The 130,768-nt window shown below is 38.0% G+C and overlaps 2 protein-coding genes across 3 annotated transcripts; one reads left to right on the plus strand and one right to left on the minus strand.

Moving 5' to 3' along the window:
• Positions 1-18,064: 18,064 nt before the first annotated feature.
• On the minus strand, positions 18,065-23,441 carry CCDC59 (coiled-coil domain containing 59). Its single transcript, XM_041409831.1, has 4 exons — positions 23,288-23,441; positions 21,836-22,058; positions 20,964-21,063; positions 18,065-18,302 (listed from the first exon to the last, which is right to left on the minus strand). Exons 1-4 carry the CDS (start codon positions 23,397-23,399, stop codon positions 18,141-18,143), a joined length of 597 nt encoding a protein of 198 aa, XP_041265765.1. The 5' UTR covers positions 23,400-23,441; the 3' UTR covers positions 18,065-18,140.
• A 238-nt stretch (positions 23,442-23,679) lies between these two features.
• METTL25 (methyltransferase like 25) lies at positions 23,680-69,789 on the plus strand. Of its 2 annotated transcripts, XM_041409829.1 has the most exons (12): positions 23,681-24,760; positions 27,554-27,718; positions 32,247-32,347; positions 38,009-38,641; positions 40,856-41,000; positions 50,625-50,719; positions 53,168-53,197; positions 54,291-54,364; positions 56,496-56,589; positions 67,203-67,277; positions 67,901-67,972; positions 69,518-69,789. In XM_041409829.1, the coding sequence occupies exons 1-12, from the start codon at positions 24,685-24,687 to the stop codon at positions 69,605-69,607; spliced, it is 1,650 nt and encodes a 549-aa protein (XP_041265763.1). In that variant the 5' UTR covers positions 23,681-24,684; the 3' UTR covers positions 69,608-69,789. The 2 variants fall into 2 exon arrangements, with proteins under 2 accessions (XP_041265764.1, XP_041265763.1); XM_041409830.1 differs by lacking the exon at positions 67,203-67,277 and having other exon boundaries at positions 23,680-24,760.
• The last annotated feature ends 60,979 nt before the right edge of the window (positions 69,790-130,768 follow it).

Below are 130,768 nucleotides of genomic sequence, written 5' to 3' on the forward strand. Positions count from 1 at the left end.
ATTAAAATTTAAAATATCAGATAGAAAACAGGTGCTTAATGGAGCTAAAAGTGCTTTGTGGAGTCAGTTGAAAATATCTGACATTTCAAAGTGACTGATGAAAAGGTCGAAGTAATCTTTAGCACCGTTATGTGAATCCCACTTTTACCTATCTTTGGATCTCACAAAGATGCTCCCATTTTCTATGATGGTGAGATGCTGCTGACAGTCCAAGCTTTGGAGAACATGCTCTTTGCTAATGAATACTCTTCTTTTTTGTTTGCAAAGTTATAATGGAATGAAAAAAAAAATGCAGACATGGCACAAAATGTAGTAAAAGGTCTTTAGGTTTTTTTTTCCAGAATTTAAGTATTATAAAATAACCCAGACGCAGCAGTGGGAACATGTGAGTCTGACTAGAGATGTTAGCCAACACTACTGTCTGGTCCTGGGGGTCTGAGCCCTGCCTCAGAGCCCTGCCCGTCCGGCACTGGATCCCCTGGGATCCCCATTCCCTGCACCTGCTCTGGCTGTTCCCTGGCAGCTGTGTCCTCCTTCCTACCCAAACTGCATAGGAAAACCAGGAAAATTTACTGCTTGGCAAGTCTTTTTAAATGGAGGAGATATTTCATAAGGTTGCTAAATAGTTAAGGTAGTGTTTGTTCCACATCCCATTTAATCTATATGTACAAGCTATAGACACGCAAGAAACTGGAAGGGACAAATGCCGATGCTCAGCAACAAGAAACTGGCAGAAGCTCAAATACTCCACGTTTCCAGCAGACAATGGCTCTCTGAGCTCACAATCAATAGCATTTGATGCAAAGGAAATGCCCAGTTTATCACACTTGCCATCTAATAACACCTCAAGAGTATTTGTGGCTGGCATACATAAAAACATATCTGAACTCCAGCTGTTTGAATAATGTATTGAAAAAATCACCTTTTTTTTGCTTGAAAGCCAGTTACAACAAATGAGTTTGTTATTTGTAGGTATTCAGTAAATAATTTATGGAAACAAATGTCACACTATAGGTTATTCAAGAGACTCAGTTTAACTATTCATGAGCCAGGCTGTTCAAAGACAACTCAAGTCCATCATAAAATCTGAATTATGCTTCTTCATTTGTTCAACAGCCCCTTCCTTTATGGTTCTTTATATATCACCTTGGTTTTACGCGTACACAAATAAGTCTCACATTTTGTTCCTTCTGCTACACCTATCCTTTTCCTGTTTCTTTACTTCCCTTCAGTCTTTTTGTCCTTCAAGTTTTCTCTTGGCCTTTCCACAATTTCTCCTTCCCTCTTTGGGGCTACGATTATCTGCTGAGAAGATGAATTTTTTTAGCCCACCCCTCTATGCAGCAAGTTGCTCCTCTGAGGCAGTGAGTTTCTGTCTTGGCACCAGGCAGAGGCAGGCGTGGCCCCACCAGGCACCACAAAGGTGGAGCTGGGAGCAGCACCAGCAGACAGGAGCTGCAGAGCTCAGTAAAGCACTGATGCTAGTGCTGAGGTAAGCACACAAAGAGATTGTCAAGAATCTTCATTTCCTGGTGTTGAAAAACTATGCTGATGAGCACTTCATCACAAAATGAATTTTACTGTCCTTCATTTTACTAATAGAAATTTAGGCATCATGTTCTTAATGCTTCTCATCGGACTGTGGCCACATTGTCTCTCCTGCCTCAGACATCTGTCTAAAAGCAGGATGACTCCATCTCTAGTACTACTGATTTTCTTTATGGGATATAGATGATTCCTAAACAATTAACTTAAACAAGGTGCCTAAACTTAAGAAGCTCAAAATTGGATGAGGTTAATCCTCTCCAATTTTCAGAATGGCACCAGCAGTCCACAGGAATTAATTATTTATTCCTTCATGTCTCATACTAGTACTGGGGTAGGAGCATACATTTTAGAAAAGAAAAACAACCTTGAATTCAAAATATTAATTAGTTATTACTCAGAATCACAGGTATTGAAAAATATAATAGATATATATAAGATAGATATACAAATTCTGTGACAAGTTCTCCTGGAAACATACAGTGGTGGAGAACTTTTCTTGTAAAACCTTAAAATAAAAAAATAAGTAAAAAATTAGTAAAAAATAAATTTTGCTTCCTTGTCATATCTGAGATATGCTGAGATTGACAAAATATATTTATGTATATATGTTTAATTTCATTTCATTCCAGAATAGTGGAAAGAGTTATGTCAATGAAAGAAGAAACACAGGAGAGTAGAATCAGCCTAGACTTGTGGGGATTATATTTTAATGTTGTGCATGAAATTGCAAACCTGTTAGTATTTAAAAACCACTTTGGTCCTTTTATCTCTAAAAAATACAAGATTTCCATGCCATCCAACTTTTGGTTATTAAATTATCAATATTAGCGGTATTACTATCCTGTAAAAAAGATCTATAACTGGTCATACATCAAACACATTTCAGTTTGTGGATACAAAGATTGCCTAAAGTAAAAGAATATCTTTTAAAATTTGCTACCTTCATAAACAGTCTGAAAGGATGTAAATTAAGATAGCACTTCTCAGTCTTCATTCTTCGTAAGGTAAAACAAAACCTTGTTTCCTTGCTTTTATAATGAAAAAAATCACATTCATATGCAAGACTGGAGGGCATTTTTGTTTCCTTTCACTGAAACAAAATTATATGTCTTGAAAAACGTCATTGTTTGCTACAAGTGTCTTGGAATTTTCATCCTGTATCACTGAAGATATAACCTCAAAGACACTATGTTACAAAAACAGCTGTAAAAAGAACCCTGTAAGATTAATTTTATTTGTTTTCTGGAATGTGTGCCCTTACAGGGTTTTGAAATCCCATTTTCTGGTTTTTATCCATTTTTACAAAGACAGAATGCTTAATAGAGAAGACAAACAGAAAACTTGCATGTTAAACTCTTACTTACCCACAAAAATGCAGGATATGGTTGTGGAAAAGCAATGTCATTAAACGAGGAGACTTTAAAAGGCATGATTTAGGGGAAGCAGATTGGGGACATTCAGTATTTGTTTGCACTGACAGCAATAAAACACAATAATTACTTGCAAAATCAATAAGATAAGATAAACCAGAGTTAGGATTTGAGTTGATGCTTATCATTTCAGGTGCAAAGTGGCTCTGATTTGGCTGCTTCCCTGATGATATAAAATATAAGCTTATTGATAGGGGTTGATCTAGTTGATTACTGAAGTAACATGCCCATGTTAATGAACCTTGAGGGCTCAGGATTTTTCTCAGAAGCCAATAATAAATATAATGGAGACCATAAATATAAACTGGTTTTATATTGACCCAGAGGCTTTTACAGGACTGATCCCACAAGATAGTTCTTTTCAACAAAATACTTGCTTGATTTTGTTCAGGTAATTAATGTTGTAGGAGACAGTGTATTTTGGTTTTTTGTTTTTTGGGTTTTTTTTTATTTTTGTTGTGGGTTTTTTTAAAGATTCTTGTGCACTACTAACCTTGTGGGAATAACTGTTGAAGCATATTCTAGTCCTAGAATACCTGTCATTAACCTTTAGAAAGGCATTCATTCCCAAAGGTGAAAATTCCCAAGAATGTTGAACAATAATTCCTGGTCACTTGGATCAAATTCTGTTCCTACTGCTTTTACTGGCAAAGTTAGTCTAACTTTACTGGGATTCTGACATTTTAATATTCATCCACAGGCTATTAACAAGCATTAGCATGCTGCAGCTATGCCCATAAACATTCAGATATTCTTCAATAAATGTCCATATTGTTCCATCATTTGTTTCAAAGTATTTACAAATAATTACCTGTGTTAAGGAACATTAACAACTCCAGGAGTTACAGAAAAATTACAGGAGGCATCATCCGCTTTTTTCATTCAATTTTTCATAACTTTGGTTTCCATGACAACAAAGGAGGCAATTCCACAAATCCAGCAGCTCATTATTTGAGACAGTTTGCTGTTTTCTCTGGAGAGGAGAGACTTTTTTTTTTTTTTTTTTTTTTTGTAAACTCTCTTGTATGAAATTCATAATTCAGTGGATGAAATCTGAAGGAAAAAGTAATTGAAGTGAAGCCTCTCTTTGGGTACCTGGTATATCTTGTGAAGAGCACTTGCTGAGATTTATATTAGTTCTACCTCCACTCCCAACTCACTGACTTATGTTACCAATATAACAATATAACTCTCTTGGTTTTCTGAGTCAAAATTTGACATAATTTGAACTCTCACTAAGGAAAAAAACACTTGTAAGGTGAGGAGGAGATTGTTTTCCTTTTTTTTTCACACATCCAGAACTCTGCAGTTCCCCAGTAAGTAGATGAAAGTATTGTTGATCTTAGCCATGCATGAACTCTCATTGTGTTAGGAAATACCTACTGAAAATGTAACTAAGCAAGATCCCAAATTCTGCTACTAGTTTTTTAAAGACTTGTTTATTTTTATAAATAAACAAGTCTTTTTTACATTTCAGAAATCTACCCATGGAAAAGCAATTTGCTGAAGAAGGCACAGAGCAGTCTTCTTGTAAATGTACAGGCAGCATAAAAAGGTTTCTTTACCAATGACCTGGCTCTATCGCTAGAAAAATATCCTTTTAGAAAGGGTGCTGGTGTAGGGAAGAATATGGTATGCATATTTTTCACTAGTTCTCTAAATGTTCCTCATGCAGGCAAGGAAAGAGGAAATATAAACCAACATGAACATTGGAATCACGAAATGTAAGTAGAAAATCCTTTAAGAAGAAGCATTTCTTGCTATTTCCCAATTTAAAATACAATACCATAATATATGAATATCCAGTTTCAGAATTTGGTTCCAAATTCTTCCATGGGTTTTAAAAGGTCACACTAACAGTGGTCCTGATGGAATCAGATCTTGTACGAAATTGTAATTTTCTTCACAGTCTCAGCATATCATCACTGAGCAGTGTTTTATGGCATGAAGTCAGGTTTATTCTGACAGCTTTAGAAATGCTGAAAGCCAGACGTTGTTAAGCAGTAAACATGTTGCTTGCAATGTTACCTGCATTTTCTAGCTTAGCATCAAACCAGATTAGCTGCATAGAATTTCAGGTCTGTATTCAAATCTGTATTCATCCACAACTTGACTCTCCTGATACTATACAAGGTTCTTGGAATCTGGAAGTTTTAACTAGACAACAGAATAAAAGAATTCAAAAGCCACAGAGAAAATATCTCAAGTATCTTACAGTGGTACAGCAAAGTCTTTCAACAACAACCAAACCACCAGAACCAAACCAACAAAATAAACAAAAAAAATCTCCAAAAATTTATTGAAGTGAAATGTTGCATGCAAATGGCAGAAGGGTCATAAGTAAAGCAGTGGCAAAGGAATGCATGAGGGAACTAACTCTTACCCTTCACCAAAAAAACAAAGTCCCAAAATTGTAATATTTGCTTGTAAGCAACCCCTAACTTCCCAACTTATTTTCTGATGTGGTAAAGGATGCCAGTTCTGCTTCTATAGAATCACTACATTAAGCAAAGGCCAATTTAAAAGGGATCTGTCAGGAAGAAAAACTTCTGTTCTGTTTGCCTGTTTTGGGATTCCTTTCCAAAGTGTTCAATGCCATCATTGGAAAATTTCTTACAGTCCACAACTGGACACAGTGACACACACCTCACACTCCAGCATAATGCAACTGTAGGCTGTAGCAGGATTGTGGGCAGTAAAAACGGGTTACATTACAGGGTATAAATAACCTAGACATATAATTTTTGACTGTACTTACACTTCATTTTACACTAGCATGAAATCCACTGTTGAATTTAAATACATTAATTAGTAAAATCAGTAACTACAGAAGGACTGAGCTTCCTTTGTAGAAGTGTGCAGTTTGTTTTTAGAACTCAGTTTTGTAAATGTTTTATTGACCTAGTGGTTGAATGAAGAAACACATGTTTATTTAGACTACACATTTGTTAACACTGCTTTGAAATGACAGTTTGGCTTTCTCTCAAGAAAATGTTGTTTGGGATACACAAAGAAAATCTTGAATTATATGATTTCTGTTAAGATTGTTCCTTTTCTTTTGTAAAGGATACAGAAAGTTTCATTCATGTGCCTTTAAAGTGAACTGTGGGCATCAAAACTAGGAGTTTCTGAAATGCCCTGAAATGGCCTCTCTGTGATTCATGAAAGTTGCAGGTTCTACAGAATGTTTTCCTGAGCCATTGTCAAATCACAAAACAGTTTTGCCTTTCAAAGACATGACCCTGGGTGCACATCTAAGGTGATGCATTTGTTTCTTGACACCAGAGGGAAGGTGACTTATGCTTGTTACAGGATGAAATACTCACTGTGAATTGTTACATGGTATTTTCAAGCAGAAGTCTCTAGCTGTAGCTATTTTAAAAGCAGGGTGTAGTGTGAAATCAGCAGTTCACCATTAATTAACTGCATTTTCTTTGAGTTCATAAAAATCTGTGTGTCCCCTATTACAGAGACAGCCAGGTCTTGAGGCACTGTTTGTGTTACCTTCTTCATACGCTAGCAAAAAGAAATAAAACATGTTCATCTGAAGGTCTAGCAAGCTTGCTTTTACAGCTTAAAAATTACTGACACATCAAATAAAGGGCTATGGTCCCCAAGATCTAAGTGTTGCAATCAGATCTTTGAACTCCATCATTTCAAGAAATGAAAGACCAGAATGGGAGCAAAAAAGGTTAACAAAAGAAACAGGGGTTGAAAACACAAGGCAAAAATCTGACTGCCTTCAAAAGAGCAATATTTTACTTCAAGAATCAATTAAAGAATGAAGATAATACAAGCTGCTTCATTTATGACTAATCATCACAGTTAAATGCATGCCTCCTTTTTAAATATTAAAGTACCTGGATAATTTTACTAGTACTGTTACAGCTATTTCTTCTATGGTTTTATGACAGAAATTTGATTCTCTTTTAATGAATCAAATTTTTTAAATATCTAATGTTTTCTTATTAAAATAGATTTAATGAGTTTTTAAAAAATGGAATTATTTGTTGCTACTTTATTTTCTGGGAGATATAGTTGCTATGTTATATTAACATACAGTGTGATAAACAAGATGCTGACTCTGCAGGGCATTGCTACCCAGTATGACTTTTACTTTCTTTGAGATCTCTCTGCTTTAAGTAATGGCCTCATCCAACTGAGATTTGCCTTACACACTCTTCTTTTTATTCATGCAACTGCAAGGAGGAACTCCGGCAGAAGATCTAGCAGTGGAGATTGGATCCAGGGAGCTGGGAGTTTTCTGTGTTTTGGTTTTTTATTTGTTTTTGGTTGGTTTGTTGTTTTTGGGTTATTTTAGAGCCCCGGCTGCAAAGCAGTAAATGGCAAAGCTAAAACTGTAATAGAGATCAGCTTCAAATGTGTTTGCTTTATTCATTTTTTTCCACATTGAAAAAAGACAGAGGCCAAGAAAGCAAGCTTTGCTGACTTGAGGAACCAAAAAGAAAGCTGTCCAATCTAGAAGAGGTGCTTTGCTTTAAGGCTCTCTGGAGAAAATATTGTTGTCAAGCTCCATGGCAAGGGGCTATTAATAAGAAAAGTGGTGGGAAAATGTTCATGTTCATTCTTTTTAACTTTGGAAGACAATAAAACCCTAAAACAAGAAGCATAATCAAGGAAGTGTCTTGGAATGTATACTCTATTCACTCCAGAGAGCTACCAGAAACATCTCACAAAATTATTCATTTTCTCTTCCCCAGGGGCTAGACTTCATTTGACAGTTACTTTTGCTCTGAGACAGGGTAAGGAAAGATCCTAATATGATGGGGAGTATAAAAAAGTAGCACTTCAGACTTTAACATCAGTTTTCTTGACTTCCAGCAGAACAGTTGCAGGGTCTGACAAATCCAAATGAAGAAATCTTACTCCAATTTTCAGATACTGAAATACTATAACCAGTGTAGACAAAAAGTATCTAGATATTACTAGCATCAAGTACTGCAAGAAAAATAACAACAGCCTTCAAAATAGATGGGCAAAGCCGGATATCATGTACTTTTGAAGTATGGCTCTAGCTGTACCATGGTTTCTTGATACCTATTTTATGCCTTTGTGTAAAGAATGTGATTATTTCCCTGGAACTGATCACTCTTAAAATAAACTGGTTTATGGATCCAGGGTAAAAATCAGACAGTGGAAAGTATGCAGCAATGCTGAGTCTGTAAAATCTTGACATTTTAAGCACATACACACATGTATGTACATACACATAGATGAGTGTGGGCATGGACACACAAAACCAGTGTTTTTATTAGTCTCACTCTGCAGACCAAAACTACAGAGGTGTTGAAGACTGTGGAAGAGATAATGTTACAGATAATACTAAAATATTCATATTCTTTTTAGGAAGGTACAGAATGAAGAATAAAAAAATCATTACTACCTACTACTTATCAATCATCTTCCTATTTAAGACTTTGATGGAAGAATCAGAATGTAAATACATTGTATCAGATCCTATTGCACCATAAGTGGAAGAAAATGGGCATAATGTGCGGGCAGAATTGTATTTCCATAAAGCACTGGATAAACAGTGATGAATAAATTATGTAAAGCAGCTCAGTCACTTATCTGCCCCACTCACTCCTGATGCCCAATTGTGCACTGGTTCTGCTGGATGCTGCTCAAAGAGAAAAGGATTCTCTGCACCACACAGGAGAGAGTGGTGCCCAGCCAGCATCATTCCTGTTATAGTCACACCTTAATATTAGCAGATGTTTAGCAGGGAGTGATTTACAGAAAGGAGCTGAGATGTCAGCCACCTGTCCCCTGCTCTGACTGACATGACCCTTGAAGCTTCACGTGACAGACTGGCTGGCTGGAAGTGCCCTTCTCACCCTGCTTCACTCCAGCTCTGCATGAATTGCTGCTTTACTGCCTCAGGTATGGCTCTAGCCTACAGATTCCAACCATAATTATTACCCAGCACACTTCTCCTGAGCAGGCATCAAAGAAATCTCAATCTGTAGAATTCAAATTCAATGGTCTATCAGGACTATGTTTCCAAAAGCCATCTGGAACAAAACCTAACATTTAAAAAACACTTATCATTACATAAAACATCCCCTGTTGTACATGCACTCTTGTTGTTAGAATTCTGCTAGAGCTCCAGCAAACAAAGTAATCCCTTCAGTTATGCTTTTCCCCAGGAATTTTTTCACAGTATGTGAGTAATTGTACTGAGTGTGTTTGTCAATCATATTATGTAAACAAGCTCTCGGTGATTATTTCACTTGGAAAACATCCATTTACCAATAAAACTTGAAAGAAAAATCAAATTTGTAAGTTGCCACAACTTGTATATATTACACATTTAGTCTAAGGAGAATGTCAGGATAAAATCTGCATAAATGCACAAGGGTACTTTCTCCTGTAAATTTTTTTATTTGCTTAGTTCCTCACAAATCTACAAGATAAAAGTATCCAAAGTCATGAAGAAGCTGTCTAGGTATTTTACAACCTTATAGTGTAATAACATTGTATTATTTCCTAGAATAAAGAGATGCCTGAATTGAATTGTATGCTAGGGTCACTAGTTTTTTCAAGTATTATTCCCCATTATGTAATTTGTAAATAACAACTATAACTGAAATATAATTGAGACATGGTCACTGGAACTGAGCTATAAAAATTTATAATTCTGTGAAATAACTCATCATCTGTCAGGGTGAAGGATATGACCAAATATTACTAATGTGAATGAAGTTATTTTCAAAATAATTATATAAGACTTTTGGAATAATCTTGGTACGGCTGATAACACTGTAAAATCTTTTAAAATCTTCAGTGGAAAGGCTTCTTTTTTCCCCTTAGAAGCTATACATACAAGATCATACAGATTATTTTAGAAAACAGGATAAAATACTTGTGAAAATATTCTTGTATTTCAGGATTGTTAGGCATTACAAATATAACAGCTATTGCTATTTTTGTATGGAGTATCTCTGCCTCTTCATGATGCTCATTTTTTGAATAATACTAAATGAGCTGAATTTATGCACATAAATTAGTACTTCTACATTTTCATTTTTATTACATACATACATCACAGGGTTGCACAGATTAATAAAAAACCTTTTTTCTGTTCAACAGAGCAGAAAAAAAGGACAGTGAAATGAATATCAATAAGAAATTGTAGAAAATCAATAGAGGAAATTAAAGGATAACAAAGGAACTCTACAGCTGACAGTAAGGAAAATAAAACTAATTTAAGCTCTATTTAGGACAGAAGGAATCCTATTAACTCAAGTTCGGCAAAAACTGATTAAAAATCATAAATGGCCTAAATTTTCAAGAAATATTTATACTTGCTACTTGGGGGATAAAGGAAAATGTGATACAAATTGCGTATTTACCATTTTAAAAAAATATTATTTACCAGGTTACAAGATGGCTAAGAGCTTACTGGATGACTGTACTCAGAGGGTTATGGGTTGCTACTTGGAGCCAGTGACAAGTGCAGTAATACAAGGGTATGTCCTGTCTTGTCTGACATATTTATGAGCGACCTGGGCACAAAACTGGGGGTACCAACTACCATGCTTAATGGCAGAGGCAGGACTTGGATTCAGAACTAGGCAGGCCAGAGGAACAGGCAAATAGGGGCAAGGACAAATGGGAGTCCTGGACCTGGGTTAGAAGGACCTGGCACCACACACTCCTGAACTTGAGGGCATCCTGACCGGGAGGAAAACACTGCTTCCATGATCAAGTGGTTTTGTACTTTACACTGTGTTGTGAAAAGCAACAGAACCAGCAATGCTGCAATTCAGTTCTTCAGAGGAAGGAACTCCTGCCCATCTGTCCTTGGGTCAGTGCATGAGCTGAAACCTTCATACTGTAACCCCACCTGAAGGCTGCCCTCACTCTCCCCCAGTGGACTGGTCATCCAAGACTCAGGTCTCATGCGACACAGTAGAGTAACCTGGGCTCAGGCTGCCACAAAAATGCTGTGAGAAGGTCTGTAAAGTGACAGAAGAAACAAAAGTCTCATCGAGGGGTGGTATTATTGATACAGTACCTATAGTAGCTCAAAGATACAAGAGAGAAAATACCAAGATGAAAATATGAAAAGGCCTGATGAGAAAACAGGGAGATTAGTTGGAAGGTCTCTTTAGTTTGGGACGAGTTGTGAAGCGTTGGGTCCAAGTGGCAGTGCTGTCAGTGTTGATGCTGCTGGTGTCAGACATATATCCTCACTGAAGCGGTGAGGATATATGTTGGAGTCCAACCTTTCCTCCTTGTGAATAATCCCAGACTGTCTGCCAAGGTTTTTCACACCAGAGGTGGTGGGCACACTTTTGTTTAGACTAACAGCTCATTCCTAGCTATCCCTTTTATGTTAAATAATAAATTTTTGCTGTTTTACTTTAAAGGTGCATCTATCCTGCCTTCAGGCTGTCTTCATGCCTGGCTGAAGATGGCCAAGGGAACCAGCCCAAAAGGGAGTATAGCAGCATTGCAGCAGCACAGCAGTCACATGGGTTGACCTTGGGGCACTGACTTGTCTCACAGATGGGTCAATATTTGCCAAGACTCCACTTAGTAATTGCAATTCCTCTGGAGACTCTCTACAAGCATTTCCCAGGAACAAGGAGCACAGAATAGGCATCTATAGAAAAAATTACAAAGCCTGACCTTGTGGTATTTGTGCCTCCACAAACTAGAACTGACTATGTGGATATTTGTCAAAACTCTAACTAGATCTCATTTCACTTTGTTTTTTCTTCCCACATAGTTCTGCAGACAAGACTTTATACAAAGTTGCTTTGAGAGACATCAACAGAAGAACAGTCAATGACAGATGTCACCACCACTACAGCTGACAGAGAGAGGTCCTGGGCTGAAACTGTCCAAGGCCCAGAAAAGCAGATTAGGCAGAGATTACCAAATCCCAGCACCTCACAGTGCTCCATTAACAATCCCTGTACATATGTAATGGATGTCAATAATCAGCTTTTGGCCCTTTACTCCCAGTTCCGTCTGCAACGTCACTGACCCTGCTGAAGCAACTCCTCGAGCAGAATCACTGCAGGCACATCCCCTGTGGCATTTTGGATTGGTCCCCTAAAGCAAGGGCTCACGTGGCAAAAAGTATTTGAGCTGCCTGTGACACTGGGGCCACCACAATGCTCAGCCACACCTGCAGGAGAAAGCTGAGCCCAGGGAAGCTGTGGAATTGTGATTAGTTTCTGCTGCAAGAAGGGTTTTTTGCTGATACTATTACTGGGGCAGCAAGTGGGAAATGAAGGATTGTGGCAAAGACTCTTACTTAGCACTGGATAGGAGTATAATGTGGTAGAAAACAAGGTGTTGTGCAATGCACAATGGCTTGTAGAACAGCTAGCCTTGCTCAGCTTTCGTGCCCCTCTTAAGAGAAAAATGTTGATAAACTGGCAACTAGCTCTCAGAAGAGTCAAAAAATTACTGAAGCAGATTCTATACTGCAAGACTTCCAGGTTCCTTCTGTGATAAATAAGTGTGATTCGTGCTGATAAAATTGAAACAGTAATCAATATGGATATAGTAATCAATATTTGGAGATAACAAAATGGTTAAAAAGGTAAAAAGCTAGGAAAGCAGAGGGGAAGGGTCCACCCCCCCCATTATCTTCTGCAGATGTTCGAGGCAGGAAAAGGAGTCAGATAAAGTTTGCTAAAATTAACTGAAAGAAGGAAAACTTGGGTAGAAATCAGAAATATGTTAATTTACAAGATTTATTATATTAGCTTATATAATTTTGGTTTTGGCATATATGATATTAGCTTGGTGCGCATGTGTAACCCAAAAGTGAAATAAAGGACACCTGAGGAAGAGGAGCGGCCTTCATCTGGACGACCCCCAAAGAGTGGTGCGACCCCCTAAACGATGGTGGCGCATGCGCAGTGAAGATAAAGATGAAGGTGGAGACACCGGAGTGATGAATCGAAAATAGGAGGAGATGCTGATAATAGACAGTATAAAGGGGGGAATTTTAAGCTTAGCAAGCTTGTACGTGAGGTCGCAGGGGTCCCAAGGCCCTCGCACTCCGTACCCAGGGGTAATTTTGCTTATACGTCATTACCCGAACCAGACTATATTTTATTATAACCAAATTATACTGCCCATTTATTGAATGTATTCAATTTTATATATTTTAAACTATTTCATTTAAATTTCATTAAAATTATTGTTACATTTAATTTTGTTTGGCCTTTTATTTGTGATTGGATAATTGGGCAAACATAACACTTCGAAGTAGTTCAGGAAGGATAAATACATATGGAACTGTAACAATATTGTTTGTATAACTGACAGGATATGGCCAAAATTTTAAGAGAACAACAAAAAATAAAAAGGGATACATCTGATCAATTCAAGAAAGTTTTCCAGTGATTCTCTAATGCAGACATAATTCTAAATTATAATCAGGAGGTTTTAAGGAAGTTGTGGACAACTTCAAATAGCTAGCAAGTCTTAAAGACTTCATTAAACAGGGCTGCTGCATTTTGTTCTTAATGTCCCTTCCTTTTTTAAATTTTTTTAATCTACAAATTGCTGTCTCCTGATGAAATTTAGCTCCATGCCTCCACCCAGTGGGCTTTTCTTAACCAAGAACAAAAAGAGACACTAAAAAGTGCACACACATACACAGTACCAGCAGCAACATTGGTGGTGAGAATTATTTCTTTCCATCTTTTCTGTAGAGTGGCTCAGCTGCAATGTAGACAGGCATTCGATATTACCTTCTGCAGCTAGATAACCACAAATACAAGATTAAATAAAATGTTTTAATATTGCTTCCCTCATATGTTTGCCATTGTTATAGAAACAGTAATTGGGAAGCATCCAAATCCAGCTGTCACCGGACAAAAAATTAAATTTCAGAGTGGGTTTTTTTAATCTAAAAATCTGAAATTAGTTTAAATTTTTGAAATAAATGAGAAGCAGATTACAACACTGGCTTGTGATTATAAATAGTTGGTAGTTCTTTTTCATATGTAAACTAAGGAAAAGTATTTTCTACTTTTTTTTCTTTCCAATTGAGATTATTTATTGACTTGCAATGGCACCCCTGCTTTAAACTGGAAGAACTATCCTGGATATATATCCTAAAAAGCTTATAACAAAATGAGTTCTGTAGATGTCAACTTCTCTGTTAAATTACATAGGGTATTTCAGATATATGCACTGGTTTTGTAAAACTGTGCTTCATATAAACTGAATATTGTTTACACTAATACACAGTCGTTACCAGTTCTCCAACTGTCTTTTCTTTCCATTCCTTTCTTTTCTCTCAGGCTCCAACTAAACTCTAGTGTGTCATTATACCTTAAAAAACATAAACTTACGAGGAAGTGCACATTTAATATATCAAAGAAGAAAACACAGTTTAGGGAAATGCCTTTATGCCAAGTCAGGAAGAACAAAATCCCTTCCTTCATTCCAGACTGAGAAATAAAAACTACACTTTTATGATCCCTCACCACTTTAATGACAACATCTTCCTTATTTCTAATAGCAAAACCACTCCAGAATAAACGTCTTTCCCATACAATAGCTCTGCTGCTTTCTGCAAAGATCTGTTTACAATTTACTAATACTACCATAGAACTGAAACTAAAAGACAATGAAATTAAAGGATAATGAAAAGCTTTTCAGCCTATAATTAATCTGCAGCTGTTAACAGATAAGAAAATCTGCAGCCTTCAGTACAAATTAGATTTTGGTGGAGTAGGAATAATAGCCCAAACACATTAGATAATAATTCAAACTGCAAAGAAGTCATACACTAATCTGCTGTTCTTACATTTCTTATACCACAGGTCAAAGAATCATTTCTATATCAAGTTCATAATTTTCTAGGCGACTGCACTGTTTTGAAAGATACCTAATACAAACTGACAAAGATGCTTCAAGCTATTCCTGCTTTTTGGAGGGGGGAGTGTATTGGTTTTTTTGGTTTGGTTTTTTTTTTTTTGGTTTTTTTTTGGTGGTTTTTTTTTGTTTGTTTGTTTTTTTGTTTGTTTCATAATGTTGTAGATTTTTTACAGCTGCTAGAGGTCTGAGAAAGCTTAATTTCACATTTGCCAAATGACATTCTAGGGAAACGGAAAGAGTCTTATCTACACATTACAGTTTCAGGTTAAGCTCACTTCTGATTTGTTTTTCCCTATTCTTGGTTTTCAGTTACAAGCTATTCCTTAAATAGTAAATATCCAAACTTCACCATATCAATGTTTTTGGTTTGTGAATCCAAATCCAAGGAAGGTAATTACCTATTTTAAAACAGTTTACAATACAACCCAAGAATCTTCAGGAAGTTTAAAACATTGAAAAATTGTCTTAGTGCCAAAGTTATGACTATATATTACTTTTGTAGAATACCTGTACCTTTCAGAATCAAGGAATTTGGCAAGCACTATTCATTTGCATTTTATACTGAGAATTAAATGTAGGTCCATCTTCTAATCACAATCCTTAGGCTTTCTTCAGTTGTGAATGCTGAAGGTATGAACAATATTCAAGATTTACTTGGAATTTAAAACTTTCGTGAAAAATTTATTTTGGTGTAGAAATGTCCCCTAATATCCAGTCTAAACCTGCGTGGTGCAACTTAAGACATGATTTCCTCTTGTGCTGACACTTGTTACCTGGGAAAAGAGGCCAACCTCCATCTGGCTACAGCCTCCTGTCAGGCAGTCTCAGAGAGGGATAAGGTCTCTCCTGAAAGAGTGTCAAAGGTCTTGCTAAAGTTGAGGTACTTAACATCCACACTTTTTTCTCACCCACTAAGCACATCATGTTAACAGAGTGAGATTAGGCTGGTCAAGCAGCACCTGCTTCTCATACTGCCATGCTGGCTGGGCCTTGTCTACTGGCTGTTCTGCACCTGATGCGTGATGGCAGTCAGGGTGATCTGCTCCATGCCCTTCCCTGGCATCGAGGTCAAACTGCGAGGTCCCCAGATCCTCTTCTGGTTCTTCTTGTTAAAAAACAAAAAGGAAAAAAGAAAACTACTTTGCCAGAAATGAGTAAAGCTTAGGCTGCAACTTAAGGAAAAAAACCAAACAAGGTAAGACATCAGAGGAACAATGAGGTAGCTTTTTATTTTTCCTTTTTCTCTCCTACTTTATGTGATTAACATCAAGAATGTGCTTAAGCCCCACTGATTGAAGGTGCATCCATTCCTAGGAGTGCTTCTTCTGAACAGATACAGCAAGTGGGGGCATGGGCTGGAAGAGCTGCCCTGCCCCCACTCATGCAGTAAAAACTGGATACCTTGCTCTAATACGAAGTGTGATGCAGAAGTGGAAGGTGCTCCTGTGTATGTTGTAACTGCTTTTTGTACTCTTTCTGCACTCCCAAAGAAAATATTTGTTAAATACAAAACGTTTGTAAGTTTTGGCATGATTTATTGCTCCTAGTGCAAAGGCAATTTATCAGCCTACCTCCACTGCCTTCAGAGCAGATTACTGTATGGATCGAGAAGCAGCAGCTCATACACTTCAACATTCAGCAACTGAAATTACCACAAAATGATATCTATATATATAAGATTGGTTTTAAAATAACATTGACAACAGTAATCACTACCACCTGGAAAACAAGACACCATTTTAAAATGAAAAAAAAATTAATTCACTGCCTGAAAATCAGACCAGTATTTACAGGTGTGAAGAAATGGGTGTGCAAATTATATCCACAAAGTGGAATCCTCAACTATAGTTTCTCACTATAGTTTCTCAACTGACAAATGTGTTTTCTCAACTGGGTTGATGGCAAGATATTAATTGTAGGCATAACCTCTCTTTTTGGGAAAATACATAAATCCAGACTGAAAATATTGATCCAAACTGCTATTAATGAAAAGCTACATTGAAGAAAACAAATTGATGACAAAGCTATATACAAAAGGTAGAGCAATTCACATGTTACAAGTTACAAAGCAGCTTTATGGATGGGACAACACTTATTTTACCAAGATCTTTACATCCAAACCACTTTTGAACCTCTGGCAAATTTTATTCTTTGTGGAGTACAAGAAATAATAGCCATCCAAGTATAGTGTATGTACTTTGTTTTCATATGCCCAACCTATCCGAGAGCATACAAAACAAACTCCTAAAACTGGCAGTTCTTGAGATTATCAAACATGTCACATACATCATTTTAATCCTCTCAAGTGAGTGCCATTTTAGTAGTCACAGCTGCAGGAAGTATTACATTCATGGTCTGTTGCAGTGTGCTTTTATACTTTGTAATACTTTGTAGTAGTTTTGGTTTTGTATCCCTATTTCCCCAAATGGTGTACCGCTTTTTGTACCCCCTCCCCCTACCCGCGTAACCATTTTCCTGTGTTGAGATCATCCCCAAATCCCCGCCCTGGCTCTCTGGCAGTCATTCAGCATCCCATCCCCTCTATCCAGAACTTTCGGTCAAAGTCATTGAGTGATTAGTCCAGGGGTTAGCCCCCAAGTATTATTCTATACGCTATCCCAAATGTCCATCCCTAAGGCTGCATCCCTGGAGGGCCTTTATTGGTCAGCAAATGTATCTACCTTCGGTTTCCTCCCCCCCCTTTTAAATGTAACCTTGAGACTCCCTTTGCTTTACTCTGTGCAAGGCACAACACTGAGTTGTGGGGCTCCATGGGGAGCTCCGAATAAACTTTGGACTGGCCCCCTGCTGAGAGTTGGACTTTTACCCTCTACCGATGTCTCCAGTGTCTCTTCTGCTGCAAAGGTGACTAGCCTAGCTGCCCTCAGTACCCTCGGGGCACCAGAGAGTGTCCCCCCGCTGTCGGCTGCTTCGGGGCTGCCCCCTACCCTCCGCTGTCTGCCGATCTGGGGCTGGCCGGGGCTCCTGAGAGGCTCCCAGAGAGATGGAGACAACGGTCAGATGGTGCTACAGGCAATAATTTTGAATTCAAGATGTCACACAGATAATAAAATTTAAGTTTAGAAATACAGACCATTTATTTTCAAGGTACCAAATCCCTTTCACTCTCAGCATAGAGTACATATTTTCAGGATGAATATGTCATTACTAGACTGACGAGATAATAAATGAAATAACAAAAGTAATATGGAAGCAAAAAGACAGTATTTATTAAATGCAATTTAATAAAATGTCCACAGCTAACTTAAATATATGCAGGGGTTATGTATTTTGCTGTATTTTCTGAAGAAGAAATTCTACTTGTAAATTTAGATTTGGCTGTCCTTTCTTTGTCTTCTTACTGAGTATTTTAAAAGCTTCCATTTTCTTTTTCTTGTACAAACGTTGAGCTTCTTCTCTTTGTTGTTTTCTTTTTTCTGCTTCCTGAAATTAAATACATATGTAAGATTATGAAACAATTAAAAAACCCTCTGTGACTGTGAAGCTATTTATAAGCAATAAAGTTCATTTTTGTATAGGTACTGGCAATTAGGTATTGTACTGCCAATAGAAACACCATTTCTCTAAAGCTGAATCAGGATGTTCTTTCAGCACATACTGCAATCAGAACAAATTATACAGCCTCAAGCTTCAAGAGAAGAACCAAGCTTTCTTCAGCAGAACATCCTACAATAAGGCTTGCTGCTGCAATGTATACTACTTCCTTTCTGTGAAGTGTGCTCCTTGACTCCCCTGCTTAAATGACAAACTGGCAAAAAATTCCCCACTTTCTCCTCTTGAGTGCAAGAAAGAAAAAGGTGATGCAGCAGGTCCCATGTGACTATCTTGCCAATCCAGATGTGCTAGGATACTGGACACCTCTGCACGGGACAGGCTGACAGGACATGGGATGTATCTGGACCATGCATTGGGCAGGTTTGTGATACTAGAACAGCATTACCTAGGGGGAATTAATCCAGACCAAACTACAAGTGACCTGTTCTGTTTAAAGCAACACAGATTCTGTCTTTACTTCTAAGAGAGATGGGATGAAACCACAAACCTTAATCAAATTTTTACCTGTAAAACCTTCCACAGAGCACACATGAAACCAAACTATTAATGGAGCACTAACTATATATAGATATATATAAAACTATATAGATAATCACCACAATGTTACATCCAGATTTTATCCCACATCTCACACCCCCTTCTCCAGTATTGTAATTTTACTCAGTAACTCGGGCAAACATCCACAAGCCAGACAACCATGCTTACTTCACTTATATCACATCCTACCAAAATATGCAAGACATCACAAATCAGACTGAAAGACTGCTTCAGTTCATTTGGATAATTTCTTCTCATAAAGTTTATTCTTTGAAATGCAGTGCCATGCTGATTACATAAGCAAGCATTTCTGCAGAATGCCTGAACAAATGATAATATATGGATCATATTTTTATTTTCTACAGCATAGATGGCTTCAGTGATGCACAAATACTAGCAAGAATTGCTTTCAGATACAAAATTTACAGGATATAATTCAAGGAAAGACTTCTAAACAGAACTCTAAGAAGCCTCAGGGAAAAAACCCCAAACAATCAAATAAACACGCATATGCAAAAACAGGCAGAGATAACCTCTCTCCATTCAGAATCCTTGACTTATTTTACCATAATGACTGAAACAATTTACTCCCTCTTTTTAAAAAAAACAGAGCAGCATCAGTTCTAACTTACCTGTAATTCACTTTGTATCTAATAATTTTTCTGTTGTTCAGCATATTCTTGTACACAACATCCAGTTAAGCTACCAACCAAACACTTACTTCAAAGCAAGAACATTCATCTTACTTAGACAGTTGCTACTTACATTCATATTTTTTCTGATCTTTACTAAATACTAGCTTTTTTTAGGCCAAAAAAGGCCTTTGAGGAGGCCAAAATTGTGTCTTCAGGCTTATCTCTCTTCCCAAGACAAATAACAGCAAATCCAGCGTTTGCTAAAACACATGACAATGAAATACATACTTTTTCATCATGCTCCACCTACGTATTCCACCTAAATGATTACTGTTATTGGGGCACTTAGCTCCTGCTTTGCCTAATTATCTTTAACAAAACTAAAAATGCCAACATCTGCACTCGGGCAACTCCTATGTGCTGCTCAAAGAGAACTCCCTGCAGTCTTGCTGGGGTTCTGCTTGTTCCCACCTTCTCTACATAAGCTGGTTATAACATTACCTTCTTTTGACACAATCTGTAGCTAATATGTGAAAAAGCAGCCATCAGCTGAATAACCATGTAACTCACCAGAATCACAGATCAGTTTGTGTAAAACTAAATATAGCTGAACTGAAGAAATCGTATGGTTTATACAGCTATACATTTAATATTTGTAGAGTAGCTACTGAAATTTAGTATGCCACCAGGAAGCTACACATCTTCTACAATGCTACACTGTGAGCCATTTTACAATACAACTGTCCTGGGAGAGAAAAAAACTAGTTAAATAAGGACCTCTCAAATTAATAATTCAAGTGAGCTGGTGGACAATGATGATATTACAATATGTCCTGTAATAATTCCAATAAAATAATTCCAATTAAACTCAAATGAAGGGAATGACTAAAAATTTTGACTGTGGATACTATTAAATTTAATTGTTTCATTATTGGTCAAAGTACATAAAAAAGTAAAATGAAGACTGCATTATGATAATGCCATAAGAAACAGGATGGGTATTTAATTTTTCATCACAAGATGATGGTATTGCTATTACTTCCCCTTCTACAAAATTTAAGAGGTCTAATATAATCCACTGGGGAATGCAGATCAAGCTCTAAGCTTTTCTTCATGTACCAACTGACATAATAAAATCCTGCTATGGGCAACTGCAAGACAAAAATACTAAGAACAACGAGAATGATCTTTTGAATGCCTGTGTGCCTGAATACCACTGTCAAGTTAAAAAGACTCAAAGAGTGATTTCCAATACGTCCTATGGCCTTCCCTGGGTTCAGATGGAAGACTGAGAGGGGGAAATGGTATTAATCTAGATTTTGTTTAAAACTAAGAGAGAACTCTGTTTAAGATTTACCTCTTTCTTTCTAGAATGCTCAGCCTTTATTTTCTCATATTCTTCTTTTGCCTTCTGATTGGATGTTTTATTTTTAAACTTCTCTCGAGTCCTGGCTGACCTGGAGGAAAAAGTACACATTCTTGAGGCACTGAGTATCACCAAGCAGACACAACCATAGATACACAGCCACTGCAGAATCACAGCAGTCTTCCAGTGCTTTTGTCAGTGAAGTCAGCTACAAATAAAGGTTTCAGAACCCTCATCCTTCTACACTGAATGGATTGTTTGCAGCACTCTTACATGATACCAACACCATGCCAGGTCATACATGAGCAGTCAGCAAAAAACCGTAACAAACTAAACATCTTCAATGCCAAACGTACCAAAGACCAGAGTGCACACAACTTTAGTAATGCATACACCTTATCTGCTGTATCTTCACATGGATGATGTTTCCTTAAGCTTAAAGACTGCCTAAAAGAGTTTTCCCCATCATTCAAGCTCCTCAGAGCTAGAAAACGTGAACATACTAGTTTAGAGCTGCATTCTCTCTTTCTAGTTCCAACACATGGAAGCAACTGCAGAGAGATGAGAATATTCATTTAGAAATACCACTGTCTTATGGAAAAACAAGGAAAATTTTTTCCTTTATTCTCATCTCCATCTGGTGGCAGTACTGTGCAGTGACACCTCACTGTCTCAAGTACAAAACCATTACACTGCCATTTATTTTTCTAGCAAGCAGGAAAAATATTTAAGTAATATTATACAACAGCATTTATAGTAAAGCAAATCACCCCACTAAAGTCCATGTGAACTGTTAAGACCTAAAATATTTCTTTAGTGATGAAAAGAACTGCTGTTTTTAAAGACATGCTTTGAAAACTTACTCTGCTGCTTTATTAAGCTTTTCTTCTGCTGACACCGAATCATCTGGAGTTCTGCGCCTCTTCTTAAGCTTTTCTTCCTCTGCAAGGTAAAGATGTTTCAAGTGCTCTGGGTAGGTATCTGTAAACTGATCATCCTGTTGGGAATGCACTTGTCTTCTCTTTTTCAATGATTTCCTGTACTGCCATTCAATCTTTTGCTTCCTCCGAAAGGCAAATCCCCGTCCTGAAAGCACAAGAAGGAGGCAGTTAAATACACCTGCACTAAAACAGTACCAAACCACTCAACTGCTGTCAGGACCCCTTCCATCTGTTTTCTTCTCAAACTGAAAAAAGCCACTACGTGTGGCAATTTCAACAGGGACAGCCATAAGTTCAAGGAAAGAACCACTATGATTTGGTTGTTCCCTACTGCAGCTTGCACAGATTTATGGAAAACTCCTGCCCAAACCCCCAGGAGAGCACTGCAAACACTGCTACTTAACGCCACTCACCACTGCCAGTGTTTTTTGAATCCAGTGAAAAGATGTGTTACCATTTTACTTCACTCCTACTTTTGACAGATCCTAAAGCAACACGAAAATAGATTCTAAAATAAGGTCCTAAAGGCAGTCTCAAGAAAACATTGGTAATAACTCTGGCAGCAGCAGAAGTGTGCAGTGGCTGTGACGCAGAGAAAAGTCACTAAAATGTCCTATCAGTCTCCATTAATGATCCACTATGTCTTTTCACTTAAATAGTATTTATTGCTACTACTTTCTGTCTACACATGTCCAGGAAGAGCTTTTCCACAGCCACATCATAGACTCATTTCTGTTTAAAGGAAAGCTCAGACATTGGCAGTTTCAGCTCCAACCACTAAAGAAAACTTATCAAAGTCAAAGATGCTTTTTTCCTAAGGCCTTATTTTTTATTACACTAGTCTTAAGATCTACTGACTTTCATAATATTCACTAACAAAACAGCTTCGAAAGAGAAGTCAAATTAGTTCAAACTTTTCATTTAATTCTTTCTCCAAAGCTGCCACTTCAGCAAAGTGCTGCTGAAGCCCATGCTCTTTTTCCTATTCATTTATACATCTGCATAACTGCCTATCAATAATCTGAACCTCTCGTCAAACATGCTTCTTTTTAAACGCACGCTTTTCTATGGAGAAAACTCAAAGCGAGTCCTAAACCCGAAAACCATCGCCACGCGGCCCGGGGGCTGCAATCCCGAGCCCGGGGAGCTCCAGCTCACACAGGCCGCCCCAGCATCCCTGCAGCCCCCAGCGCCGAGTCCACGGCCACGAACACCGCGGGCGAGGCGGGGCTGCGGGCTCCGCCAGCCCAAACCCCGCCAGGCCTGGCAGGGCTGGCCCCAGCCGGGACGCTCGGGTCGGGCCAGCTCGCAGCTGGGCCAGGGAGTCGGGCCTCCTTCGGCGCCCCGTCAGGCCCACCGGCGGTCCCGACTCACCCTCCTGGACGCTGCCGACAACGCTGCGGAGCAGGACGGGCCTCCATCGCCATTTTCGGCCGGGCCCGCGGGCCGCCGCCGGCTCGGGCCCATCGCGCCCCGCCGCCGCCATCGCGCTTCCGGCGCCGCGCACCGAGATGACGTCACCGAGCTGCGGCGCCGCGCCGACGGGCCGCTGCGGCGCGCGCTGCCGCTGTGCCGCGCGCACACCGTGGAGTTCTTCACGCGCGGGCTCTGGCAGCGGCTCGTGGCGCCGTGCCCCGACGCCGTGCTCGAGGCGCTGCGCGTGGCCGGGCCGCTGGCGGGCCCCCTGGCGGCGGGCTCGGGCGGCGCGGCGGCTCCGTGCGGTGAGTGGGGCCGGGGCCGGGCCGGGACAAGACAGGACAGGACAGGACAGCGGGACCCGTTCGGACCCGCCCCGCTTCACAGCGGGCGCGGCCGGTGCGAGTTCCGCTGCCGGGGTCGCGGTAGTGCCGCTCCTGACGGTGGTCTCGTGCCGTCTTTTTCATCCTGTTCGTTTGGAAGCGAAACTCCAGCCTGTCAGATTCCTTCACTCTGACTGACCCCTGAAGAACGCAATTAAAATGAAAAAAAAGCCCAAATCAAACAAAACATACAAGAAACCTCCACGAGGGGAAAGATGTAACAGTTAAAGTGAAAAGAGTGTTGAAACTGGAGATGCGGAGGACAGCTGGAAAAGGCTTGAACACCGCTTTCCGTGTGTCTGTAATAGGCAGTGTGTCTGGCACTGCTGGGAAAGCAGCTGCTTTATTTCTGACGAGATCTATTTAAGAAGCACTTCATATTTTTAGTAATTTCCACGTATCTGAAGAAGAAGCCAGCGAGGCTGCTGTGTTGCTGAAAGTGCTGCGGTCCAAGTAGGAGGGAAACGTACCAGTAATGCTCCTTCAGGCAGGGCACAGAAACGAAGATAAAGCATCTGAAAGCTGTGGTATTTGGGGGGACTGAGCCCAAGCAGAGAGATCATTTTCAAATCCAAGGTGAAATCTCTGACAAAGCACTTAGCTGAGAAAAGGCAGTGTCGTGCCAGAGCATATGGAGTGTAGATAGCTGTCACATTGCGTTAGCTCTGAAATCCTACGCTAAATGGCACTCGAGGCAGGAAAGTGTGTGCAGTGTAAGAGAAGGCTCCACAGAAAGTAGCATGTGCTTTTTGGCGTAGAAGACAAGCTAAGATAATGATTTGGGCTCAGGAAGAGATTGAAGAGCTGTGAATTGCTACATCACTAGCAACATGTCTTTGTTGGAGCTGAAGACCTCTCAAAATATTAACTGTAAGACTCATTTTTAAAGGGTTGAGTTATTTGAGAAAGATCCCACAGAGTTTATTTGTGCATGGAAAAGACACTGGATTATGAATTACCTTTAAGAGCCAGATGGAAACAAGACAGTGGTCTGGTCAGCCAGCAAAATGTTGGGAAGCAGCAAGGACACGTTTAATGCTCTTGACAGGTAATGTCAGAGTCAGAACTGATTTAGAGCAGCAGGGCATAAAATTGAATGTAAATGGAGGCTGGAACGAAACTAATTATCAGATGCAATCAGTAAAGGAAAATTATTCTGATCTAACCTGTTTCTATGGGAAAGTCCATGATTCAAACACCGAAGTGGTGGCCTGTAGGGTAGCATGAGAATCAGGAAGGCAGAGTATTGTTTTGTAGAATGCAAAATCAGATAATAATTTAATAATCTGCATTCAACATCCATGTTACAGAATCTGATGGAGAAATTACTGTAAAAAAAAAGACAATTTGTGTCTTTATAAAATTAAGCATGTCTTTGGAAGAGTATGAAGCTTTCATGCTGTGGCTAAAATACAATATTTCTTCTTTGGTTTCTGCAGGAATTGTTTCTGCTAATTAAAAACTTAAAAGGAAGAATTGCCCCTTTTTTCTGACTAAAATTATGGTATGCTGTTTAACAGAATGCTCTGCAGGGGACTGGGCATTGATTTGTTGGTTCATGCCTTACTCATTTGACTGCATGGTATCTGCCCATCCAGTCATATGGTGAAAATACTTTGTAGTAGAATATGAGTTTTTCAGTGAAGATACCTGCAAACATCTGCTTACATATTCAAATTAATGCACTGCTAGCCTGTATTAAAATTAGGAGAGAGAGAGAGAGAGAAAAATGTAGTATCACAGCTTATCTGAGTGCATTAGTGCAAATCAATAACATAGGGATCAGAAAATGACCATTAGAGATCTTGAAACCCAACATAAACAGAAATTACTCTTCCTTGTTCAAAGTCATTTCCTTATTATGACCACGTGAAGGACGGAACCCTTGCTTTGACTTGTACCCTGCAGAAAAATGTAAGATCCCTTTGTAGGTTCAGAAACTGCTTTGAATACAGCAAAAAGCTGACACTTACCATATTGCATTTTGTTTATCATGTCGTTGCTGTGAATCAGACACAGGCACAGACAAATCTGTGTTTAAGTATTTTCATATTTTACTGTAAATTGCTGTTTGTACTGTGATTCCAACTTTGGGGCATATATTTCTTTCCTCTCGAGATTTGTTTGCAAATATATAGATTGACTGGTTTAAAGACAAGCTAGATTTCCTCTTGTGGTCATCCAGAGTAGAAACCCAACATTTTTAATATTCATAAATAATGAAAAGTTCACCAACTGCCATTCTGTAGCTTGAAGTTAGACTCCAGATGCCTTAATGCAGTTGGTTCCTGTTTTTTAGTTGTCAAGCTGGGACAACAATTTAAGTTTGGTGGGAGTGTTTTTACGGGTGATCTTGTATGAGGTTCTGCTAGTTTTGTCATGTTCTTCATCTGATAACCAAATTAAGGAGTATTATAGAACATGAGCATTGCTGCACTGGATTTCAGTTAAGTGAGATTTGTAAGAACAGTAATTATATTTTATGTCAGCTGCTGAAAAAGTGAAAGCACATCTATTTTCTTACCCTTCTGTAATAAATTTTACAGAATTGTAAAGCAAAGTTGCCCCTTCTTCCTGAAAGTTGCAGTCTTTGTTTCTCATGTCTGATATACTGTTACAATCTTACCTTCATGAAGACTACACTAACTAAAATGTTGAGACAAGGAAGTTGTTTATGGAGAAATGTGGCTTTCTTTATAGATATTTTAGCAGAGAGGAGTAAGAAGTGTTGTGCAGACAACGAAACCATGTTAATTCTGGTCACAGCTTAGACAATATTTATGCTTTCTTAGATACAAAATTTGTTTGCTGTGCTTGTGCCTTTGTAGTGTCATATCATGAAAATGTACAATGGTTAGGGACTGCTTTCACTGGACTGTAATATATGCATGACCTTTAATTGTGGTCATGCAAGGCAATTAAGAGTGTTAGAGCTGAGGTCAGTCAGAACAGCTGTATCTATCCACTGTCATGCCAGATTCAGGAAAGCCACTGTGCTGGGTATGTACTTCCTCAAAACCTACCTATGACACAAAAGACAAACCAGGAGACTTTTTCCAAATTTTTGTAGCAGTCTGATTGCTGGACTGGTTGCCTTTTGTATATTGAAAATAATTACAAATATATAAAAATTATTAGCAAAACTATGTAGAATTCACAAATAGTTTTTGGTAAAATAGAGAGGAATTAGACAATTCAGAACAATCTCGGAATTAATAAATTATTCATACTAATATGTTTCACTTAAAAATACATGCACATTTTTGAAACTCAGTACTAAGCAATACCAAAATGAAGTATTTCATCATGACTCTAACAAAATACGCATTGGAATCTAACTTTGGCCCACACCTGACTAGAAATAAAAATTAATTTAATTCTCCCAGTATTCATCAGTCACGAAGCAGCTTGGAAAGTACGTGAATTGAGTGACTGTGAATCCAAACATTTCATATACTAAGCAGCTGCATTCCTTTACAAAAATCTAGCAGCATATATTGGCAGGTTGGGCTGACTGGGACATGTGTAATGAGCAAGGCTGTAAACAGAAGAGAGGTGATAATGTTGACTGAATTAGCTTGTCAGTTATACTGAAGTAGGTCTGCTGAAACAACAGATTTTGTCATATTTACAGTGGTTCAACTAAGAGCAAAATTTGATCTCGGTCCTGGAGGGGGAATACAGCTGAAGAAAAATAATGAGTTTTCCCACTTAAGGAAGCAAGATAAATGGCCAGTTGTGTGTGATACTAAGTATTTATTACCTCTAGTTCTCTGTCAGCAGTATTAGAGAGCTGTTAAGCACTGTTTACAAAAATATTTTCCTTTTCTTTTGTGTGCAGATGATGACATCTTTTCCAGTGCATTTTGTGAAAACTCTGAGAAGCTTATCAATGTACATTTGTTTGCCCTTGCTGCCAAGTATTATTCTTTGTCCAACCTTGGAGTGTGCACCCCATTAGAAGATGTGCTTGAAGCACTGAAAGGAGACAGTGAAGGAGCAACAGGTATATTTGCATTTGTATTTTAATGTTTACTTATTCACTATAGGACTATAAAAGAGTTTTGGTTTTGGAGGGTAGTTTGTTGTTTGAGCATTTTTTCCTATGTGATCCTCACTTCCATTTTCATTTATTCTTGGATAGTTTCATTATTGTCTTTGCTTACAAAATGGATTCTCTTGCTAAAATTTGAGCATTTGGTTTCTATAGACCCATCATGGGATTCAGTTTTAAAGGGGATGGGACAGAGAGGTGGGCACACTGCTATATGTGATACCTTGTTAATTCTCTTTTTTTGTCTTGTGCCAAGCTGGCAAGAATCATAGTTGCTACTCATGCTTTTCTTAGAAATATCACCCTAAAATATGGCAAATATATGATGTCTTAGTAAAAAAAAGATTTTATTAATTCTGTATTTTTGGGACTAATACCAATTATATGTGATAAAAGAAGAGTAATTTCATTTTCTGTAGTTAAAGAAATTGAATTAAAACACTCTTAAAATGGCATCAAGTTGGACACTGGGAATCTTAGCCCGAATGTACTTTTTGAATCAGATGATAAACTGACATTCATCCTTACTTGGACTGCTGTCATTTTCACTGCAAATGTTCTATTCATGGAGTCCTCAGCCTCACTGTATTTTGAAATTTCTCATTAGTTTTTAAGAGACAGACTGAGCAGCTCTCTGCCTTTGCCTTCTAATGCCTTTTATCTCTGGGATGCATTAAAACTCCTGACATTTCTTATCCTAAGTTATAGCACCATTATACAAATGTTGTGCATCTCTCCCATTTTCTACAGTGATCTCTTTCCAATTTTGGCATTTTTCATGTTTGGCTCCTCAGGTTGTTTTAGAAGTACTAGAATGCCATTGCTGAGATACTCCTAATAGTGCACTCCTCTTACTTTTTGGCTTCTCTCCCTATGCCCTTAGTGCATCAGAAACCCTTTTTTCTTCCTTGACAACTGTCAAGCTGCTTTTCTTTCCCACTAGCTTTTTAGCTATTTTCATTTTTACTATGTCTCATTCCCCGTGTTCCTCTTAATTTTCTGTAATTCTCTTCTTATACTTCTTGTACTTGAGTTCATACCTGGATTCACTTTCTTAGCCAAAACTTTGAGGATTCTTTCATCTTCTTGTCATGCAGAATGGAGCATCAGGAATAAGGCAGTTGCTGAATATTTTGTTTTCTGTGTGGCAGGAGTGATGCTTGGTTGGGTAGCTGGGGCCTGAGTTTGTATTTTTGCAGTACTTCTCAACTGTACTTCTTGGGAAATATGTGTTCCAAATGTGTACAATAGAACTATAATTCAGAACCTTTGTGCTGAATTGGCAGTAAATATCGGTTAAATTAACTTAATTGAAGTTACTGGTAATCATTTGGCAGAGGCAAAATACCAATTTATGGATTCAGTGTGCCAGTTGTCAAATGAAAGTTGTGATCTTTGAGCTATTTTAGATATTTTGAACTAATTTCTATATTTCAGAAGATATGTTTGTTCCCTGACATGCTAAAGCTTGCAAGTTGAAAGAAATGTAAGTCTGGCAACTTTATGATGGTGTTGCTTATATTCTGAGAAATATGCATCAGGATAATTCCATTCATGTTTCAGATGTTTTTAGTGAGTTTTCTTCTTCTAAGACAATCAGACTTTTGAGCTTTTTCCCACAGTTTGCATTCTTATGTAGTTCTCTATCTTCTTTGCAATCTTAATGTAGCTATATTGCTGTCCTTCCTGGGAATAACTGGGAAGTACATTTTAAGCATGTTGTGGACACAGCTAGTCAGAATGGGGTTCTGATTCTGAAGGGTGTTCCCTTTGCTTTGTAACCACCCAGAAGTGAGGGTTGCATTGAGAGTGCTCCACCTTTGCAGTGTGTTTATGGCCAAAGTAATAATCATGCCATGCAGTGAATACTAATGAATCCATCTTTAAATTCCATGTGCTGGAATATCACTCTCCTCAGAAGGGTTTTTTTGAGTACATGGTCAGTCCAGTTCCTGACTCTGGATCACGGAGTTAAATCACCCTAGTAAACTTCTGTATAGATGGTGTTGTGTGGTGTGGACTATGGATTTATACTTCTCTATCTGGTGTATCTGAATTTCCACGTCTCTGGGATATAAAACCGCTGCACCCTGCCATAGGAGATCTTAAAAACATCTGTGTTAGCTGTATATAAAAAACAGTCTCTCCTCAATTTGCTCAGCTTCACAACTAAAGATGTAGTTGTAAATGGCACTACAGAGTTAAAGCAGTTCTTCAAATGGAATACCGGTACTCATGCTAGGGATTCCCAAAGGAAATAAACAGCATTTCATTACCAACTAAAACTGGTAACATGAAGCTTTCTGTTACTCTATCATATCCAAGCTGCTCCTGTAAAGTATTTGAAACCACACTATATTTTTTTTCATCACAAAGGGAGATGGTTCTCTAAATTTCTGATGTTTCTTGAAATTAGTATTTGTTCTGTCTGCATCAGTTGTACATGATAAGGAAATGTACATGTATAATTATTTGTTTCAAGAAAGTAATTTTGTGATAGCAGAATTTACAGTTTGAGTCAAACTACTATTTTTTTTTAAATTCAAATTTTCAGTTGTCCGGGACAGTCACAGATACATTTGTTTGCATTAGTTTGTAATGTCTGCTTGTTTTTCAGAATAATATAAAAACCGATCAGAATTTTGCATAAAAAGCAGGAAAAATAAAATTTATTTTATTGTAATTTTCTCCAAAAAGTATTGTTTTCCCTGAGCTGAAATATAAACAGTGTGTTATCCTGCAGAAAGCAGGGAAAGAAGTAAAAAAATGCTTAAGAAGCTTTTGTAGCTATGGTGATATATAAAGTATATCTATAGCTATAAACAAATTATGCCTTTTCTATCTGGAAACTCAGCTCTTGTAAGTTAGGTAATTGTTCTGGATTTCTACCATGTCTGAAATGCTTAATTTGGGTAAAGTACTCTCTGACATAGTACTTCACCTAGCATTACCCCATTCAGTCTTTCGAGTTCGTAATAGAGAAAAGAGTAAAGGTGCAGTATGTGGTCATCCTCCAAAGTGACAGTGCTGCTTTGGAGAAAAAACAAGTTTTATTTCTGTCGAGAAGTTAAATGTCTGTTTCTTCTTCTTCCAGTTCTGCTTCTTTTTCTGATGAGCCTATCCAGACACAAAAATGTTCAAACATAAACAAAGAGACTTTTTTTCTTTTTAAATTTCTTTTTCCTGTCTGTTTTTCTTTAACCTGATATGCTTACAAATTATGAGCTTTTTAGGATGTTATATAGACCTTAACAATTTTAAAGTTAAGGAAATTCTTCAATGAGATGACAAACACTTGTTTCTGCTATTTGTATTGTTTAAGTCTTTTAGTCTATTTTTCCTTTTGTCAGTTCATAGAGTCTATATTAGATTTTAAGTATTGTCATAACAGTTTATTATCAAAACCCCAGATGTTTAAGAAATAGACAGATCCCTTGGGGTTTGGGAAAAATAGAGAAAACACTGGGTTTCTTATGAGCTCAGTTCAATTCCCCACTCTCTTTTAAAGAAGTAACACACTTGGCTCTGCTCCCAGCATGATCTGATCAAGAAATGAACATGGTTTTTACCTAATGATCAGTTTCTGGACAGATGAATACATACTGTGCATGAAGCAGAAAATGGGAAAGTATATTAATCTGCCTAGTCATGTAGAAAAGTCCTGTTTTCTAGGAGCATGCGCATCAGTAATGATCCAGTTTCTTCTACCGTCACTCAGACTTACCATCAATTTAACTAGATCCAAGTGTACTGCAGCATTGGATCCCTAAGAGAAACGTGGGTTTTTCCCAGGGGAGTGACTTCTGAGCTCTTGCTTTGGCTGGGTGGCACAGAGGTTAGCAAGTGAGTGCTTGGTGTTCTCCACAAACAGTTAACCCATGATGGAGGTTGACTCCATCTCATTAGCACACTCTCCAGCTACACTGAAATGAGTGATTTTCTGCCATAAAGGTGTAACAGTTCTATAACCAATCCATAGGGTAAATAAAGAAAAGGAAAGTTCATCTTCCTCTGAATTTTCCCAGAATCGCTCATAGCTTTTAGTAGAGGTATCTCCCTCTTGATACTGTTAGCAAATCTGCAGCATTAACAAGCTGTACAATGTGATTTTTTATTGTCCCTGTCCTTATATTTCATTTATGGAAAGGTAAATGTGATAAATGAGACAAAAAGAAATATTTTTCAATAAAAAGGAAGAAATAGTACAGTTTTATAGTTGTAGCCATTGTCTAATATCTGGTCAGGTATTAAATATGCTACATCTTAAATAAACTGAGTTTTACAGGGTTTTGAATGTTGATAATTCATCCATAGTTCAGAAGTTTACTCTTGTAATCATTTAGTGAGATTTTAATTAAAAATTACTACCCTGAAAATATATAAACAGTGAAGTATATATTAGCTTTTTTTTCCTGATTGATCACAAATCCTTATTATTACAGGTTGTGGTAATGTGTATTTATTTTCCTAATCTGTACAGGTATCAAACCAGATGAGTTTATGAATAATAAGAAATCACATGAAGTGCAGGTTATGTCAGAGCTGGTACACAGCATAGCAAATTATTGTGGGATAAAGCAGGTAAGAAAGCATTTCTTACTTTGTGTTACCAGGTACCTTCTGAGTTATTCTCCTTGTTGTGTGCAAATACATCACTTTGATATTCTGTCACTGCTGTTCATATTTTTCCTGTACATAATTGGAGCTAAAGAAGAGCTATTGGGATCAAACTGAAGGAGAGTTTTGTTTACAAATTTATTGTTCCAAAGGAACTGCCTTTCAGTGACTCATAATCACTCATGAGTAATTTTAAAAAGTTATGATTATCCTCTGTGTGTTGAGCAGCTAAAAACTGTTCTGCTTTTTGGACCAGTACTGTCTTGTTTGTCAGTATTATATTGCTGGCAGGTTTGCACATGTCTCAGTAGGAGAGCTGCCATGTGTCGTGCACACAAGCACGTCACACAGAGACCAAGGCAGAATATCTTGAGAAATTTTGAAAGCTCTTCTTATTCTCATGCAAGATTTAAATAATTTCCTGTTTTTTAATGCTATTCAGCTTTGTTTAACATGGATTGAGATCTATAAATTGGAAATCTAGTTATGGTGTTTTTAGTTTGAAAAGAGACCAAATTAAGCAGAGATTTATGTAAGAGTGTGTATGAAATACATTTGGTAGAACATGTATGAGGCCTGGACACCCAACACCATTATCACCAAGAAAGAGCCAACTCACAACTACTGTGTGAGTTGGCTCTTTCATACATCAGATGCTAGGTTTGTCTTTGGGTGTTGAAGAATTGCAGGATTCCTTTCTCAAATTTGATTGTAATTTAAAACTTTTTTTTGTATACATTTTATCATGATTGTACAGTGCACTGCTTCAGTAAAACCTTCTAGATTTATGTATCTGTGGACAAAACATAAGCACCCCAGAAATATGACATTTTTGAGTAGTATGTTTCACATTTTGTTAGACAAAATGCTCCAATACCATTTCCTCAGTTTACATACACATGATTTTTTGTAAGCTTTTTCAGTGTTAAAGCTTATGTTAGGTTCCATACCTTAGGCCTGTGTTGTGGTAAGGCTAAATTTTTCAGGTGAGCTGAGTTTGTTTATTCATTTTAATCTCTCTAATGCTGGTAACTGTCCGATGTAGCTTCATCCTTGCTTTAAACTGGAGGTGAAATGGGGCTCTCAGCAGACATTTGATTCCTTTCTACATCTGAGCTGCACTTGCTTTCCATGCAAGGGGCTGTAACTGTAAATGGAGACTTATTTCATTCAGGCTAATATTCATTCCCACAAAGATGTGTGGAGAACAAACTATATTTGTTTAAAACCAAAGGTTAATAAGGTATTTGCCCAGATTTTATGGTATTTTCTCTGAGTATTCTTTTTTGTAAGTGAATATGTCTAAGTATAGTTTAAAATTAATGTACCTGCAGCATCCCAAGTTGCTGTTGCTCCCATCACAGGGAAAGCCCCAAAACTTGGATTCAGCTCTGAATTACTGAAGCGGAACTTTGGTTAGAGGTTATTTGGCTCAGACTGAGTTTAATTTAGATAAGTAAATGATGCTGTGCTCTTGCTAGATTTGGGTGAGGCCTTTGTGGCATCCTTGGAAACCGAGATCAAAATTCTCAGTCCTGACCATCTGTTTCATGAGGAACAGCTGATGAAGACAAAGTTTTAAGCAGTGTTCTTACAACTGGGATTGTCAGGTAAACAGAGAGCTTTAATTAAGGCCAAACATTGCTGGGTGAGACACAATCAGTTTGTGAGCACCTGCGATCGCTTACAGCGGTGGAAGGCGGGCTCTCCAGCAGCCCTTGGAGAGCCAGCCACAGTGATGAGCGTGGTGCCCTCCACAGCCCCAGCGTGGGTGTGCTCTCTACAGAACAGAAATACACCAGCAGCACATTTGTGAATGTCTTGTATTCTCTCATGAGCATGGTTTTTTGCCTTGTTTACCTTTTGTTTCAGGCAAATATTAGTTGTTAAGTCCCTTCATGTACTGAAAAAGCTGTAGGAGGCTGTAGTTTGCTTACGGTGCAATATTAAGTGGTCTCTGCATTTGCTGGAAAGTGGTGTTTCATATTGCATTTTCATTTAGATTTAAATAGTCCCTGTGAGATTCAGGAATGAAAGGAAAGCAAAAACCCTGTTCAGAAAGTAAAAAAGCCATCTTTATAACTTAACCAAAGTTTTGAGGTAGCTGGTTACTAGTAAAATCACAATCCACTCCTTACTAAGTATCTATCAATATGCTGCAATTTCATCCAGGGATTAATACTTTTATCAGGTAGCTTGGAGTATCTCTATACATGGGATTATTTTCTGTTAACTTTTTAAAAAAATATATAACATTAAATGAAAGATATTATTGCAGTGTATCACTAAATATGAAATGCTGACTATAATTTTTTTCCATTTTAGTCATACACTGTAACAGCATTTGTGCAAAGTTACAAATCCCTAATATATGAAAAGCGCTTTCCTATTACTTTGGAAAATAAAAAAAGAAAAGCCTCCTTCTCAGTCTTCAAAAATGAACTCCCTTTGTTTTTGTTTTCTTTCAACTTAAAAAAAAGTAGCAATTATAAATTTTTAGGAGTTTTTCCTTATTGATTTTTTTTCCGTCCTTCTTGCAAACAAAATATATGTAGCATTTAATTAAAAAATCTAGAGCCATGAAAAAACAACACATGTTTTGCAACAGTACATGTCCTGAGGGTGTTTCTTTCAGATATTACAGATCACTGAGAGCTTGAAAAATGCCCTCCATTTCACCTCCATACCCCCGTTGTATAATGGGTGGTAGAGGATATTGCTCTCTGTTGGTATTTTACAATGTACAATAGTAAATAAGTTAAATAAGAATAAAAGCAAAAATTTTGTTACCACTATAATCACTTCTAGGTTTATTATTTTAATTTAAACATTAAAGCAAAATAACTAAAGGGCTTTTTTTTCCAGTAGTCTGCTGATCATTTTAAGCCCTGTTGCTATCATATAAGTGGAACTTTTTTTTTAAAAGAAGTTCTTGATTAAACTCTGAAAAGAAGCCAGTGTTGACTCCTCTTTGCTTAAGCGCACATTTGATTTATTTAATGTATTGGTCAAAGTTTTCCTTGGAAATTACAGCATGTGCAGCAAGACTTGGAGTGTATAATGTAAGGATGATATAATTCTGCATTCAGCATCCATTACATTTGTGATTTGGTGCTGGGAAATGTTGGAATGCTTGATTGTGCCAGAAACTGTGTTTGAACATAGGACCCAACTCACTGTGGACAAGACCTTTGGAGTATATTATATCATGGAAATTTCATTTTAAAAGTTCACGCTTGACAGATATGCTGTGGATTGCGTATTAGCTTTCCCTATGTAACCAATGGAAGGTAAAGCAGGGAATAATTTAATTCAGTTTATTTGTTTAGTGCAAGATCATTGCTTGCTATTTTTAGTCACCTTTTCGTTTTGTTTCTAAATCCCAGTGCTAATTTAACAATGTGTTACTATTTTTTACTTACTTGAGAAACTTTCCCCAAGCTGCAGCTGGTCTCTACAGCCACCAGGGGTCACACTTAGGAACTATTCAGTCCCCCTCTTAGGTAACCAAAAGCTGCTTTTTACTGAAAAAATTCAGAACTTGAAGTGGAGGTGTGCATATTCTACATAATTATAATATCTGATAAATAAAAGGGTGGGTAAAATTATCCTTTCAATACTTCCCTTTCATTTTAAATTACAGAAACAAGGAATGGATCAGGTTGCAAGGAACCACAGCGAGTCAGCTGGTCCAACCTCCATGTTCAAGCAGGGTCATCCTAGAGCACATGGAACAGGACAGTGTCCAGATTATTCCTTAATGTCTTAATATTCCAGTGCTCAGTCACCTGCAAAGTAAAGTTCTTCCTAATATTCAGGTAGAACTTCCCTGTGCATCTGTTTCCACCCGTTGCCTCTTGTCCTATTGCTTGGCACCACTGAGAAGAGCCTGGAAACCTCCTCTTAACACCCTCCCTTCACATACTCCCTTCACATATACTGTCAGTTGTCTCCTTTCAAGGCTGCACAGGCCCAGCTCCCTCAGCCTTTCCTCATAAGAGAGGTGCTCCAGTCCCCTCATGGTCTTTGTTGCCCACTGCTTGACATGCTCCAGGAGCTCCATGTCTCTCCTCTGCTGAGGTGCCCAGAACCAGGCACTGCACTCCAGGTGTGGCCTCAGTATGGCTCAGTCGATCACAATATTGGTGATAAATGTGACAAATAAATGACATTTCAAAAAGTATGCTTAAGTTATATGAATTGTATTTCACTAAATTAATTCCTGTACAGAATTATTTAAAAAAATGTTGTGGTTGTAGCTTGCCTAGATTGCAAATATTCATCAATATCACATGATGACTACCCATGAAAATGCCATGTACTAGCTGAGTAAACAATTTGTACCTAATAGTATTCTCCACTGTTTTCCATAGTCCTTAGTGACACTGGCTTGAATTTTTCTTTCTAATTCCATGGATGTCCAAATATTTTTTCATCAAGATAATGAATACATCATTCTTTCTCATTGAGTAAGAATATTGCTGTATTAAATATTTTTACCTGGTAAAAAACTATGCAGTTGAATTTAAGATGCATCAATGTAGTGTATGCTGCAATTTCGGTTTAGCAGTATCAGTTTAAGCTTTCTTATGAACATGTGACAGACCAAGAACAAAACATAGATGTTCTTGAATAAAACACTTCCAGGAGCTTCTACAAAGAAGTCATTATATCTAGTCAATATTATTTTTGGTAGATAACTGGACAGAAGTGAACGTTATAATTTTCTTTCCTTTGAGAAGTCTCACTCTGCCAATTCTTGTAAAATACTGTGTTATGTATTTATTACATATTAAAACATACATTATATAAAGCTGCAATTATGTACTGAAAGGTCTCAGGTTACTCTTGTTTCTGCTAATACTTTGTAAGGATATTTCCTTCCTGAGTTACATCAGTCACTAAACTAGCACATGGTATCAGCTATGACACAAATTAAACTGGTACCTATCACTCCTTCCTCTAGAATGGGCAGTGGAAAGTAATGTGGCTTATGAGTCCCATTGTTTATTAGAAAAGCATCCTCATGTTGAACAAAGCTGTATGGATTGTTTTCACAGAATGGGAAAGCAGAATAAACAAGCATTCTGACCTAAAAGAGTATCAATATCACCCATCTTTAGGTCAGATCTGAAGGGATTAAATTAAGCACTGAAACTGAAGATGCTTTTTGCTCTGCATCCACTGGTTGTAGGCTCCTCAGTGTGGGAATTAGGTGCCTAAAGCTGAATACTGTGAACTGTTTATTTGCTAACTCTGACCCAGTTTAGCAAGGGCAGGTGGACTTGCTGGTGGTTTATGGTTTTGGGTTTTTTGGGCAGAAAAGAAAGGCCTGTGTCAAAAAATGTACCGCAAGTCTTTACAAGAAACAGGGCATGTGAATTGCATAAACACTGCAGTGTCTATTTTCTGGAGCACATCAGTTAAAACTTAATTCTGTGTTTTAAAATCAAAAGGTCGACCAACAAAGCAAAAGAACTAAGTGCATTGAGAAGTATGATGCTAATAAGGTACCTATTCAACCCATGCTTAAATTTTTAGGGAATAATTTTGCACTTAAAGTGTGCCTTGTTGCTCATTAATTTAGCAATTTTCTTTTCCTTTATTTTTTTCTCCATTATCTAGGTGATTGATATAGGTTCTGGAAAAGGCTACCTGAGTTCGTTTTTGTCCATGCAATATAACTTAAAAGTTTATGGCATTGACTCCTCAAGCTCCAACACAAATGGCGCTCATGAAAGAAATAGAAAATTGAAGAAACACTGGAAAGCATATCAGAGTCGAGGAAAAGAAAGCCTTAAAAGACAGAGTTTGGAAATGGCAAATGACAAGCCAGTGGAAAATGAAATTAATTGTAAAACAATCAATGAAGAGTTCTTAAATAATGCCAATAGTCTTCAAAATCAGGGCCAAGTGATTATCCAAGATTTAGTTCCTTCTTGTGGTTTCACAGAAACAGCTACACTCAAAACCAACACAGAAACTGAAGCTGATTTAGTGACTGGGACACAATCTCATGAGACCAAACTTTCTGAAGAGGTTCTTGCTATTCTAAATATTCTTCCTGTTGATGCTGTGGAAGATTTTTCTTCATCTCATTGTAACTGTGGGGAACCCTGTGAAGAGGAAAACGTACAAAGAAAAATGACATCTCTCAAGACTAAAGCAAGAAAGTCAAGTGAATCGAACCTGTATTTTCCATTGACCTCTTGCATCACTGCAGAAACAGAACTCGATGACATCATAACAGATCTGGAGGTTATTCTACTCTAAATATTTACTATTTTTAGATTGTTTCTTGTCTTTATATTGCCATTTTAATATGTACATGTTTGCTGAGTGTACATAGAGTACTGTCTCTGGTGTAAATGAATATTCTGGCCCAATAAAGGTTTTTAACCAGGTAGCAGAAGTATGTCTATCAGATGAAGATTGTATTTCTATTTTGATATATGTGTTGGGATTTTTTGAATCAGTCTTCAGAATTTATGAGGTAGATAATAATCAGTTGTCAAGGTTAACAGCACATTCAGTTATTTTACAGCAGTCATTATAGATAAAATCTAATTATTATGAATTTTTTATTATTTACCAGGTAGATGCATATATTAGGCATTGGAGATTCAATTTTCCTAAAAGTTCTTACTTTTTCAAATCATATATTTTTATACTTTTGTTCATACTGGGAAGGCATAGGAAAATTTGTGTATAGTACTCAATATGAAGATTTTGTAAAGAATTATTTTATTTTGACTTTACAGAATTACGTTAAGTTCATTTAGTAATTTACTAGCTGGCAGAGTTTGTGTCTACACAAACTAGCCCAAGTTCATCAGCTAGTGGCACAAGTCTAGAAACTCTGAGGTTGTATGTTTAGTTTTTATGCCTGAATTAAAATACATTGATTGAGCAGATGCATTCAGTCTTTTGTGAAATGACAAAAACTTTGCTGTGTTCAGTAGTAACCAAACTGTTTTATTCCAGAGTGTAATAATCTGATTTAAGACCATAGGTTTGTGCTGATGGCCCTGTAACTTGAGCTATAAAAGCAGCTGAGTATCTGAGAACATGTGGAACAAGCTCATGTCTGTCTGCAAAAGCCACCCTGAGCTGCAGGGTTTGTTGATGAAGCATATGCCTATACATTTGTACAGCTGGATTTTGTATCCTCTTAGTGTGTAATTTGTAAAATGTTAAAGGTGGAAGAAATCCTATATCACTGCCTTTCTTGATATAAAAAAATACTGTCAGGGAACATGAAAGAGGAAGGCAGAAGTTTTACTGTTTCACACATGAATGCACTATGTAATACAGGTGGGTGAGATAATCAGATAAAATCAGAACAATTATAGAAAGGTATCTCAGTTGAGTGACCCTGGCCTAATTTCTTGTTGATCACCTGGAAAAGTGAAGGCTCTGGGGAGACCTTCCACTACCTAAATGGGACCTTACAAGAAGGCTAGAGGGAGAATTTTTAAGAGGGCATGTAATGATATAACAAACCTTAAGATGAAGGAGGGTAGATTTAGCTTAGGTAATACTAAAAGGAAATTATTTACTGTAAGGGTGATGAGACACTGGAAAAAAATTGTCCAAAGAAGTTGTGGATGCCACTAGAAGTATTGAAGGCCTGGTTGGATGAGGCTTTGAGCAACCTGATGTAGTGAGGAAGGGGGGTTGGAACTAGGTGATCTCCAAGGTTCTTTCCAACCCTAATGACTTTGATTCTATGAGTAATAAATATGTCTGGAATTCAAAGCAACACCATGTTTGCCATGTGGATCCCAATTAGTAATGTCAGAAGGGAAATATCTTGTTAGGAATGCTGAGAAGAGAGAGAATTTTCATGGAGAAATGGAGGTAAAAGCAAAGTTGCAGAAAAAAAAAGAAAGTAGGAAATAGAATGGACAGAAGAGCAGAGCATCTGAAGCTGAAGTTCTTCCTTTGTGCTGTGAAGGAGAGTGCCCATTTGTTGTTGAATAGTAGCAGGCATACTGTGAAACTGTCAGTACTGTTGTTTGGGAAATAACAAAGCTGCTCTTCACCTTACACCTGTATTTAGGAAGTTGGTTTGATTTTGACAGCTTAAACTAGCAGAAATGTCTTAGATAAGTCCTGCCAGTTTTACAGCAAGGAATCTTTACTATGGAAAGTAGCAGTGGTACTAATAACAAGAACAGGAAACCTAGGAAAGACTAGAGAAAATGGTCTGTGCCCAGTAAACATGTAGATATTTCCTTCCATGTTACTCATAGTCTTGAACTTCTGCATCATGGCCAGTTTTCACCATATTTTCTTAGCACTGAACAGCTTTGATTAGCATTGCAAAATTTTAGAACAGAACAGCAGGAGTCCTCATGGAATTGGGTGTTTCTACCTTACAGCTCACTATTTGCCCCACATTTGCACCACATTGTTTTTATTTGTGCTCTATCAGTTGATGAAGGATTGCCTTTTTTTTTTTCTTCTTAGGACTGTATGATGGTTGGTCTACATACATGTGGAGATCTTGCTGCAAATACATTACGAATTTTTACTGCCAAGCCTGAAATCAAAGCCGTTTGCAGTGTGGGCTGCTGCTACCATCTGTTGTCAGAACAGTTTGAAAACCAAGAAGGTAATTCTTCTGAACTTAACTTGTGGCTGCCGGTTTGCATGTTAGAGTATTATACCTTTTAATTAATAACCTCCTTGTGTTTGTTCCTCTCCAGTGGCTTATTTAGTACTGGTTTGATTTACTTTATGAGGGTCATTCACTCCCAGATGCATTGTTTCTTTTCCATTATGCCAATGTTCCTAATATTTTTACTGAGATTAAGGACATAAGTGCATAGTGTGTTTATATGGTTATTACTACAGCTGGTTTTATTTCATTAACTCACTTATACATGTATAGGCTCTTTTAGTCCAGTATGTTTCCATCCTTTGAAATATTTTGTACCAGATTTTGTCCTCGGCTGTCTGCGTGCACCATCCACTTATGTTAAGCTGTACACATACAACAATGAGCAGAATGAAGATTTTTTTTAATGTAAGGTAATACTCAAAAAAGCATTCATCTGGGTGCTGTGCCAGTCTTTGCCCATCATGAAACAGTACATATATAAGAGTTTTTCTTGGGAAGATAACAGGAAGATTATTTGTGGATTCAGAATATAGGCAAATTTTCCTTCAAATGGGAAGGAGGGGGTTTCATTTTTGAGAGAAAGTTGGTATTTTTACTTGAAATTGTGTATAATGAAAAATATTTAAGGAACTGGCTTTCCTGAGACAAGTGGTACATAGCTGATGTCTAAATGACCATCTGCTGACATGCTACAACCTGATCATCATATCAGTAAATCTGAAAAAGTTGTGGCTTGGCAAGGTTTACTTCAGCTCTTTCAGGGAACTTCACAGACACAAAGGCGCGTGGGATCCAGGTATTGCTCTTTAAGAGTTAGCTGCTTAAATAGTCACGGCACAGCTCCACACTGACCATGACACACGCTGGCTCTTCCTTGCTTTAATAATCTTTTCGTGTTGTTTTTAATTAACTCTGCAACTATTTTAAGAGTTTTTTAAGTGTATTAGTCTTAGTAATTTCAAAATACTTAACCTCACTCCAAATTGATGTGAGCAAAGAAAAAGGAAGTACAATTGAAATTTCTGTGCTACAGAAATGCAGTTAGAGAAAAAATATACAATTACTTTTACATCAGAGTTTTAAGAAATGAAAACGTTTTCAGGTACTTCTCATTAAGTCTGAGTGTCTGAAACATTTGCTTGTTTCTTATTATTGCAAAGAGGACATGGCTTCCTGTGCTAGCTATGTAGGATTACTTTTTGCAGAGCAGTGCATAAACTCAGACACCACCAAAGGATCAGGCATGATAACCTTTTCAAAGTTCAAACAAACAGATACATGTACATGGTTATAAGAGATACTGCAATTTCATAGTAGTATAAAAATGAAGTCAAATTGCATGTTGAATTGATTTTACTCTGCTTGAAGGACAAAATTATTCTCAAAGGAGAACATTTGGACAGAACAAAAGGAAATTACAGTATACTTTTTTTGGGAAAAATATATATATTGTCCTAGTAATGCTCCAAATATTTTTATTTTTTTTTACTACTACTATGAGAGTGCATATTCTAAAATGTATAATGCTATTGCATTCCCCTACTAAGTCATCTACCATATGCCTTGTTCTTAAATGTGCAGTGGAAGGCTAAGAGAACAAGAGTTAAGATTTCTTCAAATGGAAAATGGGAAAGAATTCAGACTGTATCTTGTGTCTGCATTTCCTATGCGTGGACTTCAAACTGACAAAGCATTCTGGAGGATCCTAGGGGACTCTACTCTGTCTCTTATCAGATGGCAGTTGGTCCAACAATTCAAACAGTAAACAAACTCCTCTGCGGCTGTTGGAAGCAAGTGGATTTTAATACTGCTTCCAGAATGGACTAAATCATAGCATTTAAGTAGCAAGTAACTTCTGAAGGTCATCTGGACCAGATCATGGCACAAAGCAGGGCCAGCTTAGATCATTTCAGTCAGGGTCTTGTCCATTCATGTTTTGAATATCTCCAAGGACAGTGATTCAGTAGCCCATTTCAGTGTTTGCCCTCACCATGAATTTCTTTTCTTCACATCCATTTGGAGTTTGCAGCTTTTGTGCATTGTCTGTTGTCTTTTTTATTTTGCACTGCCAAGAATAGTCCAGCTTAATCCTTTTTGTTGTCTTTCCTTTAGGAAAACAGCAGTTAGATCCCTTCTTGACCTTCTCTGCAGCCCTTTAGTGCTTTTGTTACTAATAAATTCATTTCAGTCATTATGGTGGGCTGAAGAGCCCAAAGAAGCACTCCAGATACTCTCACAAGTGCTAAAAAGGGAGAATAATCACATCCTTTAATCTTCAGGCTTCACTGTCAAGATTCAGATTACTATCGATTTTCTACCTATTTTAGAATGCACCTGTCTGAGTCATATCTTTCCATTTTGTCTATAAAGATACTAAGCAAAACTTGCTGAAAGACTTCATAAAATGAAGACACACTATGACTCTGCTGTCCCCTAGTTCATGGAGCCAGTCACTGCCTCACAGAGGGCTGTAGTTTGTCAGTGAATTCCTGCAAGGTACTGTTAACCTTCTTACTCTTCGTGGGCCTGGGCATGGTTTCCAGGAAAATGTGCTCCATAAACTTGCTGAGACTATCTGAGCTTATTCAGGTGAAGATGAGTGTGGTTTTCACCTGTTTCCTGTAATCAGGATGGACATCACCTGTCAAAGATGATAGAGTATGGTCTTCTTGGGGCACCAGTGGGTTATGTGGTCCTGAAATGCATCCCATCTGGCAGCTGTGTATTTCTGGTTGGTGTGTGGTACTTCAGCCAGTATAATTTCTGGTGTAGATAGTCCTTTGCTTGCCCAGGCTCTTACACGGAACTCAGGAAAGCTCTAGGCCATCAGTCAGAGATGGCAGAGACATGTAGATGCTTTGTGTGGAGAGACTAGCTTGAATATTGGAAGCAAGTTTAGAGCTACATCTCTGCAGTGACAGATCTTCCTAAGAAGCAAAGAGAATTGGGCAGAATTTGCTGCAACACAGGAAATTACTTACTCATTTGAAATCAGTCCAGTAAACAAGGGCTTGCCTGCGAAGACACAGTGGGAAGTTCTGTTATAAAGCATTCTACAGTTATTTTATCTTAACTGAGCAGCCTCAAAGTTTTTCAAAGTCTGTTCTTAAAATATCATTTGTCCTCTTTAAAAACTTTTTTATTTTTTTGAGGTGTGCACCCTTAAAGTCAAGATTATGGCAAGTCTACCTCAAAGTTCTTGCCCCCAAAGTTGTTCTCATAAGCGCAGTTGAATCAGAGGAGCTGTAATGGACTTCTGGTTGCCATAAATTGGTATGGCTGGACAGTATGTTCTTTGGCACTTAAGATTTAATACAAGGATCAGTCTTAAGGCCAATGAAAAATCCCTTTTTCACTTCATATTAACTGGAATTAACTGGTATTCATAGGAATAAAATTTACCTGTTATAATGCCTAACATAGTGTTTATAAGTCTGAGGTGTTGAGTTGACAAAATATCAACAAAATGTTACTATGGTGTTTTTGTTGGACTACTGAATAACCTTGGTTATCACAAGTTTGAGATCTTTTTTTGTTTCTGAGATGACTTCAGGGAATAATGCATTACATTTCTCACACACTCTAAAAATAGTACAGATATTGCAAGATTGGCTGATTTAGTTTGCTGTTGGGCCTGGTGTGAATACTTTGTGAGCCTTTCTGATGAAAGTAGATGCCAGCAGTCACAATCTTGAATAATAATGCAATCAGTATATAGTGTCCTTCTGTGTCTCTAGATAAGCTGAATTCATCTGGAAATTTTTGTAATGGGACCACATTTCCAATTATGCTGGGAATAATTTTGAATTGTTAAGATCATGAAAGCCTTTGCTTTGATTTATTAGTGTCTAAAGCAACCAAGAGATGCTGTGTAACATCAAATTTCAACTCAATTTTTAAAAGTTGAAGCCAATTCTTTTAACACCTGTCTTCAAATTTCACTGCCGTTACAAGCAGTATGAAATTCTAAGTTTCAGTTAATAAGGAATAATATGACAGCTCTTGGAAAATTCGAAGTAGTTTTACTTTGGCTCTCTCTAAGGAGAATTGTCTGTTTATATAAAGATTCTTGTATGGATAAAATATATGTAGCCATTAGTATAATTGATTCCTTTGGGGGTTTTCTTCTCTGTTACTGCAATGGGTAGTCAATTACATCAGAGTAGAAAGGATTTTACTATTTATCAGAGACATTTTACATAAACCTATTTACATAGTGAGCCATTATGTCAGTTTTTCTGGGGAAAAAAATCAGTTTGCTAGTGAGTTTTAGGTTCAAATGAACTCTGTGTCTCTGTTCAGGAGATATTCTTGTGATTTTTGGGAGCTGTTTTAACTTACATGCAGCTAACACATTTTTGGGGCAATGTACCAGCTGGTCTATGATTATCCCTAAACAGAGAAGAACTGAAAATTTAACATATTTTGAAAAAGATTTTACTTTCCTTGTAAAGGGGTTTGGGTTTCTGTGTTCTGATTCTCTTCTTTCCATCCTCCATACCACCAAATACATCAGCACCATTCTAGAAACCAGTGAAATTCTTCAGTATTAAATCCTCTGTTTTGAGGAAAAAACACATGAATGTTGCTCTTGCTCTGGAGCTACTGTTAAGACCCACCACAGAGATGGGGTAACTGAGATTATTTTTAATATATCCCTTGGGACAGATTAGAGTGAAACAAATGGCAGGTATATATATAAGTGTGTGTGTGTGTGTGTGCAGGTATATATATTTTAGAACAATTTGGTTGCAACAGAAATGTAGGCGTTTCAGTTATTATCTATAGTAATATGACATTTTAAAAGCATGAAAATATCACTGAAGAAAATATATGAGGAAGAGAAAGGAAAGATTAGAGAAGCTAGCAGAGAGGAAAGATATCACCACCCATTATTTTTGCACTTTGGGAGCACTTTGCAATTCAGATGTCCATTGGCTGAAGTGATGGTCACAGTCTTGATCCGTCAGGGGTGGGGGAAGCTATGAAACCAGCACTTCAGGGGCTAATAAAGGCTCAGGTTCAGGTGGAAATATCCAGTGGAGGGAAGTTTTAACTCTTCAGATCATGTGCAGTCCTCAGCACACATGGTCACAGCCCCAAGCCTGACAGAGTTCAAGTGATTTGGGCAATGCTCTTGGGCACATGCTGTGATCCTTGGGGATGGGGCTGTGCAGGGCTAAGAGGTGATCTTGATGATCCTTTGGGTCCCTTCCCAGCATATTCCCAGCATATTCTTTGATTCTGCAATTTGAAATAAGAGACAGGTGTAGTTGTACAGATACTTTCAGTGATAGCTATCTGATAGAAGCTCTTTTTGAGGTTGGCTTAAGTATGACAAAATATAAACTCCAGATTGTGTAAGGATTTACAAAGTCAGATCACTGCTGGGTAGAGGAGTTCTAAAGCCCTCCAGGAAGCTGTGGAAAGCAGCTTCTTAATAAGGCACTCTGGAAGAAGTCAGCAAAGCTTTTGCAGAATAAACTTTGACTATTAAAAGCTATTGAACATCATTAAGGGAACCAAAAGGGCTGCAAAGGGTAATCAAAATTCACATACCAAATTTTATCAGACTTGTGAAACACGGGAAAGCCTTGATTTAGAGGACAAATACTACAAAGCTGAATTTTCTAAAGGATTACTTACACAAACATAATGGCTTTGTATCAATCTGTTCCACTCAAATATAAAAGATTACTCACTGTTTCAGGGTATTAGAGTACAAATGATTTATGTGTAGCCTAGGTATATTTTCAAAGATATTCCACAGCCATTGTCTTAAAATAGCTACCACTGATACCATGGCAACACATGAAAACACTTCCAAGCAACAGATCAAAAAGCTTAATTTCCTTCCCAAGGCATCTTTAGATATTGCTGCATAGGGAACCTTTCCATGTATTTGTGACACAGCTAACTAGTCACTAAACCCCAGATGTTTTCTATAAAAATTAGTTTTGAAAAAAATAGGAAACTTGAAAAAAATACTAACAAGGTAAGCTTTACAGATGTTAAATGGAAGTATTACCTATTGAATAATAACTATTGAAGTTATTATGGTATTTTTCATTAATTAATGTAGCAAAAATATATTAAAACCTGAAACCATCTTACATTTGTATTTTTCTCAGTGTGTACAAAGTATGAGGTTAGAATTGAGAATGCCAAAGTTTTAATGCACATAATTAAAACATACTCTAGGTTTGGGTTTTGGAAATTATTTTGGTGACAGCTGATTCTGTTTCCTGGAATTAGAGAGCATTTTTCTTCCCCACTGGCCTCTGCTTCCCCCAGCAAAATCCTCATTAGTCAGGGGACTTTTTTTGAAAAGTACAAATTCAAGGAACAGTGAATTATATGGCCAAGGAAGATTTAGTCTTTTCCATGAAGAAAAAAGGCAGTTTAGTCATTATCTATTTTTTGTCTATTATATATATGTCTATAATATATATTATATATATTATATATATATATATATATATATATATATATGTCTATTTATATATCTATTTTTAAATTTTTTTTTATTTTTTCTACTTCTACAGAAGTAGACTGAAAATCTGCAATGTTGTGGAAGATAGAGGCTATGGAGGATCTGAAAAAGGTTATTTATGTTTTAATACTACTTTGATGAAGTTGACAATATATACAAGGCAACAAAGTAGGGTGCATGTGAAAAAAAATGAGGAGAGTAATAAAGATTAATTTCCACTGAAAAATCTCAGAAGAAAAAATGCCACTTCAATCCATTGAATTGATAATCAGCCAAAAGCAGCCATTGGGTTTAGGGCTGGGACCCAGAGATTCTGACAAAGCCTACAGCTCCAGGGACGCCAGGGGTGGAAAAGGCATGCTAAGGGGAGCACAATGCTACACCAAAATTGCTGTCCCCACCCCTTTCTGATCTGGCTCACCCCATGGAACTTAAGTCAGGCTTATTTTTCCCAATAGCATTAAAGCTTGTTGGGCCTCTTGTTTTATAATGACCATATTTTACTGTAAACCTTTGTGAAGTAAAATTTGAATATTAGCACACTAAAAATTGTAGTATTATTCTGAGAGATGAAAATCTATGGATGGCCTAATATTAAAGGCATTGGAGAAGCTTGTCCCATTCTCTTAAACTTCCTTGTCATCATATTTGCACGTACAGAGTTGGCAACTGTGAAAAGGATTTTATCTTTATCTTACTTGTATTGCCTTGTATTTTTTATAATAAATATCATATCAATAAAAATATGCTGATGTTTTGTTGTAATATTTGCAGCATTTTAATAAATGTGTGATTCAGTGTTTTTTAGAGGTTAGGTTAGAGGTAAAGTCCTTGCTATTTAACTAATATCTTCTAATATTAAACACCAGTATAGCTTCAGTTCAGCTCATCGAATGATCACCTACAATTTTCCATTTTATTTACTGTTCATAAAAGGAATTCTGTCTGATTGGCTACTCTGTACTGAATTATAACGTGGTTGCTTCATGCGCTGTTGGACACTTGAGTTGTTTCCTGTGAAATGTTCCATGGAATGCTTAAAATATAATTAAAATATTTCTTGAATATTTTTTGAGATTTATACAGTTTAGAACAGCTGTTGTGTTCTTAGATAGAAGCACAATAAGGTATTTAGGTATTTAGTTAGCTATATAATATTAAGTATATCTGAAATTGTTGTAGACATTAAAAAAAATTCTTGTTTTTTTTAAAATGTAGCTTGTAAATATATTAACTTTATAGCAATATGTTAATCCTAAAAATTTTAAGTGTGCTTAAGAGCAGACTTGATGTGAAAAACTTAAAGATATGTTGTAGATGTGTGGTCAACTTTTGATATGTACAAAAAATTTCTTTCTAACTTAAAGCATTAGTTTCCCTCTCTTTTTCTCCTACTTTACAGTTTCAATAATTTAAATGAAGATGATGCTTTGACTGATAATCTTTTCCAAAGATTATCTGAATTATGCATGAATACAGTGCACTGATATTGAGATTGTATCTGACAGGGTAGTAAGTTTAACTTGAATGAATGATTAGTTTGCCTGGAGGCCAGGGTATAAATTGGAAGAGATTTGCTTGAAAAGATCACGGATTTAATCTTTCAAACTCGGCTTGCAAATTTTTATTTTTAAATATTTTAACAATGATATTAGAAAGACATATTAGTGAGAATCATACTATAGGAACCATGTCAGTCATTGTTTTCTTGCACTCAGTAAGTACTTACTGCCATCCCTGCAGCAGAAATATCCATGTATTCCATGTACTCCATAATTAGACTTGAAGTTAATTAATATTTTAGAACTTGTCATGAGGCACTTACAAATTCTTAGTACATTCCTAGTGCTGAAGCCACTTGCAATCTGTTTGGCCAAATTTCATCTTTATTTCTAAAAAATCTTCTTTCTCCTTCTGCTAATAATGCTGATAATTAAAATCCTATCTTGAATCACAGTTCTCAAACCAGTATTCAGCCCCTAAGAGCCTCTGGCATTCCACAGGGTTGAAAGGAGAGCAAAGTGTGAAGTTGCCTGCAGAGGTTCTTGCCTGCTTGTTGTTACTCTCTGGTGGTCAGCTGCACATCTGCCAGAAAGCCAAAGGCTTTCCCTACCTCCCATGACTTGTGGGGAGGGTTCTTTATAGTTGTGGGTTTTTTTTTCTTTGCTTAACTTTTATGGAGTGAATTCTGCTTATATGTATATATCTCTGACTGTTGGTAAATTTTCTGCTGTCCCCTCTTTTTAACCCCATTACATGATTTATTCTGAAATATGCCCCAGTCATATGTGCTAAAAAGCCAGGATCTCGGCCAATTTGTGGGGGTTTTTTGGTTTTTTGGTTTTTTTTTTTTTTTTTTAAGAAAGCAGTAAATCTTATTCACTATTCTAAAAATCAGCTGACAATGTGTTAATGAAAACTCTAAACATTTATAGTTTGTGTACATTTAGACGTGACTATTAAGAACATCGATAAAGTAATCTCTGTACCAGTTTTCCCACATTTGCATTAGTGCTAAACATGAATAATTGTCTTGTTATTCAAAACACAAATGATACTGAAACTGAGCACAGATTGTGATGCAAATGCTTCTTGGTGTTTTGAAGAAACAGCAAGAGCCTTTGCAGCTGCTCTTTTCTGGAAAACAAACATTCTGCCTTAGAGCAGAATGTTGTTTCAGAACTAGAATAAACAAATACATATTGTTCTGTGTGATGTTTGAAAGATGTTTGGGATAGAATAAGATGACAATGAGAAGTGGTACTGAAGCCCTGCTGCATGGAATTACTGCTTGGCCTGCATCTTGTGATTCATGGTGTGGTGTAGGTTGCCATGAGTATTTGCAAACTTTTCTCTTGTCCCTTTGACTGTTTTTTCAGTGGATTTTTGTAAAGGACAGTCACTTAAAATTGTTTTGGAAAATGTGAAATTATCAGAAATTCAGCATAAACCAAGAACATCTGTTACAGGAAAACATGTTTTTTTGTAGCACCACCACAAGTTTTGGTACTGTATGAGAACAGTTAAGTGTTTCTACTACATTACCTACTGTTCATCTTGCTCAATCCGTTGTGTATTCTGTAAGAGGAAAAGCTGTGCCTTTTTTTTCCTCCATATTGCAGAATGCCACGATCAAGTCTGGGGATTTCCCATGTGTCAGTACTTGAAGGACAAAGGCTGGTGCTGTGGTCGCAATGCTAGGATGTCAGCATGCTTGGTATGATTCCCCTTCCTTTCTTTTCCTACTGAGAGCTTTGTCCAGATGTTACAGGATTCGTTGTTTTTGGCTTCTGATTCTGAAGCCATGACTTTAATCCAAGAATATACAGGATAACATCATTAATGTTGTAAGCATGATGAATTCTATCTAAAAAAAAATAGTATTGACCTTCCAACTTTATATATTTTATACTTGCTGAAGGCATGAAAAAATTAGTATTGATAGAAATATATTTTAAGAGTGGACAGAAAGGCCAAAACTTTGCTGAAACCTAAACAAGGTAACCCCTCAGGATAATAGTTCTTGGCCAAGGACTTAGGGAGAAACAAGGTAATTGTAGAAGGATTGCAATCAGTAACTCCCTCAAAGCCTTTGTGATTCATCATATTGAATGTTCTAGCTGTTTAAAACCTGAACAACCCTGCCTAATCTAAAAACTAGAGGAGCTTTTAAAATCCATGTAGTTTCAGAGTCTGGAAATGTCTTTTTAACATTGCACCAAGAGATGAAGTACTTTTAAAGACTTAGCCTCAGCAAGATATGATGATAAGCTGTTGTCTAATTTGAAAAAACAGATAGGTACTGAAAAATTTTGACCACTGTTTCAGTTAGAAACCACTATTCCTTCCCTCTATTAATTTTTAATTTATGGTATCCAGATAAATGACATTAGGTTCTGGCTAGGCTCTACTGCTAGCTCTGTACCTTCATTACAGAGAAGGGTATAGACTAAAGACTCAGTGTGGACTAATGTATTGAGGTTATGTAAACTTGAACTACCATGATAATTAAATGCTGTCAGGAGAAAATATAGGAGGACGGTTGTTTAGGATCCATAAGGCTTAAATGTGTTACCTTTGGCAAAGTAAAGGAAAAGAATTGTTCATTTTAGAGATGTAGCTGTAAAACTCAGCAGAAGTTCTTTCTAAAGGGATTTGCCTTTTCTCTTTTTCTTGTTAGTGTCATACAATACCAGTCCTTCCTCAGCTGACACATTAGCTGTTTCCTATTTCATTTCTTTTGGAAAGAAAAAGGTTGGGCTGTTTTTCAGCAGTGATAGGAAGATAAATTTTAAAAGCAAATGACCCCCAAGAGAGTACTGATCTTGCTTCATGTATCTATTTTAGATTTCTCACAAATCACAGAAATTTGGCAATTAAAAACTTTTTGTCTGAGCATTCACAAAAGGCAAAGAGTTCTCCTGTGTAACTAGATACCTCTCCTGTTATGTTTGTAATTGTCTATATGCATTTGTCATGACTAGGATTTTCCTTGCCATGTAGGATGTACAAGGGAGCCAGCACAGAGCCACTAAGCACCCACATTTCTTGGGCTACTGGCTGGTTAGCAGAAAGCCTGCTGAGCAGTGACACTCAGAGTTCAAATTGGTTGAATTGCCAAGGGCCAGAGGTGTTGGGCAAGAGTTCCAGCTTCAGAGCCTTACAATGTCTTGGAACCCGTATCCATCTCCTCGGCAGCAGCAGATAGATGCTGCTGTGAGAGCTTACGCAGCAAAAGGCAAACCTGATAGTTGGCCAAAGCCATGAATGGAGGAACTGCAGCTATGTGGACTGTGTTTGAAGAACAGTGTGAAATACAAGATCAGTTCCACAACAAGGAGAAGGAGGAGGAGGAACAGGCAGTCTCATTTACTGTAGTGAAGTTTGGGAGTAAAGGTGATAATAACTGTAAATGATGAGGCATTTTTTGTTTGCTGCCTAACTGGATGTAGTATCAGATCATCAGATACTGAGGTTTTGTCTTCATTTCTGCTATGATCTTTAAAACTCTGTTGAAATTTTTGTGGGCACACTATCTTTTCAACTGTGAAAGAGTATTACATGCTTCTAAATATGTGTTGTTCTTTGTCACAGTGCATGACAAAAATCAAGTAGTCTCACATCTACATCAGCATTTATAGTATGAAGACTCTAGTGAAAAATAATGCACAGTATTTTAAACTGCAGTCTCTCTGAAGTTACTTTATTTGCCTGTATATCAGCAGTTCAATTCATCTGAGTACTAGTGATTAAAACTAATATTGTCCATTGAACTAGTATTTACTTTTAAATAATTAGATATGCAAAGTGAATTATTTGTACTTCAGTAGAAATAGATTCAAGAAAAATGCATTTACTTTTAGCACTTTCACAGAAAGTAATCCTCTGATATTCTTGTACAATAGAAAGAAAAACAAGCAAATTTTCCATGTATATATTTCCTCACAGTTGGATGTCATTGCTTCTCCTATAAATAAACCAAAATAACAGGAGTAGCTGCTTATGAGTGCCTAAAGGTATTAACACTTTAAAGTGTGCAAGCTCATGTTGTGTCACACCATTAATCTTTTAAAATGTCATCTCCTCTGACTTTTATACAATGTGTTTATAAAATGTTATGATAAAGAATAAACATATCAGCAATTTAATTCCTTGACTCTTAAAGGCTTTGGAGAGAGTTGCAGTTGGCCAAATGGTAAGTAATACTGTTTATTTTAGCAATTCTAAGATAAAATGTGGTTTTTTCCCCTTGAATGTTCTTAATCCATGGCCTTTTATTGAACTTCTGCATATCTGGAGTCTGAAATGCTGGCCTACACTGTGTCAAATCCTGATAGATAGCATGTGTCATCACGAAATCACATTTTTATTGCTGTGCTTGTACTTAGTGAATCTGTTTTCTTTTTACAATTAAGAGTCTGAGAAAAAAAAGCACAGCTTAAAATTTAAGGCATTAAACTGCCCTTCCTAGCTTCCTTTGCTATCTTTCAGCTAATGCATAAATTCAGCGCAAATGTCCTTCTGATATCCCTGGTTTGGATCACTCTATCCCAGTGTTTTATCAACGAATGTAAAAATAGACATTGTTATGACAAAAGCTTGAACCTGTTAGAAACATTGTCATTCTCGTTTTTAATCCCTGTATATTTTTTCCCTGTGAATATTTTGATTTATTATTGTGCAAGATATCCTTAAGGGATGGTGGGCACCAGCTATGCAAGTATTTGAAAGGCCAAGCTGAGAGACTTATTTCCATATCCAATAAGCCCACTGACCCCAGCAGTCTTTTTCTATGTATTTTTAATTGGCCATCATTAACTGGTTTTATGTAAACATATTTTCCATAGACAAATATATGAAATTCTTAGTGCTTTTTTTTTTTAGCATAGTACTTTCTACATGGTTCAGACTACAGTCTGACCGCAGATGATTCAGCTAGGTAATTGCTCCTTTTGTCTTCAAAATAACTTAGATAATTGTTGTTTATTTTGCATATTAGAATTCAGATCATGAACAGTGCATTTTCCTCTGTTTTCTTTCTTTCCATCCAGAGAGTCTGAGTTTGTTTTTTTTTCCTTCTTGCATTTATGGTTATGTTAAAATCTGACTTAAAAACATAATTTTAACTGGATGCAAGAACATTAGTAAATTATCTTCTTAAATCTGGTATGACTGATCATAAAGTATATAACTCAATAAATAGTTAGGGAAGCCAATACTGGTTTTGTTACTCTGATCTTAATTTCAGTGCCAATTTTAAATCCTTGCTGTTGTAAAATTTTTTGCAGCTGCCTACAGAATCATTGTTTTATCGAGCTGTTCTTCAGGTTATTATAGAAGAAATTTATGGTGTCACCAAAAGGTAGGAAGCTCTGAATTCACAGAATACCAACCAAAGATTGATTTGATTCTCTTCCACCTCTGTGATGTAGAGAAACTGTTTTGGAAAGCAGAAGGACGTAGGAATCAGTCTCATCATGTTGTATATACACATCAGTATTAAAATGCAAGATAGATTGGCTCATCCTCAATCCACATCACAAATGTATTGCCCTTCCTTTGCCTGTAGCTGAAATAGGTCCTCTTTGGTACTGGGTACATGGGTAAAGCACATCTTCACCTGAGAACACTCAGCAAATGCACTGAAAAGTCAGAGCAGTCCTGGGCTACCCTGTCATGCAGAAGTCCTGGCAGCTTTGATACTGCAGATGGAAAAAGGCATTCCTGTTTGTCCTGAGAAAAACTGCTGACAGCCTGATGGCCATCATAGCTCTCAAGAGCTACTCACTGCCTGTGCCTACACTGGCAAATTCTGCTTCCTTGTAGGAATGGGATTTGGAGAGCTGCTGCTGAGGACCTGACATCTACATTATACTCTTCTGGGGTTGCAGTTGGATTAGATTTTATCTTATTCTGTGGGATGTATGCCTGTTAGCACTTGGAGCACATTCAGAAGCACACCTTCCAGTTTAATTCAGTTTGAAAATAACCCATTTTTTGAGCTCTGATACTATTTCACGGTGTGAGCCAAGGCATGAGAGGTGGGAAAAACCAAAAAATTCACTTCAGAAGTATACTCCTGGTCTAAAATAAGTGCTAATGCAAATACCCCTAAAACTTTTGCTGGATGTAGAGTCAGACAGCTTACCCTTCAGAAGGCCAAATTCCTGAAAGAAGAAATGCTTCTTTATTTTAAAATTGCATAAAATATCACACAAAAAGTCATGGCTGCTAAATTGCAAAGAAAAGGAAAACTGTGAGGTACATTTTTCAGGTTTTGAAGGAAGTATAATTTGGAGGAAATAATTAAGATTATATGTCTGTAATGAACACAATGGCTACCTTGGAAAGACTTGTCTCCCCCCCCATTTTTTTTTTTTTTTTTTTTTTTGTGAGCAAGATGTTAAATGCCCATCCTCCTAAGAATGATGTAACAACATAATCATTAACTGATTCTCAGTCTGCATCAGCCTAAATATTTAGGTGCATTTGAATATTAAATATGACAGTAGAAATTATTCTCAATGAATGAGGGTCCTTGACAGCTAAACAGCATTAGAACTGCCACTGAGTGAAATCTTTTGAAATCTTTTTGTTGACTTCAGATGTTCATTCTGAGTTTTAGATAAGGAGATAGGTTTTACTAAGAATAAAGAGGGAGAAAAGCTTTAAACTAAGATACTTCTACTCAGTTTTTCACTGGGAGGATGTGGGGAGAGTGTGTTTCTTGTTAAGTAATTCAGTAGCTGAAAATTCTGTACCTGAATATTTAACTCCTACTCTAGAAGAGAAATAATGTTAGACTCAGTCAAGAAAGTGAATTCAGACTTAAAAAAAAACATTGTGTGTTGTTTTTCCAAGATATTTTAAGCACAGAGAAGAGAGCAAATATGAGTGGTCTGCTAGGATTCATTCTTTCTATATTTTTTTTAAGTTTTTATACATTATTTTAGCATATTTTTTGAAACAACACACATTTTCATCTGGCTTGAAATGCAAGCTATTGAGTTGTGAATAGGACAGAATTCTGGCATCATTTAGTGCAAGAAAAATGGAAAGGATAAGAACACCAGGTAACCAGCAAAACTGGCATTTGTTCAGTCCAGTGGTTGCTGTTAAGTAAATTACAGTGGCATCATGGTACATTATGGAAGTAATGTAGAAGTGTAGAAGGAAATGTCTGTCATTGGAAATAATAATTTTGTCATTCATATAAGGAAATAAAAATGTTAGTGAAGAAATTAAAAAGAAACTTCAACTGTCTTTCCAAATTTCAGGTAAAATAATACATGAATTATAAGCATAATACAATTACACAGTTGCTGTGTCTAGAAGCTACTTCAAGTATTAGCTAGATTGTTTTAAGTGGAAGGGGGGAAAAGGAAAGTTGTTACTAACTTGTAGCCATCCAACTGATTTATTTCTCCTGTTATAAATATCTGAATTTTGTTGTTGGATGTATAAAAACCTACAACTCAGTACTGTATTTGCAGTGATCGACATGTTGGAAAAACCTTCTCCAAATCATCCTCCTTCATAGATTATGTCAGACGGTCTCTGAAAAAGCTGGAACTGGATGATTCAAAGGTGAGGCACTAATTAGTGACTATTTGAAATTGTTATATGCATATAGTTTCTTAAATCAGCACTACAATGCAATGTTTGAGCCATTGAGTTGATGTATGTCCTATATTGCTGTATGAATATTATATTTGAAGACTTAATACCTTTAAATTAGTAAATGTTAAGGAAACAGGTGAAGATTTGAAATCACCCTGTTAGAGAAAAAGAAATGAAGTAGAGATTTAAAATAATTTTGAGGTTTTATTTATGTTCTTGCGTATCTTGTCTTAGTCTTAATCCTACAACTGCTCAATTGGTCAACAGATGGCAACATAGCATTAAGCATGGAATATGACTGTGTGGGGATCAGAACCATGTTGTGAGAGCAAGTTGTGCAAAGGAGACACTAGACAGTACTAGACAGACTGTTAACAAATGAAGTACAATCAAAGGAAAAGTGGGAGTGGCAAGCATGTAAAATATTTAAGGTAAATGTTGTTACAGTCTTTGGTAATGTTTAAAACCTGTAGTCAAAATGTCAAGTCACTTAAAATTTGCCAGGCACATCAAAGCATGAGCTAGGAGAAATGGGCAAAACTAAATAAGCGAGTAAATTCAAATGACATTGGAATCATCCTGACAGCATAAGAAAAGGCCTGAAGTGTGCTGTATTTTAAAAAGATTATATATAATTCTGTAATTAGCAAATCACATCTAGAGAATGTAGTTACCTGTTTGCTTTTCTGTATGAATAGGTGCTAACAAGATGCATTCACCCCAGCTAGAAATAAAATTATGTCTATGTCTTTCTTCATGGGTGTACAGTCACCCAAAAGCAATAGTGGTCTGTTTGTGTAATAATGAGTTCACAAGATCATTGAATGAACTCTGCTAGTGCAGATTTGTTCACTGTTTTCTTTAAAACCAGTAAGCATAGAAAGTTTGTGTCAAGAGGTCTGATTTTAGATATGTTGCCTTTTGCTAAGAAGAATCTGGACAAATGCAAGTTACCCTGAGACAAAGATGTCTGTCAACAGTACTTCAAGCTGCACATTTATGTGGTTGCTAAAGACCTGATTCAAATAAATGCTTACTTTTGCTCATGTTTCTCCTCATTTTATGTGCAGCTGGCTGCATACTGAAGACTGGATTTTATGCTGATATAAACAATATTATTTTTTATTTCCCAGCTATATTGAAATCTGCAGCAGCAGAAAACCAGTGCTATTTTGATACTACTGAGGGGAAAGTTGTTTCTGCTCCCTTAACAGTGGTTCTGACCCTGCAGTTTTCATGGTGGAGTCAGCACTGTATCTACACAATATTGGAGAATGTGTTAAATGCCTCTCTTCAGAAAAAAAAAATACTTACATAGCTAGAAATGTGATGAAGCCTAAACATTTGCTCTGAAAGACAACAAAATCAAAGAGAAATTTATGTGGAATTTGGGTTTTTAGCTCTATTTAGAAATGAACAAAAGCGCAGCTGTACTGCATAGACCAGATCTCTGCTTTGTCTCTGGCAGTGGACAAAAACTGATGCATCGGGAAGAATGGTGGGAGCAAGCATATATGAAGCACACTTCCAAATTAATCAAAAATGTCCTTGTCATTGACCAAAAAAAAAAAAGAGGCAATAATTTTCTTAATGCATAAATTTATTTAGATTATATTTAAGAAGCAGCTAAAACTTAGTGACATTGTGTAATACAACCAGAGAACTATGAGAAAAAATTGTTTCCATATGGGTCTCTGTTTCACATGTGCAAAGATATTTTCTAAAATACAGAAGTCAAGAAACTGAGTCTCCAGTCTTTCACTAGGCTTATCAGAATATTAAAAAGAATTTCATCTCTGTATGATAATAAAAATTCTGGAAAGGAAAATAGAAGTGTAGAGGCACTGTTTCTAGGAGTCCCTGCCAGGGTTTGGTAGCTTGTCATGTATGGTAAAATCTTGCATGGTTTTTATCACTGAAGCTGAATCTGTATTGTGGGATGTAAACACTCTTCCAAACTTAATGGTTCATGATAAGCCTCACAGCTGCTTCCTTTATACACACCAATACCTCTGTTTCTGATCAAAAGGTAGCCCTGGGGCAATCCAATCAATTGTGGAGGCAGGATAAAGAGTACAGGTATATAAAACAGCTAACCTGCCTTGATACTCATTTTTGTGAGTGTGTGCTTTTTGCTCAATATTACACTGATGAAGACTTATCAGATATAATTCATATACTAAGGCTTTTTTTGGCTGTTGATTTTAAGTAAAGATAAGTAATTAAATCCTTCCAATAATTCATGTGAAGAATGGTGTCTTTCCTTTGCGAAACAGATATGAAGTTTTTAGTTATGTGAAGCAAGAATTAGACTCTTTATGAAAACAGTCTCAGTCAGAAATGAGTTACAGTGAGACAACATAGTAAAACAGTTTCTCTACAAAAAAAAAAAAAAAAAAAAGGGCACTTCTCAATAACCTAGCACCACTCATGTTAAGAATTACTGTTCAAGGATTGAAGTTTCGTATTAAGTGAGTCAAAATAATTTCCTCCATTCATGGTGTTTCTTTTTAGTGTGGGAGAGCCTGTCAATTAAACACCTAGATGCAAATGAAATCCTTTTTTCTACCTTGGTACAGGACCATTCCCTTAATGCTTTTTCTTCACCTCAGTAGTAAAAATAAGGTGTAAACCATGACTGCTGAATTTCTGACAAAACATTCTCATTCTGCGAGGGCAGGGAAAGGTCTTTTAGTGTGAGCATGCTGCTTCACAGGTATGGTTATATTGCTTATAGCTTCAGAATTAATGGAATTGCTTTCTGGGCCATGAATCATGAAATCATAGAAGGGATGTCAATGATCATCCAGTTCCAACCCCCCTGCTGTGGTCAGGGACACCTTTCACTAGGCCAGGTTGCCGAAGATTGCATCCATCCAGCCTGGCTTTGAAGATTGCCAGGGATGGGGCATCCACAGCTTCTCTGCACAGCCTGTGCCATGTCTCACCACCCCCATAGTGAAGAATTTCTTCCTTATGTAATCTAAACCTATCCTCATTCATTTTAAAGGCATTTCCCCTTGTCCTGTCGCTACATGCTTTTGTGAAAAGTCCCTCTCCACCTCTCTTGTAGGCCCCCTTTAGGTACTGGAGGGTGCTTTAAGATCTCCTTGGAGCCTTCATTTCTCCAGGCTGCACAGCCCCAACACTCTTAGCCTGCTGGCCACAAATCTTTTAATGTGGCCATTCAGCAAATTCCTTAAGCACTGAGTGGTCTCCAGTTTAGAGACAAGGATGTCATGTGGGATAACGTGAAATGTTTTGCACAAGTCCAGGTAATGATGTCAGTTGCTCTTTCCTTATCGACCAGTGCTGTAACCCCATCATAGAAGGCCACCAGATTTGAAGGCACAATTTGCCATTAATGACCATGTTGGCTGTCACCAGTCACCTCTATTTTCTCTGCGTCTTAGCATAGTTTTCAGGAGGATCTGATGCATGATCTTTGGCATCAAGGTGAAACTGACTGACCTGTAGTTCCTCAGGCCTTCAGTTTTGTTTCCTTTTTGAAAATGAGATATGATTATGTTCCCCATTTTCCATGGGAACTTTACTAGGCTGACTTGACTTCTCAAATATGCTGGATAGTGTCTTAGCAACTTCATCTGTGAGTTCCTTCAGGCCCTACAGTTATACCTCATCAGGTCCTATAGACTTGTGCATCTTCAGGCTCCTAGGATGTTCTTGAGCCTGTTCTTCTCCTACAGTGAGCAGTTCTTCATTTAGTCAGTCCCTGCCTTTGTCTTCTGCAGCTCAAGTGGTGTGTCTGAAACACTTGCTGGTGAAGACTCAGTCAAAAAAAGTTGTTGAGTATCTCAGCATTCTCTGTAAGCTGTGTAACCAGTCTTCTGTTCTGGAGAGTGTGCACATGTACCTATAGAAGCTTTTCTTGTTGCTCTTGATGTCAGTCAGGTTCAATTCTATGAGAGCTTTGTCTTTCCTAACCTGATACCTGGGTGCTTTGACAATATCTCTGTATTCCTCCCCAGCTACCTATCCTTGCTTCCACTCTTGGTAGCCTCCTTTTTTGTTGTTTAGTTTGGCCAGAAGGTCATTGCTCCTCTGTGCTGACCTCATGGTATTTTTGCCTGACTTCCTCATTAAGCTTGGAGTATTAACCAGCTGTCATGGGCCTCTTTTCCCTCCAGGACTTTATGCCATGGTACTCTGTCAGGCTGGTCTCCTGAAGTCCAGGAGAATGAGTGCTCTTCTCGCTGCCCCAAGGACCTTGAATTCCACCATTTCATGGTCACTGAGGTCAGGGCTTCCCCTTGAGCTTTACATTCCCCACCAGGCATTCCTTATTGGTGAGAATTGAGAGCATTGGCTCCCCTATCTCATGGGAAGGAAATACTCATCAGTGCATCCCAGGAACCTCCTGGGTTGCTTATGCCCTGCTGTGTTGTCCCTCCAACAGATACTGATGTGGTTGAAGTGCCCCATGAGGACAAGGGCTTGTGAAAGTGAGGCTGCTCCATTGTGCTTGTAGAGGGCCATATCTAGAGATGCCTGCACAGCGCTGCAGTAATTGGTCTGGATACATACCAAAGCAGTATTTTGTTCCTGATTGTTTTCTTTGTCATAGTTCACTTTGTTCCTATAGACTCTGTGTTGTACAGACAGAGCATTAAGAGTTACACAGATTTTGGAGAAATTCTTTCTATTACAAGATTTCTTTTTCCTTTTGTTCACCATTTTACCTGATTAACGTGAATAGGGAACTCTCTTTTGGGAGAATGGCGCATTCATCCCTATCCTCTCTCGTAGAGTAGCTGGCCCCTCTGATACTTGTTAGCCTTTTTGCTTTCAAGCAGCAAGAGCAATTCCTTCCTCTTCAGCTCAGAACATGTTTCAGCTGTTTGTAGCTGCTTTGCAAATGCATTTCAAATGAAGCCTCTTTATTAACAGATCTGATTGCTGCTTAAGGCAATAAGCATTGCCAAGGCAAAAAGTCCTCATATAAGTATTTATGTATTTCTAGAGTTTTTAAGAAAGAAAACTCAAAACTTTTTAGGTTTCCTGGTGTCCTGTTCTTACTAGGGTAGATTAGCAAAAGATCTTTTATAGGGGCTGGCTTAAGGTGATTAAACGGAGAAAGTGCTTACAAAGCCAGCGCCTGGATATGTCTAACAGCCTTTGGGATCTATTGACTTGGTGTTTTTGCAAACTCCAGACTATTTAATTTTAAGTGTTAAAGCTGGTAGACAATACTGAAATCAGAATTTGTGCAAAAATACTTTTTTTTTTCATTAATTCCTTATTTTTTATCAGACAAGTTTGGGGTTTTTTTACATTTGGTAAGTGGAGATGGGTTACTCATAGCTTACTGTAGACTGTCCTTGACTTGTAAATTCTCCTCAGCAGTGACTGGTGGAATATCATAAAATGCAGTTTGCAAGTGAAGGGAGATAACATGAAGCTTACTGTGTGGCTTAATTTTCTCTTGCTTTAAAAAGTATTGGAAAGCCACTCACTTAAGACTGGGAAACTGTCAGTAGTGGAATTGTGTAACACATTAAGACATGAACTAACCTGAATATATGCAGCTGTACTGGGAACTAACAAGAATTTTTGCAAAAAATGGAGAAGACATGGACTTCTAGCCTGAGATTTCTTACGACCTTAATGTCTACCCCACAGCCAGTGTCTGTGGGTTATCTTGAAATGACAGTGAATATCTGAAACTGGTTGGTCTTTGCTAAGAATATTTTTAATTTGGTATGTTTTATTGTGTTCAGCCATTGGGCAAACACAGAGCCAAAGCCAAAACAATGCTCTCCACTTTCCCCTGAATCCTGAAACAGGAATTAACTGAGACAGTCAAAGCAGTCAAAAAATGAAGGTACTACATGGATTTACACACTTAATGCCTTTCACAATTGCTGCAGAGTTGACTTTCTTCATTGTTTTCTTGGACAGAAGGAATTTCATCTCACAGACTTCCTGTTTCCTCTTTTAGTTAGGAAAGTACTAAATGATGGCTCAGGTAACACTTGCATAGCACTCTATAAAGTGTAAGAACATAATGCTGTTTTTGAGCATAACTGTTTTTCACATAGACAAAATACTATCCCAGTTATGGCACTGTAGCATTTTACTCTGACAAGGAGTCCTAAGAGATGTGACTTGTGTCTCAGTTAGGTATAATTATAAATAATATAGATTCCGTTCATTTGAAATGCATGTTAAACAAAGTTCTAAATAAACCTAAGTCTCTCAGTAATTTCATTATCTGTTTTACATTATTTTACAGTATATAACATTACATTATTTTTAACTACCTTAGTCATGGAAAAGTTGTAAAATTTCCTGTTAGGTGTGTTCTCCCAAATGTTTTTAACTGATCTAAGACACTGCTCTGCTACAAGGATTGCCTTACAGTTTTCTTGTACTCTCATTAGTGTTCCTGATAGTGCTGGTACAAGTAGAGAGAGGAAACATGGAATTGTGCAGTAGGAAGCAGTGTGTGCAGGAAGAAGCAGTCCCTTTGAGGTAGCAAAGAGGAATTGCATCTAACAGACTGTGTGGAATAGCATCCTTTGGCTGTCTCCTCTCTGGAAGACATGTGCAGCATTGGGCAGTAAAAGAGACTTTGATTCAGTGAAAATACTCTTAGTCTAGGAAAGGATACAGCGCTGAAAAAATCCTCTTTGAAGAAACGTGAAGTGTGGTATCAGTAATTGCCCCACTCCTTGTGCCTGAATATTTTCTTTTCAGCCTGTGCTCTGTCAGCGTGCCTGTGGGACTGCAGTCCAAGGTGGGTGTGCTCAGGTGTGTGGTATCTCACATGCTGTCAGAGCTCTGTGACAGTCTCACCGTGTTCACAACAGATCAGTCAGCCCTATGCCTCATGTTTAGTGCCATCTCCACCAGATGGTATTTATGGTATATATGGTATACCTATATGGTATTGTTACAACTAGGTGGCTGGAGACCATGACAGGTTATCCTGCTTGTACCAGGTGGTTGAGTGACCACATCAATCCATAAAGAAATTTGTTCCAAATAAAGCTTGCACCAGCATCACAATACAAAGAGATGAGAGATGAGGTCCTTTTGTTGATTACCTGATAAAGACCAGGAGACATTGTAGCTGTATCAGGGAGGAAGTACTGGCCAAAATGAAATTAAGGTCACTTCAGTGTCAGTAACATAAGCTAGATCTTTGAGTGCAGAGCCATCATTAAGAGAAATGTATATATTTGAGTTTTTTCATGTTCATAGTATCAACATCAAAATGTAAGAAAAATGTTCAGTGCATATATATGAAGAATTTTTTTTGGACACACAAGTGAGTGACAACACAGAGAACAGTTGCTTGGACAGCTTCAGTGGCTGAATGGGGCTTGCTTTGCATGTGGAAGTACAATTCTTCAAAAATGCCAAGAGTAAACTACTCCTACTTCACCTTGGAAGGAGAGCTGAAGTTTGTGTTAGGTACCAAAGGCAGGTGGAAAGCTATTGCAGTTTCAGACAAAGCCAGTGTTATCTGGATTTTAGTTGTTTTCCAATAAATTGGCCACATGGCTAACTACCAGTTACCCTTTTCACGCCCTTCTCTACCAATGCTTTTCAATGGACACTTCCTCTCTTTTCCAGCTGAGCTGTTGCATTGAATTAGTTTGCTCACCAAACTGTTATCTGAGGCACAGTTTGGAATAGTACCTCGTCTATCCATGACAGCAGGATGTGTTCAGTCAGAATGCGTAATAGGCAGGGAAGGAATGGAAAAGCACATAGTTGAGTATGGCAGCGTGCAAGAGACATTTTTGACCCACTTTGAATTTGCCAAACATTTAACAGCTTGTTTTCTTTTGATTTGAATGCTTCATCTTGAAAAATGGACAACTTAAAGGAAGCAAAAGCAGAAAGGTTTCAAGATCACATTTTTCCAAATATAGATCTTTGTATTTTAATTCCAAATAGCCTGTAATTTTGAAAATCCATTATACTAAAACCCTATTAATACTCAGTTGAAATGAAAAGCTTATAGGGCAGAGGTTAAATAAACTATTTTGTTTATTTCATGACTAGTATATTTTAGTTGGTTTGACTGTTTAGAGGAGAAGGGAAAAACAAAACGAACTCTAAAATATTTGCACAGCTTCACAGGAAATAAAATAGCAATAAGACCAAAAAAATTATTGTTAGTCCACCTTAGTACTGCTGGATAAGCTACTCAGCCTTGCCTTTGCAGTTGGGAAAATGTACTTTCTAAATTAAAAAATACGACTGAAATACTACAAAAGTTTTTTCTGATCTCTTGTTTTAAAGCAGGGTTAGAATTATGCATCATTCCTGAAAATAGTATTTGTCAGATCTTCTAAAAGCTTCCTCTGATGGAGACTGATAACCTTGCCAGTCCTTAATTAATTAAACTCTAAGAGAAAATGTTTCTTCAAGTTTTTGGCTGACTGTTTTGGTTTTTGGGGGTTTTTTTGCTGCAATTCAAGCCCATTAGTTCTTGCCCTATCCATTACAGACACAGTGAACAAACCATTCCCTATCACTTCTTGGTGATAGCCTTGTAAAAACTGTCATTATCCCCACTCTCAATTTTGTCTCATTTAGCCTGATCAATTCGAGTTCTCTGAGTCTTTCTTCATAGGTCATGTTTTCTAGATCTCTGATCTATTTTCCCTCTCAGGGCTTTTTCAGACAGTTCATTTCTTTCTTTGAAATCTGATGCCCAAAAATGGATGCAGTATTCCAGCTAGAGCTTTTCCACTGCCAGAGTTGAAGGATTACTTCCTGCACTTTGCAGGCTGCTCTCCCATACATGTCACAGAATGGTGATTGGTTTCTGAGGTTTTTTTGCAGCAGCACAACTGTGACTCTCACTCAGCTTATGATCTGTTCTGTCTTCCAGAGTGTCATTTGGTGCTCCCCATCCTGAACAGCTGATTATTTCTGCCTGAGCATAGTCCCTTCTGCTTTTCTACACAGCATTTCAGACTTCTCTAAGCAATGCTCCAGTTTCTGAAAGTTATTTTAAGTTCTGGCAATGACTTTCTGTTGCACATTTGCAGGCTTAGCTAATGTGGTTTCTGTTCTATTGTCTGAATTGTTAATGAAAATCCTGCATTCCATAATGGACCTCCAGTTAGCAGGTTGTTCCAGTCACTCAAAGACCCATTAGGAACCACTCTCTGGTTTTGGTTGTTCAGACAGTTTCCACTGACTTTTTAGTACTTTAATCTGAACCTCGTTTCCTAAATTTGCTTATAAAATTTTTATGAGAAATGTTATCAAAAATATTTTCGAAATCAAATTATATGAGAACCAGTTGTTTTTCTCTGTCATTAATCCTTTTACCCTCCTTACAAGTGAAGTAGACTGACTTGTGATTTATCCTTGATGAATTTGTGTTGATTATTACCCATTTGCTCATCTTTCAGTGGTTTTAAATTCTTTATTTGTTCAATTTTTTCAGTGCATTGGATCTGAACTGTCTGTTCGGTAATAAAAGACATATATCTGCTATTTGTCTGACATACTATCTTTGAGAACTTCTCAGTGACAATGAGTAAAAGTTCTTCAGTCCCTTTTTGGTTGTCCCAGGATAAAGTTTGTAATACTCACCTGATTTGAAAACTTACATATTTTTTAAATGTTTCCTGGTTTGTTTCCCTATTTTAGACAAAGATTTTACTTCTTTGCAGCTGTATTAGCCACATGCTCTCAGATGATTCTTCTAATAAAATGTGCAAAAATTCAGTAAGCACTTCAGCTTTCCTAGTCTTGAGTCATGGAATCATTTAGGCTGAAAAAGACTTTTAAGAGCAGCAATTCCAACTGTTAACTCAGCACTGCAAGTCCTCCACTAAGCCATGTCCCTCAGTGCCACATCTACATGTCTGTCAGAGCTGTTACTTTTCTGCTAAGTTTGGACTCCCTTGTTCCATAGCCATGACAGAACAGCCATACTGCAAAACTCCCAGTACTGCAGAAGTGCATCAGGCTCTTCCAGCTCTGCTCTTCCCAGCAGCATCCATCAGCAATAATGCTGCAATCCTACTTCCCACTTCTTTGGCCAGCTCAAGTGTGTTGTTCAGTGTCCAGGACTGTGGTCAGCAGAGCAGACACATCATGATCTTCAAGAGCCAGGAGATGTGGTGGTCTGGCTGCCCTGTAGAGGACATGCTTTGTGAAGAGCAGTCATGGCCACAGCTGCCGCATCTGCTCTGCTGCACTGGCCAGCAAGGGCTGAGAAGGCATGGTCAAGTTCCTGGACTGTCTGTGTATGAAATTCAACCCCAAATTGCAGCATTTACAGTCATAGAGGCAGTGCTGGCCACTCTCCACTTCACTGTGTATTTCTCATTTAAGAATGACTGGAGTTTTCTGAATAATGGATATATCTCAGTATTTCGTGTCAGTAGGAAATGCTGTGTGAAGAACAGTTACTGTAAATAAGAACTGAGAAAGTGCTATTGGAAAATTATTATAAATATTAGCAAAGTGCTAATTTCAAAAACGAAACACAGATTTCATTTTGTAGTGTGTCAATATTTAATTCCAAAGTTCCCTTGAAAAAGTAACTACAGTAACTCTGATATCTCTTTTTCAATCCCTTGCAGCTCCCAGACAGCTGTATAATGGATTACTATGAAAAGTACAAGCACAGAATGAATGAGCTTGAAGCATTTAATATGGTAAAAGTTATGGGATTAATACTATTACCTTGCATATATATGTGCTAGTCTAGAACAAAGCCCTATTAAGTTTTATGTGGAGGTGGACTGTCTTACACTGTGGTATGCAATCTCAAAAAACAAAGCAGTCCCCCCTTCCATACTTTGGAGCGTATCCTATTCCAGAACTATATTAGGTGTAAGTAAAGAAATAAAGTGAACACATGGTAGATTCTTTTTCAAGAGGGACTATTGCACTGGAAAATGGAATGTCAGTCTCCTTTTAAATCTAGACTGGTCTCCATGCAGTTATTTCATAAAAAACTCTTTTTATTGAAATTCATTATTTCCCTCTTTAAAATTGTTCTGCTACATTTAATATTATTTTCTTGTTGGACAGTGTCTGAAAAACAACTAAATAACATAGTTCCCTGACTTTATGGCATTCCATGTATTTTTGATCTTTAATATAATTTGTTTTGAAGATGTCCATCCCACAGGGAAAACTAGCAAGGTGATACTTATACAACAGAACCCCTAAAAAATAATTGACCTTCCTGGAATTGTTGTGAGGAAATGTAGCCATTTGGAAGTGTATTGCCTGTCTTTCCCAAAAGGATTATAGCATCTAATCTTTCTTTCAGTTGAAGGTTGTTCTGGCTCCTTGCATAGAGGTTTTGATACTCCTGGATCGTCTTTGCTACCTCAAGGAGCAGGTATTTTTGCATTCTCTTTTATGATACCTAAAGGCTACATCACTGAAATGAGGCTATTTCAGTCAATTTATTACTGTGCAGACACAAAGTCTCTGTTGCAGAATTATTATTCTCATCATATTTGCAAAAGTATAAGCATTCATTCCATTTAGTATAAACATATGCCCAGCAGATGTTTTTATTTTCAACAAAGCAGCAACAGTAAAGTTTATGGTCTTTTAATTGTATGGTAATTACTAGTCAATAGATAGTAAAATAAATTAATCAAAGATGCATCAAATCTCGTTTTTTGCACCATAATGAGTTATTTAATAATCTAAAATTTTTGGAAATTCTAAAGAAATATTGTGCTGTTAAGACTTGAACTTTCAATTAATGTGCTTTGGAACATACAATTCAAAAAATTTTGAATTAGATCCAAAATGTTTATGACATTCTTTTACTGTTTCTTAATTAAGATCAATAATGAGAGAGGGTGCACTTTTTCTAACTGTATGGGTCAGCTGAGGTACATTTGACTAACATGCAGCCTGGATATATTTTACAAGTATAGATCTGGGATGTAATAAGCAAATGCTACTAAATTTACTCAATGATGACTTCCATTATTACACTATTTCTTCTAACACTGATTTGAAGCTTGGCCTGGTTAACTTGAAAGCACTGGTAATGCTTTTTCTGCACCAGTAAACATTTTTCACACAACTAATAATTACCTAGGAGGAAATGGTAGCATCTTCCAGCTTCTGTTCTGGCCCACGGTCAATATAAAATTTTAAAATAAAGTTTAAACTCATTCATATGAATAGCAGTGGTTTTCCCCTATAAACCTTTCTTTTTAACAGCTCCATTTTATCATAAGTGAAAACTCACTTTATTCTATGTCATGGTGCACTTGGAACAATTGAATTGTAGTAAATGCATGCCTTTGTTGTAACTGGTATTTTTACAATGAGGCAATTTGAAATAGTTAAATAATGATGTATTTTCCCAAATGGCAACTAGTTAAAAATTGCATAGAAATCTGTATAATTTCCAAGATGGGAAATCAGACTTGCTGCATGTAGCACTAATTCACCTTTTCTAAATGTAATATATGCATGGATTTAATCTGTACTGATTGATTCACAAAATGTATTTAGGAAGAAAAATAAAAGTTATAAAAGCCAAATGCAGCATGATGACCTGATCCAGCCAGCCTGATTCATTTGAAAAGTCATTTAATTAGCTTCAGTAGTAGAATGTGCAACATAAAATGAGTATGACATGATCCTTAATTTCTTTGCTCCAGTTCAACCAAAAAGCAAAGCTTTATTGACGAAGGAGGTGGGAAGCTATCACTTGATAGCACCAAAAATAATTAAATGTCCTTTTTTCACAACAAACTTTCCCCCCATTTCCTTATTAGATAAGTGGTTTTCCTGCTTTTCATTAACATAATTCTATTTATTTTCAATTTTGTATTTCAAAATGTGGATTTATTACAATATTTTAGCTTATAAGTCAAACAAATGTTTATGCACTACAATCATATGTCATTTTCAGGAAAACATTGCCTGGTCTGGTCTTGTGAAGTTATTTGATCCTGTGAAGTCCCCGAGATGCTATGCAGTTATTGCTCTGAAGAACCAGTAATGTTCTTAAGTGGTAGCAAATTGAAAAGAGGTTGGAAATTCTGAACTGATAATGCTGTTTCCTCCCTTTTACTCTGTTATTTTTAATAGATTCCTCAAGTACAATGTTTGCTTTTCAGATGCAAAAGAAAAAAGTGCAATGCCTCTTTGAATCTTCAGAAATAAATATCTCCTTTATAAATATGATTGCTTCCTTATGTCAGTTATTAATGTTGAACATCTGACTTAGTTATAAATGTGATTGTTATTTAAAATAACATTTATATTTGTACTTGTTAAGGTATTATGCTTCTGTTTCCTTTCTCTTGATACTTCTAATCTCAAGATAACCTCAATTTTTACCTGTGGCTGGTATCAGCAGTCTCAGACTAGGCTCACTTTTTTTCTTTTCTGGATTAAGATGGTGCAGAGTATAAACAGAAAAATAACCTGCACTGTAAACAAGAGGCTTGTAGGCACCCAGTTTGTGGTAACTGGGAGTGGGGCTGGGCCCAGCCTCATCCCCGTTTGGTACAGCTGTGAGCAGCAGGTGAGCAGCACTGACAGCAATGAGCCATGGAGTGCCCGGGGCACTGACCAACCACAAAGAGAACAGAGGACACACAGGGGCAGTGCATCAACACGGGGGGTATAAAAGGCTGGGCTGAAGAGCAAGAAGAGCAGCTGCCTGCAGTGATTTGGTGTTCCTCTGTATGGGCAGATGCCTGCAGCCTTCTGATGGGGTGTGGTGTTACTCTGTATGGGTGAGTGCTTAAAGCTTTCTGAAATTGCATGAGGATACTCTGTGTGTCATGGCCATCCCTACTGTGGCATATGCTGTACCATATGCTGTGGCAGAGGCTCGTAGGCTAAATAGGATATTTGCACTGCTTCTTCTTCAGGTTATCAGGACCTGAGATTATAGAGCAGCCTAGAAGAGCCCTAGTAGTGACTACCTGCAAAGGACATTTTTATATCAACCCCTTCTTCATTCAGGCATTTTTCTGGCATGCACTTGCTTGCCTGTCACTCTGAAAGAAAAATATGTGTGCTCTAATCCAGTGAGAGATTTCCCAGTGCTTAAGAATCAGCTGCCCTGCTGGGGTTTAGTCTGTAATCTTGGGGTTGTATTGGAAAGCTATTATCTGGCCCAAATCTGTTGGGCATAAATTGTTTGATACCCAAATGAATTAAAACTTCCTAGGCAGTTTCTTGTTAGCTGTGCTGCATTCATGAGTGGGAAATTTATTTGTTGATGCATTTATCTCAATGGGTTGCCTAATTAAACTTGCAGATTTTCCATCAATTAAAAAAGAGAAAAGTATATTTTCGAAGTCCTAGTGCTTTTATTAGGATTTTCCAGTGTATGTAAAAGGTAATTAACTACTAGTGCACAGAAAAAAGGACAACAAATAAATAATAAAATACAGCACTAAAGAAGAAAAGGGGAGAAAAACGAAAAGAGGAGGATACACATGGAAGGTAAGAATAACAAAAAAAAATTTTTATATTAATTGTATTATGACAGTAATTAGACTGAGATGTGAGTAGGAATGGCTTTTATTGTGTTGCACTTTACAAAATATAATGAGAGCCTGTGGACATGACAACTTAAGAAAAGAGAAATAAGGTATTTTTCTAACAAGTCACATCTTTCTTGATGCATTCATTCACTTGGAAGAAATATTTTGTTTTTATGTCTGTCTAAAATCACTGCTATTTTTTTTAGAACTCCAGTCCTTATTAAGTCCATGGTTTCAGTATGAGGGTCTGATATTTGCTTGGTCTGACTGTGTTCAATCCTTAGAGCTGCTGAACATCTTCGGTGCCCAAGGAAACTTAAAAGAAGCTGCAGGTCTGGAGCAGTAGAGTGAAGAGAAAAATGAGGGCTTCCATGTATGCTGCCTTTTGTTATACAGAGAGCACTGAGGAAACTAACAAGCTGCTGAATTTTTTTTCCCAGGAGAGGAATCAAATGAAAGAAAATTGTTTCCTAACCTCTAAGCATCTGGAAGAAAAAAAACAATAATATTTGGTCTAAAAAGGCACTGTAAAGTACATGATGTTAAAAAGAAAAAAGGTGAACAAAAATCCTAGAAAAATAGGTTTTATTATATTATGTTCTGCTAAGACATGATGACTAATTGTTACTGAAGTGTTAGAGTTGTCATCCCTATCTTACGTGCTGTTTTTCCCCATCACCTTGGGGAAGAAATTGCCTTTTTTTTCTGTTATGAGTCTCTTCCTCTGCTTTCTCAGACCAAATTCTAAAAATTGGGTATATATAATGTTTAAACAAAGTAAGCACAGTTTCCCACGGAGAACAAGGGCTTAAAAGTACCTTTTTATGGTCCAAAAATATTCATTTGAGCAAGCCCTGTCTGCTTTAATCTGAACACAGTCAAAATTGCAAAGGGTGTAGAGACTAGTGTTAATTTTATGTGATATGTGTGTAATGCTAGGTAAATTCCAAGTTAAATTTTCATTACTATCTTAAGAGAACATTTGCAACAGTTCAGAAAAACAAGCACATCTCTAGGATTAGCACAAGTGCTTGTCTACTGTTTTAAAAGGGTCTGAATAAATTTGCATTCCCTCCCCCAGCAGCTTCTTAGGCTCTTTCAGTACTTTTCATGCACTTTGTAGTTATGCAGGCAAAAACAGGCTTCTGTGCTTCTTAGAATAATAACTATCAAGAGGTTTATATGATGAGTTTGGATTCAAGTGAAGTCAGTTGCTGTCTTCTCTCAAAGCTGTTTCAAAGCTTTGGGTGCCTGAATACCTATGAGTTATTGTTTACACAGTGGAAAAATCCCTGACAGTAATCAAGATGAATAAAACCACTTTTCTTCATGGTTATTGCCAGAAGTTCTCCCATAAAGTAAACTGTATCCTAAATATGATTTAGTCTTTTGATAGGAAAGAATCTCCATTTTCTTTCAGTGTGACAGACCATTATCTATCTTGCTGTGCTCCCTAAGGAACAGAGGAGATACCTGCTTTCCATCAGGTGTTTGCCTGATTCTGTTTGCAGCACAGTTATGCATTCTTTAACAAATTCAGAGTGTTTTATTTATTTTTCTTAGGGTTGAAACCTGTTCCTAGATGGAGGAACAAGAGTATATGCAGGGTATGTGTGCAATCTTAATATTCAAGAGATCAGTATAGCCCCAAAATCTCCAAGCCTGCTTTTGTGACAAGCTGTAATTCTGCAGGTGGAGTGGAGTTCCTCAGGGACTGGTGCTGTTTAACATCCTTGTTGGAGACATGGACAGTGGGATCGAGTGCCTCTCAGCAAGTTTGCAGGTGACACCAAGCTGTGTGGTGTGGTCAGTGTGCTGGAGGGAAGGGATGCCATCCAGAGGGACCTGGACAGGCTTGAGAGATGGACCCACAAGAACTTCAGCAAGGCCAAGTGGAAGGTCCTGTGCCTGGTTTGGGGCAATCCCAAGCACAAACACAGAGAATGGGTTGAGATGAGCCCTGGGGAGAAGGACAAGGGGGAATGGTCTCAAGCTGAAGGAGGGTAGGTTTAGATTAGATGTTAGGAAAAAATGGTGAGGCACTGGAACAGGTTGCCAGAGAGATTATGGACTCCTCATCCCAGGGAGTGTTCAAGCTCAAGTTGGATAGGACTCTTAAGACCTGGTCTAGCAGAGGGTGTCCCTGCCCATGGCAGGGGGGTTGGAAGTAGATGATCTTCATGGTCCCTTTTAACTCACATCATTCAGTGATTCTATGATTTTAGGTCTGATTCCTCACACATAACGTTACACCACAAAAAAAATTGTGCTATTTTAGTTTCAAGGACTTTTTTTTCTGACTAAGTATTAGGTATATTTTATGGTAAATTATTCATTACTATTAAAGTGCTTAATGTCTGCTCAGATTTAACATGGTTTTGCTATCTTTTGATGGACTTAAAATCTTGAGACTATGTCTTGTGATGGCATAAAATCTGCACAGGGGAAGCATGCTAAATATATTTGGCTTTGTGGCAGCAATATGTCTTTTAAATGTCTGGAGTACTTATTGGCTTATATTTCCTTCTTTCCTAAAAACTATCCTAAATGTGGCATTATGTTTGCAAATATCACTGGTACTGAGGGCAAGTGGTAAAATAGGACCAGCACCAAGAAAGTCCTCCCTGCTTATGTGTGAACTAGCCAACTTAGTGTGGTCCTTTCCCAGGGAAGTAACTGAATACTCATCATTGTTAGCATCTTTAAATCTCTTTATCCCATGCAGCTTAACATTCTCACTGGTATCTGTTCTCCTTCCTGATGTATAGGCTAGTGCACTGAAAAGAGGGGAATTTGTGCTAGGCTGTGGGCCACGAAGAATTTTCAGTATTTGTTAGCAAATCAGAACTGAGATACAGTTGTCCATAAACCAGCCACCTAACCCTTAGAACTGTGACTTCAGCTCCCTAAGTTCCTGAATTCCATTCAAATTTTGAATTCCAAAATCCTGCCAGATGGGAGCATGGCTTAATTCTCTGGGAATCCAGCTGCAGTTCTCTCCCTGTCTGAATAACCAACTCAGGTTGGTGGGTCTGTATCCTGTATCTCCAGGCAACTGCTGAATAAGATGATTTCTTTGAATTTGCTTATCCCTGCTTGTTATCTCTGTCAATGTTGTATTTCAGTGTACTTTGAGATAGAGTAAAATCCTTCTGAGATTTAGGATGCCTCAGAGAAGCTATACCACCGTTATACATCTTGTTGCTTTCTGCCTTAAATTAATTCTTGATGATCAGAAAGATTAGTAAGCGCCAGACACTCTGAGAGGCACAGGCTATTAAAAATTACTGTGCACAATATCTTCTCTTCACAAGTCTTTCTCAATTCAAAAGCTCCAAAGCATTTTCTTCACGGGAATCCCAGAGCACATTATCATGAAACTCGGATATCTAAGGAAACCCACCAACATAATGAAGATTGGCCTCAAACTGTTAAAATATGCTCTTGTTCACCAATCTTCCCAGTGTAAACCTACATTCTGTTCAAGGCTGTTTGCAGTGTCTGTATCAAACTGGAAACAAATAGACACTTGTCTCACATTCACAGTGATGCTGTTCATGAAATCAGCAAGAGAATGACATTCTAGTCTCTGCTTTGTGCTAAAAGGCACTTAGAACAGGTATGCCAAACATTCAAAGATTTCTTCTGATACCCTTATTGAAATCTTTTCAACAGATGTTTTCAGTCATTTCAGTCTGTTACTTACTTCAGTCACTACTGACTGTCATCAACAGGTCTACAATGTCCTGTGGTTTATGTTCCACAGGTGGACCTTTCTCAGAATACACTTGTCCAAACAGTAAATTACTTCAACTAATTGCTGAAAGCGGTACTCCTAGGTTTATTTATGGATTTTATAGTAAATTTGTTTTATCCAAGTGGAATCCTGCTATATGCCATAATTTTCTCAGAAATGTGCATTTGAAGTACACCAGAAAATAGTTTCTAGATTACCAATTAAATGTAAAAGAAATTGAAATTGTACTATGTATGTGTGTTCTTGGGCAGGAAAGCACAGTATATGACAGGTTACATCATGAGATGCACTGTTGGCCAGAATTTGATAATTCACAAATACAAAACACATAGACAGGATTACATGGAGAAAATATCTCAGATTTGCAGTTACCATAAAGTGTATATTGCTGGTCTTTATGAACCATAGGAGGAAATGTAATTATGTTATTTAACTGGGATATAGGAAAACTGGATCTTTCAGGAAGTAAACAGGAGAGTCACATTTTAAGTTGCCTTATGATTTAGGAACTTGCTGCAAAAGTGACAATTTTCCAGGGGAAAACCATCTGATATACTATTCACCCCAGGAGATCAAGCTGTTTTCTACACAACATTTATTTTCTACCTGTTCTATAATCCAAGTCTATGCTTGTTTTGGGTTTGTGGTTTTTTGGTTTGGTTTTTTTTGTGTTGTAGTTGATTATTAATTTATCTCTCTTCAGTGTTTTACATTTACAATCACAGTGGTTATGAGGACTTTTTCTTTCTTCTTGTAGCAAACACATGCTAACAAGATACAATTATTTAATATCTTTGCTTAAGATTAACAAAGACAGTCCAAAAGCAAAATACCACTTCTGAATTTAGCTGAAGTTTATCTGTGGATTAAAAAATTCTGCATGTGAAACTTAACATTTTCATTACAAAATTCTCAGATTTATACAAGTCTTTCTTTTTGCATCTTGACCAGTATGAGCTTACTGATGTAGATAAAGATGTTGCCAGGGTAGCTGGTATTGAGTTTCACATGGAATTTATCAGGAAAATCAAGATGCACTAAATCTACTGAGCCAACAAATCAGATTGTTAGACTGAAGCTGAGATGGCCTTAACACACTGTCAACTCTTTCACGACTCACTGATGAAAAGAGCAAAGCTGTCTGCTTACTGAATAACTGGGTAGTGTCTGGCACTGAAGGAGAAAATTCCAAAGCAAAAAGGAGCAGTGATCACCTCTCTCGATTATACGAACCTTCAGAAACAATAATTAAAATGTACAGTTGTAAATCTATGCTGTTTATTACACCTCCTATTATTAGAGTAATGAATAAAGACTGACATCAGAAGCAACCATGCTGTTTCTCAACTATAAATCCTAAATGCACTTGTTAGTATTAGAAAGGCTAAAGTCATCAAGAGGACACACAGATGTTAAAAACTGCAAAAAGAGCTGTGCATTGCTTGAATAAATGTGCCATTTGCTAAGCTTTTATACTCTGAGTCATGGGCATCAATTCCAAGAACACAATTCACAAAATACTCAATGAGCAGCATATAAAACAAGTTATATCAATTTTAAGGTCTCTGGTGTTTATTGACAGACTATTATTAGCTGACACAAAAATGCTTTCATTTCACAGAAATTTTAATTTTAATTTGAGAATATAAATAATGGTGAAGAGTCACATAGCAAAAATGCATATCATTGAGATTAAGGTCTAGACAAATTCTTGATTTAAGTAAAAGATGTCTGTCCAACAGCGTAGTGAAGACCTGTATTGTGTTTTGAGTCAGTGGCAAATTTCTGTTGATTACCATGGGAGCAGGCTTGGATACAAAAGCATCTGCTGAAGACAAACAGTGTGGATGATCAAATACCTTTTGTACAAGGACAGTTCCAAATTTACATTTCTGAAGGTGAAGAGATCGTGTGCACTTGCTTTATTCAGACATATTGAAGTTGAACAGTATAGAAATTATTGTGAATACTGGTTCATCATTGAAATCTTCCTGACATATACTAAGAGAAGGTTTAAATGCTTTTTGTTCTTTTTTTTTTTTTTTCAGATAATATGTTTCAATGCATCAAAACTCTCAGGATTTTGTCTTCTCTCACTAGTCCTTAACAATAAGGGCACTGACTACAGTAACAGAGTTAAATGGCACTTTTTGTTCCTAAGAACAACTGAAGTGTCACAGCCTCTACTTTGATTGAATCCAATGGTATAATTCTCTTGAACGCCATTTAACTGATCCTATGAACAAGAAAAGTAAGATTTAGCCTTAATTCTTAAAAAAAGCAACACTTGTCACAGTACTTTAACAGAACATTTTCATAGCAAGATTTTACTTTGTAGTCACTTTTCATTTTCCCCTGTGTTTCCCTTCTGTCTTTTGTCTATGCAGAAATTTTATAAAATATTGTAAAACAAGAAATTGAATCTATCTGAGCGGTGTGTTTCACTAGTTAGCCACCTTTACCAGCCCTTTGTAGGCAGCACATCCCTCATTCATGAACCATGTGTTAAAGATAGTAATGTTAATTAACTCTTTTTGCACAGCCCATGAATTCAATAGAACCTATAAATGTTGACTGTCAGACAAAAATTTTGCTTGATTTTTATAATTCCATTTAGGATGTGTTTTAAGCATGGATTTCTATAGAAAACATTTTTAAAGGTGATTTTATGAAAATATTTTACTGCAGGACTTGAAAATTATGTAATTGGAGGTAGAATCTCAATGGTGAATTAAAATACTATATCAGGTTGTCTGTCTTCAGGGATAATTTAATAAAAATCCTGTTTGTTATGATTTAGCAACAACAGAAATTAATAAAGTGTAAAAGGTATCACAATTATTCATTTACTTCTGATTTATTGAAATATTACAGCCTCATCTGTTGCTAATTTACTTGTCTTTGGTGAACCACGCCTAAGATTTTGGAAGAGTAAATCTGGGAACATCCATGTTTTTATGCATTAGTGTTTTACAGTTCTTTGAATGAAATAGAAGTGTAGGATATGGTAAGCCATGTCATGTTTCCCCATAAAAAACAGCTGCCAAAACAAATGTGAATACATGCAAGAGAAGATTACAGTTGACAGTAAGCATTCAGTTTCTTTATCAGTTTGCTATCAGAAGTTAATGTCAGCTTAATTCAGTGCTTTTTAGCCAGTTAAGGTTTGAGACCAGCTTCACATTTTGAGTCTCCATCTCAGGAAAGAGAAGACAGATTCACTTTACACCAGGTAAAGCTGCTATCTTATTACCTTGTGTCCCAGAGGCCACATAAGCCTGTTAGTCTGGGATACCCCCAAATTAATTCTATGCTCTGCAGCATCACCAGTCTGTGCTGCAGTGCTGCCCTGATATGGTTCCACTCCTCTATAGCCCAGGGGAGAAGCATGTGTATGCTCTGAGCATTATCTGGGGTTTCTTGACAGGATAAACAAGGAAGAAGGAAAACGTTTTATTACTTCTCCCACCCACTGCTTGTGTTATGCCTTCAAGCACTTTGGGCTGAGTTTTCCCTTACTGTCTAAGGGTAGCAGTGAACAGCTCACACAGTTCTTGAGGGTCAAGCATTGCTCCTGCATGTCTCTCCTCTGTAATTGGTGCCTGGGACATGCTGCCACCAAAGGCTGGATAATTCTCTTTGTGGAAGTCAGCCTGATTTGTACCTGTTATGTCTAGTCCTGACAGAGAGCAGCCTTGTTAATGCAAGTGTGGTCAGCTGGGGAGCTGCTTTCTACAGGAAATGGGTGCAGGATTTGCTTTCTCTTTTAGAAGTGTCACTGTGCTTTGCAGTACGGTGGGGGTGTGCTGTTCCAAGTTGTTCTGAATATTTTTTATTGAACTGGAGTTCTTCTCTTGAACATGAAATCACAGGCTTGTCACTGAGCATTGCAATGCATCTTATCATTCCCAGGTTGCCCAGAGGACATTATTAAAGAGAAACAAAACAAAACCAGTTTTGTGCTCAGACAGGTGAATATTTTTATGTGTGATAAATCATAAATATCCCTCTTTGCTGGCAGAAGAGCACATACACTATATGCGTTATCACTACATTTGCATTCTGACAATCCTCTTAACAACAAAATGCTCTTCAAAGTGCTTTTCAAGAACTGACCTTCACTCTTTAAACATCTCCTCTCCTGTATTATAAATATAGTTTTTATCTCTAATTTCCATGGACTTCGTACCTGTTCTTTTTTTCTTTTTTTTTTTTTTTTTTTTTTTTTGGCCTTCAGTTGGGAGATAATGGAGTCTTAGAGAGAAGTACCATTTTCCAGTTGAAGCAAAAGTTCGTAACAAATATTTTGGCATAACTGAAATAAGATATAAGATTTTGTACAGATAAGAATTCTGATTTTTTTTGGTGTTTTGTTTTTTGTTTGTTTTTTTGTAAATGCTGAAATGGTCAGTTCCCATTTCAACTTAGAAAGTTCTAATGTCAGTATACACAGTCAATATATGCAGTTTGTATGGCTTTCCAAATAGTGATGTGCTGAGCAACATGAATTCCAGTGCTCTGTTTTCCCAGAAACCTAAGGAAATTATTCTAGACAGACAGTTTTGTGTAACAAAAAAATCCCTAATGATTGTTATGAAAGCCAGCTATAGAAATATTATTTTCATGTTCTTTTTATTTTTCTTCTTTTTGTGTCTAACCAATGTATCTTCTGTTGAAAGTGACCTTAGAAGTGTTTACACTCAGTTTCTGAAAAATTGTGTATTTGTTTGTTGGCTTAAAATGCCAGGGATTTTTACCTCTGCAAGTTTTTGCTAAGTTTCCCTAAAAAGCAGACAGGTAATAAATTACTTCCCATACAAAATAAGGATGCTTCAGTAAACTCTTCCAGAAGAATACTACAAAGCATTTTCATTTTTTAACTGAATGTCACCTTTCCTTGTAAAAAATATTTTTCATCAAGTGTCTATTTCCTGCACAGAAGAACAGGAAAACATTTCAACAGACTGATTAATTCAATTTTTCACTTTGTTTATGTGAATTCTGATCCTAGGTATAAAATACATTACCTAGTTATATCTAATTTAAACTCTGTTTGAAGAGCTACAAAGCAGCCTGCAGGGTTCCTACCTGATCCTGTCTCTTTCTTCACTGTGATTCCTCCCTGATATGAATTGTACTAACAGATCCTGTTTATCATTCATACTTACTGTCTTGAAGGATACATTAATTTCTTCAGGGAATAACTTGACCTGCAGATGGTTCACAAATGGTATGTAACAACTTTCACTGCTTTGCTTTCTGACTGGATAATTTTTGCAGTAAAGCAAGATCTGTTTGTGCAGACGTTGGTTCATCTGCTTACCCTTATGACTTTAATCCAGTCTAGGTCACAAGGTGCTGCATTGTGGCACAAATAAGTGGGAGATATCCTCCAGGATCATAAGCTGGCAACAATGGCAAATTAAGTGTGGATTAACAATGGTATATGAATGATGAATTATATTTCCTGCTACTAAAAGAGCATCTGATCAAAATTAGCAGTTGTAACTACTCAGTTAAGAGCATTTACAAAAGTATTTATGGAACATGTACACCAAATAGGCACAAACAAAGCCAAAGAAATGCATTTTTAAAATAAATTAGGTAGTTAAAGAAAGTAAACATTTCTGAAACATATTTATCCCAGACTTTTCTGCAAGCTTAATATGGTATGTGTAATATACACATTTAATATTAATGTTTCTATCATGATCAAATTAAGTATGCTGTGAACCAATACCAGAGAATCTAGGAAGGAAATTCAGACATTTGATGCCAGAAAGAGCACTGCATGATGGCAGACTGAACACTGACAGAAAGTGCACGAAAAATAGCCAAATATGTAGCAAATACCACAGGATGTTTTGGAAACACAGCAACAATGGAAACTTTTCAGACTTTGTTTAGTTAAAACAGAAAACAAAAGCAAGACTGATTGAATTAATTAATGAAAAAAAAAATGTTGACCTTTTGGAATATAGCAAATGTAAACCAAAAGAACTGAACAGAATAAAAATTAGAATTGTTTCCAGTTAGTGTATCTATTTTTATACATTGTATGCTCAACAGACACAAAATTTTATAATTATCTCTAATGGGAATACTCAAAACCAACTTTGTGAGCATTAAAGATGTAAGGCTGCATGTTTGACTCAAATATGCTTGAATGTAACTGATTTAGAAAAATTATCATGTGTGTGCTGTCATGGTATATAAATACACCCCTTGCTGCAGCATGCTTGAATGGCACAGAGTGATGAATTTCTGTAATTGATTTTACTGTGTCTCGATCTGTGCTTCACAGTTTTAACAAATATTTCAGGCTTTGATGAAAGTTGCAAATTAGACAAAGCCATAATCATGTTTCCATTAAGTTTTATCTTGTTTCTTTATGTTCATTTTCACTTTTGTGTTTTCAGTTCTGGACAAGAAAGTCACCTTACCTTTTTGTATTGTTTTAGTAAGTATTCTCACTGCTGTCTATTGAATATGAAATGAGGTAATACTGCCATGAAAGGAACTTCTTCCAATTTCAATCTGTTACGTCAATCATTAAAACAAATCTAAGCTTTACATAGTAACCCCAGGAGCTTTTCAATTCCCGTTTTCCATTCCCCTATGCAAGCTTGTTTTAATGCTGCAGTGCTCAGGGAAGGAGCAGTGTTGAAAATCCTTGTTGGCTTTTCTTGGAATGTATTTCCTGCCTGCTGTTTTTTGCTAACCATTCCTGTGACAAATCCACTGTCTGAGCATGGTTTTTTTGTATTTATTTGGCATGAGTGAGTCTTTTTGCATTGTTCTCCTGCACTAACAGTGTGAAATAGTTCAGGAGTAGCAGTTTCTACTCAGATCTGAACAAAGGCTGCTTGATGGTATCCTATCAGGAATTCAGAAGCCAGTATTATTAGTGATGAGAGCAAAAAGTGTTATTTATTTGTTTTCTTTAATGCATTTCCTGCTTTCTTAACTGCATGGTTCACCTCCAACACTTCCCACTGTTTGAGTGGGATAATACTGGTTAAATTGAAGAGATCCTTTGTAGCGACTTGACTCCAAGCATTTCAAGGAAAGCTGCCAAATGTGATTTCTCAGGGCTGTACCTTAATGCAAAAAACACTGGCAGGAGGAAGGAAGGGTTGGAGTTCACAAGCAACTTCCATGTACCAGGAAAGTCAGCTTTGCCTTCTAAAGATTATAGATGAAGTGTTGCATGTTAGCAAGTTGTGGACAAAGGCATTTGTGGCAATATTTTACAACTGCTTTTACCAAGGATGCATAAGGATACAAGATTTGACCAGTTTCAATGATTTCTCTTATTTCTGGGGGGAAACAGAGATAAATGGTTAGGTTCCTCAGATCATATCCTTCCTCCAGTAATGTGGCTACTGAAAGGAGATTTTTTGAACCTTAAGAAAGAGATTCATTATCTGTAGTTCTTCTATATTAGTAGTAGTTCTGTGCATGTTCTTCTTCAAGAATTTGTTTTCTTGAAATGTTTTTAGATCTTCCTTTATTAGTGTGACAGTTAATCACCAGCAAGATAAGCAGCATTCATACCTGTATTCCTACCAGGCCAGAATTTCTTGTATAGCCTGTGAAAAAGGAAAAAGTGAATTGATGGGGACGGTTCTCTGTGTGACCTGTATAATCAAAACTTCCTTTACTCTGTGAAAAATATAAGGAATCTTCCTGATCTTTGTACCATTTTTATGGCACGTAGCAAGAATATCAGTACATTTTCTCTTACAAACTAGTATTAACAGTCCAGACTAGTTCTCCTATTTTTTCCCCCAGAAAGTTAAATTAAGGATTTTTTATTAATAAAAATGTTCTTTTTATTGTAGCAGGAGGGAAAAAAAGGAGAAAATCAACCAATCTCCACTATATCTTTTTCACTGTATAAACCAAACTTTGAATGGCAGTACCAAGCCTTCAAGGCATGAACTCTTAAAGCCACCACCTCACATTAACTAAGGAATGTTATAGTTATCTTAAAAGTAAAATGCCTACATTTGCTAAGAAAATAAGTTCAAATTTTGTCTGCTAGGTTTCCCTTCTTGCAGATTTCACTCCTGGGTCTATGTAGACATAAACATGTGTCATATGTTTCTATATTTTTTAAAAGTCCTACCTGAACTTTAAAAGTCTTACTGGAAAATGTGAATTCCAAGTGTTGAACTATAGGTTGCTTTTGGTCGACTGGAATTGGTTCATGTATGGTTTGTGTTCCATAAGACCCTCTGTTAACCTTTGACTTACTCCAGTTCAAAGCACTGTCTACACTGTAGATTCCTGAAAATGGGAGTGCTTGACAGAGGCTTATTGTACAAACTTAGTATGGATTGTTTTTTCCTCAAGAAAACTTAGGTTGTGTTATACCACAGTAATTGCAGAAGGATGACGATGTCACCTTGCCAGGCTTCTGGCAATATTTCGGTCTTCTAAGCTTGCAGACCTCAGAAATCCATTTAGCTGCCCACAGAATATAAATTTTAGTATTTGCATGTGGATTTAGCTCACAACAGAATGTTTCCTGTTCTAAATTTCTTCTTCCAAACACAGGCAGAATACCTATGGAGGTACAGAGAAAATCTGCAGATTTCTTTTCTGAGAATAAGGAAGAGAGATGCTACAGGGCCATGTAACAAGGGATGGAAAAAATTATTTTTATACTGATGTGTGCTGTAAATCACTGACTGTCACAGATAATCAGTTTTTCTCTGCTACCACCTCAGGCCTCCTATGTTTCTTTATATGACTGGCTCCAAAGGCACAGGGTTCCACATCTCCCATCCCATCCCATCTTTCGTAAGGTTATCTTTCAGCCCTGCTCACTGTAACTCACAGCCTTTCAATGCACACGGTCATGAGTGCAAAGCTGGCAGGAAGATGAGCATTAATATGGGATGAATGCTCACTTCAGCCTTTCCAGTTCAGCATTGTGTCTGTATCCTGCTTGCCACTTTACATCCACTCATCTGCATCCTCACCTCTCACTGAGTCCATTGCTTATGCATCCAAGGGCACTCAGGCTTCACTGCATTAGGATGTTTTTATGTAAAAATGATGACAGGGAAGATGTTCAGTTGGCACAGAGCCAGCTCAGCTCTGGCAAAGCTTGATACCCAATCTAATTCATAGGTGACTCCACTCACTAGAATTAAAAGAGCTACATGATCCCTAGAGCCCCCTTCTAGAGCCATGTCTTTACATCTTTATCCCAGTGTTTCACCTTCCACATGTTTTACTTTCCTTATCAAAGCTAGAAATAGCAATTTACACAATATCAGGTTTCAAATCTTCCCAATCCTCTAGTCAGCCACTGAAGCCTTTTGTGAATTATGAAATAAGGTTAGTACTGGCATTCATAAAGACATAAAGGATATGTTCACAGGTGCTTCTTCCTAGCTTTGACCCTAAGAATATTGAAATACTTTTCCATGCCTATTTTGCAAATGAGAGAATGAAGACAAATATAATAAACTGTGTCCTGCAGAAGAGAAAAAGTGAAAATAGATAGTCTCCTTCTTCCTGTCAGCTTGCTCACTTTTAGGACAATTACATTCATCACTTTTCATGACTGAGCTTCTTAAGTAAAGTTGGTTAACCTGCAACTTTTTCCCTGTCTACTTTAGAGACTTCATAGAATAAAACTACAATATAAGGTAAAGGCATATCCCACAGGAATAAAAAAAAAAAATCAGTAGTATTTAAAGAGCACTTTAATACTTGAGTTTGAAAATCAATTTCAATATATACTGACATCCATGAAATGCATAATTAAATTTGCATTCATACCCAAAGCTATTGTGATGATGTGATTCTGGACTCTGAAATACTTAGGCAGGGAAAAAAATTACAGATTAATGGCAAATTTATGAGAAAATGAAAAAAAGTTTATATTAAATATCAAGAAGCCCTATATCATTGTGTATCAAGAAAAAGACACTGTTACACATCTTCACCTTTGAGGTTCCTTTGTGTAAGTCGCTAAACTAGCAGGGAGCTACAGATTTTGCAAACCCTTCAAAAGCTGCATTGTGCTCTGCTCAGGCTCACTTTCTGTGTGTGCTGTCAGCTTACAACTCAGGCACTGAGGTCATGCTCTGACTGCACACTGGAGTCAGGTTTAGAGTCTACAGTGCAAGATCAAAAATCACACAGTGTAAAGGCCGCATTAACACCCTGTTGAGTGCTGTTAATTTTACAGAACAGTATTTGTATGACTACACCTGATCTCGATCAAAAATATATTAGCAGTGATCTGGAAATGCATCAGTCCAGTGTTAATGACTGGGAGATTACAACCTAAAGCAGACATTTGTCAAGCACTTTGATACCTATGCTTCCTCATGGATGCAGGATGCCAGAAAGGAAACTAAAAAACACAAACAGCAGGACAGAAAAGGCACACTCTGAAATTCACAGAACTGGAGGAATGCTCTGAGGAATGCTCTGCTTCATGTTACATTAAATGGTAGAGGGGTGTTATAGATGGATAATGAGATGATTGGCTCTTGCAATTAAGGGATAACTATTGTGTGAATATTAAGAAAAGCTTTAGTGATGTATAGTTATGTTATTGTAGTTTAGATGTCCTCTGTTCTCCCCATAGTTCCCTTCCCCCCATATTGTTACCATCAGACAGTGGGGTTGTCTGGGACAGGTAGAGAGAAGGTGTGCACTTGTGTCCCTTACCTGGGGCAGTTGGGAATGGAAAAGCTTGGTGCTCAGGGGGTGAGGCATGGCAACACCTGATCTCCAATCAAGTCACAAGAAAGCAGTTTCCACCGATAAATGGCAAAGAAGAGCTGGCTGACAGACTTTGGGAGGGGCCTGGACTGGCTGATGCAACCCCAGGGGTATAAAGGATTAAGCATCCATCTTGAAGATGAACTGGCCACGTGGTATCCATGAGGGAAGTTCCCAGCGCTGCAGCTTTTTCCTTATGTAGTCCTTTGTTGTATTTTTGTTAAGGTTTAATAAAACTTTTTAAATTTTCAAAGTGAGCAGTTGTTTCTCAGAGGTATTCTTAATGACAGAATGAAAAGAGCGGATACAAGACTTTCCGACTTACAGAGGGTTGAAACACCTCAAATTATGGAGGCTAAGTTTCTATATAACAAATCACATTGGAAATCTGAAACAGAATATTCTAATTAATAGGGGATCCAGCTTCAAATCTTGAAAAATTTGCTTGGATTTTTACCTCTAAGAAGTGAAGGCAATTTTGACCCAGAAGATGCAAAAGAAGATTAACTACTGCAATAAGGAAGAAATAAAGTATGTGGAGATGAAAATCAGCATACGTGGAACAGTTCCGTGCATTGCAATAAACAATACAATGCCTGGCCTTCAGAAGAGAATGCAGGCACTGTAAGTAATTACACCATATTGTGAGAGTTTACTGGTGCCAGGAGAGAATGAAGAAACAGGAATTTTTAGACGTCATTGCATCAGAAGATGAATTAAGCACCAGTCCAAAACAAATGAAACATTTATCTACTTTAAGTTGGACACAGGTGCACAAGGCTGTGCAGCCAGAAACTACAAAATTATCACTGAAAAAAAGGCCAGAGTTAGTAGAAGGTAACAGTTGGAGTCAGGGTTAAATAGGCATGATCTTTCACCTATTAAGAAAGGAGAAAAGTATGTGGGTAAAAATGATTTGAAAATCTCACAATTTCTGAACACCCTCCTTCCCCACCCCACCCCCAAAAAAAAAAAAAAAAAACCAAGTGTTATTTTTTGTAAAATAAATTATCTTCTTAAGAAGAATCACTGTTGAAAGAAACAAAATACTGAGGAAGAGTTTAAGGATGCTTCCTGGTAGATAACATATTTCTCAAAGGAGTACCTGGCAGGTCTGACAGAACTGACAGTTCACACTTCCAGCAAAGTTCTGCTTACTGTTAGGGATCCACACAGGATCTCTTAGCTGGCAGAAATAAGCCTGTGAGCAAGACCAGAAGCTTTGTGTTGTGCCAGACATTACCAAACATATAGATCTAAAACCTCACAATTTAATTTGAGCATAGGGAACAGAAGCAAGGGATGAACATGGTAAAGCACATGGGCAGCCCACCCCTTGCAAGGGAATGTCAGTCTCCTGTAATTCCCAGAAGTATGTGTAGGAGGAGGAGGAGCCTATGCCTTGCAGCCACAGCCAGAGGGTGCCTCTTTTCCCCACCACCCAAGAGCCCAAGCTCAAAAACCTGGTGTTTGAGGTGGCTCTGCAAGAGGCACATCTGAGAAATTAGTTAGAAATAAAGTCCCAGGCCTAAGGTGTCAGGATCCTGAGGGCAAAACCTTTTGGATTGCCCATGGATACTGAAGAGAAGATGATTCATATGTATGAGAGCAGAAACTTACAACAGCTGTTGTCACGGGACATCTCCAGGATATCTCAAACTACGTCTGTTCATTGGCCATTCTAGGGAAAAGGGTGAGCTCAGGCCTGGGGAGAAGAAGGTCTGCAGAGCTTGTAGCCATATGTCTACTTACAGCTCTTCAAAAAAGATGGCCTCATCCATCCTTTCCGATTTGGAATAGGAACATTTGGAATGTTCCATGACGCCATGCTCCTCGGGATCCTGATCCCTTCCCAGCACTGCCCCCACCCTGCCCATGGCCTGTGAGCCCCGAGCCACCAGCATGTGCCACCAGCACATCGCTGCCCAGCTGCCCACACTCCTGCAGCAGGCCCATGGCTCAGCCCCAGCCCCAGGGCAGGCCCAGCACCCTGGGACAGGCTGTCCTTGGCTGGGACAGTGGGATGGGGCCCTGCTGTGCCCAGGAGCCTGCCCCACTGCACCCCAGCACACCAAACAGCATCCAAAACCAGGATAAGTGACACAGCCCAGCGCCTCTCCAGGGCTGCTTAGCAGGAGTTCATCTTGAACCTGTGTCCTCTAATTTCTGCCTATCAATAGAGATATGATCTCTAGGCTAGTTGTGCTCTGCTGGTATCTTACAGATAGGTGGGACAATATTCTGAAATATTCTGCTGCATTAACATGATTTTCAGTTTGCTTTCAACTGGGTAAAAATAGTGGTAAGGAATTAAAACTTTAAGAAGCACTTTTATAACCAGAGCCATAATCTGTAGGCATGAGGACTTGGTTCATGGCTTGCTGCTCAGCTCCAAATGGTGCAGGAGTGAAAAGAGCTCTGTGCCAGGCCTCTTTAGTGCAAAACCAGAAAAGGAGTTGCTGAATAAAGGATCTCATTGAGAAACCGAAATAGATTTTAGCTTGTATCTGAGTGGCTGGAGTTGGAGTTCCTTTTCCCCAGAGGCAATCCTGTTGGTATCACATCTGAATTTTAGGGACTGAAACTTTAGGCACCCAGGAGATCTGGGTACTACTACGTAGTGCCATTAAGGGATGGCAGAATCAAGCATCCATATGCATAGTAAACCATCTGCATCTCACCAGTGTGAAAAACTCCACAGACAGGATTTACTTTCCTTAGTCTTTCTTATTATTTATACCTACCCCCTTATTCATTGTAGAATCTCAAAAAAAAAAAAAAAAAAAAAAAAAAGTCTACAGTTTTTCTTGCAGAAAATTAGCAGGGACTACTGCTGGCTTTTAAAATATGAGTCTCAGGTGTTATTGTGTTATAATCACAGAATAACTTTGGCTGGAAGGGACTTCTGAGGGTCAACCCCAAAGCAGGGCTAACTCCAAAGTCAGCCAAAAGCTAAGATTAAGAAGATGCAGTTTCCATTTGTCATGTGAGTGGCCAGAACACAGCAGGTGGTGGGGATACAGTCTAGCCTTCCTCACATCTCTTGGGCTGCTGAGATCACAACTGTAGCAAAAAGAGAAGGAAAAGGGGAGACAATTAAGCACCTGTTTCTCCTGGCCGTATTCTGAAGGGTTTGCTTGCTTCACCTGTGTGCTGTGTGGACTGCAGGCATTTCAGATGTGCTCTGAGAACGCCTCCCACACCAGTGCAACAGCCTTGGGCAGGGGCTCCCAGTTCCATCCCTCTAGTCCTAAATTAGATGTAGCACCAGGCTCAGACAGCACGGCTTAGCCCTGCCAACAAGAAATACATGTGCACATGCCAAGAATAGGAGCTACAGATATCAATGGAAAGTCTGTGATGAAAACAAGAGTGCCTACAGAGTTTAAGCAAATCCAAGCTCTGTTAGCAGCTGTGCAGAAATGCACAGAAATTCAGGATTGTATTTTTATACATTGGCACTTACATGTGACCTAAATTTCACCTGGAACGTTGTCCTTTTCCAGTGTCTCCAGTGCCATATTATTACTGGTTGTAGCAGGTTTGTCTCTGCAGGTCATTAGCAACACTTGATCACTGCACATTCCCTTCCAAATTCTATTATCAAATTATAATTTACAAAATAAGTTCCTGACCTAATATATGTGGAATCACTTTTGTGAATGACGACAAAAAAAAGACTTTTTTCTTATAATTGTTAAATTGCTTGAGATTATGTTCTTCACTTCTCTTAATTATTTTATCATTAAAAAAAAAAAAAAAAAAAAAAGTCAGTTTTTTCTGGAAAACCACTAGTTAAAGTCTTTTAAATTGCATCTGCAAAGGAATTGTGTACTGCTTTCTATACCTCTAGCACCTGATTTGTGTGCCCAGAACACATGCTTCATTAGCCCCTTTCACAAGCTAAGCATCTGCTGCTCCAAATGTAATGCAAATCACTTTTTAATGGTCACATTGACTATATAGGAAATGCTTTTGTTGGAGCTATGACTTGTAGTTAATTAAGCCAATTAGTATGTGATATAAGCACTTCTGAGAAGACAAAGCTCAAGAATAGCTCTCGAAAAAAGGTGGAAGACTTTCATGCAGATAGAAATACTACAGAAGAGAAAGGGAATGAAGCAAGAGGAAGTTTAAAAATAAATTCTAAATGTATTCACTACTTTATCTAGTTTACAGCAGTCTCAGCTGATCTTCTATGAGAAACATGTTTGTGGGCCTGAGAATCTACTTACTATGTCCGTGTAAGGAGATAAAAACAGACTTTTTACTGAGCAGAGATGATGGGCAATAACATTTCTGCTGAGTTCTTGCTTATATCATGAAATTATCTGATTTATCAACTACACTTTTGACTTCCTTCCAAAAAAAGACTTTTCTGCTTAACACCAGAAGGGAGTCTCAGAGTCTGGGTGTGAGGGTAAGGACTTTCTTCAAAGTAACAACGAAAAAGACTCCTGAGCCTTTAAAATGGAAATGTATCCCATTCCTTCTAAAACTGTTTTGCAAAGTAATGGGTAACAGTGAGATATTTTATAATTTAAACACTCCACACAGTCTATACATGAAGTCTTAGGAATAAGTTGCATTGGTCTCTCAGATATTCTACTAAATTGAGTCCATGTATGATTTGAAACATGCAATGACCAAGAGGTGTAAGTTATGATGCATTCTTTTCAGTGTGCATGATACCTGGGTTTCATTTGCTAGGAATTTTCAATGCTTTTGAGAAACCTGCTTTTGCTCAATGTAAAATAACAAATCTTTTGCAGTCTTTCCTAAAAGAGTTTGAACCTTGTTATTGTTTTGCCAGTTGCTTCCTCTTTTATATCCTGGAATGAAACATGATTCTCACACAAAGAAAAATCTGATTCTGTCAGATAAAGTAGAAGTTCATTAGGATGCTAAACTACTGAATTGCTATTAGTAGTTAATTTTTATGCCCTTCTAATTAAATTAATAATAGAAAAAGTGTCAAATCAGCTGGCAAGATTTTGAACAAAAGAAATGAACTTTTATGCCTACACTGCATTCTTATGCTTACATTGAAAATTTGCTAACTTCTTTTGCAAAATTTCAAACTAGAAAATTGATGACTATCCAGTGTTCTCCTCCCATGTAATTTTGTTGCATCCTTCCTCTTTTTTTCCCCTTTTTCTTCTTTCCACCCTGAATATTGTTCAGGTTAATAAGCTCACAATTGGCTTTATAAGACTGGACCTGACAGTCCCCAGCTGATGTAGAATTTCATACAAATACAAATAATTAATTGTGTAACAGATATCTTTTCAAGAGGAAAGCTTGGACAATTCTAGTTGTTCAGTCTTCATCTAAAAATGAAATAGACTCTGCTCTAGTTCTGACACATACATAAAGGTGCCTTGCAAAGGCACTCCCTTATCAACTATGTTCCATAGTTGCTCCACAGCTTCCTTTCTGTTTTTTCTTATGAAGATGTTAGAATGGCCATCATCATTTGATCCATAATTTTACAGTGCTCAGTAGCAATGGCTAAAAGAGTTTCTGTTCCTCACCCATTGGGTTTAGGAATGCAGTGTTTTGATTTCATTAAAGGTAAATAAAGAGGTTTTTTTTTTTTTTAGGAACATGTCCTAATCAAAGAGGCTATGGTGAAGATGCAAGTCCTCTTGAAAAGTCCTATATGGTTTTTATAGAACAGTTAATTTTCTTTCCTCATAGAATTATCCTTGATCTTATCATTCAGTTCTGCAAAAGAGCAAAATAGTCTTGACTTATATTGACTTGAATAAAATGGAGGGGACTCACTGCACTACAGAATTGTGACCAGTAGTTAGTAAATCGCTGTTGGTCTCTCAGACTTTGTCTATAGACACAGTTAAATTGTATTTAAATGTGTTAAATTCAGTAGCTGACATGATTCTGTTCATCAGTGTAATTTGTTGACATTCTAAGGTACTTTCTATTACCGAGCCATTTACTAGATAAAGACTTTTCATTTTTAGAAAGTCTACAAAATACTAAACTGAACCTCTGTTCTTCACTGAAGGGTCACACAGTGCAAATTAGTTTGGATATTTTACTCATGGTGCTATACTGCTTGCAAATCAGGATGCTAAAAAATACCATACTTGTTGTTTTTATGTTACCTGTTGACAATGCTACTGTACAAGAAAAGATGTTTGAGCATTCTAATGCAATACAGGAAATGACACTAGGAAAAATAATTACTTAATTTTAATATCAGCTTCAATTAGAAACAGACTTATATGATTAAGGAGAAAGTCAGTCTGGAAGAAAATATTTCAACCTGCTGAGTAGGAAATTAAAATCAGCACAATGTAAAAATCACCAGCAAAGTAGTTCATCATATTCAAAGCTAGTAACTTTTTATAACACTCTTGCTTATCCACACTTGAATTTTTGTGCCAGCTATTCCCATAGTACAGCAGCTGCACATCCAGCTGAGACATGCCCTAGGATTTGTGTTGGGCAGCAGTAGGGAGTAGATGTGGACCATCCCTATGAAGTCACTGCTGCTGGTTTCCTCCCTGCACCTCTCTGACCCTGCATTACTGCAAGAGGCTGAGCAAAAAGGGGCTCATGGAGGTGACAAAGGTCGTGAGCCAGCCAGAAGGGGTTCAGAGATTACGTGAGTGATGACATGTATTTATGCTCAGGAACTGGGTGCTCTGACAGTTCAGCACACCCAGCACCTGCTGGTTTTGCAAAAAATTGGATGACTCTTTTGCACAGCAGACCTTACATAAACAACAGTGTGCTGTTAAATTGTTGGCTCTCCTTCCATATTGACTGGCTTTAGAGACTAAAGGTTGAATTAAACAAATGTTTTATTCCACTGTGGCTTACACCACTATGATATCTTTACTTCCAGATGTCCGTATTTTCTAAAGCTGCCTATTTGCCATTAATCTTTCTCTTACAGCCTTTCCAGAAGAGAAGGTTTGAGTCAATCTGAAATGTGGACATAATAGCATAACTGAAGCCATTTGACTGTTCATACCAGCAAAGAATCTGTATTTTGTATGTAGCAACACTTAAGGACTGGGAAAGGATCTAATATTCCACTCAAGCCTACCTATCTTATCTATACAGAGGCTGAGATGGACTGTTTTCATGCTGATTGAGAAGTCTGAATGTGACAATTACTCAGCTAAGATTTAGGAATATGACAGAGGAAATTTTAATGGCATTTTTCAACACACTGGCAACAGCTCTCATCCCAGAAGAGAAATGCTTCAGATCCAATTAAAGATTAGTGCTTAATAAAGAATTCTCTTTCCAAAGGAACTGGATAGAACATTGGATGTGCTGACTGCAGAATCACAGAATGGACCACAATAACACACAAGTTTGGTTAAAAAAAATCAAACAAAACAATCACAGGAAGACTGCTTTTCATTTGGACATGCATTTGCAGTAAAAGTTTAAAGTTCCTTATAGAAGCCTTTTGGTGTATCAGACCATTTCATTCTAAACTGTCAAGTGATAAAAATGGTTTCACTATTCTGCAATCCTGTGCCTTCTGTCAAGAGTATTTTATAACTTTGTTCATTTCAGTTTCCATGAATTCTGAATTTGTGAGTTCTCTCTCACTTCTGAGTCAGGAAGGACTGCCAGCTGTGACTGATGTGTAATTACCAACTCCACGTTAGCGACTGAACTGCTAAAAGTCAATAGACAAATTACAGCTGCTTTCTAAGTGCACAGTGACCTACAAGTAAAGAATTCTATACAGGGTAGGAGCCTGAGACTCAGGAAGAGAAAAATTTTGAAGTGGTAAATTGGAGGAAAATAATTATCAAAATTATTTATACTCTTACATGCAAACAGCGCAGAGAAACCAAATGACCAGAAGGTAAGAAAATGTGTTGAAGCCACTGAGCAAGATGCTGTTCTGCTGTTCAAGAATGGTAGCTCTAGATAATTCATCAGCAGATGAGATGTTCAGATATGTACATGCGCACCCAAGTTTGGTAATGATATTATCTAGCTAAGAAATCTTTGTAAGAGGTTTAGCTGTGACTAGATGCCCAGAAAGATAGTGTGATCAGGTCACAGATGGTTGTTTTCTTAGTCTTTATTACTGTTCATCACCGAGCATACCTCACACCAGGAAGTGTGATATCACCCTTCCTAACTCTTGTTAACTAATTGGTTTAGATTAGATTTCTACCTTGAGGAACTTTCCACTTAGGTAAATTCTTAATGTAACTGAAAATGCACATTAAAACCTGTGGGACCAGGCACAAAATGGTAGACATTAAGTTCACGATTTTGAGTTAATTTAAAAATAACAAAAACAATGAGTGGGAATCTGAAATAACAATCTTCACATAGTGGCAAGTAATTGTTAAAGGATGAATGGCTGAGGAAATTAGTGTGACTTTCTCATGTGCTGCGTCGCCTCACCTAACTTAAGTGGAATAGTAAAGAAATGCCATGGAGTAGGGGAATTTTAACTCAAAAGATGGAATTTTTATATACTGACAAACCCAAATGTAGTCTACTTGTGTTTTGTTTTGGTTTTGGTTTTTTTTTTTTTTTCAGAAGATAGGCTGTAACATGGTTTCACAAATTAAACTTATTTTTTGTTTTCTGGTAAGGTAGAAAGGTTTGGCTGTGGTCTGAGAACTCTCTGCTTCCATTTCTGCTCCTGCAGAGTCATCTGATAGACATTAGAATATTTTTTAAGGCCAGACTGGAGTGTGAAATCATCTCTGGAGAAGATCACAAGGGAAACTTTCTCTTTTTGTATATATGTATATTTCCCAAACAAAGGAGTGTAAATGCCTTGCTAACATTCTACCACTGGTACATAGATGTTGCAACTCATGTTTATATTCATGAATATTCATTGCCTAAACAGTAGCAGGCATGAGAAAGTCTGAATGGGAAGCTTAATAGGAACAGTCTTGCTTATTTTTATTATTTATTATTTTTAAAGTGATTTAATTTTAAAAGTGACTTAAAATTCTCTTTAAAAAATCTTTTATAACTATGAACACTTGTATTATGAGGTATTTTATTATTGGATATTACTGGAACTTTTTCCTGATCGAAGTGTAGACTATCAATCTAAAGTAACTGCAGTGTGTTAGAGCAGTGTTTTTGCACTAACTTCTACAGTGTTTCATGGAAAGCCCTGAAGGACCTTGACTCATATCCTGAAAGAAAGAGGCAATAACAATCTGTCTTGGTTTAAGACAATTTAAAGAGGTGGACACTCTAAAACAAGTCCCTTAGTTCCAACCAATCCTCTTCCACCAACAAGGAACAGATACCAGCAGATAAAAGTGAAAAAAAAAGAAAACCCACAACCAACCAGTTTACTAACAAGCAAAACTGCAACAGGCAAAAATTGAAAGTAAATAATATCTAGATACAAAATTGCTAAATCTCAGGAACTCCCTGAGACACCCAAATAGTTGGGTACTGCTCCCTCCTGAGATGGCGGCTCCCGCTGCCGGCCGCACGCAGGGAGACAAAGGAAAAATGGCATCCGGGCCTACCCACAAAATGGCGGCTCTCACGGGCGATTGCATGCCTTGAAAGGCAGAGGGAAAATGGCGGCAGCTGTCTACCCCAGGATGGCGGCTGTCACAGGCAATCACCTCCTTTCCCTGCGCCTCTCCCATGCCCTGGGTGTGCCCAGACTGCGGGCAGGAAAGTGTGCTGCAGAAACGCTCCTTTTTCCACTGAAGCCACCTTGCAGGTTCTTTAAAGGAAATGTTCCTTACCTTTTCCATGCTGTGATTGTTTTCTTTTTTAAGAAAACAAAACCAAGCCGAACAAACTCACAAATCCACAAGGATACTTTGGGTGCAGCATGGAATCATCTCAGCAATGCAGTTCTGCGCTGGGTGCAATTTACTAGCTCTTTAGAGATATTGCATATTTGAAATCTCTTTTGGCACCCTACAATAATCTTCAAGTGCCTTTGTTGTAATATTTGAGGATTATTTTACACTGCATGAAACAGGGTCGAGTTGATGCACAGATGAAGGACTAACCTGCAATTAAGTTATAGAATCATTCATGAACCTTAATCTCTTAGCCATGAGACAGTTTCAGGATTTAGAAACAAATTGTTTTTTCTCTCTTCTTTCTTGTCCCTTGATTTTTGTTTTTATCACTTAAAAAGGGAATAGGAACACATAGAAGAATAAAGCTGCAAAATGGGAATGTAAAGGCAACATCAATTCTTTAAAATATTTTGTCCTGAACAGAATGTTATTGAGTTTATTTTATTTAGTGGGGCTCTACTAATGCCAAATGACTTTATTCAGGCCTTGCATGACATAAAATGTGCCCGGAAGAGATGGAGCATGTCAGATGTTTTAATCTTGAATCTATCGAGGTGTCCTAGACAAATATCATAGTCCCAGCTGCTGAATCTCACTCAGCAATGGGTGCTGTCATACCTTCTGGGAAAGGATATAAATAACCTTACTAACTGGACAAGGAAAAAGAAAGGTAGCCTGGAAAAGTCTTCTGTTGCAGAAAGAGAGTGAAATGGTAGCACTGTTTATATTGACTAAGATATTCCCATCTTCCAAACAATCTGTCATTTCAGATTTTGAAAAGAGTCTGAAAGTTGCAACAAAACATATCTGGGTGAAAGTCATGGATCTTGTCCTTGGTGTCATAATTTGTACTGATACAACTTTCTTTCTGTGATAATATTGGAAGTGAAGATGAGAGCTGTATGGAGAATCTGTAAGTTGCTGATAAGATGTTGATAGCATTTTGTACAGGGAAAGTACTTTCTAGCATGCTTCTATATCTTATTGCATGCTAAATCTTGGAATTTATAATTTAGAAATTAATAATGAAGTTTTTTTCACAAAATGAAATTACAGATAGTATATTTTATCAATATACACAATTTTCGTCTGGGTAAACAAGAGATGTGGCCAAACACCTGGAGTTACACTGGACAGCATTTCAGCTGAAATGTTCCAACACTATTATAAATCTGGGAAAGAGGAACACCCTCTTTGATAGACAGTGTTTTTTCTAGACTCAAGTGGTTTATTGTGCAGCTGGTTATCTGAAACCTTCCCAAAGTAGTCCAAGCTAACATTGCAGAAAAAGTATTCTATGTTTTCTCCATGAAATACTTACATTTGTTTCAGTGCTGTGCTTTTGCTAAAACTTGTATGACTACAGCAGTGCACAGGAAGCAGAGGTCACCGCACTTCAAACTCCACCTGCCTCCAAACTTCAGCTGGGAAGTGGGCTGGGCACCAATTCATGTAACATTGGCTCAAATTGATCTGAAGCTCTGAAGGAGTAGTAGTCAGCAAATGGCCACATATGGTGGGAGGAACACTGTAAATGCTGCAGCAATAATTGACTTCTGGGAAAAGAATACAAACATTAAAGTGTTTGTAATTAATAACCATTTCAAGATGCTTGCCATGAATTGGAAACCTTTTTGCAAACTGTCCTGCTTAACTAATCATCATATACTAGTCCCTGTAATTTGTCCAGTGCCTCTGAGAGAAATAGCAACACGTCTGATCCATGCCCTTTAAAAGACATTAATAATAAAGTGAAATCCAAATGTGTTCATTTTAGCTCTGAAGTAAAGCTCAAGCTCCATGCTGAGCACAATTATAAATAATGTATGAACTACCATGATGCTAACTACAGATGTCCAGCTGGTGAAAAAGAGGATAAGCTATGTTTGCGAGCACATATGCTTACAAAGTTTAAAACGTATGACTTATCTTAATGTGTTTTGCCTTCAGCACAACTTCTTGCTGATACCACAGTGTACTCAGCTACAATTAGGTATTTTTATGGATAGTCTGTAGAAGGAATGTTCTCAGACTAAGGACAACAACATTCATAGGACTGTAATATATCTAAAAAATATAGGGTAAACTGATTTTGTTTAAAAGGGGGAAGTCAGTAATTGAAATGCAATAGCCATGAAAATGTTGCTAACACAAAGTTGTCTAAGTGTTAATCTTTCTGAAAATACTGCAGTGAAGCGTTTTGTATGTAGTCTCTTGTAATTCTTGGATTGAAGAGGCTTCTCCATTTGTTTTTTAAATTAGCATAAGATGAAAGAGGAGTGAGTTTTAAGCAAAAGTCAAGGTGTTGCTTCATCTCATAAAGATGACAAAATTGCAAATGCAGCTGAAATATTATCCATAGGTTATGTTGTGTTCTGAGACTGGTGCAGAAGCACAGCAGTCAGGCTGAAGAAGAGGGAGAGACCAAGCATGTGTCAGTGAGGAGCCTTGATGGAGCAGTCGCAGAGACACAGATTAAATCTGAGATGTGAAGCCACAGCTAATTTATGAAAGATATTTTAAAAATCGTTTGTGAGTGAAGTGTTTTATGAAAGACAGTGCCTGTTTTGTATCTGTTTTATGGCTGAGAATGGAGGGGTGCAAAACCTAATGACTGATAACAGTTTTGTTCCACTCTCTCTGAGCTTCTGTTTTCAGTAGCCTTTTTTTGGCCATTTCAGTAACCCTAAATTGTACCTCACTGGAACATTCCTTTAAATGAAGGTAAAGCTGGATCAGCACAGTCTGTAAACCATCAGTTTAGACTTGTAGAAATAGCTGGTGGTGTGTGTCCTAAAATAAGAAGGGTGTGTCTGTTTTTCCACTGAAATACCCTCTCTGGATACCTACTGTATGCACATGGCATCTCCACTCAGATGTTCTGTACGTACTGGGTTGTACTACACACTCATTTGCTGACAGGATGGACAGCAGGAGACATAATTCCTGGATGGGAATGAAAGCAAAACTGGATAGGCTAGAGGAGAAGTTAATGGGATGGGGCTTAGGGATGTGGCAAACATCCATTCTAGCCACAAGAGCTTTAGGGTCCTGGTATTATTATTTCTTCGCTGCCTCTTTGGGGTTTTATTAGGGTCAGGCGGAGCCAGAGGAAACCCCATACAGTGCAGGTGCAATACAGCAACTTTGCCAATAAGCCAGAAGTGTTGCCTGAGGCCAAAGCAAGCAGGAATAGACATAGACATCTGCTTAACAATTTGAAAAAATTAATAGTTCAGTGCATTTTCTGACTGAAGAAAACTGGGTCTCTTTTTTGACTGAAGAAAACTGGAGCCTGCATCTCTCTCCAAAGAAGTCCTCACAAAGTTGTCTTCTAAAACTCTTTTGAGGATTGTAGCACTGAAGGGGATGATGTGGTCCAGCTGTTGTAAACAATAATTAAAAAACATAATGATAATTAATTCAATGGGACAAATGCAGTAGAATGCCACAGAAATTACATTACTCAGTCTGATAAAATTAGTATTGTAAAATATTATAGAACTCATTTCCAAAGATATCTAAATTCAGTCTAAATAACTTAATGGAGAAATATGTCCATTCTATTAAAGGTGTATGCTAGTTCTACACTGACCGTAGCAAGATTTCTCTATAAAGAGAGAAAAAGATTAATTCACATTTAGAATGATCTTTCATCCTTATGACAGCTCTTGTAACTGCTTAAAATTGCCTGTAGTTTCACCCTTTCTCCCCAAACTAGACACTATGAATGTATTTTGCATTCATTTGCTATACATTCCCTCTGGTCCATATATACATTATAATATTTGCAGGCAGAACATTCTATTTAACTAGTAATCTAAAGTTTCACAGCTCGCCAAGAAAACTAAAGGGGTCTGAGTGGTGGAGATTAAAATGAAGAAGAAATTCCAGCACTGTAAATTGTAAAACTTTACACCTTACAGCTGCCAGCTGTAATCCACAAGGAGACAGTATTCTTAAGCTCCCAGGAACTTAGACTGGGCCATTTTTTAGCAAATACTTTTGTCGTTCCTTCAGAAAGGGAAGAAAAAACCCCAGAAGTATCCTTACATACAGAGTACATAGCATTCATGAGGAGTTATTTTGTCCTTGAGTGTGGAAGGATTGTGGTTTTTTGATAAGATCTGTTAAAATTACACTTTTCTTGTTATTGCAGTTGAAATATAACAGCTGAAATGTTACACAGGCTAAGTCATACTAAGCCTAAGAGGATTTTCACAATGTAACATTTACATAAGATAAGGACATGGTGGTTTCTAGTTCTTTTTAACTGAAATACCTTCATCTTACTATTACCACGTTATTTCTATCTTAAACCAGCTTTTACCGTAAGATTAAATGTATTTTTTTAAAATCCATAACAAGGCTTATTTTAGTAATCCATTTTCTTAAATAAGTGTAATAAATTAGCATCAGACAAAATTCATGATGTAGTTAAGATTTCTGAAGTTACAGCTAACTTGCAGGGGTAAAGCAATACATTCAGCACTGAGGGGTGCTGGGCAGCACATTGCTGTGCTGAGACCTTCAAAAGATAAAACCACATCTTCTTCTGAGTAAATGAGAGGCCAAACAATTGCCTCTTTTTTCCTCTAACAAAAGAAGGAGCAATGGAAAGCTATTTTGGGCAGGTCCAGGGAAGCCTGGAATTTAAGAAGGGTGGCAAGGCAAGGGAAAGAAGGGAAAGACACAGGACAACTCTATATATCTGTTTATCATATTTTGTCTGCCTGTGTCTTTGTGGTGAGAGAGAGAAAAAGAGAAGAAAGAGGCATAAAAAATACCAAAGAATCAGTCAATGGTCAAATCTCAAGATTAAATAGTCACAAATGCAGAGCTCAGAGGGAATAGTGGAGGACAAGACAGAAAAAACACCTTCTTAGCAAAACTGAGTGATAGTATGTTCCTTGCTAGTAGCCATAGCTTATAAAGAAATATCTGGATTCACAATGTATTTGTTTTCCTGGTGCAAATATCCTAGAGAAGTCTCAATACGATCTAGATACCCAAGACAGGCAAAATAACTTAGTGCTGTGACCCTTACAGTTCATTCGTTATGGGGGGAAAAAATGTAATCTTGACAACACTAAATAAGTGCATTAGAGAAGAAAGAGGCTTAGTAATCTCTGTGTTCACTAGTTTTAAACAGTGGTTATTTTTTAAAGTACTTCTTCAATGTTCCTTTAAGTTGCACCTTTGTTATCAAGTGATCTTGATTTTCTATGACGTTTCTTCCATGTCCATTTCTATGAAATATACTTTTTGATTCGTACTATAAAGCACTTCTGCAAAATGAAATAGAAAACAAATACCTTGTGTTATGGAAGAGCTCTGTGAAGTCCCTGGACTTAGTTTGCTTTAATTCAGATTCACATAGGTAGGTTTAGCGCTAGTCAAGTCTGTGAGCAGAATTAGAGATACTTCCTTAAACCATACTTAAAAGATTATCATCTCTTCCTCTGCCATTTTCAATGCTGTTGTCACTTTATCACTTCCTTGCAGTTAGAAAAGGGAGGCAAGATTCATAAGGAAATCTACTGCTATTCTGTGGTTCTTTTGGTCTGAAGTAAGCCACAGGAAAATGGAAGTAGTAAACACAAGAGAAAATGGTGTCCTATGCTTTTGTTAAGCTGCATTTACTTGGTTTGACCCAGGAATAAGTACATGAAATCTAAGATCCAAAGGAAACTTGTCTATATAATTCTGAAGTTTTCTTTTTGGTCCTGAAGTCCTATGAATCTAAGTCTCTTCATGGCACTTTGGAGACAGGTCATTAAAAAGAAAAACCCTTTTCACTGGGCATGGAAGGAGCCTTTTCCGTCTTAGCAGTCCACATGGTGTGCCTATAAAAAAGGTGACTCCACCACCAGGAAGCCTGATTGTCCAAAGAGCCAGCATTTAATAATAACATTTTCCTTGTAGGAAGTGGATGAACCTGCAAGAAATGTTCTAATGCTGAAATACAGTTTTTTCCAGAAGTCAGATTTTTACACAGATTTGCCATCAGTATCACTCTAAGAGAAGGCATGCTGCATTTAGTGTGAGCCCTAAAAAGCAGGAACCAAAGTGCAATTTGAATCTCATGTCAAAACCAGCTACTCAGTGAGGAATTATCTCCTGGCAGTAGTAAAGAGAAATGTAAGAGAGACACAGATTTCAAAAGACTTCAGGATAGTTATGCTTTTCACATTTTAATCTTTTCTGACACAACAGAGCTACCTTCCCTGACATCACTTTTCATCACTGAGTTTCTGTGTCAGGAAAACTGCATACAGAAGATCTCTTATCCTCTAGCTGAAATTATAGATAAAGGGGCTTAAGTTGGAATATCTTAGACTATAAGTATTTTTCTACTTAAATATTGAGAAAAGCTTCAGAGAATGCATCACTTTGAAATAATTTTGATAAGGAACTATAGATGTTTTGTAGAAAACATTTTAACAATTTTAATAGTTTTCTGAGGGCTTGGGAATATATGCTTTTTCTTAAAGTTTGCCAGTCTTACTAGTTCAGCAAGACCTGGTGAAACTGTTGCTTTAATAAGTGATCACTTCTACTCAGCTCAGTAAAGTCATTATTTCTCCATTTATCTTTTCTCTGTCAAATGCAAAATCCTATCCAAATTTAAAAGGTTAATTTATTTATAGTTATTATTAATATTACTCTTGATTGTTTTGGCTATTATTTACAGTGGCTACATAGAGAACTTTTACACTATTGAGATTTATAGTGCACAAAACTTATGTCAGTTGAGATACCTACAGTACTTTACATGATGAAGAGCTAGAAGAGGTGTGGTCAAGGAAAAGAGACTGATATACTCTGCTTTATTCACCCGATACAATTTAAGGGATTATTTGCTCATGTAACAGGTTCTGTATATTTTTCGAATAAAGCCTTATTCAAAATATTTTCAGTTTGTCAGTAACTATGCTTCTGTCTGCTTTGTTTGATCCCCACAAACTGATGTCATATAGCTGCATTTCAGAAGTGACCCTGTTAATAATTTTTCATCTTTTCATAGAAGGATGTAAAAATTGCTCTATATACATTCTGAAGACGTTCAGAGTGACATGCTGGAAAGCCAGGTGACTGGAAAGAACAGTTTCACAGCTGGCCCACTTTTATTAGCTTTTCCAGTATGTGAATATCTCCTCTTTTATTCAAATGAAGCATGTTGTCATGCTAATTGCTTTTAATTTTCGTTGCTAATGTTTAATTCTCACTGTTAATGTTTCCTCAATAGATTTTCTGGGGTCATACATTTTCTCTTTTTCTGGTGACTGACACAGCTTGTGTCAGTCACCAGATAAACTTGCAGGTTACCACAATATCCTGGACATGAAAATAGCCTAAGTTCATTAATTTTTTCCAATGCTGCTGGTTAGCACCATTGGAAAATCTGGCATGGATAGTTTAAGAGAGTATATCTTTGAAAAAAAATTGTTCCTTTCTTGACTTCTTTTCCTTTTCTCAACACCACAGAGATCTGGCAGGTTATAACCATATTGCACATGGATACCTCTCCCTCCTTGCTGTTTCATCATGTATCATTTCCAAATGCTCTGGAAGTGCTCAGTAAAGCTGAACAATATCCCTTTTTTGAAGACTTATTGCATGTGAGTTCTAAAGCTGCACATATTTTCTATAGACGCTTGAGTGCTTTATCACATCCCACTCTCTTTTTCCTCTTTTAGTTCACCTGTGGCCCAAGATATCTTATTCATTTTTGTTGGGGCTCATTACACTGACATTTGTATTTTTATGGAAGTTTTCCTTTGATGTTGACTGTGAGGTGAGTAGATTTCCTAATGAAATGTACATCAAAGAGTTTGTTCACTCTTTCATAGATGTTCTTTGGAGAGAAATGAGGGAGACACCTCTTAAAAATTAAATTTAAATTACTCCTGAAAATGCATAAGCTGCAAACTGCTCATCTCAGTAAAAGTTCTAGCCAATGGAAAAGGCCAGCTGGAAGAGAAAGCCAGGTTCAGCCCATGTGAGTGGGAAGATGGAAGGGGTTAGTCAGGCCCTTCCAGAGCCAAGAGTTTTAAGAGATTTTCTCACCCACTCTCATCACTCTTCCCTCTCCCCACTCCCTCCAGCTATCCTTGAGCTTGTTTTCCTTGAGCTCTTTTCAACCACTGCCACATTTTTTTCTGGAGCAGCAGAAGCCAGCAAGCCTTAGCCGCATTTGCCCCTTCTGGCCGTGCTTGCTCTGCCTTGGCCCACCATCATGCACCATCCCCGCCGTGCAGCACTGACCCCTCACGGCTCTCCTGTGCTTCCGGCTGCCTTTCTTCAGTCTCCCCTTGTTCCCATTCTCTTTGCCCTGCGCTGCATTTTCACCCTGCATCATATTCTCATTGACACAAACTCTTCTCTATGTTTCCCCTGGCAAAATAAAGGATTCACTGAGTGAATAAAAATTATACCTGAATGCATGTCCATGAGAGACAGTGAGAGGATAAAAAGCAAAGAACAAGGAAAACTACAACAAGGCCTGATAGAAAAAAATCAGGCCACTAAATCCTTTTCAGACTTCACTACACTAGTGTGCAAGGGAAAAGGAGAGATGGAAATAATTCTAACTGGGAAACAATAGGAGAAGAACCTTAATATGAGAGGAAAAATTCAGCATTTCATTGTCACAGACTGGGTTATAATACTACATGGAGGACTGAATCAGAAATTTACATTGAAGGAACATAAATTTAAAGGAGTATTATTAAGGGCCTATGAATATGGGAAAAGGGTACATGATAAGGTCATTATTCACCTGGAAGAATAATGTCTTTAATATTTTGCTATTAGACTCTGACCCAATATGTAACACATTACAGAAAAAAATTATTCATCTTATATAATTCTAGATAAAGAAATTCCACAGCGTTTTTTGCAGGGATGTAAATATTATAGGTGAAATATAACTTTAAAGGGAAAGTAGAGAAATGGGCAGATGATTTAGATCCAATTTTTGCTTTATAGATAATTGTATTGATTACTCAATTGCAAGTGACATGCCTGATTATTTTGTTACATTAAACAATAAGTGCTTCATAAATCTAGGGAGTGAATCATGGTAATGACACACTTCCAAAATCATAGACTGGGAGACTTGCTAAATACATGTAAAAGTTGTTTTTTTGTGTATCTGCATTGAGTACTAAAAACCACCTGTATCACACCTTGCAGCAAATAACTTCAGTCAGTGAAGAACTAGAAATACCTTTACAGTAGGAACTAGAAATACCTTTCTAGTATACCTTTCACACATGGAAATTAAAGGTCTTCCATTTTAAATCTGCTTAAATTAAAGTGGGCAGTTCCATATAAAAAGTTGGACAGTCTGTTTGTGGAGAACATCTGTAATAGAGAGGTCCAAATCTTGTGCCAAGTTGATAAATGTGTTCAGTTTGGTTTGCAGAAAGTTGTCCTGGTAGTGATAACTACTCATCTTGGTTAAGTTATGCAACTGCTCCAGTCTGTTCAGCTCTCTTTTGGATCATATCTGAGTGGAGGCACTTAGTCAGTTTCCTGACTTCCATATGGACCTGGAGAGCCATTAGGAGATAAAGCTTTTGCTGAGGAAGGGGACCAAGCTGACACAGGCTGAGCGGTGGTTTTAAAACAAAGAGCTTTTGTTGCTTCGGGGTACTGACATATGATAAAAGCACGATTTGTAGTGACAATAGCATCAGAACAAAGAAAGAAATAATGGAAACCTCAGGTCATATGCTCATCTATCCTAACATCTGTAAAGGAATAGCCTTCTCTGAAATGCAGGTGGTCCACAAAGAGAGGCACATAAAATGCCTAAATCAAAATACAAGCTTCAGATAATGGCTGAAATAGGTCCCCAGAGGATCTGCCTTCCTCAGACCAACTCTGTACATGACAGCCTGTAAAAGAGAGGAAAGAAACACAGATAATTTTACAATACTAGTTGTGAGAGCTGAGTGTCGCCAGCAGATGAGACTGCTTCAGACCTACTGTTGTTTTAGGAGAATCCAACACTAAACGATGCTAGCAATGGCACAGATGAATCTTATAAAACACATTTAGCTATTAAAGGTCTTGACACAAAGGTGAAGTAATTCCAGCTGTCCTGCTGGACCACATAAAAGTGATATATGATGTCTAACTAAGATATTCATACCAGGTGCAAGTGACAGATGCAACCAGCATGATGGCAGATCAAGAGTTCTTGTAAATCTCATCAGGAGAGGCCATTTATTAAGGGCTTCAGCATCTCCAGCTGTTTCACGTCAGCAGATCTGACTGAATTTTACTGTTAATGGATCTTACAAAGTTTCTGTGATTATCCTAGTCCTTTTTCTAAATTTTTGGTTGTGGATGATGAGCTATAGGAAAGATAGCTGCAAAGTTCCTTGACACACAGACCTTATTTCCACCCCCATTTTGGTTTCTATCTGGCTGTATTCAGACATTTCCTTAGGCAAGCCTTTTCCAACTGAGGAGCACAGATATTTTGAACAACAGCAGGCAAGTATATATGGAACTGCTTTTTATGTCACTTTTCACATGCAATAGTGATCCTGAGAGCAAGAAGTTGAACTTAAATAAACTGCATGAATCATCCTTTTCTGAACATGTGGAGAGTAGACTGAGGCATTAATACACATCTCCTCCAGTGAAGTTATAGTCCAATCTGTAAAAGCCATGGGTTGCATTAGTTGCCCTGTGTGACTCTGCAGTGACTTTCTCACAGTCCCTAGAGAATGAGTTCCCTCTGAACTGGGGCTGACCTAGATATCCACTCCAGTGCCATTTGCAGACATCTTAAGACATTACAAATTACTTGTAATCCTGGCCAAATTAAGTAAAGCAACTGAGCTAGTATAAATTGCGCAGCTGGGGTGAAAAATTAGTTTCTCAAATGATATTCATGTTATTGTTATACCCATTATCTGATTATTACAGATGACACTATTTATATATAATGAAATAAATGTGCTTTTTCTCAGTGTTCATGCTTGTTCTGTGTTTTCAGTTAATATCTCTAGTTATGGGAGTAACCATGAAGTGACAAGGGCTGACCTGGCGTGTACTGACACGCTGGGGGATGAGCAGATAGAGAACAGCCCTGCCCAGAATGACTTGGGAGTGCTGGTGGATGAGAGGTTGGACACGACACAGCGGGGTGTACCAGCAATACAGAAATCAAACATATCATGGGTTGCTCCCAAAATGGTGTGGGCAGCAGGGCCAGGGAGAGGATTCTGCCCCTCTGCTCTGCTCCACTCTGCTCTGCTCTGCTCTGCTCTGGTGAGACCCCACCTGCAGGGCTGCATCCAGCTCTGGGGTCCCAGCACAGGTAGGACATGGAGCTGTTGGAGTGGATCCAGAGGAATCTACCAAGATGGTTATAGGGATGGAGCACCTCTCCTTCAAGAGAAGGCTGACACAACTGGTATTGTTCAGGCTGGAGAAGAGAAGGCTTTGGGGTGGCTTAATTGTGGCCTCCTAGTACCAGAAGGGAGCCTACAGGAAATATGGAGAGAGAATTTTTACATGAGCCTGTAGTGACAAGGGGAAATGGCTTCAAACTGAAAGGGAGTAACTTTAGATTAGATGTTAGGAAGAAATTCTTGAATGTGAGGGTGATGAGCCACTGGAACAGGTTGCCTGGAGAAGCTGTGGATGTCCCATCCCTGGCAGTGTTCAAAGCCATGTGACATGGAGCCCATGGTAGAAGGATTGGAATGAGATGATCTTTAAGATCGCTTCCAACCCAAGCTGTTATATGATTCTGTGGGTCTATGCTTCTGTGCCTCTGCCCTGGACAGTGCAGACTGTCTGATATGAGTGGCACAACTTGATACTGCAGTGACTCTGGCATGCCAGTACCAGCCATGGCTGGATTATGCCAGCTGCAGACCACAAGATGAGGCACAGGCCTGATATAGTAACTCTATAAGACTACAGCAAACAATTTCAAGGGTCCAGTGAAAATTACATAGCAAAGAATCAGAAAATGGAGCTTTGAAGGCAGAAAGGATATACTCATTGGACCCCCTGAAAATCAGTTCTTTAGCGACACTGAAGTAGCTCACTGACTGCTGAAAAATAAAGGTTATAAAACTAAGTTGCAACTCTAAGGAATACAAATTGGTAATCTTATTTATTTGAATTTTTTGAAGAAGAGTGAGCATGTTTTTTAATATACGTAAGGCTGTAACATGAAAAAATAATAAAGAAAATCAACAGAGGTGCAAAATGGGTCCATTATCTAGTGCTGTTCTAACCTCCTCAAGATTCATGGTTCCTGACTAAGGATTTGTTTATAAGCTGGTGATTCTTTGCTCTGAATGCTACTTCAATATCTGATATATTTAAATTGAACTTAGCTTGCCTGTCTCAACATTGCATTGCAGTCCGATACATGATGCCAGAGTAGATAGATGTATACACCTCAGATCTCCAACATTCAGGTCAGTTATGGTTTGTCAAGAAACTGTTAGAAGAGAATTCACAGGGAAAGAACTGTCTTAAAAATTTCTTCTTTCATTTCTGTTTTTTCTTGCACAAAGGGCAGTCTTGTATTTTCAGTCTGCATAGCCTCAGGCAATTCACACAGTACAGAATAATACTATTCTATTGAGAAATGAATTACAGTGAGAGGTATTGGAGAGCTCTGTAACCTCAGAGAAGACCAGAAAGTCAGTGTTTCACAGAGGTGTTGCAAAACTCCCCTTCAGCCAGGTATTACAAAGTCACAGTAATACCTCTGTGAGGAAACCTACCTATAACTCATTGAATTCCTACACTGGATGTTTAGAAAGGACACAGGCTCAGAGTTATATCTACTGAAACCTTGAGAATGGATGCATGGAAAGCATGTCAAGATCCATTACCTGCATGTTTTCTAGCCATATTGGTAGCTGTCCTGCTTATGCACTAGCTTAAAGTCTCTTTGCTCTTGGGACACTTTGCTCTCCTTCCTTTTTCAGGGACTTGAACATCTTAACCTAGGGCAAAGGAGAGGAGAGGTGTCTCACTGCACTGCTGTTAAGCAGAGTTTTTGTGAATCTACTGACTTGGCCCAATTAGGAACAGCATCATCAGGAAACCAAATGTGTGCTGAAAGCCTAACAGGAATTTGTAGACCTGTTAAGGAAATTACCCAGTCTGATCATTCACAAGACTCTCTGGCAGTCTGGGACTGACGTCCCTCCACAGCCTCAGTGAGCCCACAGGTACCCTGCACACCCCACTCACAGTCAGACCAGGTTTCCTGAGCAGTTTAACCCCAGGTTTCCAACAGCAAAGTCTGAGATGTCTCATTCCATAAAGGCATTTTCTCACAGCGCAGTAACACAAACACAGCCTGGGCTCGTGCCTCCAAGGAGAAACCCCCAGCAAAGGAACCCTTGGGCTTTTATACCTTCACAGTCTACCCAAGCAAAAGTCTTGCTCTTTTCCCTGAGTTCTTGGCTCCTGCTGTGTCTCCCAGTGTCCATCCACCTGGCTGGCACCACCTCCTTTGTGCCATTTGGTAACCAAAGGGTTGGCACTTCATGGCCTCTTGTCTCAGGCTTCCTTCCAGAGCTCAACCTGCATGTTAATCTGCAGCTTGCAAATAGAGCTGCCTGCACCAGATGTATTCTTCAACAGAACATTCCTTCAGGCTGACAACTAGGGTGCTGCCACCAAAATTAGCTCAAAATCAGCTTCAACAAAACATCATTATGTGATCATCTATGACTGCTGCAGACCCTGTGCAGTTTAGTGGGGAGCTGTTTCAGCCAGTTTCATACTAGAAAGGTATATAACTTTGTCTAGCTCTCTTCTAGATGACTTGCAGCATTTCACTATTTCTGTACAGTGAAACAGTGCCAGTACACCTTACCCTTGATAGATCTCTCTTGGGTGCTATTTTACTTCTTATAACTAGTCTCTAGGGCACACCATAAATTTGCAGAGAATTATTCTATCTCTTTTTCATTTGTCTTTTCTTCCTTGTCCCTGCCTCCCAAAGCCCTGTGATTGGCATTTTGAATGTATTCTTTATACACCTTAGTTTGCACATTACTGGCTTTAGCCTGCATTTCTTATGTGCAACCTTCTGAAGTCACACCAATGACAACCAATTCATTATACAATGAAATATAATAAATTAATAACATTCTTGTTTAATTGAAAATCATTTTGGTTATCATCATATAAAGGCTTAATCTGGCTATAAACTACTTCTGATTCATTCATTGTACCTACCTTTAATTTTAGAGGGACTTCTACGGTAGAGTCTTCATGGAGAACTTCTTTGGACAAGTGTACAAATTGAGGGTCTTGCAGTGCTGAGGCCTTATTCTCATTTTTGCTCAGTCATATACTTTCCTCCCCTCTCTCTGTGGGCACCTGAGCTTAGAATATAAATTCTAAGCAATTATTTTTATGTATTAGATGCAAAATATCTGCCTAGTAATCACTTGCAGATGAAACTGGAATATCCCTGACCCCTTAGATTACTGTCTGTCATCACCTACAGCCATTCCCTCTGTCAGAACTGCTAGGTTCATTCCCTTTCCCAGCTCTCTGAGAATGCCGCTGGGACAACCAGTGACACTCTTCTCTCAACGGTCAGATTTGTCAGTATAGGAATATTGGTAATATTTTTGTTTTATTTTAATTTGTTTAAAGTATATTTTTAGAACTATCTCTGATTGAATCACCATAGTGCTCCTTGTCTTCAAAGCTCAAGTTTGTCTCTTACTGTCTATGCTAGTGCCAAGTCAGAGTGGCTGCAGTGGATAACAGAAGGGATGTGTTGAAGCAGCAGCTCACAATCTTTTTTTGGTCCATAATGCAAGCCTTAGCAGTCCTGTGCTCTGTCATCAACTTTAACATTACTTGGGCCTGCAGGTGTCCATCCTCAAACCCCAGAACAGACACTCATACCTGTCTGCCTGCTCATTTCCTTCACAGACTTATCCCGACTGGCATCTTCTGTGTCTCTTAGTGCACAGGAAGGCTGCTCACATGAGAGAATGGTGCACAGACTCTAGCACCTCCTGTGAGAAGCTTGCAGTCCAGCTGAGGACAAAGTCCTGACAAGGGGCTCTCTGAAACCGACATGGAGAGCCCTTAGTGAATGTACAAATACCCTGAAGTGTCAGTTCACATTGCTCCATGCCAAAGACAGAAGGATCCTTTTTCTCCACCCTCTATTACAGGGCCCAGGAGCCAAATACCCTCATTGAACAGACTGTCTCTCACTCTCCAGATGTTCGCCCACTCCTGGGCAGTGACATAGGAAAATGTTTCACGTAGCAGGAAGTTTAGCAGTTCCTGCACATTCCTGAAAGCTTTTAATGAGGCTGAAGCTCATTAAAACACACCCAGCTCTCACACCATGGGAGCTGAAGTAAGGGCATAAAATACCAGATTAGCGTTACTGCAAGTGAGAGGATACACCAAGCCTGGTCTGGAAAACTGGGAAAATCATTCTGGCACTACACACTTAAGAAGTCTTCTGAAGCCCCGCTTGGCTGCACAATCTGAAGAGAGAGAAGTGTGATGGAGGCCATAAGTAGGCAGTAATATGTCAATGAGACAGCCTGGCTGTCTGTCTCCTTCTTAAGCACAAAGCCTGATATTTCTTTATTCTCCCTCTTCCAGCAAGTCACTGCCACACCTTCAGCAGATGGCCACTAAAGTCTGCAAATCATTCACTGTGATCTGAGTCCATGCCCATTCTTATCTGAACTGATCACTCTCCTTTTCTTGTCTAGTCAACACATGCACAGAGCAGCATGGAAATCAAAGGGTTCTTTCAGATGCTGCTTCCTGGATGAAAATGTTCAGAATAGGGAAATCAGTTCACAGATCTTGTCCAGAGGATGGACTTCAAGGGAAGTGGAGAAGCAGACTAAATTCTATATTGACTAGGAGGTTCAAAGAGTCTACAAGTGTATACTGTGTTATTTGTAATCTGTTCCACATGGGATTGCCTCTTAGGTTTGCCCTGGACCTATCTCCATGACTCAGACAGAGGGCCATGAATAAGGACATGAATTCTGCAATAAGGGAGAAATCTGAGAACTTTCACAGTGGCACATGATCTCTCTTTGTGATGAAAGGCCAGGTTGGTGTACTGTACATTTCACTGAGAATGATCAAGTGTTCCCGGCACTAGAGGTTAATGATCAACTAAACCAGAAAATATTTGTACTTTACAACCACCTTTTGCTGTCCTTCCTACAGTGTCTGCAATACCTCCTCCATGTGCTGATGGAGTACACCTCAGCTGTCTGCTTGTCTCCCTAGATTCTCACCATCCTGCACCTACAAGAGCAACCAAACATAGCACACTGCTGCAAGCCTGTCCAAACCAGGGGGCCACGCTGCACTGATGGGGTGTGAAATCATCCATTGCTTGAAAATCTCAGTCTGAAGCCCTAGATTTTATTAGGATTTAGAAGTTATATTTTACAGGTTGTGCATCCTTCATTCCTACATTTTTCTTCCTGCCCTGAAGCAGGACGAAAAGCCACTTATTAAGTCTTGTTTTCTTTTCAAACAAATCCTAGAGCATTAAGCACACTTTTTATTTGTCATATTACTTTAAATAGTAAGATGAAAGGGGCTGTCTTTATGTTCCCTGTATGTCTTTCTGCAATTTGCCTAGCCCAAGCAGGAGTGCTAGTGTTTATATCCTCTATATTTCACACACTACTCCCTCTGTGGCCAGAGGGTCTATGTATTATTGTTATTTTTGGTTCAGCTTTCAGGACTTGCATATTGCAAACTGCTTTTTTTTTTTTTTTTTTTTTTTTTTTTTTTTTTTTTTTTTTTTGGTAAGGAGACAGTAAAAAGCTTTGCATTTGTCAGTGTCTGTGTCTCTTGACTCAGTGCACTTTTGGAAAGCCATCTCCTCTGGTATTCACACTATATCATCATCCACCACAAGACAATTTAAAATAAGATATTCTCAGTCCTTCCAGCTTTCTCTAAACAAAGCCTGTGAGTTGAGAATGAGCTCAGTATATGCCTGACATGTATTGGCATAGACACACTAATGGGAGGGGAGCAGTTAGGGTAATTTGGGATATCCTAAGAGACTTTGGGGAGAACTGTGGACCTCTCACTGGTCTTCCTTCAGGGATCTTAATTTTCATTCATTTCAATAATGCACTTTCACCCTCATACCATCAGCATTCACAGACACTAAATAAAGTACGGAAGCAGAATGCCTGGGCAGCAGGCTTCCCTATTTCTGCAGCTGCCACAGAGAAATGGGATGAGAAGGCAAAAGCAAAGAGTTATTCTCCATGAGGTGGTGGTTTGAGATGCAGCTTCCTCTGTAACAGTCAATGCATGTCCTCTAGCAAAGGTACAGCAGGGATTCGGATGAAGGAGAGAGCTGCTGTTTTTTTATACACAAAGCTGGCCCTAAACCTGATAAGGAGAAATGTGGTATTCTTATATCTTTAGCATGGCTAAAATCTCTATTTATTTTTGATATGAGTCCGTTAATGTGCTGAAATGTATGTCAGAATACACACCTTGGAAAAAATGACTAATCAGACACTGTTTTAAAAAGTGCCTAAAGGAATAACAGAGAAACATGAAATTCTTATTTGGAAGTGTCCATATAATTTAAATGCCATGTAAATATCACTAATGGTTTGAATCTTGTACAATGTTTCAGAAGCATTCACCTGCCTAATTATCTTTAACATCAGAGCCTGTAAGTCATACAAATATATTTGCAATAGTTTTCAAAGGTCTCAAATGCATATTAGCACTGAAAACAGAACACTAGTTTGTGGTTTTGTTGTTGTTGTGAACTTTTATTTACAAGCTGCCTGTCTTTACCAAAAGTTTGTCCACTGGTTGCTGTTTTTGTTTTCTTTTTAATGTTCAAGCACTTTGAATAGTTTTGTTTGTCCTCAGTGTAACTAATCTCACAGATGGATTATAAGGCTTGTAGAATTTGTTTACATTTATAAATATTTTCTCTCATGGCTGAAACAGTTTGAGGGAGAAGTTTCTACTGAAACACTCCCTTTCTTTATAGAAAATGTACTTGTGTTTTGTTTGAAGGAGGCCACATGCCCTGGCTATGCTACCATGAACGCGTGTATGGCTGCAGATAGAGCACACAATGTACTTTTTTTTGGTAATTTTCTTCATCTCTCCCAGTCTCTGCTTCTTTTAGTCCCACAAACTTTAATAAACTGAAAAAGAAATCTATGAAGGCTGGAGCTTTCAAACCAAAAATGCAGCACTTGAAATTAAATAGTATGATCTCATCCATCCTTAATTTTTAGTGCCTTTTCTATGCCCAGTAGACAACTTTACTTTTATAAAACTTGAGTCCTTGTCAGCCTTGAAAATACTATTTATTGACTTTGTCACTTGTATTTACCATAAGCTATTGCCTCTTCTATATGGCCATACAAAATGAGTTTCCAAAAAAAAAATTAAGTATTTTTTATGTTGATCAACAGGTCTAATTCCAAAGTCAAACTATTCTCCAACTGTGCGCAAGTGAAGGAAAAGTTTTTCAATGTATTGTGGTACAGTTTTGTACTCCTATACATCTGACATAAGAATAATGTGCACTGGGCTTGATCCAGCCGAGAGTGGCTTTTGTGTCTGTTGATCCTGGACATTTCCAGAGCCCCCCAGGATCTCTAGTCAAAAAGTCTATTTTTGATTCAAATGGAAGAAAAGTGCTTCCTTCTATAGATGCAGACTGCCAAATTATGCATCCCATGCTGGCTTTTCCTGACTGGCACTGCAATAATAGCTGTAGTAAAGATTTTAGTCTTTACCTCTAAAGCCAGTTTGGCATGAAAGATTGATAAGCTGATGACTCAAAACTAAATGTAGTATTTCATAAGAGAACATAGGCAGAAAGAGCTGCTGATTGTTTTCCCCTTTTGCACAGTAAATGAACTAACTAGCCAAATCCATTGTTAGGTATCTGTTAAAGGGCTTTTGTTTTCCCATAAATAACCCCTGCAAGTTTTGAAAATGAAATCAGCCATCACAAGCAGGCTTTTGAACATGCCATCAGGGCTGAATGCAGTCAGCATGCTCAAGAAATCATTTGTCATGATTCAATCAATGGGCCAGAGCAAAAATCTAAACATAAAGAAAGGCTGAAGCAGAATAAAACAGCATCAGGTTCCATGCATACAGCCACTTCAGAGAATGATTAATCCAGCAACGATTACATACTTATAGTATCCTGCATATTAAAGAAAAAAATACTCAAATGGGAAGAGCACTTTATTTATCAAAATAAGCTGATAATAATATCATAGCTGCAGCCAGAGATGTAGGCAATAACAGGAAATTGCTTGACTGCCTCTGTTGATACCTTCCAGTACTGTGGATCCAAAGCTGGAATAGATCCCTGGTTCACTGAAGTACTTAAGCATGTGTTTCATTCTCAGTGAGTTCAAAGAGACTTAATCTTGTCCTTAAAGTACACATCTGCTTAAATATCTAAAATGAATGAGGACCTATCTTGATCCCATTTTTATTGGAAACATCCACCGACTTCCATAACTGCAGAATTAGACTCCTAAATAGGACTTGCAGAGCTGTGGATCTGGGCTTTAGTCATTCACCTATTTTGCTCTAGGCATGTGTCCTGTGTAGAGGATATAAGTAACATCAGGGGTATGTATTTATCCAGTCTTGGGATAGCTAATGGTTCTCCTCTCTCTAGTGATTGTTGACAACCTGAAGTTGTGCTGGGGGGCTTTAGGTTGGATATTACAAAAATGTTCTTCACTTGTTGGGCACTGGAACAGGTTCTCCAGGGCAGCTGCCACAGCACCAAGCCTGACAGGATTCAAGAATCAGATTGGACAATACTTTCAGGCACATGGTGTGACTTTTGGGAATGTCCTATGCAGGGTTAGGAGTTGGACTCGATGATCCTTGTGGGTGCCTTCCAACTCAGCTTATTTTGTGAGTATTCTTACTAGAAATCGGAGCTGATTAGGATGGTAGAGCCTGACTCAGCAAAATACTTGAACATGACTGCACAAGCTGGATAATAAGATGATAGTTGGTGTGGGTCTAGGAATGTTCTGAATAAATACCACAGTTCCCACTTGCTTCCAGTACATATTCCCAGAGGCCATATACAGCTGTGAGGACACAGTTGGGTGGAACAAGGTCGTAAGGCTCATGGGGTTGCAGAGCAAAGGGGGCTCTGGCGTTTTGCAAAGGTTCAGAGCAGAGGCCCTGCAGCAGGGGTGGGCAAGGTGGAAGCAGCGGTGAAAGTGTCATGCTCAGCACACAAGGTAAGAAGACCCATCATGTAACCCCATTAAAGTCAATGAGAACGAAACACACACTTTGCTCTGCAGAGATGGGATTACTCATGCGCCTAAAATTAAACATGTGGTTAAGTGCTCTGCTGAACCAGGGCCAGAGAGATGGAAAATGAGCACTGCCAGTACTGATTCTCCCCCATCGTCTTTTCCACACAGCTGCCTCCTGATGCCTGCTGACTCTTTCGTAAATATGGACTGTAGCTATAGTACTGTATTAATTACTAAAAGAAACTGGGACATATCCAAAGCCCTGGCCTCACTGAGGAGGTTTGGACAAAACTTCCATTAACACCAAGTTAAGATCATAAAAATGGGGTTCTGCAGCATAAGAATGGAGTTGTTCTTAACACAATGGATGGAGATGAGGTTTCCTGTGACAGAACCAAATCCATGGGAAAGTACAACTACCAGATAAGTCTAGAGGAAAAGTAAATTTTCTGTTGAGAAACGTACATTAGAGAGCTTCTTCTGCAGTTTTCTTTTTGTGTGAACTTAATTAACTTGTCAACTCTTTGAGTATAAATAACTCTTACAGTACCAGAGAAAATTTCATATGTTTGTGTACAGCACATTTATTATTAACACATTTGCTTATTTTACAGGTGTGTAATCATTAATTTGATCCAACAAACAAAAGAATTGTGGTTGCATCAAATTGTTTCTTTAGATTTAAAACTAAAAATGCAAGCTAGAGTGGAATCTCTGTTTGAAACAGGAAAAATGTCATATGTGCATGTTTGACATAAATGATTATTCATTTGACAAGCATCTGGAATTTATGTTACATAAATTTGGTAAGTCACCATATTCTTACATCTCCTCACCACTTTCAGAATGACATTCCAAGAGTTACATTCAATCTTCTTTTAGAACAGGCTATACTTCCTCTATCCATGTATGCATCCCATAAGAAAACAATTGAGGTAAAACATATCATACAAGAATATAAGTGATACTACAGATATTAGACCTTAATACACTATGTGTTTTATTTGTGTATCAATTATAAAGCTGTGGATTTTCTTACAAACATTAATGATAAGGCTTTGATGTGCATTTTATTATCTTTGGAAATGTGGGCATTTCTGAGTGAAATAAGCACTCAAAAGTAGACAGGATGCAGAATTTTAGAAAATGTTGTCTTCCCCTCTGACAGTGCAAAAAACTTCAGAAGATTTTTGAAACTACTTACCATGTGGTTTGTTCTGTTAAAGTAAATCAATATCAGAGTAAAAACCCAGGAATTCCAAGAATTTTTGCACAGGTCATTTAACTTATCTGTTCCTCCACTTGTTACTGTGCTATCAGTGTTTTACTGATAACTGTCTTTGAACCAATAAAGTAAAATTGAATCAGAATTGTAAAAAGCTTGATGATATTAGATAAAAACTGTTAAGTAAGAATAATTTTTATGTCAAATATGTACTAAATATATGTAGTAGACACTACATCATAGTTAATAATAACCAATAATAATAATGCAATGCACAACAATCCTTTAAAAACCTGGTGTCTTTCATTGCTGCCAGTAGATCTGGGTGTACAAGAGAAGAAACTCCAGCTACTTGCTCTTTAATGGAAAAAGTGTGTTCCCAGGCTGGACACTTATCAGTGAGGCTTTGTTAGATATAGACTAACTCCAGACAATGTAGACCAGGGTCTGCTAAGCTCCAGAAGACCATAAAGCATCTACAACTATGCTACAGTATTTAACTTCTACTTTCTTAGTTCTTGCCTTAATAATCATCTTGGAAAACGCAAACCAAGACAGTTGGTTTGTGTAGCTTTTTGTCAACCCTCACATATTAAAAGCATAGATGTTTGGTCTGTGGTGTTTTAGGTGTAAGGGGGCAAATACAAATGTCATATAAACCAAAAAATAATTAATGTCCCTTCCCAAAATGAAAAGAACTCAGCCCGCACAATGTCCATATCTTGCAAGAGCCACTTTTCTTTAGCCATTGTTCCATATTTACACTTATCCAGTTGAAATCTGAAGACTGAGGGAATCAGATCCGTGTTAAACTTCTTGCCTGTAACAGCTGAAGAACACAGTGGTTAAAACTCAAAAAGGTTTCTGTCTGTCAGACTTTCCTGTTGAACAGTAGACCTGGGAGGTGGTGTTTGCTTTTTTTGGCTGTAAAAAAAAAATCACCTTAAGCTGAGCTCAAGTAAAATGCATTTTAAAAAAAGTACATGTTTTTCCCCTCCCTAACATTACTGTTTATAAGGGAATGAAGAGTGTTTAGGGAACGCAATCAGGAAAGATGGCAGAGTTTTTTTATGTCTGTGGCTAGATTAATATTAGAGTGGCTGTAACTCTTACATGACCAGCTTGCTTGAAGAGATAGTGATATTTGGATGAATAAGCTAAAAGGCCTGGAAAGAGATAAAAGCGAACAAGGCTGCACTGTGGTGAGCAGCAATGGATGCCCAGGCATATCCTAGGGGAAGTACTGACCTGTGCCTGTTTGCTCCTGGCACTGGGGTATGTCATTTTTCTCTGCTTTCATCACAGTTATCTTCTTCCCCACTTCCCCTAACCATTTTATCATGCATATTTTTATTATTTCTTCATATATTTGTAATGCGTATTTTTGGTGACAATATGAGTGTTGCAGAAAAATCTACTGTACAGAACCCAAAAATAAGAAGCCTGCATGATTTACCCATCCCACAAGTAAAGACTAGAAACTGGAATACCTTTGTCTATCAGTTTTTAGAGTGGCTTCAAGAAGATAAGGATCCTCTGTATAATGCAGCTGAAGAAGCCATTTAGCCTGCAAGGCAGACAGGACATGTCAATTAAGAATGACCTAGTTTCACTGGACTGGTGCAGATTATGGGTATTCACTGAACTATGCTGGAAAGCAACCACAAATCATATGGCTCTGCTTAGGAAAACTACCCATGAGAAGTGGGATTAATTTTAGCCTGAAAAATGAAGTTTTGTCAGGTTGGACAGCCATCTCACAGAGACAGGACGGTCTGTGCCTGTGGTACGCCCAGCTTACCAAGCAGCAGGTGCTGAGCTGGGGGGTCACAAAGCTAGATTCAAGTAATAGAATTAAAGAGTGGCTGGTCATTTTATCTCCCTGACAGAGGGAGAACAATACAAGAGCAGGAAGTATGAGGTAAGAACCACAAACAAAGCCTGGAGGAATGATTTGTTATGGTTTAGGATCATATGAGAAGTCTTGAAAGAGCGTCAGCAAAATCTGGGTGTGGTAAAAGTGTGTCCTAGCAGAAGGTCTTAAAGCAGGCAACAAAACAATAGCAGGAGTTCATGTGGTCTAGACCAATGGCCAAATGCAGGAAACCACAAAGTGTGCTTGCTGGCAGAGAGGAAGAAGTGCCTGAGAGCGGAAAATCACTGTTACAGCCAAGCAATATCCAGGAGGGACCCAGACACTTCCTCATAGAGCACCAGGAATTATGTGGGCGACCCTGGCTCCATGTTCTCAAGGACGGATCAGGACAGATGCCAGCAGTGAAAGCAGCATCCCTGGGGGAGTGTATACAAGAGGGGAAAAGCAGAGCAGCAGGAGGGAAAGTTGAAGCTAGACAGAAATACCCATTCCACAGATACCCATCACATAAAGCAGTCTGTAAGATCAATTGGGGTCTGAAAGCAGTTTGTCCTGCAAATGACCTTATGAAGGAGATCAGCTGGCTAAGGGCTCTCTGTCAGTTAAGGAAAACAGAAGTCTTTGGGATTATGTCAGAAAGTGATTGGTGTCTGTAGACGCTCACCTCTGAATCACCATCACCCAGTGATGATGAAGAAAATCTAAGGGTCACACTGGCTGTGAGCCGCAGTAGTCCAGTGGCACAAGAGTGCAGGTGAGCCTGACAACCAGGGTCTGGGGAAAGAGTAACACTCACTGAGGAGTCAACGGGACTGAACAGAAAGAAGCACTAGGTGGACTAGCACAAGATAAACTTGCAGCACATGTGAGTGTCACATGCTTTTTTGGTAAAAACTAACATACTGCAAAATAGAGTAAAACACAAAGCATGTAACCTTGGTTTACAAGACTTAGGTAACTGTGCTGTTCTCAGTACATGCATTTAACCTAAAAGTATAACTTCTAGTTGACTTCTCTGATAGGGCTGAGGGGCCAGAAAGCTACAGTGTGGGATCTGCCAGAACATCCCTACAGAAAAGCATTGCTTTTTTTGATTGCTGCTAGCAACTTAGTGTTGTCTGAAGCCATGCACAGCAGAAGCATTTGGTATTTTGCCAAAGCAAAAAGGAACGGGTGTTTTACCCAAGCCACTTGGAAGGATTCAACTCTCTTTGTGTTTCATGCATACCTCTACAATGTACCCAGAGCACCATGGAGGCGAAGCAAAATCTGTATGTGAGTCAGAGAGGAGACTGACACTGAGAAGTGATGGAAGTTGGCTGGATTTGCCTGAAAAAACAGGGTGGAAGCAGGGACTAGTACTCAGTCCTTTGCCATCCACCAGTGATAAGGAAGGAGTGACCACCAAGGGGCAGCATTTTCTTAATAGTTTTGTCATGTTGGTTGTAAGATCTTCTCCCCTACTATCCCTATGACACCATTCAGATATCTGAAATAAATAAATCAATAAATAAAATAGTGGTTGAGAAAATGGCCATGAGAGTATGTAAATGACAGTCAACAAGAGAGCGCCCAGCACTGGCCTCTTTTTGGAGGTACAGAGCAGAGAAGTCACAGAATCTGGAGAAGATTTGTAAAATGCTCTGACTTATGTGAAAGGTACCATTGATCGATATTATACACTTTAATGTCACATAGTGCAAAAGTGTGATTAATGGAACAATTAAATTCCCTTGCTTCCAGCAGAGACCTGAACCTTCATTTTGGTGGGTTTTTTTCAGTACCATAACGTTTAGCTAGTTTAAAGGTGTTCTTTAATTTCTTTTTGACCTCATATCCAAATTTTACAGAGATGCAGTGAAAAATTATGTCACATTGTCAGCAAAAACAATTAGACTATGATCCTTTAATCACTCATATTAAGCATGAAGTCCCTGATTCAGCAATGCATTTAAGTGTGCTTTGAATTTTAATTATGTGTGACGATCATTGTTATTCAGAAAGGCGTGTTTGTATGTTTAGGCTTATGCTTGCTGAACTGAAGCTTTTGAGCAATAAGAAGGTATCCGGCACTTACCTAAAAGCAATCGAGGGTGAGTCATAGTAGTGAATCTGAAGTTGTGGCCACAGATTGCTGCTGCATAGAGCAGTCTCCTAACTCTGTACTATAATAATCAAGAAAGAAAAAGATCTGCTTATGTCAGTCTTCAGATTCCTGAGATGTCTTTTTTTCTGGTTGAAACTGCATTATTTTACCAGGGTCCTTTTATTTCTTGTCAATCAAGGATGATGAATATGGGAATGTTTGTTTGTTTAATCACACTTTCCACTGGACAAATAATTCCCAGCACACAGGGGTGGCTGTTGAACAAACTCCTGCTGTAAAACCAGTTGAAAGGCTCCCATTGATTCTGAGGAAAGCAGCTTCAGGCCCTGGGTGAGTCACTGCATGGGCAGCCCTGGTCTCAGCACTTCTTGCGTTGTCTCTGTAATACAGCAGCAGATCAAGGTCTCCCAGCCAGAGACTTGTGACTAACAGATGCTGAGACTGGAGAATCACTTCCCAATCCTGAAGTCTTCTGACAGCAGGCTGCTGCCTCTTTCTAGCTGCTTCTTTCTTTCTAGATGCCTCAGCCATCAGTGTGAGCTACCCTAGGACAGCAGACTGTGTCTAACAGCACCTGGCAGGGCTCTGGCAAACACTGTACTTGGATGCAAGGCACCACTGTTCCACTTGCCTCATCAGGATACTGAGAGAAGAATTTAAGCCCCTGTCAACTCAGCGTAATAAATGAGAGAACTCCCCAGCTGATTATCAGCTCTTTTACCTGCAATGTCTTGGACCATTTAAATCTTACTATGACTGATTAAAAAACATAATGGAAAATTGATTTTTTTTCTGTGTTATAGGGGGAAAATCAATGCAGATTAAGAACAAGAGAAACAGAGAAAGGGAAGAAATACAACTGCAAATTCCACTGGACTCAAACCCAAAACCAAGAGTATATATTCTAAACTGCAGGAACACACGCTTTCTAAAGCCTCCTAAATCTCTGCACTGGTAAAATAATCTCAAACAAACTTGAAAGCAGATTGAAAATAAATGGGTTGTCTCTAAGTGAAAAGAGACAGTTATCCTCTCCACCTGCTAACAAACACAGCTCTTTTTTTTGTTATGAAATGTCTCTAACTTAAAATACTGCCTGAAAGTAAACTCCTTCATCAATTCATGATGAAGTCTTCAAAGGCATTTTGGAAGACACTCTAAACCACTGCCTTTATTATAGCTTTATTTAGGATTTGAGGAGAGAGAATACTGCAATCAGAAAGGAAGAAAGACAGACAGAGGAAATTATTACCTTTCAACCCCTGTGATTTAGAAAAGAACATGCTTCTTTCTTGATCTGTTATATCATGTACTTACAGAGTAAAATTTGACAATGTGGCATGGAACTGTAACTGCTTGCTGATGTGATATCATCCTCTGATGTACACCAGGAACTTCTGGACCTGGAAATTCTGTGCCCTTTCTAGAATGCATCCTCCCACTGCTTTTGGATTAATCACTGTATGCTCCCCTCTGTACTTTCCAGAAGAAGTGATTAATGGAAAGGGTGGGTAGCCATGCCCTCACTGCTGTGTAATCACTTCTCTTCATTTAGAATAAAGGTCAATTTTGACAGCAATATTATTTTTTTAATTATTGTTTTTCTAAGTTTCTCAAACCCTTTTGACAAACCTAGGTAAGTTTTCCTCCTTTCTGAAGTTGTGCAGCCACATATATTTATTCCTCATGTAAAGGAGAAAAAGTTGCTGCAGTGCTCTGGGCATTTAAGACCTGCTAAAAGTACAGCACCAAGTAGGTACTTTTAACCCTGGTGGTGATGAGTGCATATCTGTCAGAGGATGTAGAGCTGAGCTTGCTGTTCACTTTTGGAGGCCTTCCCAAACATTTCACCATTCCACCCGATAAGGAAAGTAGGCTGGGAAAAATGCTGCACATTAATTGTGGCAAAGACTGTCCTGTCTCCATTTTGACAACGGGATTAAGAAAACATGATTTCTAATGGCTACACTGAGAATTAGGGATGTTTGACATCTGTTTCTGTAATTCTGCTCTCCCTAAACGCTCTAAAAAGCATCCGAAGGCACCAGATTCTGTGATAGGAACACCAGAAGAAATGCCTCGAGGAATATAACTGGGAAAATGGGCACTGCATATAATGGGTACTGGCCTCCAGAACTGCCTGCAGCAGGACCCTGAGCTCAGCATTGCATCCCTGTTCTCCCTTTTTTTCCATCACGTCCTCTGCTATGTGAGTGTTTTTTTCTATCCACTGCCAAACTTTAAACATCAGAAAACTTATAAACTCAAACTAAACCGTTTGGCTTAAAAAGCTGCAATAAAAGTGAACATTGGAGAATATGAATCAGATAAATGTGTCCCTGTGACAAGAGTTTGGTTTTTCTCCTGAAAAATAATTTGTTATTTCATATGTTTTGCCACTGAAGGTTTGCTTCTAGAAAGCATGTTATAGAGACCATCAGAAATTTTCTCTGAAGCTGAGTTCAAACGTGTAAAAATTAGACACCTCTCTTTTTTGGTGTGTGTATAAATAACATTATAGCATTCTCCCCATAGAGTGTATGGCAAAGATGGAGACACATTTACAGATAACCTATGTAAGCCACACCAGCTTTGGTGTCTTTGTACCAAAGCAATAATGATGTAAGTTAGCTAGGGATTTGCTCCTCCTCCACAAAATTGGCTCGTGGCTCATTTCATTTTTGCTGGTAAAGCTCTTGGGTTACCAGCAGCAGTTTTGGAGTCATGTTTGGTAGCCTTTTTGCCTGGCTGGTGCTGCTCGGTGTCCCTGTGGCAACGCTTATCTGGCAGTATTCCTGACTAACTTGTCAGAACCCTTTCAAAGTTGAACTCTTTGAATTGAAGGTGGGTAGGAATTGCAAATAAAGAACCTTTTTTTCTTATCTTTTCTATTTATGGCTGGGGAAAAAAGTACTTTGTGGGTTGTTTGTGGGTTATTTGTACACACTGAGGATTGTGTCACAGGATCCTTTCAGCCAACTACCATCTGCTGCTGCTAATGGAAACTGTCTAAACCAGCCCAAATTAGGCAAGTCTCTGAGATCAAACTATAAGAAGAATGAAGAATTTGCAGTCAGTTTAATTTTCAAAATGGTATTCTAAAATGTATGGGTTTCTTCCAAGTCCCTAGCTAAAACATGCTGCAATGTACAACAGTGCAGTGCCGAGGGCGCACTCGGCAGGGAAAGGGGGTAACTCTGAGGTAATGGAAAAGACAGTTTCTTCTAAACAGTTGGAATACGTGGCAATTTGGATGGGTCTATATATAGTGGGTGCTGGGAGTAGGCTGAAGAGGCAGGAATCACCCGGGGAAAATGTATTTCAGCAATGGACTTTAATAGCACAAGACAATGGAGCAGACCTACCTTGCATGTTTGTGTGATTAATAGCTGTGGTGAAGGGTTAGTGAGTAACAGCCTGATGCCAAATGGATATCAATGGGATCAAACCATGCATTTGGCAGATATAGGAAGGAGCATTCATTGTTGCACACAGAAAAAAGGAGAGTGAGGCAGCAGCTCCCCGAACCCCCGGTAGAGCTCTGGCATGTGAACAAGAATCTGGCTGTAACCCTGCACAATAAGGACCACGCATGTACACATGTGCACGCAATTACATGGCATGAATGTAACAAGAGAAAATTGAATATAAAATATCACAGAAAGCCAATAATTCTGGTTTATATCCTCCTTTCTCCTTGATGCATAAGAGAACCTGGCTATTTTAAAATCTGGGTTCTATTTACATAGCCAAATTTAATAGAGTTTCTTGTGCAAAATATGGTAGGAAGGAATTTAAAATGTCAACATTCTCTAGACCTGTTTATCTCTTTTCATGCTTCACTCGGTATTAAGGAATAGACACTAGATGATTGAAACTGCAACGGTTCTGCTGAAGATATGACAAGTTATACCAACTGCAAACATGATCCAAAATCTCTGACAATGTACCTGCCCTACAAAAAAAGGATTTAATCACATGGAACCAGCATATGGGAAAATCCTTTTGTTGATCATGGAGGTTGCATCTCTTACTCATTAGCAGACTGAGGAAACTAAATTAAGGCCTTAACACAGGAAGTCATATTTCTCATGAAATATATTCAGTAGGACATTGTTGTTTTCCAAAAATTCCTAATGGAATTAGAAAGGAATAACATTCTTTTTACCAACTTTATCTAAAAATGATAACAAAACCAATCTTATTATGGTAAATTTTCCTCAAGGTCGCTAGAGATTGATCAAAGTCCAAGTTTGCTATTACCAGTGTGGAAACACCTTGGTATAGACAGGCCTGTTTGGTGATGGTAAATTTCATGCGAGATAGAGCTAGGTATATTTTCCAAGGTATACTTTCCCAAGCAAAGAAAGTAAGCAAAAATTACTAGAATAAAAAATAAGAAGATAGAAAATAAATTAGAAAGCTGCTACTTTGCCAAAGACAGGCAATGTACATGGGAGGGAAAAGTACTGGAATAGTCTCCAAAGAATTTTATTTCTGGTGTCACACTGGAGATTACAACCTTCATTTCATTGCATCCTATGGCACACATCAATGTAACTGGAATCGAGCATGTATATGAAATATCCAGTAGCCAAGCAATCAACTCCTTGTTCACAGAAAGTATACAATTCTGTATTTATCCGTTTGTGTGACACAGCAGGGGAGAAATCTGGGTCACCTGCATTTCCTGAGTCACTGCATCACTTAAAAGCTGCGAATGCTCCACTGGATTGATTAAACTTCTGCTACAAGTCTTGTGTATAAAAAAACCCTCACGTTTCATATTTTGCATTTTACCATTTTTGAAAATAAAAGAAGAAATTGCCTTATCTCCAACATAGAAATGTCCTTAAAGCACTAAAAATGCAGCAATGTGTTTATTTCATTAAAAATTAAATTTAATGTGACTTTATTGCTAGCATGTGCTAATTATATTTTGAAGTATGGAGACAGAGGCCATCCAAGATTTCATGTATACAGAGAAGGTTTCCTCAAATTGAGCAAGCAGATGAGAAAAAACATTAATTCCTGCTAATTTAGTTGCTGTTTCTGCTATGTTGTTCATTAAGAACCTAGAACTACTTGAATTATCCTCTCTGGCTTGTCCACATTGCAGTAAAAAATGTCATTTAGTTCCAATATTATTATGAAAAATCAAACTGACTCTGTTTAGAGGGGTTCAAAGGTTTACTCCCTATAATAATTTCCCCTTGTTTATTTAACTCTTGAGAATTGTTCTTGTGCTGGTATTAGATATGTTTTGGTAATGTTGACATATTCCCCCTAAATTAAGAGTAATCATGGTTTTCCTGGCTTCACTTCATGCTAATACAGCAGGAAGCCAGGATTGTACTGAGGTAAAGAAGTAAATTAGGTTATTTCATAGAAAATCTGCAGGGATTGAGGTGGAAATTACACTTGCATCTTTGGCTGCTTTTGCTGTGCTGTGGGATGAAGATCTGATCTTGCTGCCATAGAGATGTATAATTTTTTGTCCAATGTTCACAGCCAGTATCCCAGGTTATACATTTGAAGGACAAATAAAGTAGAAGTAGACAGATCTAGAGTAAAAACTGTCTTTCAACACCTGCACCACAAGGGAAGTGTCAATAGCCTGAAAAGAAGAGGACTTATGGACAGCACCATGATTTGCTTCTTTCTGTGGGAAGGAAGATGACAAGGAACAGATTTTCAGCTGCTGATGAAACTTTTCCATCTACTGAGCAATACAGCTGCCAAGAAATGATGAGAGGCAGGATATGATACACAACTCATACTCCCTATCCTCCACCTGCACAAAATCCAGGCTGCACACCACAGACCTCTTGGTTATGTTGCAGGCATCCATCTGTCAAGTAGAACTTTTCTCAGAATTAGTGTCCTAGGCCAAATTAATCCCTGAGATAATTCCATTGTGTTTTGTCTAAGGAAATATCAATTACTGTGAATGGAAGGATGATCTCATGATGAAAGCAAATGAATGACTTGGAATCATGGCTGGGACCTTGGACAGACTCCTCTTCTGCTGTAGAGTTCTCATATGATTTGGATAAACTGAAACAAATGCCAGTTGCCTTGATTTCCACCTGTATGACATGAGGCTAATTCTAAATGACTTCCAGAGTCATCTTTTAAGAATCTGTATTTCTTTGAGCTGTTTTGATAAAAAGAACTACAAAAAAGCCCAACCTAACAAAACCAAACTAAACCAGAAAAAAATCAAACCAAACCAAACCAATTCCAAAAACCAAAACTGGCATATTGCTATTTTTACAAAGCATGAGAAAAACAGTAAAAGCATCATGTTCTGGGAGATGACAAATAGACATATCTGCATTTAGTAAGTTTATACTGTCAACTTACTCTGAACAAGAAGGATTAAAAACTCTTTTTGATCTCTCTTCGAGCTATCTCAAAGGACATGGGAAATAAATATGCAAAGCAGATTAGGATTAGTCTAGAATGGAGTAATATTAAGAAAATAATCCTTGAAAATTCAAAAAAGACTAAAAAGTACTTTTTTCTCTGCCACTGAGATATGCTCACCTATGAGTCATACAAATGCTCCTGCATGTTTTGTGCATACAAGAAACTTCCCTTGAACTATATTTTTTCCTCTGTAGAGAGAGTCTGCATAATTAGATTAGGTCAAGTTAAAAATGCATCGCTTTTCTCTCTCCCTTTCTCTCCCCCTCTCTCTCTCTCCAGCTCTGCAGCAATACTCTAGCTCCACTGACTGATCTAAAGTAGGAACTGGTGCCTCCCAGAAATGTACATCCTTAAGAAATGTGTTAAGTTAAAATCTCTTCCAAGTACTGATGGAAGTCCTGTGTGTGCTTCTTTTTCCTGCATCTGTTTAATTTTTATTGTCATATCTACAATATTTCATACAGATTTCCACGAAATTTTACAGTTTTGGAGTTGCAACTTATTTTTACTTTGGCTGTCATTGCTGATATTATTATTACCATAACACTAGAAAAAAACAAAACAAAACAAAACAAAAAAAAACCAAACCAACCAACCAACCAAACAAACATAAAAAACCCCAAAAGCAATTTCTTAGAGAAAGCAGAAGCACTGGTGTCTTTGAAGATTAACATGATCTTGTTAGCATGAAAGGAAAACAACAGCTTGAATTCTAGTCCACAGAATCCAACATTGCCTCTATGGATCAGTGACTAATTGTGAAAGCAGCACTTGGCTAAAGCATTCTCCTCTACTCCTCTTTCTGCACTTTTAATCAAATAAAATAATTTTTTCTTTCCTTAGATAACACCAGTTTATTCTTGACTGCATGGGTGTTTCAAAATGGACCAAAGTTTACATTTCTGAGGTTCATTAAGCTACATCTTTGGGTGTCATTTGGATTGTTCAAAATTAGGCACAGTATGTTATGACATTTCTTTAATGGTATCTGAGCATAAGAACTGGCAAAAAAATTAATTTAATTATTCCTATAGTTGCATTTAATATCCAGTTACCTCATTCTAATAAAAAACCCCAGCAGCTTTCAAGGGGTTAGCCTTTCTCTTCTCAGATGCTTTAAGGAAGTTGGCACAAATATTTTTTACAAGCTCCAGTAAATGAACCTAGTGTATAGAAATTGAAGTGTCTAATCTAATCTGTTGAGGGATCTGTAGCACATGCATTACCCTGACGTTTAAGGTCTCATAGTCAGTGACCGGTTAACCAAATCTGTCACTGTGACAGACATGTATTTCTACATGCTGTGCCACAACTTAATCTTTCAGGCACCATTTAGGTGAAATGTCTTGTAGCATGGTGACTCAGAGTCCATAATGTCTTTAATGAAGAAATTTCCCAGCTGGTATTAAAACTTTAGATAGCTTTAATTGTCATATTTGCAATAAAGCAAAACAAAGTGAATTTGTCTACCAGGCTCTACACAGTAGATCAGCTGTTAGACCTTGTAACTCTAGTTATCTTTACAATTACTGTTATTGTTATGTGTAATTACAATCCTACACCTCTTCCCTGGCACTACAGCTTGTGACTTTCTGGAGGTGAAGACTGTTTTCAAAATATCTGCTTAGTGACAGATCTGAACTTCTAAATCAGCTCTTCTGACACCTTGTGGTTCCTGTACATCACACTGTAAATCTGCTATGAGTCAGAATGTTGTCTGATATCTCTCAATGATATAGTAAAAGATAATGTTGTTTATAACTACATGCATTTAATACTTTTAACTAACTCTAGGAATTATTTTATAATTATTTTATTTCTACCCTCTTGTCTTTTGTGGAGTTGTTTAAAAGGGTCAATAATTTTTATGTTCAATTTTTCTCCAGGTTGCTGCACTGGCTCTTTCTGGCTGCTGCCCCTGGTGTGGCCTGGCTTGTGGAGTCCCAGAGCTGACAGGGGGCTGGTGCATGCACATGTTGCCATCTGTATTTTTCTACAAAGCAGGTTATGTCCACTGGAGACAGCTCTTGCCATTGGGAGGAAACTTGTGATTTGTTTCTGCAAGAAACAAGAAATGTGTCTGCAAGATACAGACTTTGTGGATTCTTGTAGTGCAGATAAATCTGCTTGGACAGGCTGGTTCCAGTCACCCTGGAACACTTGGGATGTCCTGGGGAACAAGCACTCTCTACACAGTCTACACATTTCATCCCACCCTTTCTTGACACTTGCTTTTATTAGACAGTGCCTGGCTTTGTTGAACTTTTTTCCCTGGAGGATCTATCTTGTTTCTAAAGCTTTTCTGCCAGACCTCATCTACCCCAGTCTGTAGTCCTACCTCTTTGAAGAAAAAATACATATGCTTTTGATGGATAACGAGAGGCCTCTGCCACTATGACTCAGCAGCAATTATACTGCTTTTTATGCAGAGTTTATTAGGATGTTCTACAGAAGGAGCTGTACAATCCTGGAGTGTGAATTCAGTAATTCCACTGCAGCAAGGAGGACTAAGTCGTGATCACTGGGATCTTGGCAGTAGGTCCAGAAGCATATTGAGAACTGGTGGCTGAAAGGAAGGATCACAGGTCTTCTGACAAAGAGTATCAACTCTTTAAAATCTGGGTTACTGTGTTCAGTGCTTCAGGCTGAAAAGTTTGATGCCAGATCAATGTGATTTGCTAATGGGTTCAGTAAGGCCCCTCAGAGCTTTAATGTTCTGAAAAAAATGCACTCTCCCCCCCCATGTCTGCAATTACTGCCACTGATGGTGATAACACACTCCCTGAATCTAAGCAGAAGCAGCTGAGATGTTTGTGACACTTGGGGCAGACTTCCCAGGAGCACTTTGAGCATTGCTTGAAAAGAGGTCTTAATGCACTTCATATATTTTGAGGTTGCAAAGAACAGCATTAAATAATCACATAGGGGAGAAAGAAAACTTGTTAAAAGTTCCCCAATTTATTAGCCACAGCTTGATGAACAGACTCCCGTTCTTCTGGGACAGCGTGATGTGCCACTTGATGGAAATAATGAGGAAACAGTTACATAAAAGGGCTGGCTAGCAGCAAAAGGAGGCAATGTTTTAAGAACTTTCCATAAAAAAAGAAATAATCAGCTTGATGGACCCAAATCCCTCCCATAATTTCATGCCTCTATATTCCATGAATTCTGGAAGATGGTTTCAGTGGATTATTTTCCACAGCTGGCTTTCCTTTCCAGTCTATTTATCTGTTCTACTCAACGTGCACATCCCTGGCTATACCCACCCCTCCTCTCGGGAGCAGTAGGTGTGGGGATGTCCTGAGGGAGCACCAGCTTGCAGCACTCCTTGCCTTGGGGTGTGTTTGTTTCCGACCCTCTCTGCCAACTTTCAGTGATTTTGCTTAACTG

The sequence above is a fragment of the Onychostruthus taczanowskii genome, unplaced genomic scaffold (assembly GCF_017590055.1).
Source record: "Onychostruthus taczanowskii isolate IOZ18803 unplaced genomic scaffold, ASM1759005v1 scaffold31, whole genome shotgun sequence".
Taxonomy (NCBI): domain Eukaryota; kingdom Metazoa; phylum Chordata; class Aves; order Passeriformes; family Passeridae; genus Onychostruthus; species Onychostruthus taczanowskii.

Coding starts and splice junctions, on each gene's coding strand:
- CCDC59 (XM_041409831.1), bottom strand. CDS start 23,399: ATGGCGGCGGCGGGGCGCGATGGGCCCGAGCCGGCGGCGGCCCGCGGG. Junction 22,059..23,287: donor TGTCGGCAGCGTCCAGGAGG/GTGAGTCGGGAC, acceptor TTGTGCTTTCAG/GACGGGGATTTGCCTTTCGG. Junction 21,064..21,835: donor AAGCTTAATAAAGCAGCAGA/GTAAGTTTTCAA, acceptor TTTTTCCTCCAG/GTCAGCCAGGACTCGAGAGA.
- METTL25 (XM_041409829.1), top strand. CDS start 24,685: ATGGAAACAAGACAGTGGTCTGGTCAGCCAGCAAAATGTTGGGAAGCA. Junction 50,720..53,167: donor CTAGGATGTCAGCATGCTTG/GTATGATTCCCC, acceptor TGACTCTTAAAG/GCTTTGGAGAGAGTTGCAGT. Junction 56,590..67,202: donor TGGAACTGGATGATTCAAAG/GTGAGGCACTAA, acceptor AATCCCTTGCAG/CTCCCAGACAGCTGTATAAT.